The sequence below is a fragment of the Grus americana genome, chromosome 12 (genome assembly GCF_028858705.1).
Source record: "Grus americana isolate bGruAme1 chromosome 12, bGruAme1.mat, whole genome shotgun sequence".
Lineage (NCBI taxonomy): Eukaryota > Metazoa > Chordata > Aves > Gruiformes > Gruidae > Grus > Grus americana.
The window spans coordinates 1,372,342-1,477,549 of NC_072863.1; the positions used below are offsets into that span (position 1 = coordinate 1,372,342).

The following is a 105,208-nucleotide window of genomic DNA, read 5'->3' on the forward strand; positions in this document are numbered from 1 at the left end:
TCTCAAAATGCTCTCCACATGCCCCATCCCTCAGCCGTTGCTGAACGGAGGCAGGGTAGGGGATTTTCCCACGCTGCACAGCGAGGATGTGTTTGGTGGGCTTGGCGTTCAGCTGTACAGACTCTCCCGTAACCTGGCTGAGCTCCCTCCTGGCCCCAGCCAGGGTCCTGGTCCCCGGCCAGCACGTCCCCCTCCCCAGACACCGCGCCAGACTTTCACCCCTCGGCTGCCTGGAAACCTTTTCCTGATTTCCAGCCTAAATGAATTCTTCACTAATTTACAACCATTTGATCCGGTGCCGATATTATCACTTCAGGTAAACGGTTTATCTCCCTCCTTGGCGCTTGCTCCCCCAAATATGTTTATGAAGAGTCATTACATCCTCTCTCAACCTCCACTTGGCAGGGCTGAACAAACCGCTCTCTCTTCATCTCTCGTCTTACGGCAGACACGGTAGATACAGAGCTGGAAATCAGCTATTTCAGCCAGAGGCAGCTGCCTCCAGCAGCCCAGCCTGAGCAAGGTCAAGTCCAAAGCTGCTCTGAGCATCACGCTGCCCTAGTTCTTCTCTTCACATTTATCTCGTTTGCAACTGGGCATCCAATCCAAATGCGAACAGACCCAAAACGGCCAGTTCAATGTCCCCAGTCCCCTGAAATGGGTCTTTTCCTCGTGACTGTGTTGCAGAACGGGGGTCTCGGGTTAACAGGGGAGACAGCAGTAGCTGGGGAGGCCCAGGCAGAGATAAAACATTATTAAAAAACCCAAATTATCTAAATGTTAAGGGAGGAAAAACTTAATAAATTAAATGTAAATCTATTTTTGTTACATCTGTTCAGATCCTTTAAGGAGCTTTAGGACAGCTGTTTCTATATCCCATTTAATCTTGATGTTATTGTAATGAGCTAAGTCTTGGGGTCTGAGCTGATTGTCTCTCCAGGCAAATTCTCGCGTACCAGTGAAAATGCTGCTCCCAGCCAGGGGCGGCTCCCCCAGCCCCCCGCCTCGCTGTGTGGGGGGACCGGGGTCCCACAGCATCCCCGGGCAGCCCTTGGTGCGGGACCATGGCAGAGGCCGGTGCTGAGCATCGCTGGGACCCTGGCTGAGCCGCTGGTGGGGGGCAAGGGTTGGGCTTCCCGGGCACGGGGGGGGCCTTCGGTGGGCAGCAGAGCCCAAGATAAGGATGCAGAGGGGACACGCCGTGCCACGCTGATGGAAGCAGGGAGCAGAAGTGCAGCTCTGGGGTACAAGCCCCAGCGTGCTGGCAGCCCCGAAAGCAGTGCCGGCCCCCTCCCGCCCACAGCAGCCCCCCGCCAGGACCCGGGGGTGAGCTGCAGCCCCACTGCTCTTGGGACACCCGCTCCTTGCAGGCAGGGAGGCGAAGGTGAGGGCTGCAACCCCGCGCCTGCCCCAGCCTGCACGCCCAGCACGCTGCTGGGGGGGGCCCAGAGCTGAGCCCCCCGGCCAGGCTGCGCTTTCCTCCCTCCTGTTGCTCCTCCATCGCCCCTCCCGGGGCTGAGCGGCGGATGCTCCTCCGATTTCCTCGCCCCAAGTTGTCACGTCTCCCTTTGCTCTTCATCTCTTCCCCCTGTTTGCTGGCATAGTTATTACTCTGACATTAGAGGCTTTGTTTTTAATTTCCTAAATTACAGCATAATTTAGGCTAATTATTGCTTTGTCCCTCTGATCTTATTAAACCTTTAATCCCTCGGTGATTCCCCACCCAGAGCAAAGTCTGCTTTTCTCACATTCATTCCTGCGCTGGGTCTGCTCTTGCCTCTCGCCCCAGGCGGCCTCACCCCAAAGAGGCTGCAGATGCCCCGGCTCTTCGCTCCCCGCTCCCCTTCCCGCCGTGCCCCAGGAAGCCCTTCTGCGGGCAGAGAGGGGCTCAGCACAGTGCACGAGCACCTCGAGAGGGACGTGCCGTCCTGCGAGGCTGGCCAATATTTCTGTCGCTGTAGTTATAAACCCTCCTGGCTTTTATCTCGCATGATGTTGTCCAGTTACCTTTTGATCCGGGGCTCTTTGGCAGCTGCACGTCCCACCAAGGAGCCGCACAGCTCGCCACGCAGCGCGGTGGTCCCGCTCCTCCCGTCTCCAGCCGGGTCTGGTGATGATGGGCAATGGCTGGCAGGGATCTGTGCCTCCCCCCTCTTTGCCAAGCCTACTGATGGCTTTTAATTACCCCTTCCTGCCCCCCACCCACGCACTAATGACTTCCCAAGGCCTGGAAAGCTCCTGTAGGCACCATCTCCCCAAGCAACCCAAGGCTTCTCCTTGCCCTGATGTGCAGAGCGTGGCACCCATCCCTCGGCACCCAACAGCCACCCGAGCCACCGCTTTTGGCGTAGGAGCCCGCGGCAGAGCCTGGCACGTGGGTCTGGAGCTCACCTCGGCAGCCGGGGGAATCCTTGCTCCCCCAAACTGACGCATCTCCTGGGTCCTTGGGTGCCTTCAGCATCCCCGGGCGCATTTAGCTGCAGAGAGGTGCGTGGAGCAAATCCCAGGGGAATACAGCAGGGATCGCTACAGGGGAGACTCTGTCCTCGGTGGGTGCTCGGCACGCTCCCCCCACCCTCCCACCCTCTGCCCAACTCTACTGAGACGCTGCTCAAAGTGTTTTCTCATGCCCAGGTCCCCAGGGCCGGGCACTGGCTGGGAGCGAGCGTGGTGCAGGAGCGGAGCCGCATCGCTCAGGTGATCCGCAGTTCAATACAGCCAAGGCGCCAGCCACGGAACATCCACGTTAATTTGCTTGGGCAAAACAGATTATAGAAATTTACTTTTTATAGCTACAAAGTTGAAGGATTTTCTGACCACAGGCTGCAAAAATCCCCTTAATGAAGCCCCACAGCTCTCCAGGGCTTTAGGAAGAGCTCTGGCCCTCGGCCCCCCTTCTCCACTTGAAGTATTGTTTCTGTCTTCAGTCTCCTGCCAAGAATCTCTTCAGTTCTGCAGCTGGATTTGATACAGGGGTGGGGAGAGGAGCTTAATCACAGCAATAAAGAGAGCAAGAGAGAAGCTGTTCTGGGGGAGTCTTTCAAGGAGCAGGGTTTAAAGAGTCCCCGAGAGCAAAGGGGGCTCCCAGATGCACTGCCCAGGCTGGGGAGAAAAAAAAAAAAAAAAACCCTCAACAAAAAGGCCAAACAAAACCTCTCCCAGGCCTTTTCTGCCTCTAATTTATCCCAGTCCCCGGATTAAAAGTAGGTCATTAAAGTGGCTGCGGGGAAGGGGGTGAGGGTAGCACTGCTCGTGTCGTTTCAGCGATGGTAAATCATGGCCCCCAGCCTCGGCAGAGGCTCGCACTGCCTGGAACGGAGCCGGATTTGCAGCCGGGTGTGAGAGGCATGGCTGCAGGACCCAGCACGGCTGCAGGACCCAGCACTAGCACGGTGACGGGGGGAGCGAGGAGCGGGGACAGCGCGGTGTGACCAGAGCTCCCTTCCCTGGGGGGAGAGCTGGCTGCTGTGGCACCCACCGCGGGGGAGGATGGGGAGACAGGACTCAGCTGGCTTGGAGCGAGGGAAGCGGGACGAGGACACTGGAACCTGGTTTTGAGGACCGAATTGGTGGCACGGCTCCAAAGAGAGCTGGGGACACCGCTGGCTTCACACCTCCTGCTCCGGCACGGCTCCTGCCCAGGGGCCACGGCTTTGGGCATGGGGACGGGACGCTGCCTCACAGCGTGGCGTGCCTGGGCAATGCGGGACCCCAAATCCACCCGTGGGCTTTGTTTCTTTTATTTCATTGTTTTCCTGATTTGTGCAAATTAAAGGTGGCACAAAGGTGTAAATACGCTCAAGGAAGCAGCTGGGTCTGCAAGCAGCACAGGTTTCTGCTTCCCCAGCAGCAAGCGGCGTGGACGAAGAGCAGTGGCAAACACGCCGGTGCTCCGGAGCACAGAGCAGCCCGGCGCCCTCCCTGCCGCAATCGCTCCAAGTGTTTCCAATTACCATCTCCGGAGAGCCGGCGAGCGCGATACACCTGCAATTACCAGGCAAAGCGGCTCCGAGCACGGAGGACAGCAGAGCTCGTGTTGCTCCCGACTCAGCACAAAGAAGCCCTTACATCAACTCAGCAGCCGACGTGCACTAGAGAGGGGAACAATTATATTTTTATTCTCTCGTTTCGGCACTTATTAACATTCCTTTACATGGCAGCCGAGGGCCGGGCCAGAACAGACGGGAGCTGCAGCAAGGACGGACACGGAGGCAGATGTTGAGTTTGGTCCAAGCATCTGCTGAGAGCCCCTCCGCTGGGCACGGTCCTCACTGGGCGACCACCAGCATCCCCCGGGCAGCGGGTCCCGCTGCCTTCCACCCCCTGTGTGGAACCAGAGGAAAAAAACCTCCCTACCTGGGCTGGAGGAGATTGGGGGATGGCCCTCCCTGTCCTCCCCCACCTCTGCTCCGTGAGATCCAGCTCCTCCACATCCCAGCCTCTGGAGAGGAAGAGCTCCCCGTGCCTCTTCTACTCTCCTTTCAGTTCCCAGCAGATCTTTCCCCACTCGCTCCCTCCCTGTGTGCCATCGTCTGCGAAGGCCCCGGGGACAGGAAGGTTTCATTTGCTCGCCACGCCGCCTTGGGAAGCTCGGTGCTGCTCGGGCAAAAGCTGCTGCACAGAGCTGCAGGGTGGGATGAGCGCAGCGAGGAATGCACGGCTCTCCTCGGCAGGGTGCCTGGCACTGGCTCTTAATGATTTCCAGATCAAATTAGCTCCTGCTATTCATCTTTGGTGCTGCTGGGCAGGCAGGCCATCACCCAGGGCCAGCAGCACCCAAACCCCAGCAGCCGAGGCAGCACCTTAGCTGAAACCCCCTCTCCTTCCCCCAAAAGGGCTTCCCTCCCCGCAGCCACCCGGGTGCTCTCTCCCAGCTCTGTCCTTCCTCTCCTGCCATCACCCTGCGTCTGTCCTGCCCTGAGGGCACCGGGCTGCCCCCATCCAGCAGCCCGGGAGGGACCCGTGCCAGCACCCTGCACCCGTGCCAGCACCCTGCACCCGTGCCACCCGTCCTGGGAGCAGCACGCCCGGTGCCGGCCGGTGGGCAGGGTTAGAGGGTGGCGATAGAGCAGCACGGGGCTCTATCACGTTCATTATTGCCGCCGGAGCTTTTGTGCTCCAGGCTCCGGGAAGGACTGTGACATCTTTGCAGCTTGAAAAAGCCAAGAGGAAATATATTTCCTGCGGTCCCTGTGATGGGGAACGGCACCTTCCCCGCAGGTGGCTGTCCGAGACCAGAGCGCAGGGCCAGGGGCTCGGTGGCCGCACACAGAGCGTGCCACAGCTCCGCTTTTCCTGAGACGAGCAGCCATCACACAGAGCCCTGAAGGGAGAGGAGAGCGGGGGGGGTCGGCCCCAGCTCTTTGCTATAAATAATAATAAAAGACCTGTTTGCCTCAGCCTTAAAAGGAAGTGCAAGTTGGAAGCCATCAGCTGCGGATCACGGAGCCCAGACACGCTTCGCGGAGCAGCGGGGAGTGGAGGAGAGGTTGAAATCCCCGGTAACACTAATTACACCAAGCACGAAGCTGCATGGGGCTCAGGAGCTGTCACAGTCTTCCAGGGGCTCCTCCAGGTGTCTCAGCCTCCTCGCCACACGCCGCAACACCCTCTCGCCCCGTGCTCCCGGTTTGCTTGGAGATTTGCCGTGAAAGTGCCCGGCTGGGGCTGCTGGGTCTCCCCGGGGGCTCAGGACCCCGCGGGGGTGGTGGGTGCTCAAGGCGCAGCCAGACCAAGGGCAGAAGGACAGGGACCATGCCATGAGACGCCCGTGCAGGAGCATCCTGCTCGTCACCTCGCACGAGGGATGTCGGCAGGGGCTGTCTCCATGTTCACAGGCTCTTCGAGGTCCCAAGCTGCCAGGGACATGGGACAGCAACGTCCCACCATCACCCGCGTCTGCCAGGCGCCAGAACCTTCTGCCAAGGGGAGAAGTGGCAGGGCTGTGTCCTTCCCGCACTGCCCCTCGCTTCTCACTCCTTCTTGAGTGGGACGTCTCGGCGGGGAGGAGAGGCTCAATGCCACAGCAAAGTGGGGTGACCCTGTCCTGGGGCACGTTTGCCCCCAAATCCCGTCCCCGGCAGCAGCAAGCAGGAGCCAGCACCCCAGTGCACATGCGAGAAGCAGGAGCGGGTGGGGAGAAGGGGTCCAACCCGCTCCAAACCAGGCTGACTCCCGTCGTCTTCCAGGTGGCCGAGCTGGCAGCCAAGGAGGATGCTGAGAGCTGCAGGACCCTTCTGCTCCTCCCGGAAAGAAACCACAGTCTCACACCAGGGGCGAGCATTTGGAGGCCGGGGAGGAGGAGAGCCGTGGGGGCTCGCCGTGCCTGCAGCACCCGGTGCCGTCCCCCCATCCCTGCAGCGAGGGACGCAGCCCCTTCCCACTGCCATTTCTGTCCCTTGCCAGCTGATGGCTTGTCCCTTGCCAGTGGGACAGAGCTGTGCTGCTGCTTCCAATTAATATTTTATGCCTTCAGATCGGCCAACGCCTGTTCAAGAGAGATCTCTTCAGCTGGCCACGAGCATCTCCCACACCACCCAGCTCCTCGCAGCACCCGCTTGCCTCCTGCCATCAGCCTGGGGCTGGAGGAGAGCAGACATGGGGACGAGGAGGATGGAAAGGGCTGTGAATGCTCTCCTGCACCTGGAATGACTTGGAAGCATCTCTGCCCCCTGTGTCTAGGTACCCCAACCCGGGGGGCTGCTCTCCATCTGGCTCCGGGGCCCCTTCGGACCATCCCGGCTGGTGGAGGGGGACGGTGCCTGGGCTTGCCAGGACCCGGCACGCCGTCAGTGCTAACAATAGCGAGGAAGAGCTGGCTCCCACTGGCGCCGCGAATCCTGGGCAGCCGGGCTTACCACCCACGGCACAAAAGCAATTAAAAGTTGCACACAGAGGCCACAGTGAAGAATGAGGGCATGTAGCCATGTCACCGCTGCGGCGTTCACGCCTGTCACACCAGTGGAGCTGGTCCTGGGGGATGCAGCCGGCCTGGAGATGCTGGGAGTGACGGAGAAGTGCTGGTCCGGCGAGGCCGAGATTTGGGCAGCCGTCAGGAGTGGGGGCAAAGGGGGCCATGTAACCCAGGCACAGGCAGAGCTTCCTCCTCCACCATCCTCTTCATCAGCTGCAGCTTGGGTGCTCCCAGCCCATAAGGCCAGTGACCGTCAGAGCATCCTCAGCGACCATCCCAGCATCCTCATGGAAAAACCCCACGGCGAGAGCAGAAAGCAAAGCCGCCGGCCGGGACGATGCACACCGCTTTGCAGCCTGGGTGGGGAAGCCCTCCCGCGTCCCCCCCGCCATGCAGCACGCATGCAGCGTGGGCCCTGGCACGACCCGCACGGGGCTGTCCGTGAAGGGGGCCCCCGGTCCCCGCAGCACCCCGGCCCCCTGCCTCCCCGCCGCAGCCCATTGTATAACATGGCCGGGCCGTCAGGCCGCATCTCGTCAGCCCGCGCGGCCGCTTTCCCCCGGGGAGCCGGCGGCAGCAGCTGCCAGCACGAATTAGGCAGCGCTGCCTGCACCCGCCGAGGCGGGGAGGGAGCGGGCAGGGGTAGAGCAGGGCAGAGCGGGGAGAAGGGGGTCGAGCCCCTCGTTTGCTCCCCATGGAGCATCACCCACCGCCCACCCTGCTGCCCTCCCGGCCACAGGGGCACCGGGGTGGAAGGGGGGCACTGGGGAGCCCCCCAAAGGAGACAGGGTGAGTCAGTGGCGGAGCGGGGCGCATCCCTGGGGACCCCCATCCCCACGGCCTCCGCTGCCTCCCTCGATGCTCCAGAGCCCTTTTTCCTACTGGTGGGTTAAACCAGTGGGAATGCACATCGTGGGACAGCGCGGGAGAAAAACCCGCTGCAACAATAACTGTGAAAATAGCTGATTTGGGGTTTCCTTCAGCAACCAAATAATAATAAAAACCAAATCATTCTGAGCAACCCGGAGCAAACAAGAAACACCGCAAAAGAGAACGCTGTTGTATCCACGAGGGTAAACAAACAAACGTACTTTAAATACAGCCAAAGAAAAAGCAAAGTTTATTTGAGGAAGGGAGAGTTATCTTTTAAAAAAATGTTCCATATAGCTTAACCTGATCTCCCAGTTTTGACTCCAAAGGCAAAGCCAAAATATTTTATTTAAAAAATGTCAAAGTGAGACATTTTTATATTTTTAAAAATCCATTATTTTGGCCACGAACCCAGAATGTATGAATAGTTTAGGCCGGTCCAAAACTGCATATTTTTGTCAAGCAAAGCATTCATCGGAAATGTTTCAGCCCGCTCTGCTAGAAATAAAAGCGGCCGCAGCGAAGTCACTTCCATCGTCCGCGCTGCAAGAGGGGGGAGCTGGGCAGGAGCCCCAGCACCGGGGGGGTAAATCGGCTGTTTACGGCCCCTTGCGCTTCCCCGAGCGCGGAGGCGGGCAGTGACACAGTAAAGGGGGCTGGTGGGAAATTTTCATCGATGTGATTTATACGGCAAAAGCATTTATTTAAAAACCCACTGGCAGGAGGGGGAGGCAGGAGGCGGAAGGATGGTGGGTTGCTTTGCCGGAGCGGATGGTGAGAGCCGTTGAGAGCCAACATCCTGCAGAGACCCCCCCGCTGCCGCCACCCCAGCACCCCCCAGCCATCGGGGTGATGCTGGGAGCAGCCCCGGCTGCCCGGTCCTGGCCTGGAGCTCTGGTGAGACGAAGCCCACGTGGCCCAACAACCTGCTCGCTCCCGCCAGCATCCCACCCGCAGTGCGTGATGCCGCAGCGCCGGGAGGACCAGGGCTCCGCAGGCTGCCACGACCCGCCAAAGTGCCCGGCCTGGCTGGCCTTTCAACGGGCTTCCAGCACCGGCTTCGTGCAGGAAGGGAGACCGGGGCCAGGCGATGACCGGCACGTTGCGGTGCTGCAGCAGAACGGAGCAGGGGCCACCCCATCTGCAGCGGGAACGGCGCTGAGTCGGGATGCTGCAAAGCACCCAGCTAACCCACACCGGCTGCAAGTCTCCGTCTTCCCTTGCCCTGCAAATTTTACTCACCCTGGGGCTCACAAAATCCCCTCTGTGCGTGCAGGCACGGTACGGCAGGATGGCAGGGGCATGGGCCAGCGCCCACCTCCCTGCCCGCACTGCTCAGGGCACGGGGGCCTCCCCGCGGGTCCCGGCCGCGCGGCGTGCATGGCTGCACTCCCTGAAAGGCCCTTTCTCTCCCATTCACGCCGGCCACGGCAGGATTCGCCCGGTCACCGCCGTGCCCCAGCCCTCCCCGCCGCGCGTGCATCCAGGCTTGCACGCAAGCAGCGGTGCCACGGGGAAGAGCAGGAGGAGCACGGGGTGCCGGCGATGCCGGAGCATCTCGCCAAGGCATGGCACGCCGGGAAACCCACCACCGCTCCTGAGAAGCCTTTATGGCCACTGCTGAGCCCCCTGCCCCGTCCCCAGCCAAATGATGGGGTTGCCAACACGCCGACTGCGCTCACGTGTGAGAGCAAAGCTTTGCAGCCCCTCTCAGCCTGCACAGGGGTCCTGCTCCTGCAAACCCCCCGCCCTCCAGCAGCTGGGACTGCCTGGGAAAGTGCAAAACCGACTCTGGCAACACATAAACCTTGCGGGACGTGGAACAAAACCCATCTTCCTGACCCCCAGGCTTTGCTGTCTTTGCTCGAGCTGCAAGCGAGATGCGTACTGCCTGGGTGTTTCACTGGGGTGCAGGATGAACCCCCCCAGCCCTCGGCTGCCCCGTGGCTCCCTGGCACTGCACACCCCACAGACACCCGTCCCTTTGCACCACTCGGCATCCTCGCCAAGGATGGCTGGGCTCATCTTTCCCTTTTATTAAGAGCTAATTATCCCTCTATTAGTTTGGGGAAGGATAGTGGCGATGTTTGTAAAATCAGCATTCATTAACCCTTTCACCCCAGCCTGGGATTAATTTCCTGCTGACCCTGCGCTGGGCGATGCGTGCCCAAGGGGAGCGCGGCCGGCCCGCAGACAGTGGGGCTTTGTTCGGCCGCGCAGGCTGCGGCTGTTGATGGAGTATCGCCTTACGTGTCGAACGCTCCAGCCCCACTCCCGGCGTCCAAGAGCAGCAAAGCCCAGCAGGCACCGGGATTATTATTGGAAGTCCGGGGAGGGCGAGGAGAGGCGTCAGGCTTTGGCAAGGCTGCGGCCGTGGGTTTGCGGGCGGGAGGTGGGAACGGGCAGTGTGAGGAGGGGGACGGGCAGAGCCGGGAGGCAGCAGCGGGACCCACACACCCCCCTCTGCCTGCCCAGGGCTGCCTTCTCCCGCTGGGATGAAGTTTAGCCCTTCCCATCCGTCCCCTGGGAAACCTCTTCTCTCGTAGCATGGCTCCGGCTTTATGGCTCAGTCCTCTTCGTGATCTGGCCGCTTGCTCCTCAAGGTTCCTCCCCAGGCTGGCCTGTTAAGCACATAATTAATGGCCGACACCTTATTACATTAAGCAGCAGGATGCCAAAGTTTGTCACGCATCTTTCTTACGAGCTGCTTTTTCATTTAGAGTCGGCCCAAAGCGATGCAGGGACGGGAGCTGCCGTTCTTGCAAGGTCCCGTTGCCCCGGCACAGTACCGGCACGTGGAGCGAGCTGGGCATCGGCCGAGGTCACACGAAAGGTGAAAGGGGGCAGGTAATGGCTGAAAACCCCGAGCCAAGGTGCTGCTGGCACACACCGAGACATCTCTTCTTGGGGAAGCATGCCATGAGCTTCCTCCACTGCCCTGTGCCGTGCCCTCCGCTCCCCATCGCTGCTCAGGGCCACGGCTGCTGCCAGGCACCGACTGGCATCTGCCCTCAGATTTCTGGATGGCCAAGGCAGCGAGGAAGATTCCCCAAGGGGAAGCTCCAGTGTCTGATGCAGCGCTGGCCTGCAGCCCGTGCAGGCAGCTCTGCGGGTCAGTGTTTCGGGATGCTGCGGGCACCGAGCTGGGTACCACTGCCTGGGAGCTGCAGGTTTGGTGGTGGGAGAGCACTGTCCCCCGTACCTGCTCCTCCAGCAGCTCCGGTGCCCACAGCCACGCGCCAGGACCACAGCTGCTCTTGCAAGAGCATCGTCCCGGGGGCAGCCAGGGAAACGGCACTTTCTTTCTCAGGAGGAACCCTGTGCCCAGATTTTCCCATCTGAGATGGGCAGCACCCATCTTACCTTCCACTCCGGAGGGAACCTCGGCTTTGCTCATGGAGAGGGACCCGCATCCACAGCCAGTGAAACCCCAGGGGGGTCCCCAGGGGACAGTGGCCCCCGGGCAGGCAGCGGGCAGGGCAGCAGGCAGGACAGCAGGCAGCGCTGGGCTGGGGCGGCAGGAAGGCTCCTGGCGCTTTCCTCTCATTAATGCAAAGGAAAATAAACCCCGCAGGCAGCTGCCTTTGTGCTCCTGGCTCCGGTCGACACGCTGCCATTTTACCCGCCCGTTCATCTCCCCAGCCTTTCCCCGTATCCCCCATCGCGCCATCCACGCTGCCGCGGCTTTGCCTTGCTGTAAGAGGGGAAGGACAAAGACCCTGCGGGAGAGGAGGAGAAGCCCACCTCCAGCCCTTTGCCTCCTGCTGCTGGGCAGGGCTGGCACCCCCGGGCACGCCATCCCCTGCCCCAGCCCCCGGCAGGATTCGGGGCTTTTCCCACCCCATGCCAGATGCCAGCTGGGCCACGTCCCCACCTGGGGGTACCCCGTCCCCCCAAAGCTGGGTTGGAAGAGAGCAAAGCCTCCCCAGCCCCTGCCCTTTTGAATCGCTGTCTCTCTTTTCTTTCTGGCTCAGCTACCTTACAAAGACCCCAGAGCCACAGCAAGAGCCAATTTCCAGCAGGAACCTGGCGCTGGGCTCACTCAGGAGGATTACACCAGGCTGCAGGAATTAGGGGGGGGAAGCCCGGCTGAAACCGAAGCCTCGCTCGGCCCTTCCCAGCCGGGGCAGGGAGTGCGGGTCCGAGGCTGGAGGCAATCGCCGGGACGGGGGCTGCAGACCTGCCGGGCATCGCCCCAAAGCACGGCTCTTTGTTGTGGCTCTGCCCAAATTGCGTCCCTGTGCTCTGGGCGCTGGTCGTGGGGATGCAGGAGGTGGCAGGAAAGGCTCACCCACATCTCTGCACGGGGCGGGATGGAGCGATGGGTGCAACCCCCCCAGGAGACATCCACCCTGCGGCCACAGTGCTTCCCCCACGCCCCTGGGGACAGGTCACCGCTATGCGGGCAGGGGCACAGAGCAACCAAATAAATGGGGTAAAGCCCCCAGCGGGTCCCAGGCTGGCTGAGAGGCAGGAACCCCCCCCCCCAGCTCGCAGGGTGGCCGCAAAGCCGACATTTCGCGTTTACCTCTCATCCTCCGTCAAGACAAGAAAAAGGAAAAGCTCTGTGTTTCCTTCAGACCCTGTTCCAGCAGCCGGGGGACCCTCTCCAAGGGTTGTATTTCAGTAACATTAAAACCTTGCACATAATTAATTTACGTTCGCTGTAGAGCAATACTTGTATTCATTCCTTTTTAACGAATGAAAAACTACTGGGTTTGTCCTGAAGCTCCCTGCTTTGCCGGGCCTCACCCCGCTGGAAGAAAGCTCCCTCCCCAGCTTTCCGGCACGCTCCCGGGGTCCTTTGCCTTTCCCAGCCCCGCTGCCCCTCCAGCCCAGCCCTGTCCTCGTGGTTCCCCACCAGGCTGCTGGCATCCCGGGGGCAGGGGGTCGTGCCCGGGAGCTCCTGCACGACTGCCAGTGTCCCGGCTGGCTGGCTCTGCCCTGCCTGCGCACGGGCTCCCCGCCGGGACACGTCCAGGGAAAAGCCGTTTTGGGATGCTGGAAGCCCTGCCAGGGGAACAAGGCTGCAACCATCACCTTGGCTTCGGGCCTGCCTGCGGAGAAAAAAACCTTGGCAGCACGTGACGCCTTTCTAAGAGCACTTGAGATCAGCTGGTTTTAGCTACAGAAAACTGCCGGTCCTTTGTGTCGAGCCTGGGCTGGGCTTTTTCTCGTCCCAGATTTGCTCTGCCTTGGGGCACAGATGGCTTTGCTATCACGAAGGACGGTGCTGCTTGCTGGTTGCTGCACATAAACACAGAGCAAGCGCTGGATCCCGACCCGCTGCCTTGGCATCCCGAGCCACGTTCTCCTCCTCTGTCTCCTCCTCCTCCTCTCCCACGTGGAGGGCTGCAGCCACGGCGTGTGGTGCAGAGCAAGCCAGCAGCAGCGGCTGGCCCCGGGGCAGGGACCGCAGTCCCGCACGCCCCGGCACCGTCCCCGCTGCCTGCGCGATGGGCCTGTGACAAACGGCCCTCCGGTGCATTGCCGTTATTGCTCTCATTACGGAGCCTGTGGGACTCGTTACATACCACGACAGCCTAATGGATCTTCCAGGCTCCTCTCCGTGCGAGCGTGGAAACCAGGTGCAGCCGAGTCGGTGGATGCCGCAGAAACCCTGGCTGTGGGAAAAGCCCGTCGCCTCGACCAGGGGAACCTGTTAGCTATTTTGGATATACTACAGGGAAAACAAGGATAAACTTCCCAATCCTCGTTGCAGCAGCTGGCCCAGCCAAGGTTTATTAAAAGGGATTGCTGTTATATAGCCTCTTACAGGCTGGGGGTTTTTCAGATGCTCCCCTTGGAGTGGATGTGGAAATGCCAAAGGAGGAGGCTGGGAGGGCTGGGAAGGGCGGCTGCGTCCGGTGATAACGGAAAGGGAACTCTGAGCAGCCATGAGAACTGGGGCTCCATCGCACTGCTTACCCTCGGGCCAGCCGAGACCCAGGGCAACACAGCCAGGGCCGGGATGAACAGGGGGCTGGAGGCACCGGTGCTCCGGTTCCATCCCTGCTGCCTCCCGCGGCCGGCTGATCCGTGGATGTGCAGCAGCAACCTCTGCTCAGGGCCTTGCGGGGAGAGGGAAGCTCCAGGGCAGGCGACACCTCAGCAGTGCTGGAAATAGCAGGGCCAGGAGCAGCGGGGAGGGTGGGTGCAGCTGCGAGAGCACCCCGCAAAGCACCAGCGCCACTGGCACAGCACCGGTGCATGGAGCCGCTGCTGCAGGCTCGGTCCCCCCCAGCGCTGCTGCCTCCCCTGCTCGCACCCCCCGGCACGCCGGGACAAACTGGGCGATCCTCGGGAGGCGCCTACATAAACGGAGAGATCAGAATACACCAAAAACATCTGAAAAGCATCAAGTCTCTCTCTGCGGTCTGCTTTCCATTCGGGGAGGTAGCTGCCAGGTTACATGGACCCGCTGGTATGCGAGTCTGTGGCCGCAAGGCCAGAGGTGGCCCAGGAAGCCTTTGCTCTGATCTCCCCGTCCGTAACAGCCCGGCCCTCCCCTGCAGCACAGGGATGCCGCGAGGTGCGTGGCGTGAGAGGTGATGCTGCAGCCCCAGCGCAGGGAGCTGCGCCCCGAGCACGCACCTCCTGCATCCGATGGCACCTCTGGCAGCCGCGGCCGGAGCCCTGGGCATCCCGGGGGCCGCACGGTCTGTGCCTGCCCAGGGTGCCCCCGCTCTGCGCTCCCCGTGCCAGGGCTGTGCCCGAACCCCACGACAGCCCGGCTGGGGGGGCCTCAGGCCCCGTCTCCAGCTGAGCCCCATCTCAAACCGGAGCTGGCAGTGCTGCAGATCGAGCTGTTACTCCCTGGTCACCCGCCGCCCAGGCGGGGTGAGCTTCCCTTCGTTCAGCCAGGCTCTACAGGTGCTTCCCATACGGGCTCCCCCTTCACGGAGCAGAGTGAGCAAACGTGGGGTGCCACCCTTGCCATGCTGCACGGCGGGCCAGCTCCTGCACCGGGGCCGTGGTGCGCCCCAGCATCCCGCCACCGCAAACACTCTGCTGACCTGGCAGCCACTTCAGACCCGAGTGGGATCCGGCCAAGGGCGAGTTAATAAACTTGACAGACAGCTCCTTTATGTTAAATAATTAAAATAACTTAGCCAGTTCTGATGGATGTCCAAAATCATCAGCAGCTTTGCAGCTTTAATGAACTTTCCAGATCTGGAGGCTCCCGGGTGAGGTCCTGCCGATCCCCCTCGCTACCAGCCGGCCCTTGGGAGCAGAGTTGTGCACGCTTGCACGCATGCCCTCAGCTCCCGTGTCCCCATGGGCGCTGGCACCTGTGGCTCGATGCTCCCCAACACAGCCAGGGGCGAGGACGCTGCCGAGCAGAGCCCTTCCCAGCCCGGGTGCTTTCGCACCCCTCGTGTCGGGGTGCAAGCAGGAGGAGAGCGGGGCGGCTGCCCCGAGCCCCGCGCAGCAGGGATGATGCAGCTCCGTTGCAGCCATGCCCCACGGGACCCCCTCTGCAGCAGCCTGGGGACACACGAGGGTAGGGACACGGGGGGAGATCCCGCGGGTCCCACGGGGACTGTCCCACCAGTCAGCGGGTGCCCGCCCGGAGCAGCCCCGCAGCCGGGAGGAACCTGCAGCGCTCCTGCTCCCCGGCCGGGTGCTGGGTTACAGGAACCCGGTAAAGTGCTTTTCTCCTTCTCTGGCAGGTCCGAGCAAGTTTGGCACTTACAGTTTTACCCTTTGGGCATCAGGGACCAGCGAAGCTGTTTAAAATTAAAAGCATTATTTAATTCACACCGGGATCAAAGCACGCAGAGAAGAAGGATTTTCAAACCAGCAAACCACATATAAGCACGCCTGTCACACCCAAAGGCCCGCTCCCCCCACCCTGACCCCGATCCCAAGCAGCCGCTGCTCGCTCCTGCAGACGTCCTGGCACGGTCCCTGCGGCTCGGGCTGTGAACCAGCCTGCTCCGTTTCATCTCCTTGGCCCACCTCGTCTCTCACCCCTCACACGTTGGCCAAGAAGAAGTTCATTCTCCACTCTCTCTTGGTGCCTCGGCTTCATTTTTCCTCCGAGACCCCATAAACCCGACCCATCCCTCCACGCATCCCCGCAGCAACCATGTAATGCAGCATCCACAACCCCAGACGGGGCAGCCCGGATTGATGCAGATGTGGTTTACACCAGGCAGGCAGAGCTTCGACTCCTCCGTCCTCTCCTAGAGCAGCTGCTGGGCAAGGTAGAGGATGCTGGCCTTGCTCCCCTCCTCCGGCACCCCGGTGCACCCTGGTTTTCCTCGCCCTGTTTGTGGAGGAGGCTCGTTCCTACCAGCAGGTCACCGAGAACCTTCCTCGTGCCCTGGGCTGGAGACCAGCGAGGCCGTGGTGCCCCAGCCTCCCCTGCCCTGGGATCTGCAGGGATGGAGCCCAGCCTGGCCAGGAGACGACCCCTTCCCCATCCTCCTGCTCCCTCCCCAGCCCACATCCCACCTCCCACGTCCGGGGGCTACCCGGCATGCCACGAGCCCGGGGGCCGTCCCCACAGCTCTGCTCTTGGGAGCAAGGCAGGTGGGTGTTCACCTCGGGGTTCTATAGAATCATAGGATCTTTTAGGGTGGAAAAGACCTTTAAGAGCACTGAGTCCAGCCATTATCCATCCGTATCCCTCTGTATCCAACCCCAAGTCCATCGAGTCACTGGGGCCGCGCGAGATGCTGCAAGCATTAGACAAAAATCCCCCAATTTTCAAAGCTCACCAAACCAAACCCAACACCTCCCTCCAACACCAGCGGGAAAAGCCAGCGATGACTTGCACGAGCTAACTTGTCCCAGATCTCTTCAGACCAGGCTGCGATTTCAAAAGACAACCTGGGGCAGCAAAAAAGCACACAGGAGACAGCCGGGTTTCCATAGGAAAAAAACCCTTTTATTTAACAATATATCAGGTTCCATCACGGCTCCATGGAGTTCAGATGCCACAGAGCTGGTTACCGATGCCGATGATATGCTACTGGGCGGGAGAGCTGGGGAGAAGGCGAAAGGAATCAAAAAGAGGAACATGACACGAAGAAACAAAAGTCTGCGGCGCTGGGGAGCGCGGCCGACAGGACCCTGGCATCCGGCACCGCCGGAGCCCCGCGCACCGACGCAGCCCCACGGGAGCCGAGGACGATCAACCAGCGCGGGATTGCTGAGCCCCACTCCGGGACGTGCCCCCCCACCCCGAGGAGGTGCTGGCACAGAGGGTCCTCGTTCCCTCCGTGCCACGGCCGAAGCCCCGGCGTCCCCTGCACCGCCAAGCTGTGCGGTGCCCAAACCCCTCCTGCTGCTCGCCAGCGGCAATTCCCGGCCCCTGGCCGAAGCCCCCATCCCACGTCCCTGCACCGGCAGCGGGACCGGCGCATCCAGGCTCCAAGTCCGAATTCACCTCCCGGCTAAGGGCGGTGGAGGATGGACAGGGAAAATCTGGCAGCCCAGATGCTCCAGCGGTGCCGGCACCGCCTCAAAGGCAGCCGGGCGCAGGGTCGGGGCTGCAGCCCCGCGGCTGGTTGATCGTGCAACGTGGGGCCACCCGGGAACATGGGGAACTTCCCCCCTTGGGACGCGGGACCGCGGCGAGGGCGCGGATGCGATGCCGTGGGATGTAGACGTGGTCACAGCTCTGAAATGTGGGAGCGCGCGGTGCGGGTGTGCTGGTGCGCGGCGCAGCCGGGAGGGAAGGAGGACCGGCCCTGCTCCAGCACCTCCAAACCCCCCCAGGGCAGCAGAGGCTGCAGCAGCAGCCCCCCCCCCCCTCCCCGACCCTCTGCTGATATAATGCAGACTCACAGGCAACTGCCCGGCTCCTGGAGCAACCGGACTCCAAGGAGCTCCCACCCGCCTCCCGGCTGCCCCCCGGGGACGTGCCGGGCATGCCGGTGGTGGGCACGGCCACCTCCCCGAGGGAGGGACCCTTGGCGCTGCCCTGTACAACACATGGGCGCTGCTGAAGAGGAGCGAGCCGCCCCCCGGCCCGGGCACCAAGCAGAGATCGGGCTACGGCGTGCTTGCAGGCGGCAACGGGCAAACCGGGACAGCTGGGAAAAGGATCTGCAAGAGCAGCAGCTCCGCAGGTCTGGAAATCGGGATCTCAGGATGCTGCGCTGAGTTACACATCCCGAGGTTCAGGTTTTTTGGTTAAAGACAAAAAAAGGAGATAAATTTGATGCTCCTTTAGTTCACCTTGTGTTACCAAGTCTCTTGCCCGGGCTCAGGACGGGGCTGAAAGCGCTGCCCGGACCCAGGGCGGGAAGGAGCCAGGTCCGGCTCTGCCGCGAGCGCCGGGGCTGTGCCGGCGGCAAGGGGCACGACCAGCCGCACCGGGGCAGAGCCGGGGCTCCCGGCCTCGCTCTCTGCTTGGGGGCCGGCACATCCTGCATTATATCGAGGGCACGGCCCCCCGGCCCGGCCCCCCCAGAGGGACCGAGCCCCCCAACAGCCGTTCTGCCCAGCAGCGCCCGCACACCAGCACAGCCCCGCAGGGCTGCTCCGGGGCTGAGCGCAGTATGACAATGTTTTACACCCGTTCTTGTGGTTAAAATTTCTTTTTTTTTTTTTTTTTAGTTCTCATTTGTTTTTCTAAGAAAAAGCAACCAGAAAATAATTCAGAGTTTATACAAAACATCTTTACATTATTTCTTCCAAAAAAGACTAGTATTTACACAAACAAAACAGAAAAAACAAAACAAAACAAAAACCAAAAAAAAAAAAAAAAAGAAGAAACCAACCAAACTTCAATGCTTTCCATGAAAAGAACCGAAGGGACACACTCCGTTTTCAGGACCCAGCAGACCGAGGTGCTCAGCAAAAACCAAGAGTTCAGATTTCACCCTTTCTTCACATATTTACAAGGTTTCTCAGCTGCCCCCCACCAACAGGAGCGGAGCCGCCGGGGGCCGCTGACCACGGCTCGGCTGGGGACAGCCACCGCGAAGAGCCACCGTGGGAAGCCACCCCGCGCCGTCAGACTGCTTTTGGTACAACTCGTGGCCAGGCTCCTTCCCTTCTCCTCCAAAACCAAACCAAAACTAAATCATCCCCCAGCCGCCTCCTCCACGCCAGCCGCTGCTCCCCGGCCACGGATAAAGCATCCTCCACCGCCACCACCACCGCCCAGCTGCGGCTCCGCTCGCTTTGGGAACTGCGGGTCGCGATTTTGCCGACGGAAGAGGGGAAGCAAAGGGGGATTTTCTTTAAGACACAATTTTCTGTCATTTCCAAGAGCAGACCCCGTCCCCCAGTGCAGAACGGGGGGGTCCCGCAGTGCTGGGGTGGCTCCAGCGTGGGCGATGCTGGCACGGATGCCGTGGAGGCGAGGGGCCCGAAAGGTGCTACACAGAGGGGGGGCGCAGTGCTGGGGGCTGGGGGAGCAGGGAGAAGGGCCGGGCAAGGGGGAGCACCCGCTGCGGCTCTTCTCTCCGGAGCGTGGCGAGCGGTTTAGGGCCCTGAAGCCGTCCTCACCTCGGGATGCCAAAGTGGGAGGAGAGCTGGGGCAGCCTGCTCCGCTCCAGCCCAAGCTCCTGCTTTCTCCCACCTTCAAAAAAAAAAAAAAAAAACCCAAACCAAACATCGCAACGCCAAGGGATGCTCAGGACTGAAGCCAAACCCCGAGTGCAGCATCCTGCCCCGGCAGCGCCACCAGCTTTCGCCCGACACCGTCCCCTGCTCTGCCCCTCCTGCCGCCCCTGCCCGCTCCTCGCCAAGGCACTTGTGCAGAGCAGCTCTCTCGCTCTTTGGGCACTTCCTAACGCGGGGTTCGGGGCCCTGGGGACAGGCAAGGACAAATCAGACCAGGCAGCCCCGTGCCACCGCAAACCCTCCGCCCGGCAGTGTGGCGAGCCGCCCCGGGGGAGCGGCACCGCCTGCCCCGCGCTTGCTCCCTGAGCAAAAGCAGCTACTTCTGGAAGGAAAAGAAAGCGAGGAAGGAGGGGGCGGCCACCAGCCCCCAGGCTAGGACGGCCCGAGGACAGGCGGGTGGCAGGGCACCGCCAGCCCCGCTGCGCTCACCGGCATCAGCTGCGGTGCTGGCGGGTCCTCCTGGGAAGGGGAAGCTGGGAATGGTCCCACCAGAAGAGCCCAGGGCTCAGCCCCTTCCAGTTTCGGGCAGAAGACGGGCAAGGCAGGGGCAGAGCGAGCCCGGGCTGCTGCCCCGGGAGGCGGACGGTCGGGTGATGCTCCTGCGCCAGGAGCCCGGGCAGGGGCAGGCACTGCTGGGGCCGGGGCCCAAAGGCAGCTCCCGCAGAGCGGCACCGGGTTCTCCTGCTAAACCAGGCGGGTGGAGAAGCCTTCGGCTCAGCACCCAACCAAGCCGAGCCCAGCACTACAGCCGGCCCCAGTGCCGGCCTCATCCTGACACCCCCAGCTGCCCCCGGCACAGGCTGCGGGTCGGGAACGTTTGTTTTCCAGTTTTCCTTTCCAAGGACAGCCACCCGCAGCATCGCCGGCTGGGGGACGGGACCGGGGGCTGCAGCTACCCCCTGCCCTCCCACCGCCCCCCCTCGCTTCCAGCCGGCTCAGCCCCAGCCGAATGGAGCCCCTCAGCCAAAGCTTTTCTCTGCAGTGGGATGTCCTCGGGTGCCAGGAAGAGCTGCCGGGCCGAGGCTGCTGCTCCGCGCGGGGCAGGAGGAGCACCCGGACTCTTGCGCACTGAATGCTTGAGACATGGTATAGATATATTTTTTTTTTCTTTCTTTCTTTTTATAAAGAGACTAAAACAAGAGTCAACAGCTACGAACACAAAAGTTTAAAAGGGCAGTGGCAGGAGCAGCAGGGTCTGCCCCGTGGCCGACGGGACGGCGTGCTGGAAGGAGGCGACGGCATGTGCCCGAAGGCGGCGGGCGGTGGGGCAGAGTCCCGCCCGGAATTCACAAAAATAAAAATGTTACAAAAAATTAAAATAATTATAATAATAATAATAGTAGTAGTAGTAAATCGGGTTTGCCAGCTTCCTCCCTGCACAGTTGTCTGCATCTTGGCACCTAGGCAAAGCATCCTCCTCCTCCCCCCGCGGCTGCTCACTCCTCCTCGGACTGAGGCTCCTCGCCGCGGCCCCGGCATCGGTCCAGGCTCCGGGACCCAAGCGGTGGCCGACGTGGCGCCAGGCGCACGGACACTTCACTCAAGGACGTACGGGTGACAGAGGGAAATCCCAAAATAAAAAGGGGAGGTGGAGTCTCCGGGTTTGCAGGCGGTGTCCGAGCGAGCATAGAAAGGCACAGCGCCCGCCCCCCCGGCCAGCCGCAGTCTGGAGAAGAAGAGGAGGATGCTGAAGGCTCACCCTCGAGTCTCGGGATTACAAAAGCTGAGAACTACAAAACTAAATACAAAGGGGAGAATCAGCGTGCGAGCGAGCCATCCGCTCTCCGGTGCCGGACCCTGGCGCTCCCCGCGCCGTGCCGTGGGGTTCGTTTCGCTTCCTCCCTCCTGGCGCCAGACTGCCCGTGGGGAGACCCGGGGGGCGGCTGCCCCCCGCGCTCGGCGCTCCCGTGCTCCTGCATCGGCGGCTTGCCCAGGCTGCTCCTCACACCTTGTAGTAAATGTTGGCTGGGCTCTGGGGGGGCATCTCCTGGACAATGTAGACGGGGTGCCCGTAGTCCCCGCTCACCTTCTCGTAGTGCGGGCAGTAGTTGTTCTCTGTAGTCCGTAAGGGGATGATGATGTCGCTGGGCTCCGAGCCCGCGTTCCCGCTGCATTTCGGGCTGGCCAAGGTGCTGAGGGACAAGGCTGCAGCTCGCTGCTGCGTGTGCTTCCGGTGCCGCTTGCGGATCTTGATCAGGAGGACGACGAGGAAGATGATGATGAGGATGAAGATGACGCAGCCGGCACCGATCGCCGCGAAGACGGCCACCTTGGAGCTCAAGAAGCCATCGCTGGGACCTTGGGTCTCTTGGCCGTCCTGGTTGACGGAGCCTGCAAGGCAAGGGAGGGGGGTGTCAGGCCCTGGCAGGCAGCCTCGCCCCCCCTCTGCGCAGCTGGTTCCGTGCTCCATCCGTGCACGGATTGCGCCCTGCGGGGTGGGAGAGCCCTTCGTCGTAGCTGGCCCTGGGCAGAGCAGACAGGAACCCCGGGCATCTGCGGAGGAGGGACCATGCACCCTCTCTCCCGCCCCGCATTGCTGCCCTCCCTTTCCGTCTCCCGGCCGACGGAGCAGAGCACTACTCAGTCCAGGTGACGACCAGTCCAAACCCTGGGAGCCTTCGCTCTCCGCAGCAGACCTGGACACTGGTGAAAGTGGGCTCCGATACCTGGAGCTCCGAGATATCCGATTACTGACCCCCCACCTCCTCCTGACCCCGGGCTGGGGCAGCCCCAGCCCCCCGAGGGGAGAGCGCTTGGCTGGCCGAACCGGGCGAGAAGAAAAGAGCAACTCTTCCCCACTTCATCTGATTTCACTTTTCTCTCAGCAGGGTCAGGAACTCAGGAAACCACCTTCAAAGGGCTTTCACACTGGCTCAGCTCAAAAACCCGAGGACCTCACCTCCTCCAAGCCCTCTCAGATGTACTGCGAGGAACAGATGGGCAGCGAGGAGGAGGAGGAGGAGGAGGAGAGTGCTGAAACAGCACTTCCCTGCAAAGCTCCTGCCAGGACATACCGGAGCTGGGAAAACAAACCCGAGCTGCTCCGCACCGCAGCAGCGCCTGGCTGCCTGCGCCGGGCCCCGAGCGGTCCGGGCCAGAAGGAGCAGGGCTGAGGCGAGGAGATGCTGCGAGCAGCCGGGACGGCAGAGATGGACACAACGCTTACGGGAAACCCATCTGCATCCCTGCTCTGGAGCACCCAGGATCCCAGGATCTGTGCAACAAGCCCGGCTCGGAGCTGCTCTGCCTGCAAGGCTCCGGCCCCGCGGGCAGGCAGAGCCCCCAGCCCTCTCCTGGGGCGTCCCTGGCAAAACCCACCTGGCTTGCCGGGCTCCTCCACCGCTGGGATCTTGCTGCGTGGGCTCTGCGTGACGATTTTCACGGTGTTGTCGGACTCCTTGCTCGGCCGACTCGTCGTCAGCTGCTCTGGAATCACCGCGTTCGGATCTGGGGAGGAGAGGGAAGGGGTGGATGAGAAACCTCGATTCAACTTGTTCAGCAGCAGCTCGCTGCCCTGCCTAAAGAACAACTGCCCCCAAAATCCCAGCCAGCCACCCCCCACGGAGCGCAAGGGAGGTGCGGGAGCGATGGGAGCTGCTTCAGGGCTTGTAGGAAGCCGCCTCCCCACCCTAATCCCCCCCGATTTTATGTTTGCTGAGCTCCCGTGTGTGGGTTGGGGCAAGTTTCTTGCACAGGCAGCGGGAGGAACAGGAAGGGAAGGGAGCCTGCCAAGGCTGCAGCACTGCTTCTTCTGTTTATTATAAATATTGGCCCCAGAGTGAAAACATAATAATGAAAAGCAGCCACCAGGAGCTGTGCATCCGAGTTGGGGGCCGAAGCGAGCCCGGGGCACGGCCGGGGCTGGGAGGCACCCCGCAGCTCGGGACGGGAGGGTTTGGGCAGCCCGCTCCAGGAGAAGAGCGCGCTGTGCCACAGCACCGCCGACGGCGATGCCCTCGGTGTCCCGCTCCCACCATCCGCCTGGGCTGTCCCCGCAGCGCAGGGGCCACTGCAAGCTGCCAGGACCACGCTGGGCCCGAGCACTGACCCCTGCCCAGCTCAAACCCCCAGCTCGGGTGGCCGGCAAGTCACGGGGGCACCGTCCATGCCAACCCCCGCCGATGACCTTGCGCAGGTCACGGGTCCCGCGCGCTGAGCTAGCTTCCCACCGGGACACCGGCCAGGAGGTAACCCAGGACAATCACTCCACTTTAATCCCAACGCACCAAACGTGTGCGAGTGTTGGCAAAAGAAAAGAAGAGAAAAAAAAAGAGCCTACAAATGAAATTCTGCTGAACTACCCCAGGAGGCCTCCCAGGCTCCGGGGACCATCTGGCCCGGTCTCAGTTTCCCCAGACCCCCCCCAGCATGGCAGCCCAGGGGCCCTGGTTCGGGGGCCAAGGTTTCGCTGGGCAAAGGCATTTTGGCGCTGGGAGACCCAGGCGCAGGAGGACTCACCCTGCCCCACTTTCATGACAATCTTCATGGAGCGCGTCTGGCAGACCCCTCCTTCCCGGTTCTCCAGGCCATCCAGCGTCCCGTTGGAAGTGGCTGCAAGAAAAGAGAGGGAACGTGAGGGGGGTTCCCCGGAGCTGGAAGGGCACCGACAGGCAGGTCCCCACTGTCCCCGGGCCCCACGAGGGACCCGGCAGGAGCCCGGCACCTCCCGACGCGGGGGCTTGCTCCTGACCCCCCGCTGCAGCCACTCCTTCGTGCCCCAGTGCGGAGCCCACCACAAGCGTTTAATACACCGAGTTCTCGTTTCCTGCACCTTCCAAAGATGTTTGCAGTGGTGAGGACGTGATCCCTCCAGCTTCCCCTCGCTGCCACATCCACACAAGCGAGCCATTCTCCACGCCTGCACCCTCCTCCCCCTTTAATTCCTGGATAATTTCCTTTGCTCCTCGGTGTATAATAGGAACACATGCATATGCACAGTTTAAATTATACATATATAATTACACACTGTGCCTCAGTAAAGAATGTAAACTCAGAGCCCCAATGGGGTTGAGTGGCTTTAATTGCAGGGCAGAAGTCAGTTAAATTCACATTAACTTTTTGCTTTAGCCGGCACAGATTTTTAAGCCTTTCAATCCTGTGGGAGCACAGGGAGCCACACGTCTCCCACTGCCACCACACAGGAAAGGACCCCCACCCGTCGGGGACAGCTCGAGGCAAGGGGGGATACACGAGAGGAAAAAAAAAACCCAACCCCAAACCAGAGGATTACAGGATCAAGCACCCAAATGGCAGATTCTGCTAAACACACTCTCCCTGGCGAGCAGGGACGGTTCTCAAACCGGCACCTCCAACCATCACGGCAAACGCAAATCATCCCAGTGCTCCACCAAATCCAGGCACGGGGATTTATTCAACCAGGGAAGCAACAAAACCCGGGAGGAGCGTGGCGATGGCGTACGGCACGAGCGGGGCTTAGGGAAGGCCGATGCGTGGAGAGTTCACGAAGCTACGGGGATGGTTTTACAGAGACGAGGCAGTGAAGCGAAGCAGGACTTGGCCAGCACAACGCAGCCAACATCTGCCCCGAGCCCCAACACCAAAACTCAGCCCCAGGGTTCAGGTTGCCTGTGCAGCCCAATTCCTGCCTCCACCCCACAAAAACTCAGATTTGGGGAGGGTGGGCAACCCGTCGGTTGGGGACGAATCCATCAGACCCCGCTGGGTGTCAGTGAGGAGGTGATGGGAAGAGGCTGGGTTACGCAGCAAGGTCTTTCTCTTCCTTCCGCGCTCCCTTTCCAGCCGCAGGAGCCTCAGGATGCCCGGACTCGATGCTGGGCTACTTTGGAAGGCAAGCCTGGATCACGCTGGGATGAAGGCTCAAAGTCCATCAGCTCTGTCCAAACGTCTCTGTGCAATCGAGGCTCTCGTGTGAAACACCAGCAAATGTTTTACTAATCAGAAAGTCGTGGGGCTGTTGGCTGAGTTACAGCCTCTCCCGCAGAGGGGTTTTGCTGCCAGCAGCTCCCTGGACAGAGCCGTACATCCACGCATCTGGGATTCGCTGGTGGGCGTTTTGACAGGAGCACCGTCAGCACAAATCCCGATGCAAACGCCTGGGAAAGCGGAGAAACCTCCCCCTGCAGCCTGCACGAGCTCTTCCCAACGTGAACCCAAGTCAGACGCCTGAGCGAAAGCTCCCCGTAAAAACATCGCAGGGAGCTAATTCCGGCAGAAGGCAGGGCAGCCCGGTTCTCCCAGGCCAAAGGCACTGGGTTTGGGATGGAGCGAGCCAATACATCCCAGCTCATGGCCCTGAAGCGGTTCCAGGCTTCCCAGCAGCATGCCACGGGTTGCTCCATCTCGAATAGACTTCACCCGTTCATGCTGCAACACAGCAGGGCAGGAGAAAACAGAGCAGTCGGTAAAAACCAGCCTCTGCGAGACCTCGTAAGGTCTTATTTGTAAGGTAATAACCCAAATGTATCAAAACAATTTACAGAGTGAGTATGGCTTGAGTGCGGGGAACTAGGAGATCCTGCAAAGGTAGAGCACGCAGAGACGTAATTTCCTCCAAAATAGCTACGGAGATGTTGCATTCGGATACAACGACAATATTAAACATCCAAACAGCAGAGAGGAATGCCAGCTGGAGTCACAGGGACGGAGGAGGGGAGGCAGCTGAGCATCCTTCCTCCCGCGCCGCACGCAGGACTTTGTTCAAGAAGCCTCTTCTTTTTCTGATCATCATAACGATGAGGGGAGAAAGCGGCTTTGAAAGGGAACTGCATGAAAAAAAATGAAGCAGCTATTTGAGGGAACATAAAAGGGGGCAGCTAAAAGGGTAAAACACTTGTAAAAACCATGGTGATTGTCTCCGGTACAGCCTCTTGAAACAAGGACACACGCTGCCACGCTCTATATAGATCCAAAATGGGCCAAACCAAAGCAAAGAAAGATGTTCCACACAGCTGGCCGGGCTTCCAAAAGTCAAAATCCCATCCAAATGGCTAAAAGAGAGAGCGCAACTTCTGGCGAGTTTTATGTAACCACGGAGGACAGACAGACGCGTTTCTGAGAAGCAGGTCCGGAGGCGGGCAGGGGTCTGCGGCCGGGGGGTCCCCACTGACGGCGGCACTGCAAGCTGCTCCGTCGTGCTTCGCTGCAAAGCCCAGAGACGGAGAGCTGCTCCTCCCGCTGTTTCTGGTTTTCAGAGTGGCAGATTTACCAGCAGAAGGCCACAGGAGCAGGCACCACTCCAGCAGAGCCGGGCGATCCGGGAGGCACCTGGTGAGCAGCAAGACGGGAGCCCAAAGCGCCTGCGATACTCGCCGCTGTGCTCGTGGAGGCACCACCCATCATCGACGGCGGCCAAAATCCATCGCCGACAAAGGTGAGGTAAGGCAGGGGAGAAAAAGGTTAAATACGCAGGCACAACGGTGGGCTGCAGGGAGAGGCGAGAGGCAGCCCTGAGCCTGGGAGAGCTGGGCGCGGGGCGGTGGCACGAGGCAGAGCTAGAAAACGATGAGCGAGGACGGGCAGGGAGCTGGGGATACCCGGGGGAACAGGAAAAGGCAGGTCTCACACCTCAGCCGTGCTTTTCACACACCGCTTTGGCAACGCAGCCCCAGCACATCAGCAAGGCTTGATCCGGCCAGCCCCAGCCGGGCGGAGTGCACGGGAGCATTGTCCTGCCCCCCTTCCATTTCGGAGCGACTTACACTTTGGCTGAGGGAGCGGGAGAGCAAAAGCAGCCTCTGGACAGATGACTTCTACTCGGCCTTAAAGAAAAGGCAGCTCTCAGCCCAGAGAGCTATTAGATGCCTTTGCCTTAATGAAGCATTAAGCCCGAGGCTGCTGAGTGATGAGGATTTAACATTGATACCATTAACCATGTAATTGCTTGTCAATTTGGAAGAGATGCTCAAGCCTGCATGGAAGCACAGGCAGGACCTCCACTTGCTGGCACAACTCACCCGGGTCCTCGGGCACCAGACCAGCAAAACACCAAGTCCCAGCCCGGTGAGAGAGGCCGGCCGGCTGGGACAGACCCCTCTGCGGGCAGGAGAACCCCAAGAACCCCACGTTTCCACCTCCACCTGTCCCTGGTGCATCACACTCTGCTTCCCCACCGCGAGCACTCAGAGTGTCACTGGAGCTTTTCTTCCTCCCCTAAAAATATTTCAAATGAGAACCCGGGTTTTGGCAGAGGGAAGACTCTGGAAGTAATACCTGGCAGCAGATGAAGGCAAGGGTCTCTTAAATGGTCAGCTTTGGACAGAGTGAGACGCTTGGTTTCTCTTCTGGATTCCCTCTAGCAGGACTCTGTTATGATTTCGGCCCCAAAGCACAATTAATGTGCTGAGACTGTAGCGAATCCAAGTCTCTTTCCTTTCATTGTTCTTAATTACTCTTCCATCTGTGCGCCACAGCCCCGCTCCAGACCCAGCCAGGCGCTGCGTGGATGCAGCCCGGACGACCCCAGACCTGTCCAAGATTCACATTTCCATCGCGCAGCTCGAGGCGGAGGCAGCAGCATCCCACCGGCACCGCCGTCGCTCACTGCCAGGGCTTCGGGGTACCCCCACAGCCTGCCCCCCGTCCCGCCGTACCCCCACAGCCTGCCCCCCGTCCCGCTGGAGCAGAGGGGGCGGTGGGAAGGCACTGACCGACCCTGCTGAGGGGCAGCCGGTGTAGAACGGGCTCAGATCAGCCACAGCTCAGTCAGGACACCCATGCCAGGCTGAAAGCCCCTGAAGCCCCTATGGGTGGCCCTGAAGAGGTCCCTCACACATCTCCGGTGTGCCACCAGACCCTTGGCACGAATCCGCAAGCAGCCTCTATTTAAAATAAAAATCTAGCTCACGCCACCTTCTCTCTCCTGCAAGACTTCCAAGTTGCTTCACGCACCCTCAGTAAAGGGCGTTACACAGAGCTGCCGCATTGGTAGGGGTGCTGCTGCAGCCTGCGCTCACGGTATCGCCGTTATTATTAATATTATTATTACTACTACTATTATTTCCTTGCCGGACCCTGCCGAAGGGAGGCGAGCCCGCCGCCCCCTCCCCGCACACATCACCCCCAAGCCCTTTCCATCAGCTCCGGCGCATTCGCTGGGTCGGCTGCCAGGGCAAGGGCAGGGGCTGCGCGGGGGGAGCCGAGCCCCACGCTGTCACGCTGCCAGCGAGGCCGGCAGCAGCCTTCCAGCCCAGAGGCAGCTGCGCCGGGAAGGGGCCCTAAAGCCCCAGAAATGCGTGTGCAAGCCAGCCCAGCCCTGTCCCGTCCCTGAACGGCTGCAGGAGGTGCAAGGCTAAGGTTTCACACACCCTCCTGGCAGCTCAAGAGCAGCTCCAGCCTCCCAGTCTGCTGTGGAAAGGGAAGAGCCGAGCAGCCTGTTGCCCCTGCACCCCTAACCCCGAGGGTGCCCTGGGGCTGCCCCCTCCCCAGCCTCGGAGGGCACCAGGAGACGACCACCACGGGCAAGGAGCCTCAGCCTGCCCGCCTGGCTGCTGCCACCATCACCTACTGCTCGTTACCCAAAAAATACCCTTCTGGCAGGAAAAACTCCGCTCCAGGCTGCTCCGTGCACGGCGATGGCTGTTGCCACAGGGTGGGAAACACATGGAGATCCTCGGAGCAACCACCACGACCTTCCCGCTCCGCCCTGCCAGCTTCCAAAGCACCCTAAGATCCAAACCAGAGCTTCACAAGCAACACCCTCCCTGTTCGTTATCTGCATCCTCCTCTTTGCTCCTCCAGGTTTACCGTCTCGGCCTCACAAACAGCTCAGAAAAACATGGGCGTTTACTAGAAAACAGCCGAGCGGGACACAAAGCTGGAGGGGCACGTGGCAAACCCAGTTCCTGGCTGACACAAAGGTCTCGTTCACGGCCATGGTGCTTGGAGGGGATTTCAGCTCTCCGAGGTGTTAAGTCCTCCTGGGAAGTCCTGGAGCACCCAAGTAGATGGTGGGCAGGGGGATGCGAACGCCCACCAGCACCACGCACCCAGCCCTGGAATTGCCTGGCTAAATAAATAGATTTTATATATAAAAACACATGCCTCTCCCTGCACCAGGAGGAACCTGGGGCTTCACCTCCATCCTCCCCGCGCACGTGGCAAGCGGGGGACAGCCGGGGTGACGGCAGAAGACAGGCTGCTCGCCGCGTGCCCCGGGGAACTCGGACATCCCAGCCCGTGCTTCTTGCTCCAGCAAACGCACCAGAATGAAAACCACCAGGTTCAAATACGCTTCTGGAAATAGGAATGAAAACGATAGCACTGGGTCTGGCTGGGATGGAGTTTTCTCCTCCTGGCCAGGGTCAGACCCCACAAAGATAAATGAAAGTGTTAAATGAGCTCCGTCCCTTATAAAGAGCGGCAGTTACATTCCCAAAGCACAGGTCCAGCAGCGCCGGCCGGGTTAAGGGCGCAAGAAGGGAGGACACTGTGCACCCACACTCATCCTCACGTGCCACAGCACCGCTCCCGGCCCTGAGCGCTGGTTTGGGACTGCCTAGGGTGCCTTCCTGGGGCAACAACAGGCAAACACTGAAGTACTGCACAGAAAAGGACACTTCAACACAAGCAACGCTTACGTGAAAACCTAATTTCCCATTAAAATAGCTTTCTGATGGAAAAATTATAACCAATCCGAATTAGCATCATAACGAAGAGTCACAGCTACGTTGCAGGTAACCTCATCAAGGCCAGAAAGCACCCCTTGCTTGCAAGACCACCGCTTGCTTACTTGCTCACAAGCCCTTTTGCACCAATGCTGCTGAGACGTCTGCGCAGAAGAGCCCCGCGAGCTCCCCGCGTCCCCGTCCCGGGGAGCTCCCCGCACAGCTCGGGGGGACCAGGGCACCAAATAAAGCCTTTGCCTTCAGGTCTATCCACCCCCTTCCGAAAAAAGAGAGCATCGGTGGAAGAGAAAGGTTATTCGCAGCCTCTGCGGTAGCCCCAAGCAGCTGGTTACAGGTCAGGAAAAAAAGTGCCATGTAATTCTCCACCTGACGCTCTGCCAGAGTCATTTGTGGGCCCCGCTGGGAGCAGGAGAGGAGGAAAGCACTTATTGCGCTTTAACAGGGTGTAAATCTCTTCAGTTAGGCAGCAAAACATCTGCGACTCTGACTGAGAAATCTGTTGTGAAGAGGATGGAGAGGGACTCGCAGGGGGACAGTGCCACCCACCCCGGCAAGCCCGATGCCCACGCCAGCTCCTCCTCGCACGCGAGATGCTGCAGGGAGGGATGCGGGGATGCGGAGCCATCGCTGCCCAAGTGCCGGGCTGGAGGCGGCTCAGAGAAAAGTCAAAGTTATCGGGGGCCAGAGAGGCTGATTCATGTGCAAATCTCCTGCCTGGGAGAGAGTGTGGGGAGCCGAGGAGGTGCAGGGCAGCGGGGAGGGAGCAGAGCTCAGGGTGCTGTGGGACAGCCAGGAGGAAACCCCACTGCAATTAAAGGTAAACTTTGCATAAGCATCAGGAATCTGCTGGCAGCGGGGAAGTTTACGTTGGTGCAACTCCTGGCCCAGAGTTGCAAATAACCCCACGGCCGGGACAGGAGTCAGCCCTGCTTCTGCAGCGGGGGAGCAGCCGCTGCTGCCTTGCACCCACCGGTGTTGCACCCACGCAGGGACCGGAGCCCAGCTCGGAGCGCGATCACCCTCAGCTCACAGCGCTCCATCCCTCGGCCGCCGGAGCCTGCCGACACCTCTGCACGGCAGCACCCGCGGCTCCCCGCGCAGCAAGCACGGCAGCACCCGTTCTGCCCCAGCCAGGGGCCACCGGCTGCTGAGCCAGCGGCCAGCAGGACCCCAGGGAGGTGGTCTCAGCCCCCTGCCCCAGGAGGGTGCCAGCACACGGCCCTGATGGTCTTCAGCAACACCCCAGGTTACAGGATTTGGAGATTTCCAACATAAGCTGAAGACGCCCCTGACTATCCAGACGAGGACTTGCCCACTTGCTGAGTGAAGGACGGAGGAAGGATCTCTGCCCCCCAAGTCAGGGCCGACCCCCACGCAGAGGGGTGAGCAGCCGCCCCCCTGCTCCCTGCCATCCCACCGCAGCCGGCTCTCAATTAGCTGTGTTAACACCCGCTCCGCACTGCCAGGCGGGATCAAAGAGCACAGTCATTACACAGCAGCAGCAGCAAAACCATCATTCCTAGGGCAAAGAAACTTCAAATGGTGAATAAAACCAATTCTCCCCAGAAAGGCAAGCTTCTAAAGGTGCCGCACGCAACCTGGGCAGCCCTCCCCAGCACAGCCAGCCCAGGCGAGAGACGTTCAAAACACAGATCATTAGAAATTAAAGAGATGGAGAAAGGCTGCGCATCGCGATTCATTAACGCCCAACCCCTCTGCGCCCCACACGTCCCATGGTCCAAGCGTGGCAGTGCTTTTTGGAGCCTCCAGCGTAGTCTTGGTCCAGCACCCATCGCACACCCCAGCACCCATGGCCGCGCATGCACGCCCCAGGCAATTGCCCAGCGTCCCAGCTCGCGGCAGAAGCTACAACACGCAGCCTTTCACGCCAGGCTGGAGCTGCGGTGGTGCCTGCAAGCCTCTTCGCAGTACCCTGGCATCAAGAAAGCGCTGTAGGTACAGAAGCAGTCGGGGATCCCAGGGGAAAAGCCCGGGGAGAGGGTCTCCATGAAGCAGCGGTTAAAAGAATATGCCAAGGAAATCGTTGCCTGCACTTATCTGCCGCACACCCTTCCCAGCCGCTCCTGTATGCTGGGGTTTTTTTTCAACTCTTCATCAAGTCGAAGGCTTCTTCTGCCTTTCAAGTCTCTTACTGGAAGTTTAGTCCAAAAGGAGCCGAGTTTTAATCTCTAGTTCCAGAGTTACGGAGGAAGCCCTCGGAGGTGACCATCGCTGAAGAGCAGGGTCCATCAGGGTCCACGCACCGGCAGCTCCAGGAGATTCCCTGGTGTCCCGGCACCCCGCTGCTGCAGACCTGCCGGGGGAGCAGGGCTGGAAGGGGAGGAAGAGGATGGGCGCAGAGGGATGGCGATGCACGGGTGCCAGCTGGATGTCACCTCCTTGCTGCCATTGCCCAGGTTGCACGTCACCTTGTTTTTCAGGAGCACTGAGGAGTTAAACACGTTTTATTTTTTACTAATAGGTCGTGTCAGCGTTAAAGAGACGCTCTTGGAAATCGTGTCTCCTGGGGAAGGGCGTCCTTAGGGGCAGGCAGCCCGACTCCCTGGGCAGACACAGCCTGGCGCCCAGCTCCCCACGGCAGGGAAAACCCTTGGCCGGGCAAGAGCTGCAGGCAGCTGCCCACCGGGCGCAGGCAGGGGCCGGGCTGCCCAGCAGCCAGAGAGTTAAGCGGGCACCGTCACCCCTGGCCAGGGTCTTTGTTGCAGGCAGGGCCCCCCCTCCCCGGCCCAGGAGCAGATCAAAGAGCTGGGTATTTACCTCCTGGCTGGGTGCGGGACACTGGCCCTTTCTGATCGGGCTTTTCATCCCTATTAGGGCCGTGAAAGGCTGAGCTATGAGATCAGCTGCCAGGGGCTGTCCGGGGACAGCGCTGAGCCGAAAAGGTCAGGAGGGAGGAGGAGAAGAGAAAAGAGGCAGAGGCTTAAGGGACAGGGCTCAACAAAATCGCATTTACTCTGGTCACGGTCTTCAGACAAGCCTCCAAGACAAGGAACCCCGTGTTGTCTAAGGGCCATTATTTGGGTTTGACATGTCCAGCGCCCGGGCTTTGAAGTTGGGAGTGGGACACCGTTAGAGACCCGTTTGTCTCCGGTGCGAGCCCATCGGCTCCCACGCAGCATCTCCCGCGGGGAGAGGGTCTCATCCACCCTCTGCCACCAGCTCCCGGCGGGACGGGGATGGAGGAGGAAAGCCAGTCCCCAAAACCGGATGGTTAGGCCACCAGGATGGCTTTGCTTCGCCCAGGCTTTCCGCGTCGCCGCAGGTATGTCGCAAGCTGGTGGGATGGGACGCGGCAGGCACATCGGCAGAGCACCGGCCCATTTGGGTGAAGAATGAGGAAGCCGGTTAATTGGGTTTTTATCAGCAGAAGTTCACAGCTCTCATCACGGCATCAAACGGCACTTTTGCTTTCAACTCATCTTCACCAAACAAGTTGTGGGACAGAAGATGAGGAGCACATGAAAGTGGCCACATTCAAATGCAATCAGGAAAGAAAGCCAGCAAAGAGCTGGCGGGCTGACAAACTGCCCCGGGGGGGGCTGCGCCCCGTCCCCCCCCCCTCCTCCAGCACAGCACCCATCAGAGACAGGCAGCAGGAACCAGGGAGGAAATTATTAAATACGAGGGTTGCGGAAAGGAGCTCAAGCAGCTCCGCGTTCGCTCTCACACACGCTGGCATGGGTTAAAGGCTTCCCAAACCAATGGCAGCTATTTCGGAAGCTGGAGGAGTACAGCCAGAAAAACAAGTATGGCAACGTGTCCCAAAAAAAAAAAAAAAAAAAAAAAGAAAAAAAAGGCAGGATGATCCTGGCAGTTGGCAATATATAGGTGATCCCCTTCTCCACGCCGAAGCGCGAGCTATGGAAAAACGCTGACGCAGAAAGGCCCAGGGACGAAGCCTACGTCGCAGAGGCAGCAATGGTTTACAACAAATAATTATTGCCAGGTTAAGTCTAATTGCGTCTAAAAACAGAAACGCAAGACAAGGGGTTTAAAGAAGCACTCAGGGTAATATATCTGGTCTCACTGAATCCTGCTGCCAAAAAGCGTTAGATTGGATTACGAACCTTATTACATCAAAAATGGATTGAAGGGCTTAAAGACGAACAATAAACAGCAAACGTATTAGATTTATGGGGCAAACATCTACCGGGGCCTCGCTTTTACTTTAGCATTTTCATCAAACGAGGTCTCCTTGCCTTCAACAGGCTCACAGGAGAGGTGGGACGCCGCAGCCGGGGACGCGGCAGAGGGACGGGCAGGAGATCCCATCCGGGAAAACCCCGCAGGGCTGCTCGGCCAGGGCGCTGCCCACCACATCTGCAGCCAGCTGCCCGGGGAGCGCGGCTTTGCTGGGGGGGTCTTCGCTCTCCTGCACCCCCTCGAACACAGAAAGGGCTGCAGGGACCACTGCGATGCGTCCGAGGATGACGCAAGCGCTAGGCTGAAGAACGCGTCACCCCAGGCAGCTGCCTGCCAAAGCACGGTGGCACCGGCAGCAGGCAGGGCACAGCACCGCTGGGTCACATCCAGAGCTCCTGCATGGCGGGGAGCCGCGCCGGGAGCTCCTGCTCACGCCGCCCCGCTGCCGGGACGCTGCCGGGACATCGGGATTAATGCATCTCTATCTCGGCACCTCATTACCAGAGATAGTAAAACTGGAGCAAGTTCAAAGAGTAGCAGCAAACGCAATTAAGAGCTGGAGTGAGTTAGGAGGGGAGGTGGAGAGAGCCGAACCTGCACGACTGGCTAAGCCGTGGGGGGGGCCGGAGCTGCCCACGAGCATCCCAGGAGCACAGACACCAGGGACTGGGGGAAGGCTGCTTGAGTACGACATGGACAGCCAAGGAAGCAGAGAAAATCACCAGAAATTGGTCAAAACTGAAGCTAACGAGAAATGCGGGTACGGTCAGGCGCTCAGACCTGGGGCAGATGACCCGCAGGCACGAAGCAGGACCCCCACCCCACCATCACAGAACAGTCCTCAGCTTTCATCCTCCTATAGCCTTTTGCTCCTGCTAAACCAAAAAGCAATCAGCTGGATTATTTTTAAGCACTCAGACACATTCTTCTCTCCAATTGCAGCCATTCGCAAGTAATCGGCTCCACAGGGACAGAGGGAGCCGTAACCACACGCCTGCTAATGAGCCAGAAGCACCTTCTGCCTTGATGAGGACAGTGTGAATGACCCAAACCTCACCGCCAGCCTGGGGAACGGCGGCACCGCTCACATCCCCACACAGGTCTGCAAGTACAAGCTGCCCCGGAGCCTCCATCGACCTTCCCAGGAGCCAGCCCACGGCCTTGCTCTTGGCAGAGAAACCCCCACAGGACTTTCTTTTGGGGCAGAAAGCAAGTATTCATTCCTGTTGGACCTCACCTTCCTACCTCCCACGCAGCACGGCAGGAGGAACCGCCCGGGAGAGCCACCACCGCACGCTTCCCTCCGTCTGCCCGCGGCGTGCAATGCTTTTGCACGAGGGGACAGGACGCCGGGGACAGGAGACTCCCACCCAGACACCCAAGGCAGGCAGCGAGGCAGCTGCAGGACACCAAGGACAGGAGAAACCACCAGCTGCCCTGAACCCAAAGTCTGCCATGGACCAAAACACCCAATTCCCAAATTCCCAGCTGCCCAGCCCTCTGAGGGCCCTGTCCCGGGGACGGTGCCCCATGTCCTCCACCGAGCCTCTGTCTCTGGTGCGGACCTGCAGGCAGGGGCTCCTGCACCTTGTTCTTCATGAAAAGGCTTAGGAAGAGGCACCAGCCCCGGGAGAAAAGATGCTTTTAACGAAAGCCCGGGGCTGGCGCGGAGGGGCTCGGAGCAAGGCTTCGGAGAGGATGGATGGGGAGAGGTTACGTTCGCTTTCAAAAGCCTTTTTCATCGCTAAGCCGAGGGCTGGGGCCGTGTCCCTCCGTGATAAAAGTGGCCCTAAACAAGGCTTGGCGTATCCAAGGCGAGGGGGGGGAGCAGCCCTGAATGGCGAGGGACCCCGGGAAGCCCCCTGGCTCTGCCGATGAGTTTTTCCAGCTGCCTGGGGAAAGTGGGGGGGGGCAAGCGGCACACGTCCCGCTGCCACCCCGCTCCCCTCCGCTTCAGCATCGCTTCCCCCGGCTTAGGGCTGACTGCAAATGAAAAGGAAGGGAAAAAAAAAAAAAAACAAACCCTTTTGTGTGTCAAGGCAAAGCTTGGGGAGAGGGGAGGGGAAAAGGAAAAAAAAGGGGGGGGGAAGACAACATGTGGGTGGTCTGCTCAGGAGACTTTTGACTTTGTTTTTTTGGCTATTTTATTTCTTGGCAGAAAGAGCTCCTGGGGCTGCTCGGCAGAGGGTACAGCCAGATCACAGGAGCATCCTCGGCCCACCCAGGGGCCAAAGTTCAGCTGGCAGCGGCCGCTCGCTCCCAGCGCCGAGGGGGCTCGCATCAAAGCGCAGAGGAGTCAAGAGAAATTAAAGTCAGAAACGGTCCAAGGAGGGGGCAGAGGGCACTGCCGGCCCCCCGAGGAGAAGGAGGGGACCTCACAGGGATGCTCTGAGCATCCCCTGCTCACCGCATCCTTCTCCCAGCCCTGTACAGGCTCCGAGATGCTGCAACAGGAGACTGGGATCGGGAAATAGAGGATAAATAGGATTTTATGGCAGTCTCTGGGGACATCCCCCGCTTTGGGATGAAAGTGGGATTGTATCACAAATACAGAGAATACTTCTGGATATGGGAGAAGATTCCCATTGCTGGTAGCAGAATCATATAAAAACCAGATTGGGCAAAAATGCAGTGAGTTTAAAAGCCTCAGCCAAACCTCCAACGGGACGCACAGCCGGGACTTCGCAAGCTGCGCTGTGCCAGCAAAATCCCGGCCGTGCATCCCGTCGGAGCTGCAGCGAGCCGGAGCGATGGTGACCCAGGTGTGCTGGCAGCGTCGGAGGGGAGCTGGCACCGGCTCAAAGCCGGGGGGGCCTTTGGGGAGCAGCGTTTGTACTCGGCAGCACGCTGCCGGCCGCTTGTGAGAACGCCACTGAAAGCTACGGGCGGTTGATTTAACTTAAGCAACAGCTTTCGTGTGAAATGCAAAGCAGCTCCTTAAAACTTGTGCAATTCAGAACCTGGTAAATCCTCTGCCTGCCCTGCCTGCACCTTCCTGCCAGACTGCAGTGCAATGCGAGGGACCCCCGCGTTTCTCCTCCCTGGAGCTTCGTCAGGCCCCTGAGCTCGCTCTGGGGAACGTATTTGTCTCTGGGGGCTCTCTGCAGCCCGAGGGTCCCAGGGGATGCAACAGTGGGGCACGAGGCAGGACCCCGCTTTCAGCCCTCATTAGCTTGATGACTGTGCCAGTGCTTGAACTTGACCCTCGAGCAGAGAGGAGCCGCTGACCGAGTGCTTCAAGATGTTTGCCTGACATACAAAAGGCAGACTCACGGCCGTGCATTCAGCCCCCCTCCTTGCTCACTGCAGGGAAAGCTCGCTGTTGAATCAAGCCTCGCAGCAGCCGAGGGACAGCAGCAGGGCTGACCTTTGGGGGTCCCAGAGCCCCCAGACTCGAGACAGCCGTGGTTATTCGTGGCAAGGGAGATGGGAGCCTGCAGAGGAGCTGTGCCGGGGCTCTTGGCACCCCCAGCCCATCCCTGGGGCGCCTGGGCTTGTAGCCAGGGTCGCCTGCACCCCTGAAGGCTGCGAAGCTGGTGACCCCAGCTGTGCTCCCCCCAAGTGACACCAGGCAGACGGCCCCAGAATCGGCCAGCGAGGGTGACAGAGCGACGGTGGCTCTGGGGAGAGACCGGCCCCGCCAAACGGTGACTCAGTCCTGCGCAGCCCGCGGTCTCTGCCGTGCCGAGCAGGCTGAGCGGGTTGTTGTGCCAGGCCCTCCCCGCCGTCACCTCTCCTACGGCCACGCGGTGACGGGCGCAGGTGACCAGAAACCCCGGCGAGCCCCTTCGCCGCCACCCTGTGCTCAGCCGAAGGACACAAGGGACGTGCCGGAGCCCATCCTGGCAGTTTCCTCAGTGCCAGGTTTACTCAAACTATTCCGCAGCAAAACGACAGGCAGCTCCAGCCCCAGGTAGGGCTCGCCAGGGAAATCCAGGCTGGCAGCATCACCGCGGCACCGCGCTACTGCAGAGCACCTCCTGCCCCCAGCTGCCTGCAACATCCTCGCCACCCCCCTCCGAGGGCAAAGATTTCAGGCTAAAAATACACTGTTTACCGACTGGAAAGCACCAGCTCCCGCAGCTCGGCGCTCGCCTCCCACGCAGGCAGCTGACCTCTGTGCGGGGCCGCTCGCCGTCGACCCCGCGGCACGTGATGGCGAGGGGAGAGACGAGCCGTGCGCGGCCACCGTGCCCTTTGCCGGCTGCTCCGCCGCGGGTTCACACGCGATGCGCCGAGCCAGGCGGAAACAGCGAGGTCGAGGAGAAGAGCGAGCCGGCGGGCATCAGCGAGCCCAGCGCTGCCAAGGCATGGCCGAGCTCCCCCGAGTCCTCCCTCCATCCACGGCGGAGCCAGCACAAGCAGATACATCCCTGTGCAACGGTCCCCTGCACGCACGGACCCCTCCGTGAAGTCGTATTATACCGAGAAACAACGTGAACAAGGCGGTATGCAGAATTTTACAGCCATTTAGACCACAGCAAGGACTGGGCACCACTGGCAGCTCCCTGCTGCTCTCGGAGGTGGCGCCCAGGGGGGAGGACGAGCATCTCCTCGGTCACCGTTCCTCCCGCTCCCGACTGCCCCGCCGGGAGCTCCCCACGGCAAGCCCTACAAGAAATGCACTGCAACATCTCCAGCCTCGGAGGAAGGTGGCGGCAAAAAATAAGCTCCAGGCACGCGTTGCCCCTCCGTGCCAGGGCTGACCCCAGCGGGGGGACATGGTCGTGCTCCCGGCCCACGGGCAGGGGCAGGGCAGGGGGCACAAGGCACAGCAGAGCAGCCAGATACAGGCCGGTGACCCGCTCGGCCAGCAGCACATTCCTCCCTCTTCTCCTATCCAGCGGGAAATATTTTCCGTACGTGTCAGCTCTTTGCACCAGCCAAGTCACGAACAAGCGCCTGGTGACAATCTCCAGGACCCCACGGCCCCCCCAAGCTGGGGCTGGCGGCGAGGAAGAGGAGGGCGACTCACATGTGATGAAGTAATCCTGCTGCCGCTTGAACTCCAGGCCCATGTAGTTGGGGCTGAACTCCTGAAACTTGATGGTGAAGCGGATCTCCTGCTCGGGCCGGTTGCACGTCACCAGCACGTTGGGGTCCATGACGGTGCTGCAGGCATCTGCCTGGTCCTTCTTCACCAGGTACAGCTTGTAGTACTCGTAAGGCTTGGACGGCTCCGCCTTGGGGCAGATAATGTCCAGTTTATCCCCAATCTCCGGGTAGATGACCAGCCCCTTCCCACTCATGAACCTGGAAGAGAGGAGGGCGAGAGGTTAGCCACACGCTCGAGCAGGGCAGCGGGGGCCACGCCAGCCCGTCCCACCCCCTGCAGAGCCCTGCTTTCACACCATTTACTTCATGCTTAAACTCCTCTGCTTTCTCTCCACAAAGATGTTTTTTCACACCAAAACAAGTTCTCCACTTCCCTCACCATCACTGCACGTGCAAGGAGCCGGCGCAGGCTCCCACCACCAAAGCCAGGGGCTCGCTTGGTCCAGCCCCACTCCCCAGCCCTCCTGCCACGACGAGGGTGAGCTCCCTTCCCAAACCCCAGCCTGGCACCCGAAGGGGAATGGAGTCTTCCCACAAAGGGCTGCAGAGCGGGCGGGCTGGAGACGCCGTGGCTCTGCCCGACGGCCAGGCAAGGAGCTTCCTGCAGGGACAGGCGATAATTAGACATGGGGAGAAGTCCTGACAATGGGGTGCGGGGAGGGATCCCTTCCACGCCCCGGCTCCCCGAGGAATTCCTGTCCTTAAATGGAAGGGAAGGAAGCATCCTGCAGGACAACTTCTACCAAACCAGGCTCAACGGCGTGCCCAGGAGCGTGGGAGGACCGGATGGAGAGGAGCAAGGAGGGAGGAAAGCTATTTGGGGCTGGAAGGCAGGGCATTGCGAAGGGAAGGAAGGCAATATGCTGATAATTAGCATTCAGATTTCATTATTGTGGAGCAATGCTCTGATATTTTTTTTTTTCTTCAGCGTGAAGTAGAGGATTAGAGCAACAAGGAGGGAAGCAGCAGAGCATCTACTTTGATGTAGGCAACCTAACGTGTTCTTGATGGAAGATAAGGTGGGAATGGATGTTCCGGCAAAGTTATCTCTGCTGCAACTCCCTCGCGTAATTTGGGCACGGCGAAAACCGAAGCGCGTGCTTCGGCAGGCTGCACGTCAGCGGCTTTCCCTTCCGCTCCCGGACACGGCCGGTCCCTGCCCCATCCCACCCCAGTAGCGGGACGGGGCGGGGGGGACATGGCCATGAGGACACCCTCTCCCCCCAGCCAGCTGCACCAGCTGAGGCTGCAGGCACCACGGAAGGAAGATCAAACGCACAAGCCCAACCTGCTCCGTGGCTCGGGTACAAGTCTTAGCAAGAAGCCAGGGAGCTGAAACCAGCGCCGGAGCAGCCCAGGCTCCAGGCCTCTGGCTGCAGGAGCCCCAGACCTGCGCACCGACCGGGCTGGCAGGAGGCAGGCAGAGCCCGAGCCCACGCACACCCCGACGCCCTCGGCAAGGGCTCTGGAGCTCAGTGCCAGCTGTAGCAGCGGCAAGGACGGACAGGACAGATGGACAAACAGCTGCACCTCTCCGCCAGCACGGAGGGGGCAACCCCGGCACCCACCCTCGCCCAGCCCCAGGAGCGGAGGCAAGGGACGGGGGTACGGTCCCCTTCACCCACACTGCTCCCCGCGCGGCTGCGGCTCTGCCTCCACCCCGAGAAGCACCGTGGCGGGGGGGATCACCCCGACCCCGACACCGCCGGTACGCTGGCCGCACCTTTGCCATGCAAGCTTGCAGGGAGCAATTACGTTTTGTAAAAGTCGGGAAGAAGGCCTGACGAAAGAGCAGGAAACTTAACCCCTAAAGGGCCCGTGCAGGTGGGATGCTGCACCGTGCTCTCGGCACGGCAGAGCCCGGCTCCATCCCCGGCGCTGCCGGCAGGTACGCCGTGCTTCGCCTGAACGCTACCAAGTAGGTCAGCTGGCCCCCGGCCAGCACGCCGCTTCCAAAGCCTCGGGAGCGATAAAGGCTTCCCCCACCCACGGCCGGAGCCCTGACGCAATCCCGGGAGCCGTGCAGCAGGGGATGCAAAGGAGCCCCTGCCCCTCCCTCCCCACCCCGCGCCAGGCCGTAGACACGCAGCGCAAGTGAACACTTGCACGCTCGCTCACGGGTTCCCACCCCGAGAGGCAGCTGGATCCCACACTCGTTTCTCCACGGCTGGGCTGAGTCAGAGGCTTTCTGGCACAGGACTCCCAAGTGACTCAAATTCCCTCCTCCAGCCCCTGCCAGCTCCCTCCTGCCCAGAAGATGCCAAACAGGAAGCCACAAACAAGTAAAGCAGATGTCTCGCAACGCCGGAGCGGGAGGAGAAGGCTCCTATCCATCCCTCATCTCCATACCAGGAGGACCTATCACACCTCCTTGGCCAACGCCTGCAAACCGACCGGTCCACGAGCCCTGCGCTGACGGCACGGCCGTCTGGGATCAGGTCAAGCTGATTTTTAAGCAGGGGAGGGGCCATAAAGCAATCCAGGGAGCTGAGAACATCCCAGCGCCACATCCTGTTGGCACTTCCTTCATCCTAGAAAATTCAGACGAAGGCCTACGTTTGCTTTATTTGTTTTAAGGATAAAATTACGAGCCGAATTTCTTCTACGAAGGCTCAGTCCAAGCTTCGGAAGCACACAGCTTCTGCCTGGGAATTAGCCCAGGAACATTTTCCAGATCTCCGACATGAAAAATCGAGCAAGACAGAGCTACCAGCCAAAGCAGGCGGCTCTTCGCCGCACGCCGAGGCAGCGCTGTGCGGGGCTTTTGGGGTGCTCCCTACAACCGCCGCATTCCTGCCTGCACACAAACACATTTCACCCTTTGTCCTCCAATTTCCCTGATTTTTCCTCCTCCGTTTCCCCATTAGCGTCTTCCCTCTCTTCTCCAAAAGCAGGGCTGTTTCCCAGCCGAGAGGCCGGGGCAGCACGAGCGGTGAGGATAAACCCCCGAAGCGTACGCCTTCAAAACCCCTCTCACTGCTCTTTGAGCTCTTAACCACACATCCAGACTTTCCCTCCCCCCCCAAATTTTGCTTTGTCGCAAGCAACGGCTTATGAGGGCCATCCTAGGAAGACTGACAACGGCTCCCATCAGGCGAGAGGCCAGTTCTCCAGGAAATTCTCCTTTGAAATACAGAAGATGAAAAGCAACATTTATCACAAGAACAGCAGAGGAAAAAAGCATCCAAAAAATTGTTCCAAGTTGCCCGTACGCAGCATTACAGCAAGTTCTGGGTATGAGAAATTTTACTCCAGAAGGACTGTTGAAGGCAAAAAAAGAATTACGCTCTTGACTTGTCTTTACAAGGACACGTCTTCAAATTTATCTTAACTGGGAAGAATGAACAGATCTCCTCTGAAATTAATGGGGAAATTCACCGTGCCCTCAGAGCACGTGCTGTATCCATACATTACAGTTTGATTCCCCAGTTCTAAGCGGGGCAGGTAAAAGAAGAATAATCGAAATTCAGCTCACCCTTAAGGCTGGCACTGGGGCACGGCCCCAGACACACGCTACCAGACAACTTGACTTTGGGTCCGGCAGAGCAGCAGGGCACCGAGAGCGGGGAGAGCTGCTGCTCAAAGCCGTAACCTCCCGGTCCCAGTTTCCGACCCCGCTCCTGGGACACGAGCAGACCCCTGCCCATGGTCTGTCCCAGCTCAGCACACCAAATAATTTTTTTTTTCTTTTTTTTTTTTTTTCTGCAAACTGCAACCAGCGGAGCAGAGCGTGCCAGGAGGGGAGTGCTGGCCTCAACTCTGGTTACCACCAGCTTCAGCACTTAAAGCCCCTCAAGGAGATTTTTGGGTGGCACCTGCCCACCCGCAGAGCCGCACTGGCCGCTGAGGAGCATCCCTGCCGCCGCATCCCCAGCCCCCAGCGCCTGTGTCCCCCCCGGCCCCGCAGGTTCCTTGGGAGTGATCAGGTGGCGGCGTCCAATTTCCTCATTGTTTCGGGAGGTGTTTTCTGATGGGAAAGGTGAAAAGGGTATTTGTGAGCCTTGTAAACCGATTCCTCCGAGTTGGGTAAACAAGGGGAGCTCTGTTGGCAGCGGGATGCCGGGATACCGGAGCAGAGAGACAGGATTAAAGAGCAGCTTCTCCCCTGCCCCAAGCTGGGGGGCCGCTGGCGGGGACCCCCAAACCTGCTGCGGACCAGGCAGCCCCCCTCTCACCAGCACGGAGGGCTAATCCCCACTCAGGGCTCCAAAAAGCTCCAGTGGGACCTGATGGAGCAACCTGGGGGGGGTACAAGTGGGACCTGCTGGAAGGGCCACGGACTTGGCCAGTGCCCAGTCTGAGAGGCGGTTTGCTGGGCGAGGAAGAGGGACGGGGCGATAAGAGAGGATAATCCCCTGAAACACGCAGTGGGCTGCCCAGGGAGGGGTCTGCAGCCCCCGCGTCTCCGGGCTGTGCCTAGGCAGGAGGTGAAGCCACACCACGGCACTGGCGTGCTCCCTGGGGGAACGCGGACCAGCCTGCAGTGCCTTCGGTTCAACCCCGACATGGCCGGGCACAGACCCACCCGACAGCTCCGCACACCGGGGGTGACCTGGACCCCTGGTACAACCACAGGCAGGGGACACTGTCCTTGCACCGGCAGCCAGAAGCTCACACCTCGGCTTCGAGGAGGAGAAGCCACGTGGGAGGGTGGGGGGGTTCCCGGCAAGCCGCCTGCCAGATCGCAAACCCGTGGCTCCCCGGGCTGGCCCGCGGGACACCAGCCATGCCAAGCAGCTCCGGCATCTCCGGGGTTCCTGCAACCAGCAGACCCCAACCGGCATCACCCAGGGATGACCTGCTCCATCCCACCGCTGCTAGAGGCTCAACAAGCCCAGGAACACGGGGTAAGAAGAAAAACCATGCAAGTTTGGTCGGAGCAAGCTCAGGACTCAGGTTGGGCACGATACCTCCTTCCTCCACAGACACACACCACCCCGCACCCACCCCGCAGGCTCGTTAAGCGTGGACGAGCTAACATGTTCACAGCAGCAGCTGCAAACACAAGTGTCCTGCAGATAAGCTATGTGGCACCTTTACAAACACCCGAACGGTCCTTCAGCTCTTCCTGAGGGAGAACATGACCAGTAAATTGCTTGAATATATAAATTTTTTAAAAGAACGTGTTGACACACTTTCCAACAACCCCTCTCCCCCCGAGCCCAGGCACTCCTTGCACCACGTGAACTACAACGTCTTTGGGGCAGCGTCGCCTTTCCCCATGTCCAAGAAACACGATGCACCTCGCTTCATTTCAGGCTTTGTAGAAAACAGAAAAAACATTTAGCAACAACCTCCTTCTTGGAGAAGATGCTCTAAAGCATTAATGCTGACATACATACAAGATGACATATGCTAAATGCTGTTTTCTTCAAAGAAATCCAAAAATAATTGCATCTTACAAGGAGGACATCTACTCCTGGCAGGGAAGGCTCCAGGAACGATGCCGATGCCCAGCAGAGCAAGGTGCTGCGAAAGGGGGGCAGCGATAAGCGAGCTGCGTACGGCATTTTCTAGTAGGCAGGAGCTGCGCGTTTTCCTGGTGTCTGGGCAGCTGAAGACCACGTTGGCGCAGCTCTTCATACCCACATGGCACGTGGGTCCTCCCAGCAGGACCCCGGCTCCCAGGAGGCACCGCAGCTCACACCAGCTGGGAACCACCATGGAAAAGGGAGGGGAAACGGCTCTGCAAGCTAGAGATCCAGTAAAAAAGCCAAACCTCTGTGTACAAACTGGGCGCGTTCTCCTGGAAAACGCTCTGAAACCTGCGAGAGCTTCACCGATGCCCAACTGCACACAAAATTAAACGCCTGCCTCTCTCTGCCTCATTCTTACTCGTTTTTCTGGGACACAGCACCACTGTTTTGCAGCAGCTGCCCGGGACACTCAACCATGGGCTGGAAATCAGTCCTGTCCCCAGAGGAGTCCTCCAGACCCCCCGATGCCGCAGAGCCGGGTCGCACTCCAACCATCGGCGGGTCCCTCCAGAGCTCACGCTCCAGCCATCGCTCCAGAGCTCCTCCAGTGACACTCAGCCACCTCTGCGCTTGCCAAAACCCACATTTTCACCAAGGAAGAGACATCAAGGGGTTGGCAGGAAATCCAGGGACCTTACTTGGGCGGTACCTTCACAGCACCGTGGCTGAAGACAAACAGCATCAGCAGACAGGGACAACCGCATGGTCCGCCGTGAGCTTGAACCGAGAGCATCAGATAGCCCGTCTCGGGTTTTCCTGGTGATACCCCAGCAGCGGGGGTCCACGGCCAGCCCCACGGGACACCGCACCCACCACCCAACTCGCTTCACCTCTTGAGAGCTGAGGACAATTAAAACACAGGAATTACATACTTCATGCAACAGCCCACCTCATCCCAGTAACACCAGCAGCATCCACAGCCCTTTCCAGGAGCGGTGCTGGCACCCGGAGGCAAAGGACTCTTTTCTCCTTTTCGACTCCCATTAAATTCTTGGGAACAAAGATATCCACGAAAGGAAGTTAATTACAGCTTGAACAAAAAGGTTCTCCGCTCTCCTCTGCCTCCCGTCTGTATCTGCCGCCTTCTCGCTTGTTCAGTCGAGTCATCCAGCACCGCGAGAGAGGGTAAATAGGAGCACGCGAATCCCCCCACTTTTAGATCCCACTTCTTTTATGTGCTCTTCTATTATTAGTCTCCTTTAAAAAGAGCCTTCGATCTTTTTTTTTTTTCCTCCCCCTGCTAATCTGTGTATAATTATTTTCATTGCCCTTCTGCAGACCTCTTCTATTTCTGCTGCATCCTTTTGGAGCCGAGGTGGTCAGCACAGAACCCAGCGATTTCAGGTAATTCTTTCTGAAAACAGCCTCCTATCTCCTTCGCTCCTTTGGCCTCCGCCGCTCAAAGAGATATTTTTCAGCTATTCAAACCGGCACCTTGCAGCCCCCCCCGCTTACATCCCCGGGCAGGGGGACCTGCCTCTGCCGAGCCCCCGCGGCCGCCCCACGGGGCCGTCCCGTCCCGTCCCCCTCCCAGACACACTCTAAGGCCCTTTTTCCACATCTCGGGTTTAATGAGGCCCATTCAACCCTCCCAAAGACAAAAGGCCCTTCTCGTTTCCAAACGGATTTACACGACGCATCAGTGAGGCATAAACGGGTCGCCATGGCAACCTGCACCCTGACACCCCCCCCCCCCGGGGATGCCATTTTCTAACTCCACTGCTCCCCAAAACCCCCCTGTTGCTTTACTACCAGCCGTAAGGCCCATCACAGGCTGGTAAAAACACCTACCCCACCCAAAAGCGACCCCCCCCCCCCCAGTTGCCAGGGATGCCATTTTCTGAGATGAACTTAAAGATGCTCGAGCCAGCGCCCCCCCCCAGCGCTGGCACCCCGGGGTAAGCTCTGCGCCGTGACCGACTCCAGGTCAAGGTCAAGCCGGGGTCCACATTAAGCAGAAGGCGAGGGAATACCAGCTGCAGGGGGAAAATGAAAGCAACACACCCCTCTCTGCCCAGAAAGAGACGCGATGCTCAAGGTGGCACAGGCCAGTCTGTGCTCCAGCCCCGGCTCCAGCCCCGACTCAGCTCCCCGCGTCTCTCTGCGGGGAAGCCGGTGGCTTTGGTGATGCCAGGAGGCCACTCCAACGCTTCAACGTTAGTAACCGTAGATCTCGTATTCAAAGCTTTGTCCCCTAACTCTCCTTACCCAGCCTTAATCACTGAAGGCCAAGCGAGCATCGTGCTTACGGGCGCAGAGCTGCCTGCGCCGGCTGGGAAGCACGGAGATCCCATCACGGCTCTCGGAGCTTTGCTCAGAAGTTGCACGGTCGCTGCTGGAACTCTGAAGACCCTTACAAAACATGAAGGGGGGCAGTGCAGTTGTACCTGACTAGCAAATGGAGAACGACCAGAGAGAACCTATTTTATCATGAGATGACACACAACTGCAGTCCTTCTGCAACGGGAAGCTAGGAGGAGAACCCAGGATCCCACTGCGAACCTGCAGCTTCCAGAAGGGTCTGGTCTCCCCCTCTCCAGCACATACCCCTCACCTAGGAGAGAAGGAATCCGGAGCAATGCCACGCAAGGGCTGACTCAAAACTTCACCCGCTACCACCACCCAGCATGTTTCCGCTAGAGGAGATGCTCTTCAGCCAAAAAAGCCACCCACCAAGCAGCAACGCAGTCTCTCCATACAGATTCCTGCTTTTACTGTCGCCGCACCAGATGTCACGGCAGAAGAAGTCCAGATGAGGGACAAGTAGAGGTCGCCAGGAAAAAAGGACGATGCCCACAGATCTGCTCAGCCCTCTGTACCAGTTTGCCTGCCGCCAAGCTCAGGGTTCTGCTCTACTCTCAAGGACTTTTGGACCAGGCGGTTCCACCAGCGGTTCCACCAAGGTTATCACCTACCAAGAAGAAACCGAGCAGAGGAGGGCTCCGGCCACCGAGGATGCTGCAGAAAACGGGTCAGCAGCCAGGCTTCGGGAAAGCAGGCACGGGTGCCACAGGGTGCCAGCCACACCTCAGTGCCCACGGCTGGTGGCTGCCACCGCAGCCGGCGACATCCCCGGCCCCACGGCCGCCGGCAGCCAGGGCCTGCCCCGGTGACTCAAGAGCCCTCCTGCACCGCGGGAAGGACCTTCTCTCCGAGCCGTCCAGGTGATTAGAGTGTGGCGAGGGTACACGCTGCCGGAGAGCATCTGAGCCCCGGACTCCCCACGAGCCCTAAAGAGGATGGCCGATGGAGAACCCATAGCGCTGCCTGACCACGGGTGGACGGACACCAACGACACCGGAGAGCAAGCTCTGCCATCTCCCCCGTGGCAGGGACCGGCAGGTCGGCGTTTCCAGCCACCGCTCCTCCTGCCCGTCCCAGCCGCGGCCCGTCGGCCGCCCCCAAACACCCAGCAGAGGTTGGGTGGCTTCGGGCTTCGTCCCGCAGAGGCCAGAGCCGCCGCAGAAACCAGCGGCGCAGGGCCCTGCACGTCGGGGCTCGCCGGAGGGGGGTTCCTGTGCCACACTTGGTGCCCCCCACTCCAGATGGGGATCTCGGGGCTTTAATTCCCTCCCCAGCACCCCGCCTCCCACGTGGCTGGAGAAGATGCACGCGGACAGCGGGGGATGACGGGGACCACCAGCGCGCCGGGGCTGAGCGTTGCCAAAGGCAGGCGGCAGCACCCACCAAAAAGCGAACCTTTTCCTTTGTCCCCTCCTTTTCCTTTGTCCCCTCGGGGGCTCGGCCGGGATGCCTCCCAATGCTCATCCACCACTTAAGGGGATGGCTGCCAACCACCCCGTCGAGAAGGAAGAGGAGGAGGAAGGCTCGCAGCCCTTGCGGGAGCCAGGCGCTGATGCGAGCGGCCACGTGCTGCTCCATCTTCCCACCTCCGTGCAGCACCCCGTGCATTCGGATGCTGCACCCAAACCACGCAAACAAATGCTGTTAATCCAAACCCTGCGAGGGGGGGGGAAGAGCTGGTAATGGAGGGAGTTTGGAGGAGATTTAATTGGGGCCAGACCGCTGGCGCAGGCTGCTGCTGCCACCTGCAGCGCTCTCCGCAGCCGGTGGCGTGTGGCTCTGGGGACCCCCGGCTCCCGCCAGCACCAGCCTGGGGTGCAGACGCCGTTTGGGCGGAATAAGGAGCGTTGGGGGTCCCCCGGGCTCGGTCCCCGCCCCACATGCACCCCTGCAAACTCATTATTTTTCAGCACAATGAGCAGCTCTGCCAGTGATGGAACCAAGGGGTCGGCCAAAAAAATAAAGGAGAAAAAAAAGAAGTCATATTTTTCCTCCCTCAAGTAATATCGTCCTGCACATCCCCTCGGAGAAATAAAGACAAGCCGAGTTATCTAATTAATGCTGTCAAGAAGCGGGGAGGCCGGGGGCCGGGGGGGGCTGCCGGCGGCCCACAAAGGCGGCATGGGGAGCGGTCTCCCCGCCGCCGCCACCGGCATCTCCCGTCAATGGGGCCCCTCGCTGGGAGTGAGGTAAGAGGGGATTCAAAGGGGGGTTTGTCAGGGGTTTTGTTTTTGAAAATGGGGGAGGGGAAGGGGACAGGGCTTGACAAGAGCTGACAGACAACTGAACAAAACCATAAGGGCCATGAATGGCAACACGGCTCTTTAATTGGCGTAGGAATGGAGAGAGAAGTGAGACAATGAGGCGCAGGCAGCAGCGGCGGGGGCCGAGGCGCAGGCAGCGAGCGCTCACCTTCTGCCTGCCCGCACCGCGGCTCCGCCACCCCTCCTGCCCGACCGGGGATGGCAGCTGGACGATGCAGCCGCGACCACCATCCTCCAAAAAACACCCCCAAAAACCCCACAGAAAGAGGAAAGCAGTGACCAGCGGAGCCCGGCACCCCGGCAGGCATTGCAAAAGCCAGACGGCACCAGAAGCGGCACGAACCCGAACCCCGGGCGCGGGATGCTGCGGATATGAAATGGTCCGACGGAAGCAGATCGGGTTCCCCCGCTCGGCCCCGTGTGTTTTTCGGCTTTGCTTCGGTTTGGACGCCCGTGCCCTGGCTGCAGCCCCGCTCATCCGGAGGATGGGGGGCCGGGAAGGGGAGAGAGGGAGAGGCAGGTTAAAAGGGAACAAGGTTGGATCAGCGGGGTTCCCGCTCCTTCCCTGACCCCTCCGAAATAAGACGGAGGAGATTTCGTCTCCCGGTTCCAAAGCAAAGAATTACTTTGGCAGGGGACGCGGCGGCGGCTGGGCGCCCACTTGGAAGGGAAAGCGGCAGCGGCAGGAATATGCCCAAGGAACCCAAGAGCAAGACCTCCCCACCAAGCCCCGCTAATTGTCATGCAGATTAATCCCCAGCCGGGACAGAAAGGAGGCAAACTGCAGCCCTCCACAATGCGGGGCTGGGGGGTGCGGGGGAAGGCAGCCGGGGTAGGGGGGGAGCTCAGCCCACCAGACCTGACACCAACGCCGGTGTTTTCTGCAGACCCCCCCTTCCCACCTCTCGCTTTTCCAGCTCCATTGGAAAAATGAAGAACTGAAAGCAAACAGCCAAGAGATGAAGTTACAGCCTGCGGTTAGTCCTTTGCGCGAGAGGAAGCCCCTTCCTCCCCGCACCCCCCCGTACCTGACGCCCCGACTAACCCTGCGCCCCTACAAAACCAGTTTGCAGCTGGGAGCCCCAAAACCAGCCCCCTCCCCACAGCTGGGTCCCCATGGGACCGTGGCTGGGCGTGCTCCCGCACCCCGACCCGGCCAACACTAAGCGATGCAAGTTGCTGCTGCTGCACCCCCGGGGGTACGGGAGGGGTCCCCCAAACGCCGCGGCTCCCCCCTTCACACTGCACCACCTGCATCTCCAAAGCAAGGGCGAGGGACCAACCACCCGCACCCATTTTTCTGAGGACTTCCACCAAAATAAAGCCCCCGCTTGCGAGCAGGTCCCCGGGAGGGCTGGGGCTCAGGCTCGCCCCGGGGAAGCGATGCTGTGGTTTGAAGGATTAATCCCAACATTAGGAACCAGGCAGGGAGAGGAGAAAACCCGGCAGATGGTTACCCACAGCCCGGCTGCGGGATGCCCTGCCCTGCACCAACAGGTCTCCCGGGTTTCACCAGCCCGTTGTCCCCGGGGAGCAGCGTCACCCCTCGCCACGCCGCCGTGACTCACTGCCGGGCCCTTTGATCTCCCGGCTCCCAGATGTGGCCAAACGGGTCCCGTCCTTCTGGCTCGGTCTGCAAGCGCCATCTTCCCAGGCAGCTGCAAATCACCATCCCTCAGCCCTGGGTGTCATTACCCGGAACTCGCTCGACTGCAGCCCGCCTTATAACTCCTTAAAACCTTCTGAACCACCCTGTTATAACCGAGCGCATGTGCACAGCCGCTCCGGCAGCTGCCCGCTGCAGCCCGGCCGTAACTGCCCCAGTAACCAGGTCACACAGTATTCCTCGCCTCTGAGTCAGCCCCATCGCCGTCACGCTGCGCTTGGCTGTACGGGACCTTCAGCCCCACACCACGGGGGTGCATGGGTCTGCGTTAGGTCTAGGAGAAAAAGCTGAAGATGAGTCATAGGACCTCAAAAAGATTCCACCTCCCCCCCCCCTTTTTCTCCTGCGCACAAACCGTGAGCGATCACCAAAGCCTGGCGAACAAGCTCTGCAAGAAAGCGTGAATCCAGCCTCTACCTCAGACCGTGCCCCTGGACGTCCCTCAGCAGGGAAGAAAACCGCCCCTTTCTCCCCAAAACCTCTTCCTAGTGCTGCCCACGCTCCCTTCTTTACTGAGAGGTCCCGTTCAGGCACAAAAGACCCAATTTTCTACATAGCTACTGCCTGCGGCAAAGAGAAAAACCCTCCTAAAGGCTTCACTGCTGGAAGGGGCTGGGACCCTCTGTGCTCCCCCCCGCCTGTCCCTCCAGCGCTCCCAGTTTACCCAGTTCAGGGCTGGTGGGCACAGCGGCCCCTGAGAGAGGGGCCAGGAGAGAGGCCGGCACAAAATGAGAGTGTCAGGTTTAAACCTCTCCTCCTGCTGAAAGAGATCTGGCTCGTACTCACTTTTATTTTTAGGCCGGCTACGCGTACGGCTGCACTTTAACAGAAGGTAGAAGCTCCTGCTGGGAGCAGGACAGGAACCAGAAAGCCCACCGCTGTCTCGGTGCCGGGGTGCTGCCAGGCCCGGGGATCTCGGGACCGCTGCTCCTCTCCGGCCCCTTCCCCAGGGACGGCCCCAGACCCTGCCGGGACACACGGCCCCTGCGCCCAGCCGGGGCTTTAACAAGGCGCTAAGGAAAGCTCGGGATTTAAACCTAAAAATACACCGGCCCTGGGGAGGAGGAGGGCAGAGCGCCCAGCCTGCACCCCGCTCCCCAGCCACCCTCGCCTTCGCCCAACACGCAGCAGCTTCCAACTGCCCGCGGACGGGGAGCCTCCACAATCCTGCCCCCCCCGAGACGGGGAGCCTCCGCAATCCTGCCCCCCCTAGATGGGGAGCCTCTGCAATCCTGCCCCCCCCGAGATGGGGAGCCTCCGCAATCCTGCCCCCCCCGAGATGGGGAGCCTCCGCAATCCTGCCCCCCCCCCGAGATTGGGAGCCTCTGCAATCCTGCCCCCCCCCGAGATGGGGAGCCCTCGCAATCCTGCCCCCCCCGAGACGGGGAGCCTCCGCAATCCTGCCCCCCCCAGATGGGGAGCCTCCGCAATCCTGCCCCCCCCCCCCCCGCCCCGAGACGGGGAGCCTCCGACTTGCCACCCACGTGCAGGGCAGAAAGCTGACGGGATGCTGCAGGAGAGACCAAAGTCTCCCCCCAACCACTTCCTCCCCTCCCGCCATGTTTTGCTGCCAGATGCGATTCCCCAGAGCTTTCCCCCAAAATCCCGCTAGCTCAGGCATTCCCGGCAGCGGTCCTGGCCCCACCACACACCGTGCCACCGGGCTGGGGACACGTCCCCGCCGTGCCACCGCGCCGGGAGCCAGACAGAGACGATGCTGCCGACCCTTTTATTGCAACAAGGCATTTATCGCAAAGCACAACGGGGACGCTGCCAGCAGCGGGGTCTGCCCCACGCCGGGCACAGCCCCGAAACCCCACCGCCCCCCCAGCACCCGCACGGTGCGCGGAGCCGGGGGCGTTTGAGGGCGCGGAGGGGGATGCACGCTGCCGGCAGCTGTCTGCGCAGGGCTGCAGCCTGGGTGGCACGCTCGCTGCCGCGCGCTTCAAACCCGCTCCCCAACACGGAGCGCAAGCGCTTGAAGCGACCGGAGCTGCGAAAGCAAACCGAGCTCAAACGCCCACCTTGCACGCATGCGGGCAGTGAAGGTTTTGGGGCACCCACCAGGAAAGGGGGTTCATTTACGAGGCCTTAAAAAAAAAAATAATAAATGCCAAGCGAGCAGCAGTGCTGCTGTGGAACCGCCCCGGTCCAGCCCTGCAGCCCCCGGGATGCGGGCAGGACTCGCCCCCCTCCACACAGACCCCACAACCTGCCCTCGCTCGCCGGACCCCAAATCACCTCCCCGGCCCCCCGGGCCCCTCAGCTCTCCCCTCCCTTTCTGCCTCCCTCTCCCAGCTCCTGAAAGGCCCTTCCGAAGGGCTCCAGCCACCAACCGTCCTGCTTTACTCCGACGAGCTAAATGCATTTTAGCCTTGCTTTGCATTTAAGGTGCTTTTTAACTTATTAAGCAGAAAGTTCAAAACGTTTGCAGTGACTGCGACGCACTAATTTGGAACTTACTGCGGTGTCGACATTGCATTAAGTATTTCTGTCAACCGTGAGGACACACCATGTCTATGTAAGAAATTACACTAGCAATTATAGCTAAAGAGGCATGTAAAATTTAAAAAAAAATTTTAATGTATTCAGAAATGATAACTGACATTCTTATTAGGATTAATCTAATTTTAGTAGAGTCATTTATATCCTGCCTCTGGATAAAAAATGAATTTCAATTTTAAAACCTGGATAAAAACTGGCATTTTAAAAAAAGTGCTTTTAGAAGTCACCCTGCATGATTAAGCGTGATGATAATATGAGAAAGCTTCACAAAAAGCTTTGCCATTAAAGAAGATATTTGTTAAACAAAACGGAAACAGAGATATTTATCAACCCGAGCAGACTATTCCAGGCTACCTCGGGACCCAGTGCTGCCGGGTGTTGCTTGTGGTCGCACGTTAGCGGGGAGCAAATTGGCAACCGCAGATAACGAGGACGGGCCAGGAAGATGCTCAGGGCTGGGTCAGAGTTTTACCTCTGGGTGCCGGGAGCACGGGACGCATCCTGCGCCCACGAGCAGGGAAACGCTAGGCACCGGCGGAAGCGGTGCTGTGCATGGGGCACTGAGGTTTGCTTCGGCCCCGAGCAGAGCCGCGGGTAGGCTGCGGGCAGGCTGCGGGCAGGCTGGGGCTGCAAACGCGGCCGTAGCAGAGGGAGGGCAGCTCGGCATCGCCCGTGCCACCCAGGGAGAGCGCGGGCTCCTCCGCGGCTCTGGCGTGGATTAGCTGTCTTGCAGACAAAATGCGCTGCTGGCCTCATGTGCTGGTCTCAGCACGGCTGTAACTCGACGGGAATTGATAGTTTGAGTGATAAAGGTCCTGGCGGTCTCCATTTCCCAGAAGCAGTAAGGAGGAGCAGGACAGCGTCCAGGCAGGACAGCCCCCGCACCACTGACAGACACCAGGGTGGGCACAAGGAGCCACTCTGCTCCCTGCCCCGGCCGACCCGAGGAGGATGCCTTCCCTGTTGTTTCCTTATGTTTCCCATTACGTACATCTTTAACAACAACAAAACAACCCCAAAAAGCACATAACGTTTATAGGACGCAGCTACCCAGGCGAGAAGCCAGCTGAGATGCCTCCTCCAGGCATGCACGCCGCTCCACGTCCCTCCCGTCCACCTCCTCCACGCAGCGGTGCTGCCACGGACGCGCCACGAACGCCACCCACCGCGGTACACCAACTAGAAGACGTTCAGCAGACAGGGGAGCGTGCGGGGACGGGACGGGACTGGGGAGCCTGCTCACGGCCAAGGACGGGAGACGGGGCACCCATCACCAGCCAGGGCTGGATCCAGCTCCTATCACCCGCAGCCTCCCCGTTAGAAAGGCATTAAGCACGTAGGCAAGACACATAATGATTTAAGAATATGGCGAAAGAGTCAAATGCCAAAGAGGGAAAAAAAAAAAAAAGTCTTGGGTTGATTATTTTATTTTCTACTGACAGTTTCAGCCACAATGGCCAATAAATCCTAATTACAGATTTTAAAAATGCTTCCTGCAGACACTTGGACCATCAAGGCAATTCTGGGCTCCCATAACTCCCGGTTTATGATGGTCATACATGTCAACTCTTCACAGAGCCCAGCATTTCAATAAAGATGACCATAAACCTAGATTAGAGATTAAAGGACTGACTCAGAAGTTCGTCAGACGAAGAAACGAGTTTCCCTGCAATTGCCTTGCCATTTTTACCAACGAACAGTTCACTTTTTTTGATGGTTTTATACCGGCAGTAAATTTTCGGACTGCTGACAGCTTGGTGCGCAAGACAACAACTCAAGGAAGGCGAACGTGGCAGCGGGGAGGCACGGGGAGGACGCGAGCCCGGCCAACAACACGCAGATGAGAAGTGACAGGTCTCCTCTTGGGCTACCCATCGTCTGCCACGGCACAGGGACGCGGACGCCGGCTCCGACCGACCTTCCCGGTTCTCCCCTCCCAGCTCCCCGACCTGTCAGACTTCTCTCCAGGGAGCAGCTCTGTCCTCATTTCTCCTCCTCTCACCTCGGCAGGGTCAGTAGCTGCCAAGCAGGAGCACACGAGCGCATGGGAAGGCAACAGGAGACCGGGGACCCCCCGAGGGTTCCCCACTGCCGGGCAGGACCAGGGACCCCAGGGCCGATGCACACGGGGAGCATCCCTGGCCCCCGCCGCCGGCAGCCTCCTCATCCTCAGCTTGTCAAAGCAGCAGCAACAACCACGACAGAGATGCCTTTTAAACTATAAACACCGTGCGTTTATTGTGCTCTTGTTTCCTGGATGAACGTGCCGCTTCCTTTCAATAAGTGCTCTCTTAGGAGAAGGAAAAGGGAAAAACAAAAAAGCAGCCGAAAGGGTGGAGGATGACTCACGGCAAGGCCACATCTCCACAAACCCGGGAGGGTGCCAAGGACGAGGGCTGGGATCAAAAGGATGAGAAGGGATCAAACGTGAGCCCTCCCTGGGGAGGGGAAAGGTTTGCGGGAGCTGCTGGGGGGAGGACGGTGGGATGCAGCCGTGCACTCCTGGCCGCCCGTGGTTTGCCTGGCTGGGTTGCAAGAAGCCATCTCCCCTTCCCGAGGTCCAGCCGTTACCGTCACATTTTGAACAGAACTCTCCAGTTGTTTGATTTCACTAAGACGTGCCCACGGCGCTGCCCCACGCCGGGACACGGGTGGTTATGAGGATGGGGAGGACCAGGAGGAACTGTGGATGCACCCAACGAGAAATGAAAAAAATGCCCTTTTCCCCAGCGAATCAAAGAGCCGAGCCCGGAGCTCAGCACGCCAAAGGGGACCGGTGCCCTTTCTGCCGGTGTCTCTCAAAGTCTATCAAAAAGTCCCATTTACATCAAAATGCACTTCCAGACATGCTTCAATTTTACTTTTCCCCTTTCATCTCCTTCCACCCTCCCGCCCCACCTCGCAGCCCTATTGTACTCGCAGCATCTCGTGCAGTGGAGGGGCCGAGCGGGCTGCCAAGAAACAGGAGAGAAAGGGAAAAAGCTTTAAACTAAGGGAGAAGCCGGAATCGCTCCTGGTCCCGCTCCAGCGGGAGCTGTGACCCCCTCTCCTCCCGCCCGCTGCTTGGCGGCTGCCCCGGGGGGACGGTGCTGGCCATGTCCCCATCACGGGGACGGGGACTCGGCTGCCCCAGCCGCCACTGCCGCCCGGGCTTTCTGGTCAGGCTCCGGTAACCACAGATGGTTTTAATGAGCTTTAACAAAAGCCTTGGGCAAGGGTTGGAGAATTAGCAGCCCCGCACCGCTCAGCACCCTCCCCTCAGCACCGCCGAGCGGCATCCTGCGCACCTCTCTCCCAGCGAGGCGGTTACTGGTGGCACTGGGACAGCCGGACAAAGCGCTTTGGGCAGGACTGCGCATCCCAGCTGGTGACAAAGTGGATCGAGTTTAAGCACCTCCCTCTCCAGATCAGTCCTAAAAAATGCCAGGGCAGCTGGAACATTTCTGCCCAGTGCCACGCTCTCCAAGGCCGTGTCCCACCTGCCCTCCTCCCACAATCAGGATTTAACGAGCTTCTTTCTTCTCCCAGCCCTGGCCCCGCCAGCACCACATCCTCACTGACAAACTTTCGCAAGACCCTTAGAAACAGAAGCGCTTTCCCCCGGCTGATTGACAGCCAGGTCCAAGAGCGAAGCCTGCTCCGGGTTATGCGGTTTAATTCCAGCCTAACCCATCAAAGCCCAGCTCTAGCAGTGCAGCGCAATCCCGATGCCTTTCGCCAGGCTCCGTCCACCTCCCTGACACGGAGCTTTTCCAGTCCTCCCTTCCTATTGTCAGCATCTATTTTTAACCCCAAGCATTATTTCTCCCTGTGTGACTTCAGACACTCTCCGGGGATGAGGTGGAACTGCTGAGCTGGTACCAGGCAAAGTGACTCAACGCTCACCTTGAGAAGCGCTACCGAAATCACAGGAGTAGTAAATTTTCCTTTCTCCTTCCCACCAAGCTTTGTCCGGGGCTAAGAGCAGGGGAAATTGCAGGGGAATATAATCCACGTCCATCAGCAGGCAACACAACAGCAAGCCATTTTGCTCCCTTTTTTTCCCCAGCACCTTTCTTATCAGCTAGATTTACCTCTACGGCAGTTACCTTGGGAAAAATCCTGCATCAACACCCATCGCCGGTGTAAATCAAGGTCAGAACTGTAACCTTAAAATAGGTCTTAGGAGTTGAGGCTCCGATCTACCAGGCAGGGGAAGCAGCTCGATAAACACGCAGAGACACACATCCCCGGTGCAAAAGGGAGGCGGCGTTTTCCTCGCGGGGCCCTGGCCGGGCCGAGCACGCCGGATGACAACGCTTCATTACTCCCTTTCAGCTGGTCCTCCCGGCGCTGCAGAGCAGTAATTAACAAGAAGGTCAGCAGCGAAGCCCTTCAAGAATCTCTACCTTCAGGGGAGTTTATCAAAACAACCCACCATTTGCCTTCTTCCAATTCATAAAGCGCGTAAACCCAACGCCGAACGCTCGGAGATGTCCCGCTGCACGAGCAACATGTGTGCTGCGTTAGCCAGATGTTTACGTTATTTGGCATTAAGAACCAATAAATAATCATTAATAGTATTGCTAGCAACGATGCTCTCTGCAAGAAAGCCCGGATGCCAAAAAACACAGTGTTTACGGCACAAGCATCCCAAGGCGGCGCAAGCCACGGGGAAGCCGGGTTCCGGGAGAACCGCCCGCCACGCACAACGCAGCCGGCGCTGCCAATTCCGGATCGCATCCCCAGCCCCGCAGCACTCGGCATTTCTCACAAAGCCCCAGCTCAGGGGCTGGGACAACTGGGAGAGCCGCAGCTCAGGAGCCATCCCGCTCCCACGTCCACACAGGACCACCCCGGCAGCCAGGAGATGCGGTGAAATCAAGAGCCGCGGCAGGTTGAGCTGTTTGAAACCGCTCGGGCCAGCCCCCGGTTTTGGGCTAAGTCTTGGGTTTTGCTCGCTGGCGCTGGCAGAGCGCTGGAACACACACGGCCCCAGCGACGAGGGGAGGCAGCATCTGGAAGCAATTATCCCACCGCTCTCGTATCTGTCACCCACTCCCCGTCCTTGTGTAAGGAAACCATTCGTACTATCAACAAATCTCTTCATCTTTAATGAACTAGGAAAGGGATTCTCACCCCCTCCCCAACAAGAAGCAGGCAGCAGAGCTTTTCCCAACGGAGAAAGGGCAGGCAAGGTCCCTCCTGCCAGGTCGCAGGCACACGGGGGGAATCGGGTGCACCAGGGATGGGCACCTGTAGGCACCTTCAGGAGAAAGCACTCTCGGATAAGAAATACGAAAATTTCTCTGCTCCGTCTGCGCACTGGGACAAAGCCACAGCACATTAATGCTTCACTTGCAAGTTTGATGTCCCACAAGCCTCTGCCTGCTTTACAGGGATGGAGGAACTCCTGGGAGCTCTGCAGGACCGTCCACACGCCTCCATCCTCAAAGAGGAAAAAAGTCAGGAGGAAAGGACCTTGCCCAGGAGAGCAGGAGCCAGGAGGACCCCGCACCCCTCGCCCGCCCCGGGGACAGCAGCAATCGTCCCTGCACTTTCCCTGCCACCGCAACGCGCCCAGGCACAACACGCAGCCTGCACCCCAAAAGGAGTAAAACCCAGCCAAGAAGGGATCCTGGGTGGGCACCGGTGCTCTCCCGGCCGGGTGGCACGACCAGCGAACCCCCAGCCCCGAGTCGGCACCCTAAAAGGGGGCACCCACCTTCCCGAGCCCACGGGCTCAGCGCAGCAAAGGGAGGTGGTTTTGGAAGACTTTCGTGCCTCTCCTGGATGTTATGAAACCAGCCAAGGAGCATGAAACTGCCTGCCGTGGGTGGGAGCACCCAGGGCTATATGAAGAGTGCTGTAGGATTCCTGCGTGGTATGGGAAAGCACGCTGCGCTCCCCCACCCCGCACACGCCCTTGCAGGGTATTTTTTTTTTTTTTTTGTCTCTTGAGAGAAAGAGAGTCCGGGTAAGCACAAACACCCAGCGCAGCCCCACATGAAGGGGGTAATTAGGGAAGCAGCGCCCATCGCTAACCAAGTCAGGGCAGAAATCAAAAGCATCATCAAGTGTTAAACCTCCCTGGAATCAGGAACTGCTCCTGGGAAGGGACTCGCGTGGGACCCCCTCGCCCGGGCCACGCGGGATCGTCACCGGAACCGGTCCCTGGGATGGTACCGGCTGCTCCCCACCTTTACCCTGGGGTGTCATCCCCTCCCCAGCCTTTTTGGGAACAAAGTTTAATTCTGCAAAGGAAAACGAGGGGAAAATCCCAAGACGCGAAGCTGGCCTGTACACCATCGCGTGCCACCACCAAACCCAGCAGGGGCTGTGCCCCCCCCCACCGCCTCCACCACAGCTACAGGGATGGGGGGACCCCGCAGAGCCTCCCCGGCACCCATCGCTTCCACAGAGGGAACACCGAACCAACACCCCCAGCATCCCTCGCGTGGGCGCTCCTCCATCCTCTATCCCCGCCAAAGAGCTCAGGCAAGTGGAAAAAAAAAAAGAAAATAGGAAAAAGTTCTCCTACTGCAGCAACAGGCACAGGACGGAGGGATGGCAGAGGGCTGGGGGGGGGCCAGGACAGACCCTCCTCTCTCTCTCCCTCCACCAACACCAGCCCAGCACCGCTGCCTTGCCAGGCTGTTGCTGCCCCAATTATTTCAGCAATTAGCTACAGCCGAGGCACCGCTAACGGGTACCGGGGAGGGAGGCACGCCACCGGAGAGCACGCACTGGCATGGATGCGCAGGCAGAGGCTGCGTCCTCACAGAATTTACGTGAAATAAGAAAAATACAAATTTAAACCCAAATACAGCTGAAGGGGAAATTCCAGCCACCTCCAGCCCTTCCTGAAAGCCCAACCCAGCCGGGCCCCCCGTGCCCCTCGGGCGGTGGGGACCACAGGGCACCGCAGCCCTGCCCAGGGAGAGGGAAGGGGGCTCTGCACCCCCTGACAGCACTGGGATGGCCCTTCCCCACCTCCTGGGGAAGCATCTCCTCCTCCTCCTGCTGCTGCGAAGGAAGCTGGGAACAATGGGATGCACCCGTGCCAGCTCCGGAGGGGATGCTCATGGACCACCCGACTGGCTACGCAGGGACAAGAGATGTGCTGGGAGGGACAGCCGGGTAGAGGGGGGACAGGCAGCGAGCCAGAGCGCAGGCAGCTGCCGAGACCCCGTCTCTGGCTTGGTGCGCAGCACCCCATCCTGCCAACACGGGGAGGGGGGACACGACGCGGCTCAGCGAGAGGTCACTATGGCAGGGGCTACACAGAGCCCCCCCCCCCCCAGCTCGTCCTCGCAGGAGAGGGGGTGCTGGCTGATGCATTGACCAGACCTTCCCAAAAAAAAAAAAAACCAAAAAAGAATTTTTTTTTTTTTTTTTTACATTTCTTCTCCCAAAATAATTGAGTAATTGGCCGAGCCCCAGTTCCGTGCTGGGAGTGGATCCCAGGTTCACTCTTGCATGAAGCGTTCATTAAAGACATCAGAGGAGGAGAGGAGGGCAAGGCAGAGCCCGGCAGGCCGGGGGAGCGGGGCGGTGCCCACAGCCAGGTGGAAATTTCCCATCGCGCCCAGAGGGAGGAAGCCCAAAAATTAATCCCGGCCGTCCCCCGCAGCGCACCCCAGCCCCGGGCAGGGCCTGAGTCAGCCGGGGCGAGCAGCACGGCCCCCGCGCCCCGGGGAGCGCACGGGGCTGCGAGCACGTGCGAGGGAGGGGGTGCGCTCCCCCCAGGGGATGCGGCCCCCTCCGCTCCCCCCTTTAATCCCCAGCCCCAAAGCAGAGCCCTTTTAGGGGAAAGTGTAACGCAATACCTGGAAAATTTCTCCCACCCGCTCTCTGCTGCCGGCTGCCAAATTTAAAACATATTTGCTGCTCGGCCTTGAAGAAACGTAACCTGCTGCTTAATTCCAACACGTTTATTCTTTGGGGGCAACGAAAAAATTCACACTGCCGCTCGTGGCTCCTCTCCTTACACCCCGCAGCCCTCGGGGGTGGGAGCTGCCAAAAAGCTGCCTGGGAGCCGTCCACCACCACCACCACCACCACGCAAGCACCGAAACGCCGGGGAAGGGCAGGAACCCGGCTCTGCCCATCCTGCCCTGCCTGCGGCACTGGTGCAGGCAGGGCAAGAAGTTTTTGCCTGGTGAGTAGGTGCCCTTGAGCCCCAAGCAGCAACTGGGGGGGGAAGGGGGTGCCACTGGCCCAAAAGCCCTTGGGATGGCAACGCACCGCTCCGGAGCAAGGCAAGGGGCAAGGACCACCGCCCACCCGCAGGGACAGGACCTCTCCTCGGGGACACGGCCACTCCATCCTCCCCTCCCCTGGCGGAGCCCCCGGGGGGTCCCCACGCAGCCCCCATCCCTCGCCCCACCGCCCGGGCTCCTCGGCAGGAGGAATTTTCCAGTGGGGCTGGAGCAGTGGAAAGGGGCCGCGGCAGCGCGGGGCTGGGGGAGGGCACAATGTGTTTAGCAGACTGAGCGATCCGACAGGGCCCATTAAAGGAAACAATTTGTAATACAATAATTATTATGTCGTTTCTCTGGACTCTTTCCTAAGCCTCTCTTTAAACAGTTAGAGGCTTGATGTGCCTGTATAAAGCAGACATGAGCTGTGGGGCTGAGGATGCTTAAGTGCCCACATGTGCCGAGACCAGGCGGGCAGGGTGGACGCACGCCGCTCGCCCCGCGCTCTCCGGAGGGATGGGACCTCATCCCGGATCGCTCGCAGCCCTCCAGGGATGGCAGGAGGATCACCGGCTACCCAAGGGCAGCTGATGCTCCCCAGCCGCAGGGGGAGATGCTGCCGCATCCTCAGCATCATCAAATGAGGGGGTCCTCTCCCCGCACGCCGCTGGCTCCGGAGCCGCGTTTGCCCAAGATCATGGCAGGGGCCGCATCCTGGCGGTGCGGCCGGGACCCGCAGCTCCTCCGGCTCTGCTTTTATGCTCTGAAGTTCTCGGCCGTACATCTGAAGAAAGCGGCGGTAGCGAACAACAGAGCGAGAGCAAGCAACACAAATCCCCAGGATAATGAGCCTGGAGGAGGGACACGGTGGGCTCTGTCTGAGGAGGGAGCCGTGCTTTTATTGGAGAGGCCTAAAAGGGCTATAAATCCTCAGATTCAAAGGCGAACTCGAGCTCTTTCAAGTCTGAGGAAGGCCTGGGATGTGTCAGCCGGGAGGACTAACCACGCCGCGTCCCCTGCTGAAGTGGCCTCTTCAGCAAAGCCGCGCTGCAGCCCGGGATATTACACCCAGATCCTTTCCATATGCTGCCCGCCCGGCCGCAGGCAGGGGACGCCGGCAGCCCTGCCGGCACAGGGGGAGCCCGCCCTGACCCCCCGCCCAGGCAAAACCCGGCCGCCCCTCGCTTTCAGGGCGGGGGGGGGGGGGGGGGGAAGAAGCACCTTTACACCCATTCTCCCTTTCCAACGCACGTTGAGAACTTGCCCCCCAAAACCCTGGTGGGAGCCAGGGGGCCGCGGACCTCCCCCTCGCGTTCGGCTGCAATACTACAGCGAGCCCAGACAAAGAACGCCGGAGCCCAGCGCCACCGTCGCATCCCCGAGCATCCCCCCGCACCGCTGCCAGACGCGAGCTGCCGTCCCTGCCCGCAAACCCCCACACCGGACTGTGCTCACACGATTCAGAAACCCATTAAAACATTAAAATAGGTAGGAAAGAGAAGAACGCATCAAGTCTCAGCCTTGCCACTAATGCACGTGCGACCACAGACGCTTCCCAGCCTTAACGAGAAGGAAAACATGCAACTGCTCGGTGATCGATATTAATGGTGTAAGAGTATTTATCGCTGATAAGCCGTGAAAACGCACTTTGCCTGTTCTGAAGAGCCTACCCAGGAGCCGTTGGGTGCCGAAAGCCAGGCGGGACAGCCGGTCCCCAGGCTGGGCTCACCCTGCCAGCCGGGGGCTGCTGGCCACCCCAGCACTGGACAGAGGTTGCCGGGAGGTGGGACGCTCGCATCCCATCACCACACACGGAGCGGCGAGGCAGGCTCGGGTGCCACCAAAACCAGGCAGGACCCCCCCCTCCCAGGGAGGGCACCCACCCCAGGCCTTCACACCGCTTCCGAAACTCCAGCCTGAGGGAGCAGGGACAGAGAGCTCATGCAGCAGCCCCCGAGCATCCCACCCCCAGCACCTCCACGTCGGTGCCAGCAAGAGCCGACCCACGTCAAACCGGGTTAGCACAAAGCCGCTCGCCGCAACCCAACCCCGCCAACGGCCGGGCCAGCAGACGCGGCACACGTGGACGTACGCGCAGGCGCAGCATCACGGCAGGACGAAGCCCTTGGAAAACACGGAGGGAAGTTCACCTGCCCCCCCTGCTCCGGCTCTCCGTGCGGCCCCCGCGGCAGCGCCGCTGGCAAAGCCCGGTCCCACGGAAAGGGGGAGCAGCCCACCTGGGAAGGGCCGGCTGCGGGTAGGAAAAGGTTATTCCAGAGCAGCCGGGCAGGGTTATAAATAGCTGGCATTTTTGAAGTGCAGCTGCTCGGCTCGGCAGGGGCGGCACTGCCACGCCGGCACCTGAGCCGGGTCGGATCCCACCCGGGGGCGCCGGCAGGGAGAGCTCGCTGAGGAGAAGCCGTCGCTCGCTGAAACACCATGAGTAGCCCCCCAGACCTGCCCCCCATTCTCCAGCCCTTGCCAGGGCGGAGGGTGCAGGAGGCCCCCCCCGAGCCTCCCCTCCAGGCATCGCCCACGAGCTCCCGAACCCCCACCCCACGCACAAATCCAGCCTAACCAAGCAGGACATTTAGCCCCGGCCGGTCCAACTCGTCTGGGACCGAGCCTGGCCAGGCTGGCAGAGCCGGGATCCCGAGGCTCCAGCACAGCCATGAGCAGAGCACCGGTGCTCCGACCGGAGACAAAGCACAAGGGGCAAGAAAAACCTCCATGAAGGATGCCGGGCGGGTGCCGAGGGTTGCCGAACCTCTCCACGAGCAGGCAGAACACCAGCACCACCCCTCCCGCTCACCGGAGGGGGGTTTTCCCTGCCATGCCACCGGCCCCAGAGCGAGGGACGGGGAGGATGGGGAGGAGAAAAGCGTCGGAAAGCAGCAGAAAGGACCCAGCTCTTTGGAGGCGAGCACAACAAAAGCCCCGCAGCACCGCTGCCACATTCCTGCCCAGATGTGACGCCACGATAGCGCCGAGCCCAGAGTCCTCCTCCTGCTCTCCCGATACAAGCAATCATTAATTAGACACAGAATGGATTTCAGCTTTGTTTCTCCCCACCCTGTTTCAGCTGCCAGACTCCAAGTAGCATGTGCTACTGATCGGTACAAGATGTTTTCCCACCGGACCCCAGTGCTCCTCGGGCAGACCGGCTTCCCAGCCTCCGCTCCGCTGATGACGGGGTGCCCTGCCAGCGGGGCAGGGACTGGAGAGCCACGGGAGAAGCTGTGGGGCAGGCAGGACCCAGAAATCCTGGGTGGAAAGAAGGGGCTGTCCCTACTGCTAAGCGCCCAGTTCCCAGGGGACAACCCAAACACCTCCCGACGTGTGTCGTGCACGGGGCTGCACGCGCGTCGCAGCTCTCCGCGATCCCCGTGACCCGTACAAACACGCGTGGGGCTCCGGGAGACCCCTGCCCACCCAGTGAAGCTGCTCAGAGGGGACCCCTGCCCACCCGGCCGGGGCCAGGCCGTGGGTACATCCCTGTTTGGGACCGGCATCCAAGCAGCAAGTTCAAGCCAGAAGCGATGGAGTCGTTCAGGCATGGCGGCGGAGGGGAGCACCCCCCAGCTCCCCCCCAGCCCCGCTCGGGCAGAAATGGCACGAGAGCCCCGTCCCGGCCCCGCTGCCACGCGGCTCCCAGGAGCTGGAGCAGCTGTTTTGCTCTGGAGAAAGCTACGGCTCCTTTTACAATCAATCAGCCACCCCATCATGGCTCTTTTTTTTTTTTCTTTTAAAGGAAGCAGTTAAATCCATTTTATAGAATCCAGTGGTATTTACCCAGCTACTGCAATAGCCGCAGCCCTGCCTTCACTTTTTTTTTTTCTTTTAATTTTTAATTTAAGTTAATGAAGCCATTCCCAAACGACACGCAAGGAGCCCTGGGTGCTCCTTTCCTCCAGGCACAGCAAGAAGGGTAACCTCGCCACCGACACGTCGGACGGACACGGGGGTTTCTGCCTCGGGGGGAGCGAGAGCAAGAGCCCTCCGTGCTGGGAGGGCACTCAAGAGCCCCACGCCGGGCTCCCTCCACCAGCACAACCCCACGGCACCCAGCAAAGGGTCCCCCCAGCACCGGAGCACCCTCCCAGCACGCTTGGAAAGATCTCCTCCATTCCAGAGGGAAACTCCAACCGGGATGCAGACCGTCCAGGCTCGCTTCATCTAAACCAACCTTTGGAGATCAAGCAAAGCCCTGGGGAGGCAGAGGTACACATGGGGGCCATCGGATCGCTGACGGGACCCCCCGCGCCCCCCATCCCCGGGGAGCCGCCGCTTCCCGGTCTCCAAAGTCTCCGTGAGCCAAACGCAGCTTTTAATTAAAAAGCAGCAGCGTGTTTTCACTATTTCCCTAACTCCTTATACTGCAAAGCGCCTCATGCGCCCACTGGTACGGTAATTAAATTACATCTGCTCCGACAAGTGTGAGCCCACCGATGCAGAGCCGCAGGCCAGCCCTTCCCCTCGGAAACAGCCTTCCCGCGAGCACTTTGTCCCTCGTAAAAACACATTAAAAAAAAAAAAAACAAACAAGGATAGGCCAGGCTTCAATCGCAGCGCTTACAGAATTCTATGGGACACCATAATGTCATTAAAGACAGAATAAAAATATCACAAAGGATCAGACTTTTGCCTGGTTGGTTTTTTCCCCTCCTCCATGCTTAGTTTTTTTTTTTTTTAAAAAAAAATAATAGTTGGTCTTGTTTTTAGAAAGTTGCTGGGTTGCTCCGCAGAGCTAGCGAGAGAGTGGAGCCGAGTAAAACTTTATATAGGGGAAAGAGAGAAAAGCAGAGCCGAAACGACCCACTCTTCGGAGCCGCGCGGATGATGTGTCCCATTTCCCCCACCTCCTCATTAAAATACTTTCTGGAGAGGCGAATTCCAGCCTGAAATGAATTTTCCAAACCATATTTTATTAGGAATGCTTCCTTTTAACGGTCGGCACAGGAACCCACCAGGGTCAATATTTCTCCAAAATTACAGCCAAGGGAGTTCAGGAAGGATTTAGCCAGAACTTCTCCTGCAATTCCCGGCCGTCCAACAAGAGCACGCTCCCTCCATCCCCCGGCTGCCAGCAGCCGAGCAGCAAAAGGGCTGATTAAATCCCAAAAGCACCCTCCCTCCATCCCCCCCCCCCCCCATGAAGCCCCCTTCGGACGCGATGGAATAAAATTAAAACCATATTGGCTCCCCGAGACCCCTTCCGAGGGGCTGCGCAGACATCCCAGGGAAAGCTCGCTCAGGCGGGGTTGGATTTAGCCTGAGCTTGTCCCGAGCGCAGGTTTGTGACTATTTTTCCTTTTATCCACCAAAAGCATTTCTCGGCCTATTTCTCCCCCCACTTTAAAGACACGGAATTATCCACAATAGGAAGACGGTGACAATTACACCGCTGGCCTTTCCACATGCACCTAAGGAGCCGAAGGGAAACGTCTCCCCAGCGCGGCACGCAGCGCTGCGGCTTAAGCTGGTCTTAACTCAATTAGGAAATCGTTCCTTCTATCGGCTGTGTTATCAGCGTCCCCCTGATAACCACCACGAGATCAGGAACCTCCCGGTGACGTCCCAACCGAGTTATAAGCCCACACTTTGTAAGCGCAACCCCGAGCTGCCCAGGGGAGGAAAGGGCAGAAAAATATTTTCATTATTTACAGTGACACCACCAAGGCCAGACGGGCCCAACGCGCGACGCTTTCTCCTTCTATCTGTTGGAAAATTCCACTTAATGATGCTATTTTTAAAGGCTTTAGCTCTCTTTACTCTAAAAACAAGAGTTAGAGCTCGGCGGAGTGGGGCGGAGGGCTGGCACGGACACGGCACGGCCCGCAGGAAGGGGCTCGAAAGCCCAAAGCGCGGTGGCGAGCGCGCGTGGGGGATTTTGGTGCGTCTACCCAGGGAGTAAGCCCAGTCTAACAAAAAGCATGGCTTTTCCTCAAACTAGAACCGGACTTTGTACAGCAGGCGGTTCCCCAGACGGGTTTTTTTGCTCAACTTTGTTCGCAGGCAGGGGCGGCCGTGAAGAGGCTCTGCCCAACGCCACGCAACCTGCAAGAGTCAGAGGCAGGAGCGTTAAGGGAGACAAGACAGCGGGGGACCCCGGACACAGACCCCACAGACGAGGGTCCGGGCTCAGGCCGCACGGGCACAGACCGATGGGCGCGAGTGGGAGCACGGCCGGGCACCGCCAACCCTCACCGTGGCAAAACCCAACCGTCGCTCCCTCCCCAGCGCCCGTCCCGCCCTGGCTGAGCCATTTCTGGGTGGGAACGCCGACATTTCGGGCACTTCCCACCTTCTCCCATCCCTGTGGGGTGACAGGGCTGGGGAAGCACCCCGAGCCCCCCGGGGCTGCCGCCCCACGCCAGGCGTCCACAGGAGCCGTCCCCACGCAGGATGGCACGCGACCAGAACACAGCAGCGAGGGCGGACGACCATCACGCTCCAAACTGGGGGGAGAACCAAGAACCACCTCAGCCCACCCCCGCACGCCCCGCCGGGGAGCGATGCCTCGAGCCCACCATGCCCGGGGCTTGGTGCCGGCGCAGGCAGCCCCCCCCGGCAGATGGGGAGGACGGTGGAAAACCCATCGGCGTGCCACCCCCCCAGCTCCCGGCGTACCCCCCGCAATCGCCACCGCCTCCGCCCAGCTTCCCAGGCCTTGGAAATTTAATAAAAGCCAAGACCGACCAAGCGGACTGGGGCGACATGGCGGCCCCCACCACCAAGCCAAAGCCATTTCTAACCCCAGCCGCCCTTTTTCAGCTAAAACCGTATTTTACGGAACTGATTTGCGTCCCCTTCGCCGACATCACGGACTCACAAACGCAACGGATCTATTCCCCAGGGTAAAGGCTTTTTCTGCTCACAGCCAACGGACGCATCTCCAAAAAGAAGGAAAGGAAAAAAACCAAAACCCCTCACCAAGCTGGAGAATTAACTTCTGGGAGCCCTCGCAGCCGCCCCAGCCCTCGTCCCAGAGCGTGTGTGCACACGCGTGTGCCAGCAAAGTTGCTTTTCTCCCCCCACAGACAAAAAAAATTAAAGAGATAAATGTTCGGTTGGAATATAAGCGTCCAAGCAGGAAGGTCGTCCAAATTATGTCGGCTCTCTCCAACCCTCAAAAACTCTTGGATTTTTCTTTTCGAGAAATGTGGTGGAGAAGGGGGGAAGAAAAAAAAAAAAATCAGGCTAAAAGCAGGATATTTATTTTTTAGACCGAGAAGGGACTAAGACAAACAAACGCTCCGCGATCTACAAGATAAAGCCCAGCAAGGGGGCTGCCCAAACCGCCCCGACACCGCCAGCCCCAGCCAGCAGCGACCGAGCGCCTTCCTCCTCCTCCTCCTCCTCGCCCTTCATCCCGGCGCGCTGGAAAAGCCCCTTCTCATTGTTCCTGCCCCTCCGCCGGGGCACGGACACGTACGCATCCACACACCGCACGTATATTTATATATATATATATAGATATAATTTCGCTGTATGTACATAGGCGGAGCAGGGCTGCGGTGAGGCTTTGTTCGGACCCGGACCGCCCCGGCTCCCACCGCCGGCAGACCCCCACCGCGGCCTCCGTTTAGAAGAGAAAACCCAGGGGGAAAAAAAAAAAAAGGAAAAAAAAACCCAATAAAAATAAATAAATCCAACTCTAGCGTCGGCGCGGTGCAGGGGAGCGGCGGTTCGGGCCGGGCCCCCCCCCCCGGCACCCTCCGGAGCGCGGCAAGGCGAGGGGCGACGGCGCCCGCGGAGCCTCCCCAAATCCCGGGGAAAAAAAGAAAAAAAAAAAAAAGGGGAAAAAAAAAGCGAAGAAAAAAAAGTAAAATAAAACATTTTTTAAAATTTAAAAAAATAAAACCACCACGGTTTTAAAAAAAAAAAATCAAAAATCATTGTAAAGGTAAGAAAATCTTTTAAAAGCAAAAGAATTTTTGAGATTTAAAACCCGAAACATCAGCACACTCTCGCCCGGCACGGTCCGAGCCCGCAGCAGCCGAGCGCGGGGCTGGCCGAAGGGTCCCTGCTCCAGCCGGGGGTCGCTCCTCTCCGTCCGTCGACCGCAGCCTCCAGCCCCTCTTCGCGGTGCGGGGATTTTTTTTTCTTTAAAAATCTTGCCGTTTTGATTAATTTTATCTTTCTGACATTTCCCCGACTTTAAGCCCCGGATTTTTTGGGGGTTTTTTTTGTTCTTTTTTTTTTTTTTTTCTTTTTTGCCGAGGGGGTGCCTGGCAGGTCCCCCCCCCCCCCAACCACCTCCTTTTCTCCGTTCCCCCGCGCACCCTCCGCCGCACGTACTTGGGGTTACCGGCGCTCCAGGACACCGGTTCCAGGCTCTTGGCGAGCGGCGCGGCCAAGCGGCACAGGGCGAGGAGGACGCCCAGCAACCACCGCCCGCCGCGGGGCCGCGCCATCGTCCCTCGGCGGCGGGACGGGACGGGCGTCAGGCGCCCATGCCGCTTCCCCGCCGCCTTCCTCCGTCTCCCGTCCCGCCGCCGCCGCCTCCTCCTCCGCCGCCGCCGTCCCCTCCCGCACAGCGGCGCCGCCCGCCGCGACGATCCTCTACTCCTCCGCGCAGGCAACGCAACGGGCAGCCCTAAGCGGAGCGACCAATCGCTGAGCGGAGCGGGGGGGGGCCTTGCGGCGCGGGGATACGCCCACTTTTCTTCTTAAAGGGCTCGCGTACCTTTTCCCCCACCCCCCCCCACCCCCCCCACCCCCATCCTCCTCCTCCCACCCCCTTCCTTTCCCGGTCACCGCTTGAGGGGAAGGAGGGGGGGACGGGGATGGGGACGGGCCGTCGGGGCGCCGGGGCGCCCCGACGGCCCGTCCCCATCCCCGCCCCCCCCGCTTCATTCAGCCGCGATCCAACAGCGCCCCCTAGCGGACGCCGCTGGCCCCCCCCCCCCCCCCGCCCCTGCCTGAAAACCGCAGGCAGCGCTGCCTGCACTTGGGGAGAGATCGGTGAGGAGATACCGGTTGATCCGGCTTTGAGGGCGGGATGAATCCGGTTTAGGCTGATTTACCCTTAAATCTGACATAAATTCACCTTTTTGGGGGAGTTTTTTTGAATTTATTTTTTTTCTTAAGTTTTGGACGAATTTGGGGCAAACCTCCCCCCCCCAAACTCCATAATCTGTTCGCTTTCTGTTAAGAAAAAATTTTTACAAATCTCTGGAGTCAGTTTTTTGTTACAAAAATAATAAAAAAAAAAACCCCTCTGGAGTTCGTTCAATTCCTATTAATAAAATTTAAAAAAAAAAAAAAAAACCAACAACTCTGGAGTCAGTTCGCTTTTTATTAAGAAAATTAAAAAACAAAAAAACAACCCACCCTCAAGTCAGTTCGCTTTATATTACAAAAATAAGAAAAACAAACCTTTGGAGTCAGTTTAATTTGTATTAAGAAAATTTAAAAATACACAACTCTGGAGTTATTTCACTTTCTATTACAAAAAAAATAATAAATCTCCAGAGTGAGTTCTCTTTCTAGTAAGGAAATTTAAAATAAAACTTGAGTTAGTTCGCTTTCTAGTACAAAAATTTAAAAAACCCCTCCGGAGTCAGTTCACTTTCTTTTACAAAAAAAAAAAAAATAATTAAAAAAGCCCCTCTGGAGTCAGTTCAATTTCTAGTAAGAAAATTTAAAAAAAAAAGAAAATTAAAAAAATTTAAGAATTAAGAAAAAAAATTAAGAAAATTTAAAAAAAATCCAACAACCTCTATTAAGAAAATTAAAAAACCCACAACACTCCGGAGTCAGTTCACTTTTTATTAAGAAAATTTTAAAAAACTCAAGTCAATTCGCTTTCTATTGCAAAAATTGGAGAAAAAAAAAAAAAACCCTCCGGAGTCAGCTCACTTTCAACTAAGAAACTGTTAAACCCCTCGTTTTACAACACCCCCAGATGCATTTGTCTCCGCTACATTTTTTTTTTTTTTAAATTTCTCTATTTCTGCATTTCTCCTCCGGCACCCGGCGGGGCAAAGCGCTGCCCTCAGATTTGGGTGGGGATGTGTTACCTTTCCGCATGTGAAAATAACAGCACGACGCGGGGCGCAGCGTGCCGCTGAACCCGGGCGTGCGGGAGGGGCTTGCGCCGTGCGGATGACGGCCTCGTTCAAAAGAGAGGAAAACACTTGAGGAAGGAGGGGAAAAAAAAAAAAAATATATATATATATAATGATTATGTTCCTTTTTTGGAGGGAGGATTGAGAGGTGACCTGCCCTGGCCCGCCTGGGTCCCGTGGCTGAGCAATGGGGAAGCGCTGCCTGCCCTGCCTGCCCTGCCTGCCCTGCCTGCCCGTTCCTTGCTATCCCTGCCCCAGCATCTCTGCCGATGACATCACGATCGGTTGCCATGGCGATGCCGGCTCTCCCGGCACGGGCTCAGGTGGGGATCCAGCGCCCAGGAATCCTTCAGGAGCAGGATGCTGGTCCCACGGGTCCCCCCCCCTCCCACCCTGCGCCCCAACCCGCCCCGACGGGCAGGGGGGGATGGAGGCAGCATCGCTTCGGGCTCGGACCCAGCGGGGACCAGTTTGGAGCTGACTGGTGCATCCCGGAGGGGGTGAGGGGGCGAGCACTCACCGACCAGCACCCAAAGGTGCCCCTTCGTTGTGGGTGCCACGCCCGGCACGCCGCCATGGCTGCCCGCTGCGCGCGCGCGCCCGGGGTTTATCGCCTCCGCCCGCGCAGGAATGTCTCGGCAGACACCAGAACAAACACTCGTGAGGTGGGAAGGGCACCGCGGCGCGGCGAGGGGTGTCGTTCGTGGCGGCGGGGCGCCTCGGAGAGGTGGGCACCGGTCCGGGAGGTGGGGAAAACCCTTCTCGCTGCTTTTCCCACCCAGCCCGGTAAGGAAATCGGTGGTGCCGAACCGGGGTGGTTCCTCGGGCGGTTCTGGGTAAAACAGAAAATAAATTAATTGGGAAACGGTTCCCAGGCTCAGCCGCAGCGGTGATCCCAGGGCTGGTTGCTGTCCCGGAGGGCCGAGGCAGGGTCTCTAAGCTGTTGTGGGGCAGGGGGGCAACGACACCCCGTCCTTCTCCAACAGTCCTGGGCCTTGTGAGCGACCCTCGTGCTCTCACGAGGAGCTGGATGTGCGAGAGAAGTCACGAGGAAGCTGTTGGCCAGGGAGCGATGGGCAGTCACGTCTCCCATCCCTTTTTCTGCCCTTCGCCTTCCCCAGGGTGAGCGGGGACGTCCCCGTGCGCTGCGCCCGGCCACAAGGCAGGGGAGCGTGCACGGGGAGTGCACAGAGAGTGAGTGTGCACAGAGAGTGTGAATGGAAAGTGTGCATGGAGTGAGCACGCACAGAGACAGCACATGCAGGGAGCGTGCAGGGAGCAAGTGTGCATGGAGAGAGCAGACACAGGGAGCGTGCACAGAGTGAGTGTGCATGGAGAGAGCACGCACAGGAAGCGTGCAGGGAGCGAGTGTGCATGGAGAGAGCACACAGAGGGAGCGTGCACAGAGTGAGTGTGCATGGAGAGAGCACACAGAGGGAGTGTGCAGGGAGCGAGCGTGCATGGAGAGAGCAGACACAGGGAGCGTGCACAGAGTGAGTGTGCATGGAGAGAGCACACAGAGGGAGCGTGCAGGGAGCAAGCGTGCCCGGCTGGGGCACACCTGCCAGCAGCACTGGCTGAAGCCCAGCCGCAGCCCCGGCAGGCAGAGATCAGAGGCTCCCGCTGCGCCGGCCCCAGCCCTCCCACCTGTCCGGAGGCTTGGCGTGCCGTACATCGGGGAAGCAGCGCCTGGGAGAGCCCGTGCCAAGGGCACGTATGCGCACGCAGGCGTGGGGGGCGAACGTCACCACAGATGCGGCGCAGCCCCGGCCCAGCTGCACGAGGCGTTCTCCTGCGGCACGGCCGGCCGGAGCCCCGGGGAGCCGACCGAGGTGCAGGCGCGGTGTGACGTGGCGCCGGATGCAGAAGAGGCGATGCGGGATTTGGCCCACGCTCCCCGCTCCGGCAGCGAAGGGCGGCTCTGGCTGCCTTTGATGTCCTGAGCAGGGACAGCTGCCCCACGTATTAAATGACTGCAGGCGTCACGAGTTTCAAGGGACTCAGCTCCCGCGTGGGCTCCCGGGAGGGTAACGCTGTGCCGGGCTCCCTTTCTAGTGCCGGGGTCTCCAGCCGCCCCCAGACCCGACACCGCCCTGCCCGCGCATCGCACCGTCCCCTTCCCACGCCGTCAGTACGCCCGTACTCCAGCCTCTTGGCTTCCAGCTCCCCCCCTCTTCCGCCTCCCTTGAAACCTAATTTAAACTGGTAACGGAATTTCTGGGGGTAGATCCCCCCCGATTTCCCACCTGTTTCTTTGTTATTCCTGAAATGCCTCATTCTAAAGGGACAAGGTGAGACAGAAATTGTTGTACCCCCTTTGGTAAGACCCAGCATCACCCCCAATCTCCGCGGCTCTCCGGCAGCTCACCGTCGCTCCCCTTCCTCTCGAGCAACCGTGGCTTGCAGTTTCTTACCATGCACAATCACACCCTCACCAAGTGATGATCTGCATCCCAAAATGTATTCCACAGCCACTCCATATTTAAAATACCCGAGAAATTTTATAGCAAAAGAGTAACGGGATAAAACAGAGCAAAAGAAAATTTAGGCTGAACACCAGGAAAAACTGCTTAGTGCTGAAATCCGTTCGGCCGCGGGATGGTTCCCCCGGGGAAGCGTTTGAGTTATTTAAAACTCACCTAAATAAAAATCGGTGGGGAATCAACTTCACTCGTCCCAAAGGCATGGGCACCGTGGGACCTGGTAGATTTTTCCCCTAACTGTTTTGTGGGATGAAGCGGATGAGATCTCACCAGGCTGAACTCCCGCAGCACGTGGATCCCAAACGGCTTTGGAGAGAGGTGCAGCCCCTCTCCCTGAGCGGAGCCTTTCCAGGGAGACGGCCCCGCGCAGGTTGGGGCCAAAATTCATGATTAATCCAACCCTCTTTCAAAAAAAACCCCAAAAAAACCAGCCCAGGGATTTTTGAAACGCCAGGACATAGGATGCGTGGAGATGTCTGACAAGCCTTGTACCTATTAAATAGCAAACAGCTAGGCAAAACGGGTGCCAGAAAGCCAGCGCCGCGCTGCTAAATCAGAGGATCAAATTCAGAAATGAAGGTGATGTCAAGGATTTGCCTTCGCCGTGATTTATACCATCATTCTTGCGCTCCGGCTCCTGGAAACTTGCACCTTCTGCAGATGTGCTGGCTGATTAAAATGATGCAACATCTTCGCTAGCTGTGTAATATGATTTAAATTAAAAGCCCATATTCTAACTGAAAATCTGCTACAGCTGCCTGCAGCCCTGCCATCGCCTCTGGCGCTTCCCACCTGCCCGGGGTGCCGGGGAGGAGCGGGGGGGAGTGGCAAGGGGGGACCTGGAGGCACTTGAACCGTCAGGGCAAGGACCGAGCAGGGAAATGCAGCAGCACGAGGCGATCGGGTTCCAGAAGGCACATTTTATGGGGCTGAGAAGTCTACTGCATAATGGTCCGGGGAAGGAAGTATTAAAATCTTTAACCAGTTTTCAGAGACGCGATAATTAAGGTGTTGTTAGCTACAATTGCCTGGGAAAAAAAAAAAAAATAGGCAAGGAATAAGATTTTTATCACTTCAGAAGTGGCCACTCATGGATTTGAGGGTTAAAAAGAAAAAAAAAAAAGAGGAAAAAACCAAAAAAAGAATCCCTGCAAGAAAGAGAAAATGTAGAAGGCAGCTGAAGAAGGGTCCGGCCAGGGGCTGCAGGGAAGAAGAGAGGCAGAAAGCAGGAGCTGGGTGTGCAGCCACAGGCACTGGGAAGTCAGGGAACCTGATTCAGGAAAGCACTTAGCATTGTCCGAGTCCAGCCATTCACCGCTTTAATCAGGCACTTTAATGGAACTTGAGCACAGGCTTAATGCTTAAGCATCTTCAATGGACTTGCTCTCTTTCATCAGGACCTCTGGGGAGGAAAGAATATTGGCTTAAATTAATGAGGCCTCAGAAATGGGGGAGAGAGATTGAACTCACGGCTCTACTCTGCCTTCTGCGAGGAACGAGCGGAGGCAGAGAAGGCGGCAGCGGCCGGTCCCGCGCATCCCTCGCTCCCCTCCCCAGGGCAGCACAAACCGTTTCCCCATCTCACCACGTCGGGAGCAAATTCATTTCTTCGGCCGTGCCCTGGACGAGGGGCAGAGCAGAGGAGCGGAGCTGGCGGGCTGCCGAGGCGGAGAGGGCAGCGATGCCGAAAGCTGCATCCCTGGCAGGCGGCTGGCATCACCCTAAAACATGAAGGGAGAGCAGCCGGGGGGGAAAAAGGTCCCCAGCATCCAGAAGTTACCGAAAGCCGAGCTACGCACGCTAAAAGTCTCTGCCAGAAGCAGATCGCCTTCCTCTTCTAAAGAGTAATGGCAATGGGTGAGGAGCAGTAGGGATCTATTTTTAGCTCTTTGAACAATATTGTAGAAAACATAATGAAAATGACTCAAATTGGCTGGCGTGTGAGCAGCCCTAAACTGCACGGTAATACATCCCAGCAGCAATATGGTGGGAATATATATATATATTTATATATAAAAAAGGTAACAACCTACCCACTCGTGCAGAGCTTGCTGGAGGAGGAGGCAGGAGGTGGAGTATCTAATGGGGTACTGCGGAGGTCATTCATTAACATCTTCCTTAATGACCTGGCAGAACGCGTAAACAGCATGTTAATGACCTGGCAGAGAAGATAAGCAGCTTGTCAATGAAATTCCCGCGGATACCCCGATGCGCGGGGCTGTGCATGCTTCCACAGTCAGGGAAACATGAAAGGGGCCTAAATGGCTGGAAATACGCACAGGAAACTTAATGATTTCGTTGGGGGGGGGGGGGAAATCTAATCGGATCTATCTGGGGCGAGTGATTAAAAACTTGTCGGAGGCGGGAGAGCGGCAGCCGACAGCGCAGCGAAGGCTGCTGGGGACGGCAGCGGCAGCAGGTCGGGTTTAATATGCAGCTATGCCGGAGCTCTTCTCATCTACCTCTCCGAGGGAAAACATAAAGTGCATTTTCAGGTCACTGATCCACCGAAAGAAGGAAAAGCCCCAAAAAGGAGCAGAAGCTGGAGGAATGGTATGTAAGCCAGGATTTTAAAACACATGGATCTGTTTTCTTTGGACCGGTAGCGGCTAGGGGAAGTCACAACAGCATGCAAATATCCCACAAGGTTTTAACACCAAAGGAAAAATGATTGAGGGTGGCAGAAGAACAGAAGGCGACCTCAGGCCGTATCCTACCCAAGGGGAAACTGCAGGGAGCCTGGAGGCCGTGCTTCGCACCACCCCGGCGTCGTGCCGGGGCACGCGGCTGCCGGCAGAGGAGCCCGGGGCATCGCACCTCCGCTGCTCCCAGCGTTGCTCTCCCACTTGCCACAGCCTTGGCCGGGGCAGTAAATACAAGCGTTGCTGTCCCCAGGGTCGGACCTGCCGTCCCCTGGGTTGGAGCCGGTGGGTTTCCGCTAGCCGGCTGGAAGAGGCTGGCCACGTGCGCATGGCCACATCGTCACGATGCTGCTGCAGGAGGGACCTGGAGGGAAGTGGGCTGGACAGGGTGAACTCTTCTCCCAGCTCCCAACCCATGGGCAGCCCCCCAGGGCAGGGTCCCCGCAGAAATCCCAGCACGTACCTACCCGTGCAAGTGCCCCGAACAAGACGGTGATCTCACGTGAATGAGCTAAGTGCTGGCTGGGTCCTGCCAGGATTTACATGGGAGGCTCCAGAGAGTCTGTGTGTACTCACAACCCTCCCGCCGAGAGCCACAGCTCTCCCCGAGGGGAGGAGGAGCGGGGCTCCCTTTCCTGCTTCCCCACCCTGCCCTGCCAGCTCCGGCTCGCTGGCAGCCGTCCTGCGCCGGGCGGCCCACGCTGCCTCACCGTGCGGCTGCGCAGCTCTGCCAGCACCATCTCTGCTGCCCCGGGCCAGCAAGCTCCAGCACCCCACACCCCTGCACCCCTACATCCCTGCACCTCTGCATCCCTGCATCCCCGCATCCCCACATCCCCACATCCCTGCATCCCCACATCCCTGTGCCCCTATATCCCCGCATCCACACATCCCCACATTCCCACACCCCTGCATCCCCACATCCCTGCGCCCCTACATCCCCGCATCCCTGCATTCCTGCATTCCTGCATCCCTATATCCCTGCATCTCTACATCCCTGCATCCCCACATCCCTGCGCCCCTGCATCCCCGCATCCCTACATCCCCGCATCCCCACATCCTTGCACCCCTGCATCCCCGCATCCCTGTGCCCCTGCACCTCTGCACCCCTGCATCCCTGCACCCCTTCATGCCCACACCCTTGCACCCCTGCACCCCACAGCACATCCCCACCCAGCCCATGTGTTGGGAGGGGACCCCAGCTTCCCACGGGGCACCAGGGCTATAAAATCCTCCCACTGAGGCAGAACACGGTGTTGTGCCGCCTGCTTGGACCATCGGTCCAAGCCCCGCCGCAGGTTTTGCCGATGCTGCCCGCGGAGCCCACGGCGGCGGCGTTGCTTTTCCAGCCACACTGAGCAGGACGGGGCGAAAGGTAGAAGAGGAAAATGGAGAAATGATGCTTTATCTCAGCAATCGCAAAAGGGATAAACTGACATCATGAGTAGCTGCACAGCAGCGTTTCTTTTGTGGGGCTGGTAATTTGTGACAGTGAACATCACTGAAAATATCTTAATTAATGTTTATTTTGATGGCTGTGTAGGTTTGGGGTGACGTGTCCCTGAGCCTGGAACAGGGAAGAGGGCAGGGTGGCGGGAAAAAAAAGCAGATTTTTTTTGACTTGCTGCCCAGAACCACAAAAATGTCTTTTAAAGACTCCCTCCCTCGCCCCAACAGGCTCATCAGGAGCGGAGAAGAGATCATGGAAAGAAGGGAGATAGAAAGATAGAAATTCAGAGGAAGGGGGTGAGGGGCAAAGACATGGGAAGGAGACAGACAAACACACACAGAGCAATTTGCATGTTTTATGAGTCTTTGATTTCAGTGTATTTACAACCTCAGTGCTAACACCCTGGTGGGAAGTTCTGGAGATTACTGTATTTACCCTCTATTTCGCTTTACATCTTTATCAAGCGATCTGTCTGTCTCGCCTCCAGCCAGTGGTTTAATGAGCTGCATCTACGGCAGGTACCGGCCCGGTTCAGGGGAGCCCCTTCCCCGCCAGCCTCCGGCAGCGGTTCCCATCACCAGCACCCCGCCGGCGCTGCCTCTCCGCGAGCCCAGGGACGCCCCTGCCACCCCCCCGAGGTGCTCGGCTCCCCTCTCCCCACGGCTCCTCCCGAGCCAGCCTCTGCACCGTGGCTGGGAGCTGCTGGGGTGCCGTGGGGTGCTGCATCCACCCCGCCAGCCGCCGCACCGGGCCCAGGAATAGGGGAGATTTTGCTGGGGTGCTGCTGGAAACGCAAAGATAATCTTAGGGAAGAGCAGGGCTGTTGATGTCTTTTTTTTTTTTTTTTTCTCGAGGGATCTCATCTCTTTGTTGCTGCTGTTGTTTTTCCCCAGCTTCAAAGATGGGCGACAGCATTTCTGGGATCAGGCCAGGCGGTTTCTGGTTCAGCGACGGGTTTATTCGGCACAGGGGAAGGGGAGCCCAAGCCCAAAGCATTCGGTTCCTAAACGGGAGAGACGCCAAGGGTGCGGGAGCTCCCGCCCTGCGAGCATCCCATTCTTCTCCCATTTCTTTCCCATTTTCCTCCTCTTCGAGCCATTTTCTTCCTGTGTTTCCACCGAAAGAATTGAGTTCCCTGCTTTAATCAAGCACACCGCAGAAATGGGATGGCTGGCAGGACGGGCGGCTGCAGTGAGCAGAAACGCGCAGCCAACTGCTTTGTGTTCATTTGAAATATCGCATCCAGCTTCTAGACACCTTGGTGGGAGAAACGTCTTTTCTACCAAGTGCCTTTCTGCTGGGAGAGACAATTTTTGGCAGGAATTTCAAGCCCTGGGTGAATCTGTCACCTTGCCGGAGAGCGCCCGTCACCCAGACACAACGGTTCGCTACGCAAAGAGCAATTGGCTCGCGCTGGGTTTCGCAGCACCATCCTTCCAAAAAATCACACTGTGACCCCAATTAGCACTCCGGAGAAGCAGATAATGAGCGCTTCTTCTAATGCCCTTTTCAGCGTGTTTGCTTAGTATGAATCTTATGATCTGCCTCCATCAGTCAAGGCGCACCCACAATTCCTCCCTTATTCTCCAACCCGAGTTGTGATCAAGGGAAGTTTTTCCGAAGGATTTTGGCTTCTTTTCGCTTTTGGATTTCCCCCAGATAATTATGATTATTTCCCCCCCCCCAGATTTAGACACCTACACGCACACAGGAGGAAAGGATCTGCCAAGAGCGGAGCGAGAGCAGTCCTGCGCCCGGCAGCGCTTTCTCCCTGCCTGGCAGGGTGTTTTCTTCCAGGGCTCGGCCGTTGGAACCGCGGGAGCCGGCTCCAGTTGGCTGCGAACCCCCCAGTATCGTTTCCACTCCATAATTGGGCAAACGCTGCTCTTCCTATCAGATCTTCAGCGCAAGCACTAACTAGTGTCTACAAGCCTCCGGTGAATAATAAGGAATATTCAAGGAAAATCTCGTACTTTTTCTCATCTCCTTTCTGCCAGGAAACTCATTTTTTGGGATACCTGTGGGAAGCGAAGGCAGCTGATGCACGGGCAGCTCACAAGCACGGGCAGTACTTGCATGACTATTCATGGGCAACCTTCAGAGCAACGCCAAGCGCATTTGGAGGAAAAATGGGAAACCTGCAAAGCTCCGAAAGGCAGCGCTGGGGGAGCGGCACGACGAGCCTTTGCCGACGACTCCTCGCCGTAACTCTCTGCTGCTGCTCAGACTCATCTCGGCACTACGGGAAGCTTCTCTGCCAGCTCCTTCAGCTCATTTATATGGCTTTTTTTTTTTTTTTTCTCTCACCCCCCTGACATTATTTAAATCTTGTTCCTTAATAACTCTACAACTAAAAGCAATTAAGGAGTTCAGTGAGCAGCATCCATTTCAGCAGTGCCTCTAAAGCACGTCCAGCCCAGATAAGCCCTGCCTGGAAGGCAGCGGGAGGGCAGGGGGAGCCCGGGGGGGGTGAAGCCCCACGCCGTGGGGGGCACGGGGGGCCATGGCCCCAGCCCTCCCACCCTCCCAGGTACCCCGATGCCTTTTGCTCAGAGGGAGGAAGGCTGGGGAGGGGGGGCATGGCCCCGGCACCTTGCCAGCGCACCCCTGTGCCAGAAGGTGCTGCTCCTCTGGTAAACGATGTTTAGAACAAAATAGAGAGAGATGGGTTTTTCTTTTCCAAATGAAGCAGCAGATCAGAAGCAACTGTATCTGCAAGGCAGATGATAATTACTGGCAATAACCTCCCCGCAGCCACTGCCGGGGAACCAACGCCGAGCGAGATCCGGGGGGCCGGAGGGGTGCTCGGAGAGACTGGCTCAGCAGCACCCGAGACAGACACAGGCAGGGGCTCGGCCACAGAAAGAGACATTCGTCTTCGCGTTCGGGGGAGCCCTCAAAAGCCAGACTGTCCAAAAGCCAAACCTGCAGAAAGGATGGAGCAGCGCAGACCTCAGGGTCCGGGGCAGCGGGCAGGGAGCCGGCTCTGCCCCAGGGAGGGTGGGCAGGCAGGGGGCTGGAGGGGTCCCCCTCCCCGTCCCACCCCTGCCAAAGGGGGAAGCCTTCCTACTGCCGTGGGCAGCCGATACGGACGCGGCCGGATGTCCAGGTGCCCACGCTGGCGCGTGGAAAGCCCTCGCAGCCAAAACTACTTTACATTCTCTCTGACAAAGGGCTTCTGCTTCCATCTCAGCAGCAATAAACACTGAGGCAGGAGAGGTAACCTCTTCCCACAGCATTTTAATGAAGAAAACACCCACTGAGATGTAAACGGCAGCCGCAGCTCTCTGCCTGACGATCTTTCTTCCACCTCACCTCATGCGGGGATGCGGCTTACCGCCCTGCTGCAGCCGCACACAGCATCCCGGCGGCGGGGCTGCCGGCTGCAACAGGCGTCGGTGATGCAAAAAGGTCACTGCAAATCCCACGTCATGGGTCTTACACCTGCGACCGACACTGGAAAACAAGGCATTCCCGAAACAGGGTGCTGCCACGTGTGGGCAGCGGGCTGGAGGGGGCCGGCAGCGGGCACGGCCGGGAGGGGAGCGGGCAGCAGCGCCCAGAAACGGGGGAAGAAATCTGCATAAATTAGCAGGAGGCAATTTTCCACTCGTCTTCTAATCACCCACTGCACACGCTGCTCTGCAAAGCTGGTAACAAAGCGGGTCGGTTTTAGTCCATAAGCACGCTTAAACAAAATAGAGATACCGGGCTTTTAATGTCAACACATCCCTAATTACCAGGGAGCAGCACTTGATCCGGATAAGCCAATGCCAACTTTCTAGTAACAGGGCTGCTCGGTGCCAAGCGCCCGGGGCTGGAGCCTGCCCACTCCCCCCCACCCCCGGTACCCGCAGCCCTCCCTTGGCCCGGCTTCTTCAGGCGCTGCCGGGCTGAGCCGCGTTCCCTCTGCAGCCTGGTCCCCGCCGCCCCGGCACTGCTCCCGCCCGCCTCCCCCAGCGCCACGGTGCCGGCTGCTGCGAGAAGCAACCTTTGCCAATGGGCAAGCGCGAAGAGCTTCATTTCCCCTGGGGCTCCAGCCCCTGGGGACCCCATCCTGCGAGGTGGAGACCCGCTCGAAACCCCACGAGGATTTATTACGTGGCTCGGGCGGGCAAAACGCAGCTGCAGAGCGTGCCGGTGACTTGCTGTTAGTGACATAGTTATTTGTGCTGCGCCACCTGTGCTTTGATGGCCTGCAAAGAGGGGATGGGGAAGGTGCATGCTGCTAACGGAACCCCGTCGGTCCCTGGGAACCGCTGGCACTTCCCTGCGGCTCCCCCGGCCGCTGCAGACCCCAGCGCAGCTCACCCCGCTGCCCCTGCTGATGGGGAAATCTGACTTCAGCCAGCAGCTCCGATGCCATCTCTGAGTATTGTCCGCAAAAGAATTAAATAAAAATGAGAATGATTTATTGAAATGTTCCGATTTTCACTGAAGACACAAAGGATTTTTCCTCCCGGAAATGTGGTTTGCGGCTGGAGGTTTCTTTAACTGAAAAAAACCCCGTATGAAATGTATGGGGGAGCACCAGCCTGGCCGTGCCCCTTCCCCAGGGTCCCCAGCACCCAAGGTGGGCTCACCCCTAACACGGAGCTGTTGCACCCAGGACACCCGGATCCCTTTGGTGCCGTCCCCACATCACTCAACCCAGTTAACCGCAGTCACCCCACCGTCAGTGCAAACGAGAAGAAAAGCTAAATTGGCCTAAACGCAGATATTCGGCACGAGCCCGATGCACCCTCTGCTCTCCTGCGCACGCAAGGAAGGGAAGCGAAGCGCCACGAGCAAGTCAAGCCCTCCCTGGCAAAACCAGGCGCAGGTTGCAGCATCACCAAGGCCAGCATCATCTGCCCCACGACTCCCTCTGCATTTTGCCTTTTTTTTAGGGAAAAGCCGGGCTGTCAGCCCATTTTCCTGGCCGCAGCCGGGGAGCGTGGCCCCGAGACTCCCCACGGCAGGGAGATGCGGCCCCCGCGGAGGAGCCCAGACGGGTGAGGCTCACTCCTGTCAAAACATTTCAGAATAATAGTCATAAAGCATGGCCAGATCAAAACAAGTTAAAACAGAGCCGCCAAGGTCTGGTCACCTCATAAACCACAGATAAAGCCAGAAAGGCCTCGCTAAAGCAGGTTTGATCTTCCTCCCTTCCTGTATCTCTTTCATAAACATCTTTGGGAGCCACAGGAGAAGAGTCTTATTGATGAAGTCCGAAAACTAACATCCTATGGATGCTGGGAAAGCCCAGCTAACTATCCCACGCTTAATCCTCCCTGTCCGCGGCAGCGCCAACCTCCGCAAATTCTGCCAGCTCTGCAGAACCGCTGGCCGTCCCGCCCCGGGGACTCCTCTGTTTACTTTAAGCCGATTCCTGTCAAGCTCCTCACTCAAGAAGAGAGAAAAATTGGAAAAAAAGAGGCCCTCCGGCCACCCCTTTCCTCCCAGCTGTCCGACCTCGGCGGGGTGTTGGCCGAAGGAGTGGGTACCATTGACAGCAGGGGAAGCATCTCAAGAGCTTTTGTCAAAATCTCTTCCAAAGCCCCCTCTACCTTCCTCTACCTTCTGCTGTTCCTGGAAGCTGTTAAAGAAGGAGCATCCCTCCCGGCCAGCCCAGCTCCTCTTTGGCCGGGCCGAAGCTGTACAGCAGAGCCCCGAGGAGCACAGCACCCCGAATTTCCAGGCAAGTTAGCTCATGCACCATTCGAGACAGAGACCTGCAAAGTCTCCAGCTTTCACGCTCCAGGAGGAAAGCGGGGTGAACACCGAGTCCTGGCAGGGATGGAGTTGTCCCCGAGCAGCTCTGCTCCGTGCGTGGTGGCCCCGGCAGGTCTGTCCACACCCGGCCACGCTGTAACGCGAGTGCAATTAGACTAATTGAGCTCAGCTCTTGGAAGACGTTTTGAGCAGAGAGTTTGCTGTGCAATAGTTGGGTTTTCTAAAAGCTTTCTACAAGGTTGCTCAGCAGAGGCTGGTGAGGAAAGAGAGCTGCCCGGGGTTAAATGAGAAGGTCTCGCAGATTAATCACTGGTTAAAGACAACAGGCAAGGGTTAGGCGTGAACAGCCTGTTTCTGCAGTGGAAAGGGCTTTCAGCGAGGAGTCTGGCCAGGGACCTCCGCTGGTCCCCTCCCAGAAGAGAGCGCAGCGAAGCAACGAGCTTGTACGTGGCACCAAATTATTCAGGCAGCCAAATCTAATGCTGACACTGAAGAATTGCGGAGAAATGTAATGACCGTGCAGAACAGGGCAATAAAATGGCAGATGAACTTCACTATTCATAATTGCAAAGTAATGAACATGAAAAGCATTACCCCCACCGTACACGCACAGCGACGGGCTCTGTATCAGCAATTACTGTTCTTTAAAGAGATCTTGGAGACATTGCGGAGAGCTCTTTGAAGGCATCCTTTCAACGATTAGTGAGAGTCAAAAAAGGCAAGTGGAATATTAAGAACTCTTAGAGCCAGAAGAGAGAACAAAAGAGAAAATGTCATTTTTCCTTCATCTGGAGCTGTGGAGCTACTGCAGCTTGGCTCCAACTGACCCACACCATAAACAGAAGAGAAGGTGCAGAAAAGCATCGCAACGCTGATCAAAGGTTTGGGATAGCACCTGCACGGAGAGCGTTAAAACGGACCAGGACCCCGGAGCCTGGAAAAGAGGATGAAGAGGCAAATAACTGAAAAATACAGAGGGAATGGAAAAATTGACAGCAAAGGATTAGAAATACTTTTCCTGCAAAGTGGTTTCATCAAATTGTGGGTCTCGTGACCAGAGGAAACCCCTCACCACCCCGATGGCTCCCTGGGGTCAGCTCAGCAGCCCCAGAACGGGCAGCAAGCAAAACCAGGATCAGCTCCAGATAAATCCTGCTGGGGCTCGGGCCGTGCTGGTGCTTGCACGCAGCGGTGAACCTGGCCCAACGGTTTGCCCGGCTCTTGCAAGCGGCAGCTGTTCCCTGCCCCGGCAGAGCCCTTTGATGTGCCATGTCTGTTTGACCATCGCAATCAAACAACACGTCGCGGTCCGTGAGACAAGAAAGTCATGTCCCGCAAGTTCTGCGTGGCTTTCCATGAGAGATGGAGAGCTTATGGATGAGGAAAGGAAAAGTGAAGAGGATCAAGCTGAGCACCGTGTTTGAGTCCTTCACCTGGAACTTCCTGGGAAATTTCTGGAGCTTTCTAGGAATCCACATGTCAACACTTTCTAGAGGGGTTTTTGGTTTGCTTTGCTTTGCTTTTCCTAGAGCTATGAATTTGGGGAGGGGATGGTCGTCTTAAATCCTTCATCTAGATCCTTTCTTGCAGTGCCCCAGTGCTTTCTAGGAATTTTCCGTATCTTCCTAGGAAATCCTCAGTCTAAAGCCTTTCTACATTTTTCACAAGTCTTTCTATGACTTGTGTCTAGAACATTTCCAGGAATATTCAAGGGCTTCATAGGGGTTCCCCGATGTGGAACATTTCAAGGAATGCCCTAGAGCTTACTTGATCTTCCTCCATCTAGAAACTTCCCAGGAATTTTCTAGTTTTCCCGGGATTTTTCTATCTTTCAGGAGGTTTCTGGTATTTCCTTATCTACAACCTGTCTAGGAGCATCCCAATGCACTTCAGGAATCCCACAAGGGCTCTCAAGAAATTACTCAGTCTAGAATCTTTTAATGAAATTCTCCAAATACTTTTCAGAAACTTCCCCATCTAGGAAACCATCAGTCTAGGACTTTTCTCGGGCTTTTCCACTGCTTTCTAGAAATTCCTCAGACAAGGACCTTTCTAGCAATTTTCCTGGTGATTTCTAAAAATGTTCTTTGTGCTTTCTAGGACTTTTTGTCTGCGCTTCAGGAACAGCTGCAACATTTCAAGGAATTTCCCAAATGCTTTTTTTTTTAGGAATGTACCCCTGCTTTGTGGGAGTTTTCCCAGGCCTTCTGATTCCTGCAGCATGCCCACTGGGGTACCAACCTCCCTGAACAACCCAAGTCAGCACGGAGGAAGGGAAGTCTCCCTTTGCTATCCCACCTCCCTGAGCCATCCCAACGTCTGGATGGAGATGTCTGGATGCAGCATCCCAGGACCCGGCTGCGGTGGAGCAGACTTGCTCCGTGGATGTCGGTGCAGCCCCACCAGCTTGCACCAGCTCTGCATGATGCGTGTCTTGGCGGCACATGGAGGGGTTAAGCTCACAAGCCCTGCAGAGCTGGGAGGGAGCAGGGGAAGCATCTCTGCAGCATCCATGACCTGCCCTTGCAAATCGAATTCATCCCTTGCCTGCCCCGAGCAGGGTTGTGGGGCAGGTCCATGCCCTCCTAGGACCTCTTCTGCAAGTCCCCAAAGGCCGTGCCTGAGCAAGCAGCCCAGCCTGAGCTCCCCGTCCAGTCTGCAGAGGCCGATCTGTCACTGTCACGCTGAGAGCCATATTCTGGGATGCGAGCCACACTTCCACTCCTTCCCTCATTCATCACCACCAATTAGCGGGGCGCACATGGTCTGCAGGCACGGGGGTGCTGCGGCAGCCAGGGCACATGTGGCCAGATGCAAGGAGAGAAGGAAAAAGCAAAGTTGTGAGCAAGGCAAGATAAATCACGGCGCTAAGCACCCGGATTACTGCAGAACATCTCCCGGCCAGACCGGCTGCTCTGGCTGCTCCCAACACTGTCTGCGGTGCCACCGTGGTCAGCCTCCACTGAGGTCCTTGGAAGTGCTCAGGGCTCTTCACAAGCCCCTGCTGAGAACCTGGGAGCTGGACTCTGGGTTCCTGGGTCGACAAACTCAGCAACCACCGAACCAAGCATCCCCTTGCTTTGCAGCTCTGCACTGGGGGCCGCAGAGCGAGCATCTCCCAGGGAGTCCTCGGGGAGCTGGGGGGCCACCCAAGGGTCCTATCACCCACCCTGGTGTGGGGTGACCCACGGAGAGGAGCAGCGAGGTCTGCAGAGCGGGCAGCTCTCCCCTGAAAGCTGGGTGCTGCACCCCCAGTGCCGGTTTTGGGGAGCCCCCACGGCCACAGGCAGGGTCCTGCCACCATCTCCCCCCCCCCACCAGCCGCAACCTGCCCGGCCACTGACTCACACCGGGCGGGATGGGCGCACCTCTTCTGCAAATATTTTGTGAAATGAAATAGCCGAGGCCGTATTTACTCTGTCTTTCTGGCGTTATTTATTTCCTACCTGGAGCTTGGGGGACTGTCAGCACCGGGACTGGGCTGAGTGCGTTGCCGGTGACGTGTTGACTTTGGCAGAGGGAAGGAGAGCCCGGGCCAACCTGCTCGGGGCGGGATGCAAAGCACCGCCGTGGTGTGCAGCGGCATGTGGCGAGGAAGAGGAGGTGAGGAAGAAGCAGGCAGAGCTGTGCCATGGAAGGGAGGGGAGCTGGCTCTGCGTCTCCTGGGAGCGGGGCCATGGGGCTGCAGGGACAGCACACAGGCAGGAGCAAGGGGCAAGGTGGGGACATCGGTCCTGCAGCCCCATTTCGCAGGAACAAGGGTCGTGATGCCCCGAGGAGCGCAGGCGGGAGTGAGGGCTGGGGTAGCAGAAAGCGCCTCTCCTCCTGCCCCAGGGCTAATTCTGCAGCCAAGGGCTTCACAGAGATCCCCAAGGGGCAGCGGGGATGGGGGGCAAACGTGGTGCTTTCTCTGACCAAAGCCACCCCAGCACCCACCTTCCTCCCCCTCCTCCTCCTCTCCCACCACTGAGCCTGCAGTCTGGGCGTTCTGCAGACAATAACCCCCCTGATTGCAAAATAGCCCAAAGGACCCCAAAAGCAGCACCGGCTCTCTGACCCAGGAGAAGAGCCACCCTCCCCACACCCAGGCGTTTTGCAGGAGCTGCCAGCTCAGGCGGGGGCATGGGCGAGGGGTGACACCCGTGGCTGGGGACAAGCCGGGTCGGGCAGAAGGGTGCTGTACCCACGGGACCGACCTGGAGGCACCTGCTTGTGCAAGAGGCAGCTTAGAGAGGAACTGGAGGATTTGGATCCTGTTTCGTGCTTAATTCCCCTGATATCCGATCCCAGGGGAGGAAGAGAGGGTGCCTCTGCCCCCCTCCGCGTCAGCAGGGCTGAAGCATCCGCATGACGAGCTCTGAGCCTTTCCCAGATCCCTGACACTGCGGGTGATGCCTCGGGCTGTGGGTGCAGGATTAGGGAAGGCTGCCGGGGCGGCGGATGGCCCCGATGCCACGTGGGGGAGCAGGGACAGGGGGGACAGTCGCTGGTGACCACCCAGCCCTGCTGCTGCAAAGTAACACCCATCCGTTTAGGAAAGCAGATTTCTAAGAAAGCTGAGATCACGTTGCTGTTTAACTTAAGCTAAGGCCATTTTCCCTCCAAATCCTTCCTAATTCGTCACAGATATTAATTATCATGTACCCAGGCCTCTGGAACGGCAGCTCTTCCCGACATCCCATGCCGAGCGCCTTCCCTGAGGCCCCATTTGCAGCCAACGCTCCCCAGGCCAAATAAGCCCCTGGTCTAATGCGCCGACTTAAATTAGATTTGGACCCTCCATCCCTTCTCATTTCCCTAAATATGTATCACAGAGAAAACATAAGGGATTTGGAGAGACAGAGTTGGCTGCCTTCTCCATCTCGTTCGGGCCGCGGGATACGGGCTTTGCCGGGGGCTCCATCTCCCAGGAGCAGTCGCTTGCTGCCTGCAGCAGGGTGTGTGAGCGGCTGGACGCAGCCCTGGTGTCACCATCATCACCTCGGTGACTTGGATGGGCTGTTTGGTCCTTGCTGCAGGGCTGGGGATGCTGCAGCCCAGGTGCAGAGTTAAGCTGGTGTCAGGTGCTGGGGCACGGCGGGGCTCTCACGCCCTGAGCAGCCTCACCTGAGCCCCCCCACACCTGCCCACGGTTCCATTTAAGCTCAGCCTGGAGCCCCCAGCCCCTTCCTCACCTCGGTGTGGGCACGCTCATCTCTGGCCCTGCCTCGGGGAGGGACCTTGGCCGTGCAGCGCAGGTACCTTGTCTCTGGGGTGGGCAGTGGACGCCCGTCGTGGCTTGTCTGCAGCCCTGGCTTTGCCCCTGGGGGCTTTGGAGCGGTGGTGCAGCCGTGCCCCCAGCCCTTGCAGCGTGCAGAGGCCGGGCAGGCTGTCCTGCCCGTCCCACCCCGAGCCGCTGGGGACCTTGCCAGTGGGCAGGGGCAGGAGGGAGGTGGGCTGCGCACACCCCACAGCGGAGATGCTCTGCAGGGGGGCTGAGCAGTGGAGCTCAGCCGGGGGTTTTGTGCTGACCTTTTAGCTGAATACCACTTTAATGAAATCGCAGTTTCAAGGGAAAGGCAAGAGCGCTCGCTCAGCCTCTGCACAAACAGATCGCTCCCCGTGAGCCCTGCCTTGCAGGCAGCACAGCATCCCACGCAGGCAGCTCTTCAGGCAGGGAAGCTCTTCCCTGGCCGGCGCATGGTTCCCGCGACAGGGAGAGCAGAGCTGCCTGCTGCGTCTGCACCCAAGGGTGCTGGGAACGCTTCACGGCATGAGTGACAGCCGGCTGGTACAACCACCGTGCGTGGGATGGGAGATTTGGGGCTGTCATCACCTCTACGCTATACACACAGACATGCTGCCTGTTTTCCTGGCGGGTGGGATGCTGGGGGCGTGTGACGGCACATGTGGCCTGAGTCGAGCAGAAGCTGTTATTGCAGCGTCGCTTCCCAGAGCAAACACGAAGACCCCGGGCAGCGCCCTTTGCCCGCAGCCGGTGACCTGTGGGCAGCGCGTCGCGGCAGCCCAGGCTTTGCAGAGAGCTCCGGGCTGCAGATCCCTTCTCGGGCCGTGATTTATGGTAGTGTCTGCCTCAAGCAGGCAGAGCCCGTCTGCCTGACTGCCCGTGGAACCCGGCTCCACCTCGCCACCCTGCTGGGATGAGGGGCTGCCCGCAGGCAGGCTGGAAGGCATGAATCAAAGCTTCAGAAATGCCCTTAGAGAAACCCACGGGGGGTGGGGGGAGCCCCAGGGCCCCCCGGCCGTGCAGGCGGTCAGATACATGGTCCTGCTGGGGGTCAGGCGGGGGCTGCCTGGCCCCTCTCCTGCTCTGGGAATTGGCGGGGCTTTGGGACGCGCGGGGCATGGCAGCGGGCACTGAGCAAGGGGCGGCGTGGGTGCGTGCCCCCGCGGCGGTGGGAGCGGGGTGCAGGCAGAGCTGTTCCCTGCAGCGCCCTCCCGAGGCATTGCCGAGAGACTAACCTTGCTCACCTTTGCTCTCCTCTCCCTCCCCCTGGGGAGTGCTTTAGTTTCAGCAGGGGTTTAGTTATTTTAATTGTTTTTCATCTGTTAATGTTTATGCTGCTCTCTGCCTGAGTCGGGAAGGGCAGGTCAGAGGCAACTCCAAACAGGAGAGCCCCGGGGCTGGGGGTGCAAGGAGCACCCTCGCTCCATCCTCCCTCTGCTGGCACCCAGGTTTGGGCTGAGACCCCCTTGCCAGGCAGAAATTGCCGCCTGGTTGGAAACGAGCAGCTAAGCAGAGCTGGTTCCTTCTCACCCAGGTTTTACCATATCCTGGCTGGTTTTGGCCAGGTTTGGGGAGGGGAGGATCTGCTGCCCACCCTGCTGCTGTGCCCATGCCCTGTCCCGGGGTGGGGGTGGCAGCTGGGGGTGTCCTTACCCCTGCCTGCCCAGGGGCTGCCTGCCTGCTCCCCTGCCGGGCAGCTGCCGGGGTTTGCTCAGGGGAGCAGCTCTTTCCCCGCAGGCTCCTCTGGGTGCACCCAGCCTGCCCCATCCTCACATCCCCCCCGCAGCCTGCCCAACCCTTCATTGCTCATTAACCAACTCTTGCACCAAAGCATAATAAGTCGTAAATCACACCAGCAATCTGCCTGGACTTTAAACACCAGCCCTCGGTGGCGGTGCCCAGTAAACCTGCGGTGGGAAGGGCGAGACTCCCCTGATCATCCCACCCCGGCCTCCTCCCGGCTGATTTTCCTTGGACTTTTGCATCTTGCAGGCTTTGACTTAATCTTGGAGCAAACAGTTGCGAGAGATAAGGAGGCCGGGTGACCTGCCGAGCCCCTCTCCCTCCAACCCACCCATCACCTTTATTTTCCCTGTGCCAAGCCCTGCAGGTGTTTGCTCTGAGATCAGCCCCATCACCCCAGGATGCCGGGGCAGCCAAAGTCTCTGCCAGCTGAGTTGGACCAGCACCAGCCAGCAGCACCTGGCTCCATCCTGGCTATCTGCATCAAACCCTCGCGGTGCCGGGTGCCCGTGGGCTCTTTCCTCGTTGTCACCCCAGGCCAGCCCAGCTGCAGCATCCGAGCGTTTGCGGCCGGGACGAACCGTGTTCGTTTCCATCCCAGGCAGTGAAATCTCTTTCATCTCTTCCTTTACCTCATGCTCGCCACGGGCTCCACCAGCTCATGGCCTTGCCGCAGCCCTGCCGACGTGGCGTAACTCGTTAAGCGATAATGCCATCACCCTGTTTCCGCCTCGGCGCTGGCAGGGCTTCCATGGGCACCCATGACTCAGTCAAATAAAATGGGTGAGGTAAAATGGGGGGGTGGGACTGGTCATAAAATGGCCAACACCTCCCCCACCTGTAAGAAAGATGGAAAACTGTGTGTTTCATTGGAATTGGGGGGGGCAGAGAACAGGAAATTGTTTTGTGAAATAGGGAAAAATAAAAACTCCTCCCAAATTTTTCATTTTTGAACTTTTCCCCCCCAAACTCTTCCATGTCAGGACTGACAAAAAGGATGTTTCAACATCTGTCTGGTAAAGGTGGGGAGGACTGCGTGCGGTGGCAGTCCCACAGAGGATGGACTTGTTTAACATCTCCCTTCTTCCTGTCCAGATGCTGCGGCACCCCTGCACCCTTTGCACGTGGAGCCCTCGCCCTCCCTTTGAACATCCCCCTCAAGACACGCCGCTGGGACACCTGAAAGCCATTACCCAGCAGATGCTCCGTGGGAAGGGGAGCGGTGGGGTGGCTTCAGATGTGTTTACAGAGTGACCCGTCTTTGATGGAGCCCCTCGCCTGCTCCTCCCAGCCCCGGGTCGGTGCACGAGGGCAGCGCTTGGCACAACGCTGCAGGGACTGTCCGCACCCAGAGCCGCTTAAGTGCAGGGGCATCCCACCCCCCTTCAATCGGGTCCTCTTCTGGGACTCCCCATGGGGACATCCTCCTGCCGTGCCCTGGCACTAAGGGCTCTTTGCACACCAGGAGCAGTGGCTGCAGCTCTGGGCGTTTGGCGGTACACATCAGCCCCACGAAACAAGCTGCTTTTCCAAATTACAGCAGCTGAGAAAATGGCTGGGACCCCTGAGGGGGCAGAGAAAGGGGCTGCTGCCATGTGCCTGTGGCCTGCAGGGTGGCCCCCCCCCCCAAAAAAAACCATTTTGGTGCTCTCCCCATTGCTGCCCCGGGGCGAGGTGCTGCTGGGGCTGCGGCTCCCGGCTTGCTCCGTGCCAGGCGATCGCATCGGGCTCGTGCCAGACAAGCGGGAACCCACAAAGTTCATCAGCTGCCCTGGAGGGGCCGGATCCTGGTTTCACGCTTCGTGTGTCTGGGGGTACGAGGGCTGCGGCAGTATCCCAGCACCGCTGGGACGGGGTCAGCACAACTGCCTCAGCAAGGGGCGTTTTTCCAGAGCGCTGGCGTCCCGGGAGCTGCGGGACAGGAGGGGCCACATCCTCCCAGCTGCATCCACCCACTTCAGGAGCAAAGTCCAGTTGTGCAAATGTCTCAGCCCTGTCTGGTGAGAGCCCCGCATGGTTTCTGGGGCCCGGGCACGGCCACCCCGGCCACTTCTTCATTTACCGAGTGCACGCGTTCGTGCGGGGCGGTTTAATTGGCTTTGCAGCCGCATGAATCTCCCCGATGTCGGGTCTCCCCCGCGAGTCGGGGCCCTGTCAGCAGCGGTGCAGGAAGGATGGCTGCGCTAAATCGTGCGTCCCCACCACACATGCTGCTCCGCTCACCGCCCCTTCCCTCCCCAGCTCCACCATCCTCTCGGGTGCCCGGACACCCCCTCCCAGCCGGGGCTGCACAAGTGCTTCCAGACATGGTTCAGGGCACCGGGGGCTTCCCTGGCCCCCCACCGGCAGCTGCGAAGATGGGAAAACAAGACCCCAGCCTGACTCTGCTCCAGTGTCCGGTCATCGCTGCTGAGCAAGCAGGTCAGCAAGGCAGGATCCTGCCCACGGCGTCAGCACCCTGCCAGCCCTGCCTGCTGCTCTGCCGCAGGCTAACGGTGCTTGGGGGTCCCCATTCTGCAACCCCAGGTTGCAAGTACTGCCAGGCACCCGCAGCTGCACCGCCAGCTCCCCGGAGAGGCTGAAATCCCAGCAGAAAGGATGGGTTGCTGTGGGAGGTGGGTGGGCTCACAGCTGGGGCACAGACCCCCACGGATGGGGTGAAGCCGCCCTCTCTGCTCCCCCTTTCCCACCGCCTGGGCCCCTGCTCAACGCTGTGGGACCGCTGGGCTCGTGCCCTTATGCCCCGGCAGGTTCCCTACTGGAGTTTCCTGTCCACTCCCCTCGGCACAGCATCCTTCCCCGGTGGAGGCTGGCGTTGCACCCAACCGAGGTGTGCACGCGTGGCACGCTGCCATCCCAGCAGCCCGGGTCCTGCAGGGACGTGCCCTCCCTTGCACGGGACAGCAGAGATGAGGGACTTTTGCGGTAAGGGATGTTTCACAGCCCCGCAGTCACCCTGCGGTCTTCTGAGCAGTGGCACAGCCAACTGTGCATCCACCTGCTCCCCACGTCCCGAACCCTCCTGGCCTCTCTTTTGCTGCCCCGGGACGGAGAGCTGCAGCAGGGCTTTTCCCTTCAGAGCAGCACGGTCCCCGAGCCTCGATGGTGATGCCACCGCGGCCGGGAAATGCCGCCGTTGCCCTTCCTTCGGGTGCAGCCACCAGCGTGGTCACCCAGGAGCAATCACCGCTCGGAGCTGCTCAAAGGTCTCTTTCAGCTTCCTCTCCGTCGCTAAAAATCCCTTTTCCAGAGGAGCCTTGTGAAGCGCCTCAAGTCTTCGGGTTCACCTATATGTTTATAATGAAATTGTCCCATGATTAATCTTTCCGAGAATCCTCTGCAGATCTGCTTTGTGCTGGGGAGGGGACATTTGGGTTATTGCTCCAAATTTCTCTGGATTAGCAATTAAGACATCTTTTCTCACTTTATATCCAACGGAGAGAACTTCTGCTAGACCCATTACTGGTTTCACACAGCCTTGCTCTTTGTATAGGAGATATTTCCTCTGCAGTATTTTCTCCAATCTTTCACTGAGGTATTTTTTTAGGGACCACAAGCTTAATTAAAACATTATTCATTATAACTTTAGCACCTAGTAACGCCTCAAAGACTTCATAATCCCTCTCTGAAAAGTCATGGGAGCAGAATACCAAACAGCTTCAATGTTGGCTTGAAATTCATGAAGAGGTGCAGCTAGAATCACCAGCTCGCAGCTCCCTCCGCCCAACGCAACGTGCCAGCGGCATCTGTCCTTCGGGAGCTTCCCTCCACGGCAGGAGGATGCCCGGACCCTGGCCCCATCCTCGGGGGCTCAGCAGCCAGGGCTCCTCTCACCCCGCTCCGTCCAAATCCAGCCACAGCTGCAGAGCTGGGCAGTGAGGATATCCCATCTCAAAAAAAAAAAGAAAAAAATGAGTGGGGGGAAGGGAAACTAATTGCGAAGAAGAGCTCAGGACAGTCAAAACGTGCTCTCCCCATATTTTCGTAAGCTTTTGTTTCAGTCGTGATGGCCATTTATTTTTAAATATGTTTTCCTATCATTAACTTTAATTTCAGGATTTCTGAAACAGAAGAGAAGTAAACATTCAGTAATTTGGAGAGTTTTTCTCTTTTTTTTGCAGTAAAAAGAAAACAGCGCTGATCTGCTCATGACAAAGTTGATGAATTGGCATTTTTAATAGAATTTTTTTTTCCTTGGCCAGTTCCCAGCCCGAGCTATTTAGTCTAGCAGCTGAGCTGCTTCATCCTCCTGGAGTCTGGGAGGAGGCTGGCTGCCCTCGGTGCTCTCTGATGTGCCGGTGATTTCGGGAGCCCTCTCGGGCGGCTCAGGGCAGCTCCCTGGCCCCTGCCCGCAGATGGGCTGGCATCGCGCGTACGTTCTCTCTGAAGGAGCCTGGTGCAGAGAAATCCTCTCTCTCCTCTGCAGTGTCCTTCCCTCCTTCATTTTTTCTTTCATTGCCTGTGGGTTTCTCGTGGACGCACGAATTCCCTTGCAGCCCTGCTCCCTTTGATGTGCAGGACTTTGTTCCCTACCCTTGCCTCAGTCTCACCGTACCCCCCTAAGCCACATCTTACAACTGACCTACCATATTTCCTGCTCCTGCCTCCTGCCTTCAGGCAAGCTGGGTTTCTGGATGCTGGAAGGAGCCTTTTCAGCTCGCATCCCCGCAGGCTCCTGCCCTCTGCCTTGCCTTTTCCTTTGCTGCTCGCATCCCTTCTCTGCCGGTAGAGCTGTGGCCGCAGCCATGCCGTGCTCGCCGCTCTCCAGCCGGGCTCAGGCTTCCCGCGTCCTCCCCGCAGGCGCTCAAGGAGTCTGCCTCTCCCAAAGTGTTGTGGCTCTCGGCATCCCTGCCTGCACCCTGCCCGAGCGCTGCCACCACCGAAAGCTGCTGCCGAGATCCCACCTGGGGCGTTTCTGCGCACTGGGATGGTCACGGCTCATCCCAGGTAGAGCCCGGGGCCGCGCTCGGAGGGTGCTGGGGAGTGGGAGAGGGCTCCTGCAGAGGAGCGGGTCCTTCAGCGCCGTGGGGCCGGGACCCACAGCCCCCGTCGGGCGTGCTCAGGGAGCAGGGCTCAGGCAGGGCAGCAGCCTCCAGCGTTGTAGCAAAGGATTCGGAGCACGAGGTCACTGGCGAGCGCGTTAGACGTAGGGACGCAGCACCCTTCCTGCCTCACCAGGGATTCGACTCCTAAGGACACAGGCTGCCTTATCGAGGGGGGTGCTGGGGGCAAGAGCGGGGGGCCGCCTTTGCTCTCCCTTTGCACACACCCGGGGCGATGCTCCGGCAAGCAGCTCCAGGAAGGTGTCCCCATCTCTTTCCCAGGTGGAGAGGGGCTGACGCTGGGCGGCATCTGAACACGCAGCCATAATATATCAGGAGAGGCAGAGACCCCCAGGGTCCCGGACCTTTCAACAGCCAGATGCAAAATACCCACTCCTGTTACCCAGGTACTTACTCATTTCCAGTTGATTGAAACATAAATACAGGTCCTCAGCCTGATGAATCGCTTCTGCTCTGCGCGGCATTTACCTTTGAGAGGGAGTGAAAAGGAGAGGAAATGGTTTCCTATGTGCTTTCCACCCAGCCCTCTGCATGGAGAGAGCGCAAAGCACATGGAAAACATCATTGCTCCGTGGATAAGATACCGATTCGCCTTCTAGACCTGCTGGTACAGTCTTAGGAAAGTCATTTATTTCATCCCTTTCTACCTCAGCTTTTCTTTTCACCATGTGTCCTTTCTATTTAGATTTTAAACACTTGTGGCTGGTTTTAACCATTTGTGGCTGGTTAGAGCATCGTTAAATAGCCCTTGTGCCAAGGAATCAATCAAGACACCGTAGAAAAACCCAGTTGGGATGCAAAACCACCCAGACCCTCACCGAGCCCCGGCCCTGTTGGGACCCTTTCCCTCCCTGTGTCCCCAGTGCAGAATCACGTGTTCCTGCCCCAAAAAGCTGTGCCCCACACCCCTGCACCGGGTTAACAGCCGGCGACCCCAGGGAGGGAGGCGACGAGCCTGGAGTGCATCGGGGCGATGAGAGGGACCCGGGCAGGAGAGGGCACGGCCGCCACGATGCTCAACCCTTTACGGGGCCGCGATAGCGGGGCTGAATTCCTAGATAACCCCAGGCAGATATACGGCCGGGCTGAAGGGACCTGCCCTCCCTCCTCCCGTGAATTAAAGCAGCCCTGGCAGCCGAAGCTCTGGGACATAAATTAGTGATGGAGATCAGAGATAGGAGCCGGCCCTCGGCTCGCAGGGGCCAGGAGCGGAGCATTCGGGGAGCTGCGGGTGCCCGTCCCCAGTGCGGCAGCGCGGGGATGCTCTTTGCCTCCCCAAAGGCAGCGAATTCCTCGTCGGGCTCCCCCGCCAGGCATGAGGGGATCGTTAATACCTGCTGACACCGAGGTCACGGGTCAGGCACCAAACCGTCCCGCCGAGCTGGGGAAGTGGCCTTTGCAGTGACACGCAGCCGCCCGAGGCACCACCACCGTGCTGGGGGGGGAGGCGGGGGGACGACTGCCCGGGCTGGGGCCCCGGGACCCCACGGCGCTGGGCTCAGGGTGGTCCCTGGGTGCCAGGCACGCTCCTGGGAAGGGATGCAACCTGCGGGAACTGGAGAAAAGCAAACCCGTGTCTACCTTTTCTTAGAGGCCAGCCTATGCACACACGTGGCCTCTTTTCCTTGTTCCTTCCTTGCTCACACACGTCCCTCTTTTGCTAAAATCTTCAACCTTCCAGCCAGAAATCTCCTACCACAAGAAATTGTGGGGGGAAAAAAGCCAAAACAGCATTTGCAGCCTCTGCCCAGACATGCTGCTGGCTTCCCCGGGGCGGTGAGCACGGCTCGCCCAGGGTATCATCCGGGGCTGCTCAGGTCACCCCGCGAGCGTGTGCTCCCCTGAAGGTGTTGGGGCACTTCTGCACCCGGAGAAGCCCCCAGGTCCAGACAGAGACCCTGCAGGCAAAGGCAGCCTCACGGCTTCGGAGATGGCAAGTGTAAAGCTCCTGGCAAGCCGGTCTGTAAAGCCCCCCCTCCCACCAGCGGGATCCCCCCGCACCTCCCGCGTCACCCCGGCTGGCAGCGCGTTAATAACCCCTGGCGCCAAACTCGGGCGAGCCCGGCCGTCCTGCGCCGTGAGCGCGTGGGTCACTAATGAGCCCCGGCGCTCATTAGCCCCAGCTGCAGGGCCGGGGCCGCGCTCCCGGCCACTGTCAGCGGACGCAGGGGTGTGTGTTCGATTAGTTGGACCCCCCCCTCCCCGTCCCCCATCCTCGCCTGCCGCTCCCTAATAGATGAGATGTGAAATAAAAGCGCATCCTGTGAGTGCTCGGGGCTTCTCCGACACCACCCCATTAACCGCCCGGGGCAGGAGAGTCCGCGTCCGTCTGCCAGCATCCCCGAGCGCTCTCGCTGCCGCGTGGGCAATAGCGAGGACCGGAATTATTTACCTGGCCGGAGTGATGAATGCTGCTATAATGAACCCAAAATGGAACAGGCAAAAGATTAAAACCAGCCCCCACCTTCCCCAGCCGCAGCCACCCTCCCCAGCCTTAACATTTTCTTGAGTGCATGAAGCCCAGATAAGAACAAGTTAAATTTATCTTCAAAGAACCCCCAAAAGTGACTCCCTCTTAACCCCCTGCTCACCACCTCCCTCCTCGCTGGTATAAATCTTCCCCTTATCTGAACTTCCAAGGATCGGGGCTGGGTGGGGGAAGGAGCGGGAACACAGCAGACTTTTTTTAAGCCAAAAAAATCTCTGGTTCGTATTAAAGAACCAGGATAAAAGAGCGCAAAGGGTCCCGCCGCGAGCATAAATAATGCGGGATGGGCCCTTTGCAGAGATTTACACCGGGTGGTTTTCTCAGAGGGAGACAAAGCCCAAAACAACAACAAGGGAGGCACGAGGGAGGTTCGTCCCCCGCGAAGGGGTGCCGGTGGCTGCGGCGAGGGCAGGCAGCGCGGGCAGCGCGGGCAGGAGGCACCGAAGCGGGCAGCCGGGGAAGAGGGTCTGCAGGTGGGATGGGGACCCTGCGGCGCTGGGCCCTGGCACAGCACCATGCGCTGACCCTGTCCCTCTGCAGGAGGGAGGGTCTGGGCAGGGGGAAAGGGGAAAAGGGGAAGGGAAAATGGGAAGTGAAAAGGGGAAGGGAAAAGGGAAGGGGAAGGGGATGCAATGCCCTGCACTGCAGCACCCACGCCGCGATGACCTACGTCTCACACGCCGGCACATCCGCGCCCCTGCTGATCGGACGAAGGAAACTGGGCAGACACAGCCGAATTCCAGAAAATTATTTTTTCATTTTCTCCTTTATTAGTTTTTTATTAGAGGAAAAAATAAACGTAAGCTGACTCTGCCCGAGTGCAATCTTCACCAGAAAAGCTCCTGGCTGCACACGGGATCCCCCTGGGCTCTAAGCGCTGTGGGCCTGGCTGCCCCCCACCCCACATCCGTCCCCCCCATCACCCCTGGACCGCAGCACGGGGGCCAGGTCGCAGCCTGCAGCCCGGGAGGACGCGCTGCGGGTGCACAGCACCTCGCTTGCGGATGCGCAGTGGTGCCGATAGCAGGTAGGGGCTGCAGGAGGGCACCCACCTCTCCCTGCTCTGCTCTTGGAGGCAGGAGAAGAGCCAGATGCTGGCCCCAGGCCCCTGGCAAAAGGCACGTCCCTGCTGCCGGGTCGCCCGCGGGGAAGGTTCAGGAGGGATGCGGTGGTATTCAGCAGCCACCCGGGAGCCATGGGGCCCCAGGCGTGGATTTTGTCACACGGTCGGTCCCATTCCCGCTTCCCAACCACGGCCATTTGTCCCTCCACCCTGCACGGGGGACAGGGGATGAGCCGCTGTCGATGCTGTGGGATGAGCAGCCCTGTGCTCCTCTGCTGGTTCCGCAGCCCCCGGGGGGGCAGAGCCGGGCTTTGGGGGCTGTTGGGACCCCCCGGCGCTGCTGGCTGGGCAGGGGATGGGGGAGGCTTTCCCACACACACACTGCAGATGCTCTGGCCAGGGGTGTCCAGGAGGGCAGATCTGAAGGCAGCCCCCCCGGGATCCGCATGCTGCGGGAGCGCCAGATGGGTGAATAAATCCAACTGGGATGGGAACATCCCGGCCAAGGAATGAGCTAACCGCGGGGTCGGACGCGGCGGATGATGCAGAGTCTCTCGCATTGATGCAATCTGTGGAAGATGTAGCCCGATGGGAACCATTGGAAAAAGTCTTTGACCTTCCTGAACTCTCGGAAAGATTGAAGCTGCACCTCCGGCCTGGAGAGCTGGGGGGAAGAGAAAAGCACGAGCAGATGTCCCCTGCGGCGGGGGACACGTGCAGCAGCCAGGGAGGACGGGTAGGATCAGCAGCGGGGTGTACCCGCGGTCACAGCGGGTAGATCGGGCGGTGCGGCGTGCACGACGGCTACCCACAGCCACCCTGGCTCTGCAGGACCGAGCGCTGCGGCGGCATGGGGAGCTGATGCCCTCCCCATCGCCGTCCTTCCCGCAGCGGGAGCCGTGACGTGGTCCCGCCGTAGCTGCAGGTTGCCTGCGCTGCTCGCGCTGGAGGTGGGAAGGGCTGCCAAGATCCATCGCCCTCCTGCAAAAATGCTCTAGGATCTGGAATCAATTATTCTCTGGGCCCAGGAATTAGCACATTACAAAAGCAAAATGACTTCAAGAACCTGGAATGGGATCAGTTTTTGCTCAAATTGTCACCTGCTGACCCTGCCCCTACCCCCAGTGCGGGGAGGGGAGGCTGTGGGGCAGCTACACACGGCGCGGGTCCCTTGGAGAGCAGGAAAACCCTCACCCGCAATCAGCAGCTCCAGACCACGGTTGAAGAGAGGTGTCGGTGCTCACTCCCCACGTCAGATGAATTTTTCTCATTCCTGGTTGAAGCTCTCCAGAGCTCAGTCCAAGGCAAGAAGTGACCCCGGGGCTGCCACGTGTGCCCTCCTCAGCGTGGTCCGGCTGGATGCTCGGTCGCACCCAGCCACCTCCCACCCAAAAACATCTCCGAGTTATCAGCAATGCATCCCCCCCGACCCCGGCCCGCGGGAAACATCCCCCTGCACCGAGCTGCCAGTGGCATCGGCTCTGCTCGCCTCTGCCGAGGGATTAGAGAGGAGTAACTCGAGCGACCGGAGGAGATATCACCCAAGAGGCTCGCAGGCATGAGGAAACCTTGCAGAGCCGTGGTATGAATCAACAGGTGACTGAGCCGCGGATTGCTTTTGGAAAAGCGGATTCTGCTTCGAATGGCTGCGGGTGCTCGTGGCGAGCTGCCCGTGCTCATTCTCAATGCTTCTCTTCAGGAGTCATCGACCGTCCCTTATTGCTGCTTAAGCCTGCATGAAAAAAAAGTCTAATGGGAATAAATAAAGCAGAACCCTCTGAAGGGAGTGGGTGCCCATGGGGTGGGGTGCATCTCAGAAACCCCTCCTCGGGTGCAGCCTGCAGCTCAGGCCCGTCTCTTTCTCGGGGGACAGGGTGGGTATTTCACCCCTGGATGCAGCAACTGCCAGCAATTTTGGGAAGATGCTTTCCCGAGCCCAGCAAATACACCAGCGGGATGTCCGGGGGGGCACGAGGTGACCCCGGTGGGCTCCTCCCCACGCTGCCCGGGGTACGCGTGGGTGAAGCCAGGGATGATGCTCCGATGCCCTCAGCCCTGCCTGACCGACCCCCCCTCTCCTCCTCCGCAGCTCCTGGCTCCAGCTGGAGAGAAATCCTGCTTTTTGCCTTGCGACCGAGCTAAGTGAGCTGGAGAAAATCAACACGGGATTTGCATTAACAGCAGTCGCTACAACAAGATTGCAGCCAAACACAATATTAGAAACTCAGTTTCCCCTCGGTCCTTAGTGCTTCCAGATGGAGCCCCTTGCGTAGACCAAAGGGTAGGGGCGAACCCCCCTTTCTGCTCTCAGCACGGACATTTTCTTCAGCCCCAGGCTCCGGAGGGGGCAAGGAGGGACAGATCTGCCCTTTGTCCGAGCTCTGAGCCCGATGCTGAAGCAGCGAGGGGACCGGCAGTTTCCCCCGCTTCCAAAGCGGCAGATTTATTTCCGCTTACATCAGAGAAAGTTTAAAAAAAAACAAAAAACACAAAAGAGAAAGAGATCAGGATATTCTGTAGGTCCCTTGGGATCTGTATAGGGGAAGACATCCTTGGAATAACATAAGCAGCCCCAGCACCGCCTTCTGAGGCCGGCCAGGAACCGGCCTCTCCGGGCACTAAAATCACTATAGCAGAGTGCTAAAAATATTCATTGCCCAGGAGGGAGTCGTCATAATTGAACAGGCCCCAGGTATTAAGTAGGTAGCAAGACCTGGCACAGGCTCCTTGGCTTACACCTACTCACACACATTTGTGTTTGCCATTAAAGCCTTCAGGCAAAGATGTTCCCGAGGAGCAGCCAAAACCCGAGCGGCTGCCTTGTCCCCCCATCCCCCCCGCCGGCCAGGAGACCCCCATCTCGTGGAGCTGTCAGCTCGTTTATTTGAGCTGAAGCAGTTCGCTGGCGCTTGGGGCTTTGCCAGCTTGTTTCTGATAAGAAAATAAGTTGCCTGGTGCAGATGCGGGGCGTGCGGGGTGCAGCCCTGCCCCACCAGCACCCGGACCCCCCCTGCACCCGCCGGTGCTGCTTTCTCCCCCTCTGTGGCTTGGAAACCCAAACTCTGCTCGTGTCCTCATCGTGCGGGAAGCTCATGAAGAAACCAGGCTAATTTTTGTCCAAACTTTGCACGGGCAGGGGCTTTGGCTCTTCCCAGCCATCACAGTACCAAGGGGGTTTCGCTGCTTCCTCCAGGTAGCCTGAGAGCGAGTTACAGGTTCGCCCATCAGCATCAAGCCGGCTGCTTGTTGCCTTTGGGACAAAAAGTCCTGTATAACTGCCACTGAATTCCCCCAGAATCACAGCAGCTCCCATTAGCGTTCGTACAAGAGCGCCAGCTCCAATCATGTGCAAAGCACCTTCAGAGGGATGTGAAAATCTAATTTAAATCACAGGTTTCTTGTTTTCCACCAGCAGCTTTTGCAGCCGCTGCTTTCCAGCCTTTCTTTGTGAGATAACGGAGGCAAACCACCCCGGCTGCGTGTGCAGTGAACGCTGAGCGTCTGCACATCCCCCTGTGCAGGGGCACGCGGAGGGTGCAGGATTGCAGGAGCAGGATGCCGTGCCTGAATGCTCTGCCCTCGCAACCCAGCAGGGGCTCAGCACCTCCCAGCACCGCTGGCGCCCAGCCTGGTTCCCCAGGTCCCCCCAGGAAGAGCCGTGCCTGTGCGCGGCCCTGGCACAGCCCCGGGACGGATGCGATCGCTCATGTCCTGTTTAGCCCCAGCCTGTTTACGGACCGCCAGCAGTGTTTACCGGCCCGCCCGGACCCTCTGCAAACCGGAGGCAGCTGCAGCTGCAGGAGGGCTGCGGGGAGGGGGGTTCTGCGATGCTCTCCGGAGCCGGGCGTGCAGTCAGCCTGATGAGCACGGCCCTGTTTATTCTGCTGTGGCTTCCCCGGCCGAAACCCCGCAGCTGAACTCCACACGGGAACGCACGGAGCGCTCCAGCTTGTTTGCCGCCGCGATCTCTGTGCACGTGGGGGTCTTGAGCCCCTGCCACGGGAGAAGGATGGATGTGAGGGCTGCTAAATGCAGGAACGTTGCTCGGATCCTTCAGCCAGCAAACCCAGGCACGTTTTAATTTAATGCCATATTTTATGCTAGCAGCATTGTGGAGAGAACCCAGACCTATGCTACCAGCAGGGCTGGTGCCTGCAGCACCCACTGTACTTGCCGCGCACCGGCGTCCACATAAGCAACAGATTTGCTCTGCGCCTTAAAGAAAAGCCCCTCGTAAAACCTGCCAGCCCTGCAAGGAGATAAGCGGTGTCTCAGGGAGCCCTTGGCTCAGAAAGGTGCTGTGGAAGGAGCCTCTGGGATCGAGAGCCAAGCACGGGGGTGACCGTAGGAGGGGACACTCTCGGGCCGTTGCAGAGCCTTTGCCAGCCCCCAGCCCCATCTCTGAAGCCCCTTTGGAAAGCTGCATGGTGGGATCTAGCCCAGCACATGCAGCACGAAATCACGCTCCTGCCACCCCCCCACGCAGCTCCCCTGGTGGGACTGCAGCCATTGAGGGACCCCGGCGGTCCCAGAGCATCAGAGACTCCCCAGAGGGGTACGGCGGCTGCTTTATCACTGGTTTCTAGAGCGGGACCCAAAGGGCAGCGCGCGCGCACACACACACACACACAGAGCCATTGCGGCTCACGGCACAGCCCTGACCTGAATTTGGAGCTGCGGGATGAGAGGCCGAAAGCAGCTGCGCCCCTTTGCTGTCCCCCACCGCTCATCCCTCCGTGCCTCCCGCAGGCAAACACAGCCGTACCTGCCTGCAAGGCTCTGACACGGGCTGATAAGGGCTGATAAGAAGCTAAAGGAAGGAACAAGTCTCATCGGGAGAAGTGTTGCAGGGGAAATTGGCTGCGGGAAATCGAAGTGTGTTGGGGAGCTGGGAGCGTCTCCCATCAAACGAAGCCCTGGGAGGCAAAACTGCAAAGTGGGACACGGCCACTCGTACCCTGCATGGCATCAGGCTCGGGCGGGTGAAACATGTGGCACCTTCACGTGTTTAAACAGTCATAAAAGCTGGGGTGGGGTAAACTCCCTGTGGAGCAGCAAGGGCAGAGAGCGGCTGGGGCAGCCCCGGCCAAGGACAGGGTGGGTGGCCCTGCTCTCGGTGCTCCGTGCTGCACGGGAGCTGGTGGTGGCAGAGCCCCCTGAACCCTCCCCGTCTGCAGAGCAGCTTTAGGGGCACCTTGGCTTGCTTTGCAGCCGGGGTGAACGGAGCAGCAGGCATTTTGGGGAAAGGCTGATGGAGCCGCAGGCATTCGGCACGGGACGGAGCAGCCCAGAGGCTGCTCTGAGTTACCCCATGGGTACCCAGTTTGGGCCAGAGCTGGGGCGAGGGGGATCCCTTCCAGAGAGCTGCCGGGGGGTGCTGCAGGCCGTGGCTACAGGGAAACGGCCACAATGCTCAGGTTAGAACAAACGCCCGTGCTCAGGACCGATTTGAGGGGTGTTCTGCACCTTTCTGACTGGCTACGCAGCAAGGGCAGGGTGAGCTGGGCTCGGACGCCCGGAGCGATGCAGCCGGTGCTGCCCGGGAAGGCGGGTGAGACAAGAGGGGTGGGAGCGCAGGGCGGCGCAGAGAGGAGGCAGCGCGCTCCCTGCAGATAAGGGAGGATATAATGACTAGTTTTACACACACAGAGATACAAAAAGCCAAATCGTGGA

The 105,208-nt window shown here is 59.2% G+C and overlaps 1 protein-coding gene and 1 long non-coding RNA gene across 3 annotated transcripts; both read right to left on the reverse strand.

The window, feature by feature from the left end:
- Window positions 1-16,657: 16,657 nt before the first annotated feature.
- On the reverse strand, window positions 16,658-70,152 carry EFNB1 (ephrin B1). The gene is made up of 5 exons (XM_054839752.1): window positions 69,890-70,152; window positions 39,113-39,390; window positions 23,828-23,920; window positions 22,688-22,816; window positions 16,658-21,700 (listed from the first exon to the last, which is right to left on the reverse strand). The coding sequence occupies exons 1-5, from the start codon at window positions 70,003-70,005 to the stop codon at window positions 21,312-21,314; spliced, it is 1,005 nt and encodes a 334-aa protein (XP_054695727.1). The 5' UTR covers window positions 70,006-70,152; the 3' UTR covers window positions 16,658-21,311.
- A 3,989-nt stretch (window positions 70,153-74,141) lies between these two features.
- On the reverse strand, window positions 74,142-77,353 carry LOC129211950 (uncharacterized). 2 transcript variants are annotated; one of them, XR_008579016.1, is made up of 5 exons: window positions 77,250-77,353; window positions 76,862-77,150; window positions 76,178-76,270; window positions 75,730-75,865; window positions 74,142-75,546 (listed from the first exon to the last, which is right to left on the reverse strand). It is a non-coding gene; the product is annotated as an uncharacterized LOC129211950 (long non-coding RNA). The 2 variants fall into 2 exon arrangements; XR_008579017.1 differs by having other exon boundaries at window positions 77,254-77,308.
- Between the last annotated feature and the right edge of the window lie 27,855 nt (window positions 77,354-105,208).

Excerpts from the sequence above, each read along its gene's own strand:
- EFNB1 (XM_054839752.1), bottom strand. The coding sequence starts at position 70,005 with ATGGCGCGGCCCCGCGGCGGGCGGTGGTTGCTGGGCGTCCTCCTCGCC. Across the intron at positions 22,817-23,827 it reads TGTCATGAAAGTGGGGCAGG|ATCCGAACGCGGTGATTCCA; the intron begins GTGAGTCCTCCT and ends TCTCCTCCCCAG. Across the intron at positions 21,701-22,687 it reads GGAGGAGCCCGGCAAGCCAG|GCTCCGTCAACCAGGACGGC; the intron begins GTGGGTTTTGCC and ends CTTGCCTTGCAG.